Source organism: Paramacrobiotus metropolitanus, unplaced genomic scaffold (genome assembly GCF_019649055.1).
Source record: "Paramacrobiotus metropolitanus isolate TYO unplaced genomic scaffold, Prichtersi_v1.0 Parri_scaffold0000022, whole genome shotgun sequence".
Taxonomy (NCBI): domain Eukaryota; kingdom Metazoa; phylum Tardigrada; class Eutardigrada; order Parachela; family Macrobiotidae; genus Paramacrobiotus; species Paramacrobiotus metropolitanus.
In genome coordinates this window covers 1,108,997-1,246,035 of record NW_026570242.1, presented here as the reverse complement: position 1 = coordinate 1,246,035, position 137,039 = coordinate 1,108,997, and the positions used below count along the sequence as shown (strand labels likewise).

General features: G+C 44.3%; 13 protein-coding genes and 3 long non-coding RNA genes across 40 annotated transcripts; 12 read left to right on the top strand and 4 right to left on the bottom strand.

Annotated features, from left to right (window-relative positions):
• The first annotated feature begins 8,385 nt into the window (after positions 1-8,385).
• Positions 8,386-9,694, top strand: LOC129586778 (uncharacterized). The gene is made up of 5 exons (XR_008690204.1): positions 8,386-8,455; positions 8,556-8,601; positions 8,718-8,787; positions 8,859-8,965; positions 9,555-9,694. It is a non-coding gene; the product is annotated as an uncharacterized LOC129586778 (long non-coding RNA).
• A 16,043-nt stretch (positions 9,695-25,737) lies between these two features.
• Positions 25,738-27,162, top strand: LOC129586777 (uncharacterized). Its single transcript, XM_055480187.1, has 4 exons — positions 25,738-26,035; positions 26,100-26,186; positions 26,268-26,354; positions 26,456-27,162. The coding sequence occupies exons 1-4, from the start codon at positions 26,004-26,006 to the stop codon at positions 26,808-26,810; spliced, it is 561 nt and encodes a 186-aa protein (XP_055336162.1). The 5' UTR covers positions 25,738-26,003; the 3' UTR covers positions 26,811-27,162.
• Positions 27,163-31,884: 4,722 nt separating this feature from the next.
• LOC129586766 (beta-1,4-galactosyltransferase 3-like) lies at positions 31,885-37,929 on the bottom strand. The gene is made up of 4 exons (XM_055480171.1): positions 36,904-37,929; positions 35,146-35,244; positions 33,429-33,686; positions 31,885-32,442 (listed from the first exon to the last, which is right to left on the bottom strand). The coding sequence occupies exons 1-4, from the start codon at positions 37,370-37,372 to the stop codon at positions 32,177-32,179; spliced, it is 1,092 nt and encodes a 363-aa protein (XP_055336146.1). The 5' UTR covers positions 37,373-37,929; the 3' UTR covers positions 31,885-32,176.
• A 171-nt stretch (positions 37,930-38,100) lies between these two features.
• LOC129586836 (uncharacterized) lies at positions 38,101-44,864 on the top strand. Of its 7 annotated transcripts, none has more exons than XM_055480299.1 (12): positions 38,101-38,820; positions 38,908-39,216; positions 39,993-40,036; positions 40,622-40,944; positions 41,021-41,056; positions 41,341-41,703; positions 41,813-42,010; positions 42,134-42,340; positions 42,438-42,953; positions 43,018-43,293; positions 43,878-44,139; positions 44,198-44,864. In XM_055480299.1, exons 6-11 carry the CDS (start codon positions 41,350-41,352, stop codon positions 43,989-43,991), a joined length of 1,665 nt encoding a protein of 554 aa, XP_055336274.1. In that variant the 5' UTR covers positions 38,101-38,820; positions 38,908-39,216; positions 39,993-40,036; positions 40,622-40,944; positions 41,021-41,056; positions 41,341-41,349; the 3' UTR covers positions 43,992-44,139; positions 44,198-44,864. The 7 variants fall into 7 exon arrangements, with proteins under 7 accessions (XP_055336274.1, XP_055336272.1, XP_055336271.1 ...); XM_055480297.1 differs by having other exon boundaries at positions 41,021-41,153; positions 41,349-41,703; XM_055480296.1 differs by having other exon boundaries at positions 41,021-41,153.
• A 3,452-nt stretch (positions 44,865-48,316) lies between these two features.
• On the top strand, positions 48,317-54,112 carry LOC129586833 (uncharacterized). 2 transcript variants are annotated; one of them, XR_008690223.1, is made up of 4 exons: positions 48,317-48,534; positions 49,591-49,899; positions 52,987-53,268; positions 53,787-54,112. It is a non-coding gene; the product is annotated as an uncharacterized LOC129586833 (long non-coding RNA). The 2 variants fall into 2 exon arrangements; XR_008690224.1 differs by lacking the exons at positions 52,987-53,268; positions 53,787-54,112 and adding an exon at positions 51,146-51,533.
• Positions 54,113-61,201: 7,089 nt separating this feature from the next.
• Positions 61,202-66,171, bottom strand: LOC129586861 (uncharacterized). Its single transcript, XM_055480326.1, has 2 exons — positions 65,788-66,171; positions 61,202-62,848 (listed from the first exon to the last, which is right to left on the bottom strand). The coding sequence occupies exons 1-2, from the start codon at positions 66,169-66,171 to the stop codon at positions 61,202-61,204; spliced, it is 2,031 nt and encodes a 676-aa protein (XP_055336301.1).
• An 8,258-nt stretch (positions 66,172-74,429) lies between these two features.
• LOC129586953 (transient receptor potential cation channel subfamily M member 3-like) lies at positions 74,430-80,684 on the top strand. The gene is made up of 19 exons (XM_055480495.1): positions 74,430-74,664; positions 74,999-75,166; positions 75,266-75,445; positions 75,535-75,958; positions 76,105-76,327; positions 76,389-76,645; positions 76,713-76,828; positions 76,886-77,078; positions 77,142-77,290; positions 77,406-77,725; positions 77,875-78,299; positions 78,360-78,538; positions 78,601-78,725; positions 78,855-79,015; positions 79,108-79,558; positions 79,631-79,820; positions 79,889-80,022; positions 80,188-80,358; positions 80,425-80,684. Exons 2-19 carry the CDS (start codon positions 75,095-75,097, stop codon positions 80,447-80,449), a joined length of 3,795 nt encoding a protein of 1,264 aa, XP_055336470.1. The 5' UTR covers positions 74,430-74,664; positions 74,999-75,094; the 3' UTR covers positions 80,450-80,684.
• Positions 80,685-82,390: 1,706 nt separating this feature from the next.
• LOC129586958 (phosphatidylcholine:ceramide cholinephosphotransferase 2-like) lies at positions 82,391-86,138 on the top strand. 2 transcript variants are annotated; one of them, XM_055480510.1, is made up of 5 exons: positions 82,396-83,442; positions 84,529-84,646; positions 84,729-84,885; positions 85,401-85,585; positions 85,722-86,138. In XM_055480510.1, exons 1-5 carry the CDS (start codon positions 83,033-83,035, stop codon positions 85,947-85,949), a joined length of 1,098 nt encoding a protein of 365 aa, XP_055336485.1. In that variant the 5' UTR covers positions 82,396-83,032; the 3' UTR covers positions 85,950-86,138. The 2 variants fall into 2 exon arrangements, with proteins under 2 accessions (XP_055336487.1, XP_055336485.1); XM_055480512.1 differs by lacking the exon at positions 85,722-86,138 and having other exon boundaries at positions 82,391-83,442; positions 84,729-84,890; positions 85,401-85,574.
• A 120-nt stretch (positions 86,139-86,258) lies between these two features.
• LOC129586957 (trichoplein keratin filament-binding protein-like) lies at positions 86,259-90,178 on the top strand. Of its 4 annotated transcripts, none has more exons than XM_055480506.1 (11): positions 86,259-86,438; positions 86,984-87,211; positions 87,280-87,388; positions 87,546-87,650; positions 87,740-87,796; positions 87,945-88,013; positions 88,389-88,562; positions 88,729-88,841; positions 88,913-89,152; positions 89,218-89,485; positions 89,563-90,178. In XM_055480506.1, the coding sequence occupies exons 2-11, from the start codon at positions 87,018-87,020 to the stop codon at positions 89,767-89,769; spliced, it is 1,536 nt and encodes a 511-aa protein (XP_055336481.1). In that variant the 5' UTR covers positions 86,259-86,438; positions 86,984-87,017; the 3' UTR covers positions 89,770-90,178. The 4 variants fall into 4 exon arrangements, with proteins under 4 accessions (XP_055336481.1, XP_055336483.1, XP_055336482.1 ...); XM_055480508.1 differs by lacking the exon at positions 86,259-86,438 and adding an exon at positions 86,583-86,766; XM_055480507.1 differs by lacking the exon at positions 86,259-86,438 and adding an exon at positions 86,754-86,888.
• On the bottom strand, positions 90,073-91,558 carry LOC129586959 (protein rolling stone-like). Of its 2 annotated transcripts, none has more exons than XM_055480514.1 (3): positions 91,126-91,558; positions 90,745-90,888; positions 90,073-90,683 (listed from the first exon to the last, which is right to left on the bottom strand). In XM_055480514.1, the coding sequence occupies exons 1-3, from the start codon at positions 91,178-91,180 to the stop codon at positions 90,112-90,114; spliced, it is 771 nt and encodes a 256-aa protein (XP_055336489.1). In that variant the 5' UTR covers positions 91,181-91,558; the 3' UTR covers positions 90,073-90,111. The 2 variants fall into 2 exon arrangements, with proteins under 2 accessions (XP_055336489.1, XP_055336488.1); XM_055480513.1 differs by having other exon boundaries at positions 90,077-90,683; positions 90,745-90,976; positions 91,126-91,556.
• LOC129586955 (suppressor of tumorigenicity 14 protein-like) lies at positions 91,399-94,424 on the top strand. Of its 4 annotated transcripts, none has more exons than XR_008690246.1 (11): positions 91,399-92,032; positions 92,122-92,206; positions 92,279-92,349; positions 92,429-92,489; positions 92,570-92,695; positions 92,857-93,053; positions 93,119-93,171; positions 93,242-93,404; positions 93,464-93,691; positions 93,810-93,905; positions 93,971-94,112. XR_008690246.1 is itself a non-coding variant. In XM_055480500.1 (11 exons), the coding sequence occupies exons 1-11, from the start codon at positions 91,787-91,789 to the stop codon at positions 94,347-94,349; spliced, it is 1,737 nt and encodes a 578-aa protein (XP_055336475.1). In that variant the 5' UTR covers positions 91,402-91,786; the 3' UTR covers positions 94,350-94,424. The 4 variants fall into 4 exon arrangements, 3 of the variants coding, with proteins under 3 accessions (XP_055336477.1, XP_055336475.1, XP_055336476.1); XM_055480500.1 differs by having other exon boundaries at positions 91,402-92,032; positions 93,464-93,723; positions 93,971-94,424; XM_055480501.1 differs by having other exon boundaries at positions 91,883-92,012; positions 93,464-93,723; positions 93,971-94,424.
• A 12-nt stretch (positions 94,425-94,436) lies between these two features.
• LOC129586956 (suppressor of tumorigenicity 14 protein-like) lies at positions 94,437-97,316 on the top strand. 2 transcript variants are annotated; one of them, XM_055480504.1, is made up of 12 exons: positions 94,437-94,894; positions 94,988-95,072; positions 95,140-95,210; positions 95,279-95,339; positions 95,432-95,539; positions 95,612-95,721; positions 95,777-95,845; positions 95,900-95,952; positions 96,026-96,188; positions 96,248-96,504; positions 96,562-96,674; positions 96,738-96,878. In XM_055480504.1, the coding sequence occupies exons 1-11, from the start codon at positions 94,646-94,648 to the stop codon at positions 96,659-96,661; spliced, it is 1,326 nt and encodes a 441-aa protein (XP_055336479.1). In that variant the 5' UTR covers positions 94,437-94,645; the 3' UTR covers positions 96,662-96,674; positions 96,738-96,878. The 2 variants fall into 2 exon arrangements, with proteins under 2 accessions (XP_055336479.1, XP_055336478.1); XM_055480503.1 differs by having other exon boundaries at positions 94,442-94,894; positions 96,579-96,674; positions 96,738-97,316.
• Positions 97,317-99,036: 1,720 nt separating this feature from the next.
• Positions 99,037-107,587, top strand: LOC129586952 (uncharacterized). 2 transcript variants are annotated; one of them, XM_055480493.1, is made up of 16 exons: positions 99,037-99,872; positions 99,936-100,103; positions 100,166-100,207; positions 100,371-100,444; positions 100,544-100,781; positions 100,849-101,790; positions 101,936-102,369; positions 102,468-102,967; positions 103,078-103,624; positions 103,700-103,883; positions 103,964-104,548; positions 104,607-105,294; positions 105,528-105,765; positions 105,841-106,380; positions 106,450-106,540; positions 106,629-107,587. In XM_055480493.1, the coding sequence occupies exons 1-16, from the start codon at positions 99,566-99,568 to the stop codon at positions 107,375-107,377; spliced, it is 6,327 nt and encodes a 2,108-aa protein (XP_055336468.1). In that variant the 5' UTR covers positions 99,037-99,565; the 3' UTR covers positions 107,378-107,587. The 2 variants fall into 2 exon arrangements, with proteins under 2 accessions (XP_055336468.1, XP_055336469.1); XM_055480494.1 differs by lacking the exon at positions 100,166-100,207.
• Positions 107,588-107,748: 161 nt separating this feature from the next.
• LOC129586954 (uncharacterized) lies at positions 107,749-111,199 on the top strand. Of its 3 annotated transcripts, none has more exons than XM_055480498.1 (3): positions 107,749-108,853; positions 108,911-110,614; positions 110,676-111,199. In XM_055480498.1, the coding sequence occupies exons 1-3, from the start codon at positions 108,124-108,126 to the stop codon at positions 110,996-110,998; spliced, it is 2,757 nt and encodes a 918-aa protein (XP_055336473.1). In that variant the 5' UTR covers positions 107,749-108,123; the 3' UTR covers positions 110,999-111,199. The 3 variants fall into 3 exon arrangements, with proteins under 3 accessions (XP_055336473.1, XP_055336474.1, XP_055336472.1); XM_055480499.1 differs by having other exon boundaries at positions 107,749-109,154; positions 109,228-110,614; XM_055480497.1 differs by having other exon boundaries at positions 107,749-110,614.
• A 1,354-nt stretch (positions 111,200-112,553) lies between these two features.
• LOC129586960 (uncharacterized) lies at positions 112,554-116,853 on the top strand. 3 transcript variants are annotated; one of them, XM_055480515.1, is made up of 4 exons: positions 112,554-112,816; positions 112,971-113,306; positions 114,616-114,888; positions 116,407-116,853. In XM_055480515.1, the coding sequence occupies exons 1-4, from the start codon at positions 112,753-112,755 to the stop codon at positions 116,553-116,555; spliced, it is 822 nt and encodes a 273-aa protein (XP_055336490.1). In that variant the 5' UTR covers positions 112,554-112,752; the 3' UTR covers positions 116,556-116,853. The 3 variants fall into 3 exon arrangements, 2 of the variants coding, with proteins under 2 accessions (XP_055336490.1, XP_055336492.1); XM_055480517.1 differs by lacking the exon at positions 116,407-116,853 and adding an exon at positions 115,464-115,953; XR_008690247.1 differs by lacking the exon at positions 114,616-114,888 and having other exon boundaries at positions 112,559-112,816.
• A 16,548-nt stretch (positions 116,854-133,401) lies between these two features.
• On the bottom strand, positions 133,402-136,207 carry LOC129586961 (uncharacterized). Of its 4 annotated transcripts, none has more exons than XR_008690248.1 (3): positions 136,014-136,207; positions 134,379-135,937; positions 133,402-134,201 (listed from the first exon to the last, which is right to left on the bottom strand). It is a non-coding gene; the product is annotated as an uncharacterized LOC129586961 (long non-coding RNA). The 4 variants fall into 4 exon arrangements; XR_008690249.1 differs by lacking the exon at positions 136,014-136,207 and having other exon boundaries at positions 134,379-134,841; positions 134,947-136,004; XR_008690251.1 differs by lacking the exon at positions 136,014-136,207 and having other exon boundaries at positions 134,379-134,841; positions 135,093-136,004.
• Positions 136,208-137,039: the final 832 nt, after the last annotated feature.

Genomic DNA, 137,039 nt, shown 5'->3' with positions numbered 1-137,039 from the left:
CTATCTAAATTTCATGCTCCAGTATTGCATCAGGCCGGACGGCTGTCCTGACGAGAATCACCGGGACGCAAAGCGCCCCGGTCGACGGGATGACCAGGCCGAAGCCGACCGAGACCAACGATACGACCGGACTAGTACTAGGAGCCGGACAAGTACTAGGAACCGACGGCAGAACAACAGAAGGACGGTTGGCCGTTCGATGTCTGGATAGCCAAGTTTACGGCTCGATTTGCCGACCGGAAGGGCGATGTTCGTGCTGGCCTGTGCAGCAGACATAAGCTTTATCGTCCCCCGGACATGCATTTGTCGTAAACTGGACACCATTTTGCCCTGCGTCTGCAACCCCGCCACAGTACGGACAGCCCCAACCGAGCCCGCCGGGGGCAGGCAGGTATGGTAGAGGCACTGGAAGATACGGCGGGAACTACGGCGGAAGCGCGGCTACGGAGGGAATTTCAGCCTGCCGCGAGGTAGTGGCCGTGGCAGTTTTGGCGGAGGTTAGCTCGGTCAGAAATTAACCGACCTTAGGAGATGGAATGTAGCCGGCCAGAACCTTGGAAATCTAGTGGGCACGAATCGGCCTGGCCCAGTACGACGCTGGGGAACGGAGATGACGGGTGGGTACAACGAGCAGGGAACGGAACATACACCGACGGACGCAAACCTGAGCGATCACCTGCTAGTGCTGCATGCCGGGAAACTATGCGACGGCAATGTGTGGATTCGTGGCCGGCGACTGGAACCAGAACCCGTACTAACGCATGTGCCAGGATTGGCCCCGTCGCTAGAACGCTGGATTAAGCGTCAGAGCGGCAAATCCTGACCGTCCCGGCTTGGCGCTTACACCTGGAACACGGGATATCGGGTGGCCAGACAGCCGGCAACGGGGTTCTTAGTTTCCAGGGCAGCCGGAGCGAGGGCGCGCCGTGGAAGGAAGCCGCCCAGGGCGGCAACTGGAATAGCCGCGATGGTTGCTTTGGGGATCCTGGCGGAACAATCAGAAAATGCCGCCTTTGCGCTAGCTACTGCCGTCTTTGACTCAGCAGCCGCCGCCAATGGTGCAGCCTCGAGCACGGTTGCCCCTGTTTATAACAGCAACAGCAGCCGATACTGCAGCCTGGGAAATCAAGCGCTCCTGTATAGTGTATACCCGACGGTGGCGATAGCGGCGCCGGCGTTCCAGCCAGCCCAGATGGCATATCAGCAGCAGCTGGATTAATAGCAGCCGCTGATGTATCAATCCGAACCATTATGTGCAGCACGGACAGTTGAGCAGCCATATGGCGGCCGTCCAGATGCCCAGACAGACGTTCGACAGCCGGGGTATGGTCACAAAAAACTTGAACACCCAGTAAGTGCAGGTAGCTTACTCCACAGACGACCTCTACGAAACCTCCGGACATAAATGGAGCGGGATGGACAAGCATGACGCCGGGAACGGCGTTCTTATAGATTTGCCGTTCCCGGCTGTGCCGTTCCCGGCTGTGCCGTTCCCGGCTGTGCCGTTCCCGGCTGTGCCGTTCCCGGCTGTGCCGTTCCCGGCTGTGCCGTTCCCGGCTGTGCCGTTCCCGGCTGTGCCGTTCCCATGCCGTTCCGGCTGTGCCGTTCCCGGCTGTGCCGTTCCGGCTGTGCCGTTCCGGCTGTGCCGTTCCCGGCTGTGCCGTTCCCGGCTGTGCCGTTCCGGCTGTGCCGTTCCCGGCTGTGCCGTTCCCGGCTGTGCCGTTCCCGGCTGTGCCGTTCCCGGCTGTGCCGTTCCCGGCTGTGCCGTTCCCGGCTGTGCCGTTCCCGGCTGTGCCGTTCCCGGCTGTGCCGTTCCGGCTGTGCCGTTCCCGGCTGTGCCGTTCCGGCTGTGCCGTTCCCGGCTGTGCCGTTCCGGCTAATGCCGTTCCCGGCTGTGCCGTTCCCGGCTGTGCCGTTCCCGGCTGTGCCGTTCCCGGCTGTGCGTTCCCTGTGCGTTCCCGGCTGTGCCGTTCCGGCTGTGCCGTTCCGGCTGTGCCGTTCCCGGCTGTGCCGTTCCGGCTGTGCCGTTCCCGCTGTGTTGTTCCGGCTGTGCCGTTCCCGGCTGTGCCGTTCCCGGCTGTGCCGTTCCGGCTGTGCCGTTCCCGGCTGTGCCGTTCCCGGCTGTGCCGTTCCCGGCTGTGCCGTTCCCGGCTGTGCCGTTCCGGCTGTGCCGTTCCCGGCTGTGCGCCGTTCCGGTAATGCCGTTCCGGCTGTGCCGTTCCCGGCTGTGCCGTTCCCGGCTGTGCCGTTCCGGCTGTGCCGTTCCCTTCGTTCCCGGCTAATGCCGTTCCGGCTGTGCCGTTCCCGGCTGTGCCGTTCCCATGGCTGTGCCGTTCCGGCTGTTTGTTCCCGGCGTGCCGTTGTGCCGTTCCCATTGCCGTTCCCGCTGTGCCGTTCCGGCTTGCGTTCCTAATGCCGTTCCCGTTGTGCCGTTCCCGGCTGTGCCGTTCCCGGCTGTGCCGTTCCGGCTGTGCCGTTCCCGTAATGCCGTTCCCGGCTGTGCCGTTCCCGGCTGTGCCGTTCCGGCCGTTCCCGGCTGTGCCGTTCCCGGCTGTGCCGTTCCCGGCTGTGCCGTTCCCGGCTGTGCCGTTCCCGGCACAGTGCCGGGAAGATTATGTCCCGGTAAATCTATAAGAACGCCGAAATCGCAGCTCAGCGAGTAATCCCATTATGATGAACAGAAAATCAGATCATTACTCTTTCGTTTGCCCATGATCGATGGATAATTTTTTAATGTTCTTTGGCTCACTGACTGACGAAAAATTGAACTTGACTTTTTTCTCTGCCTGACGTAGCCGACTGTTGCCACTTACAACTCACTGAAAGCGGATGCTTTGTTGCAGTTTTGTTTGTTTTGGTCAAGTTGTATGTACACAGCAGGTTTTTATGAACCCGCTGGCTGCAGGAGAACCTACGGGTTTTGTTCTTATGAAACCACAAAATACATCGCCACAACCATCAGGCTCGGTGCAGATCGCTCCAATGGGCATTTTCGTGCTGCCTGTTTGCTCCAGTTTATTGATTCCTCAATAAAGCTGTTTACAATGGTTAGCGAATATGTTGTGCTGCCGTAACAGTACTGAAAACCGGACTAAAATCGTTGACGCACGGTTGCTGGAAAATAGGTTTTAATTCGACTAACGGCTAGGAAAACATAAACATAAGAAAACCTAACAATATTCCCTCGGAAACTGGAATATAACCCGAAAAACTTAAGAATTAAATAAGAAAACCAATGAAGAGTGCATCTTTTGGAAGGAGAAGGCGAATCCGCATCGCTTAAAATGCGTAGGCGGAGAAGAAAGCGGAAGGCGAAGGCCAAGCCACTCATACAAAGCCTCGATTAACAGTGGTACATTTTGAGTTGGACTGTCTCGATGCTCTGTAACGCTCTGTAAGATTCTGTTTGAAGTAAGTAACGCTGTTTTGCAAAACTTCCAGCACTTTACCGTACACAGCTCATTGAAAGTGCGCGGCGACAGGCTGCAACAATGGTGTGGCAAAATAGCCAACTGACTATTTTGCCGACCATAGTGCGGCAAAATAGCTGAGCAGCTATTTTAACGCAGTGTGCGGTAAAATAGTGATTTTTCTATAAACATTTAAATTATGAATCAGGTGGATTCCAAAATTCGAATGTAGAATGGAGCAACTTACTTTCCGTTTGCGTACGAGTATGGCTTTAATGGCGTTAACCCAGCACAGCACTAAGACGACGACGGATCACACTGCTGGCAGTTATTACTTATTAGAGGCTTTTCGCAGAAACCACCATAACCATACCTTAACCATCACTTATCGTGTAGCCAGACGACCGCAACGAAGCGGCAGTATACAGAACACCTTAAAACGTTCGCAACAGATTTCTAGTGGTCTTTGAATTTTTTGTTCCTCATGCTACGTGGTGTGGAATCCTTTGAAACATCAAGATTTAAATTCTCTGATGTTTTCTGTAATTGAAAAGTTTACCTCTAACAAAGTTAAAGTATACAGGAGTTAAGAGGAGATGTTGGAAGTCAGCTACGAGTTTGTATGGTATCCACACTTACCATACGTTCGCACTTAACCATATGCTGTGGTTAAGTGTATGGCTATGGTTAAGTGGAGCAATTGCGAAAAATTATTATTAACAAATACAAAGTACTACGGTATACATTTCTTGTAAGGTTTCGGCCCTTTTCCTTCCTTAACAGTTATCTCAAGTTCAACTCAATCGATCTGAGTCTTTCAAATTGCAACAGAATCTTCTCAGTTCGGAGAGTGCCTCCCAGTGGTCACTCAAAAGCTTGTTGCCATGGAAGTCATAGGGCTAACATGGGCTGCTCTAACATGTCTCCATGGGCCAACATGGAATTCCTCATGGCGCACCAGCACCTCCCGCTGAGGGTGATTCGGATAATAGCTTGTAGTGTAGAACTGTAGATTTTCCGACGCCTAAGAAGCAGTTCGTTACTTGAAAGATCTGAAATGCGACAAGCGGTATCGGCATCCAGAAGATCAAACGCGCGAAATCTGGACTGACTAAATTTCAGCGAGTCTTTCTCACGACGATATCGTCCAGCATGCATAGATTACTGTGCTTTGGCTTGATCGGCAGCGTCCTTCGGGAGAGCAAAGAGCTCATGAAACGGCAGCATGGAGCCTTAGGGACCATTACTGGACACCGATGACATGGAACGGGTAACACCGGAACTGTACCAACGGCTGGGTATAACCGCAGCAGTCAACTGATGGCGCCAGAAGGCAGCAGTGTGGCTGAACAAGTTCCGTAACCGGGACTGCTTTAAAGTGCCGGCCAACATGTACGAGCTGATTCCGCTCAAGGATGCCGACAAGGTTACGTCCAGTACCGGAAGAAGTAAATCGACACCACCGCCAGGGCACGAATCGGAAAGACTACCCCAGCGAAAAGGCTGAAGCTGTTTGATAAGATAGCGGGTGGTGGGAAAAGCAATTGCAGTGAATATTTTCGGTCGTGGTGCAGTCAACGAATTTATGACCTACGTACACGATAAAACGGAGTATGCATGGTTTGGCAGACCGCAGGATGAACCCAAAGAAGAACTGCGGAGGAACAGCAGAAGATTACCAGGCCGTCGGGGGCAGCGTCGCATGCCGAACTCCCACCAACCGACAACGAGCGCCTGGCGAACTTAAGATCCTGAGTCAGAGTGTTTCGCCCCCCCCCCCCAAGCGGCACTTCCACCATAAAGCGAGTGGCCCTAAACGCAGTCGGGTAAGCTCGGGGCAGGAGAAAAAAATTTGCATCAAAGGACACCCAACCTGTGCCGTCAACATCCCACCTTCCCTCACCCATGGATCTATCAATTTCCCAACCGAACAATTACAAAAGGTCAGGTGGGGCTAAAAGAAAGAAAATGTAAGCGGAGGAAAAAGATTTCGAGAAACCTTCCAAAGAAGAGAAAGAAGGGGAGGATGACGAGGACGCTGATGACGACAGCCAACAAGCGGACGGATCGCTGAAATTGGGCAGAGACGATGACGACGACCGTGAGTCGCCAGTACCAGCGGTACCCAAACATTCTGATGCTAAATAGAGGAACGAGCGGACGGTTCACCGTCAGATATAGACCAGAATCATCCACGTGGACGAAACGATGGTGGAGCGGAAGTCAGACGGCATCCGTTACTAATTTACTATTACCGATAACTACATAGATGCGGCATCGGAATCACATCCCGACCAGCTCCTCACACGGTGGAACGAAAACACGTTACAACGATTACCACGAGATACCAGGCCGATTGACGATCGTCGTTCAGGATGGATATCATCGGCCTAAGACCACCACCATGGGAAAAAAAATTAGCCAAACAAGGGACAGCGGATACCGATAACGATTTTGCCCATACATGCTGCCCTTGAAGGGCCATCCAGAGCGGACCGAAATACACAAACAGGGAAATTGGCTTCCCAACTATTTAAGCATTGGAAAGCCGATCACTAAGCGGATCAAGACGGCTGGTATGGTTCTAGCAATATTCGAGTGGAATCGTACTGCAGCTTGGCAGACAGGCAAGCTGCCATTCAACGGGTGTGTATGATAACCAGACGGATGCAACACCTGTTCCCACCGGATGCAACACCCTGCACCGATATTATCTCGGATGGCGGGATCCAATCTTCTTCTGTTTGGAAAGCAGTATCGTAAGGAAGAATTTACCCGGCGAGAGATACTCAGTTCATTCAGTCATTCATTCATGTATCAGGAGCAGACAACCCGCTTAACAGGACTTCAATGTCTGGTCGGTAAAAATGCAGCAAAAAATAGTACAAAAGCTATTATTAAGACAGAGCAACGCGTATCAGAGCGAACTTGAAAATACCAACACCGCTAACACTGAATATTTCTGAATTAACTTTTTGAATAAGCTCAAAAACGTTCTTTAATCGCATGCGAGCGTGCTTTCTCCGATTTTCTGTTTTGCTCTGGCATGGATTCGTTTCGGCTTCCGGACGGAGATTGCACTGCGATGACAGATCCTTGAAGTCGACCATTTCAACCATGTAGGGCGGAGGCTTGCACACTCCATGGTTGTAGATCTTGTACAACCTGACGGCTTCCGACTTTTTCCAACGGTAAAATAGCGTCAGGATGCGCAACTCCTGATACAGCTCGGGAGTTACCCGCTGCTTGTAATCAGTAATGGCCCGTACTGCTTTCCGTTGGGCTTTGGTCAGTTTCGTCGCGTAGAGTCGAAGATGCTGGTGACCTAACTGGGCGGTTGGAGGTCAACAGTGCAGCAAACAAACCTCAGCTGGTCGACCCAAAATACCGGCCGCATAACAAGGAAACCGAACAAAACTTACCGGGGCCGACTACGAATTTGTCCAAAAGGCAACCGTCAAGGCGATAGCTTTAGGGTTAACGGCTACCCAAAAATTGCTTTGCGATCTACAATGTGTCCGAGAACCGGGGATGCAATCTACCGAAGCGCGATCCCAAACAGGTCATCGGGCACAGTCGGAAAACCCAGCCAAAATCGTCAAAGTTACCCAAGCTCCATCGCTTAATCCAAAAGGAAAGGACTAAACGTCGAAGAATGCGCCGGAAGAGCTTGATAGCCGGCCAACTCCACAAGCACGGGATATGTCCTGAATGGGACGAGGACCGACCGTACGCGACGGTTGTAATTAAAGGGTGTATTCTTTGAGACATGGGAAACCGACCAAAACGTCCGGACGACCAAGACGTCCGGCGGACGTTTTGGTCGTTAAACCGACCAAACCGTCCGGGGGCCAACAAAACGTCCGCCGTAAACTTTGCCCACCCAAAATTTTTTGCGTCTGATTCGGAGCAGGGTAGAAACAGTGTTCCAACCAAAGTGTCCGGGCTGAAATAGTGGTCCGACCAAAGTGTCCGGGCTGAAACAGTGCTCCGACCAAAGTGTCCGAGCTGAAAAGCCTCAGGATCTTCAGGTCGCATCGAGCATCGAGAACGCAAAAAATTTTAGGTGGGAAAAATTTACGGCGGACGTTTCGTTGGCCCCCGGACGGTTTGGTCGGTTTAACGACCGAAACGTCCACCGGACGTCTTGGTCGTCCGGACGTTTTGGTCGGTTACAGACATGAAATCGTAGAAATAGTCTGAGAATCGATTACCGTAACTCCAGCCAGGTTTAAAATCTCATGATAGATGTCATCCTAGCCGGATATGGGCTACCTGCACTGACTTAAATTAAGTTTAAAAAGGAAAACCTGACAGCTAACGTTTCTGACCATAGGTCCGGACAAACACCCACGACCACGACTGCCGATATTACCGTTTAAATAATCACACACATGGTTTCCTGCGTGCCGGCGCAGAATGCGTTCTAGTAGATTCAGCAAGCAGTTTGGACCCGTTCTATTGTTCTCTACAACAATGTACCCTATAATTAAGTAATTATCTATTGTTCGCGTGCGTTCGAGCGTAACGTGCGTGCGTAAAGTAATTATCTAGTGTAGTGGCGCGTAACCGTACACTAATTACAGGTGTACACTAATTAGGGCTAATTATACCTTACGTAATACTGTACACTAATTACAGGTATACTCGAAAAACAATTACAAATTTAATTTTGTTTTTTAATTAGTTTTTTGTGTTTTTTATACGTTTTTTGTATGTGTAAAGTTGTTTTGTATGTATAAATAAAAAATTAATATATGTGCGCGTAAATGCGCGTATGTGCGAGTATGCACTATGCGCTGTGCATATGCGTGCGTACCGCAGCGCCACCACACTGAGCGTTGCGAAGAACGCTGGTAGCCATCTTGTGCGCATTCCGATACATCGTGTTGGAATTTTGAATATTTTATAAAATTTGATGAACGTCTGTCTCTCGGTTTTTTGCGGCGAAATCCCTGTCTTCTCGTTGTTTTATAAATTTTCCAGCTGAAAAGTGTCGTCGGTGTCTGATTCCGTGGAAAACTGTCTGCACTTCGTGGAATAAGGTAAGAAAAACCTGTTGCTTGCTGATATCGTAAGATTAGCATGGAGTGCCTGTTTGTTGTGTTTTTGCTGACAAAATTCAGCAGACCTGTTTTTTTTCAGGTTTCTGGCGTCGATAGCCTTCATCACTTGGCCTACCTAGAGCCCAGTAAGTTTTTTTACTGATTATTTCAGTAAATTTCTGCTGAAAAGTGCACTTTGGTACCGCGGTGTTGGTTTTTTGTTGAGCACCTGTTGCTGTACTGTGCACTGTGCTGATTGCAGGTATCTGGCCGTCGATCTTCGATTTGTGCCTGTACCACAACGAAACACTCTTCCTCTACCTCCAAAAAAGGTAGAGAAACTTATAAAATATTTTTTATTTTATAAAAACACGGGTCTGACATTGGGTTTTGCGATGCACAGGATCCGTCAACGGAGACCCTGTTACATTTCTCCCGCAAGCTCTGCAACTGATCCTTCGTGGTCCCCTGTTCTCTATCGCCTGCCAAGCTTTCTCCATCAGCAGAAACGTAAGTCTGCACTGTAAACTTAAATAAATATTAAAAAACTACGGGATTTCTTTGAATTTTTACGTATTTTCATTATTTTAAAATGCAAATACAAATAAATGCGTTCGAGTAGTATGCATGCTCTGTTAGCGCCAATACGCAACCTGCGCAATCAGTACAGTACTTTCACGTCATGCGCTCCAATTAAATTTTAAAAATGTCTTAAACTGTGCGCAAGTCGTTACTTCCCTGTAGACTTTACGTAATTTACTACAATGTACAGAAATTTTTTTAAAGTGTCAAATTTTTAAAATTTTTTCGAAATTACCGAGTAACGTAATGTTATGTAACACAAATGTACGGTAGTTTACCAAGCTTTTTCGAAATTTTCTGCTTGTGTATGGCTGTATGTGGTATTGTGGCTATATGATTTTTCCTTAATATTGATTATGTTTTTTTCTAATAATAAACTAGAGTATCGGTAGTCTAGCCCAGCTGCTACTTTGCTTCGCTTGTGTGAATGGGCCGTAATTGTATGTGCTTCGCTGCATCGCTTCGCTTCGCTTAGACAGAATTGAATAAAATTTCTGAAAAATCTAAATATCTTTAGATGTCTGGTCGAAAATCATATAAAGAATATATGAAGATGCGTATGCGGGAAAGTGATGAAGAGAAAATCAACCGGTTAAATGCGGAAGCAGCACTTTACGATCGCCATTACTTGTGCTCTTCCAAACCAAAGAAGATCGATCTGGAAACCGCTGAGGGGTTGAAGAAGCGATGCAGCGTGAGCTCGACGAGCAATTTGTAGAGCAGGGATACAGTGTTCCCAGCAATCGGGCTTTTCGTGCCAGTGGGAAGGCTGTCATGCCAGACCTGAGCGTTCCCAAGGATTACACTCAGGATATCGAGGCGGAGGTGAAAGACGCTGTCGGCAACGATGCCGACGTGCTGGCTACTTTTGCTGAGCTGGTACAGAAATCCTTGGCGCACGCGAGTGTGCGCTCCAAAGAATTTCATCAAATCCCCGAAATCGAGTCACTGATTGTGGCTGTGTATCAAGCGGGTTATGAGTTTATAGCTGCAAACGGCACTAAGAAAAACACAGACTTGTTGTTATCACTAATTTCATAGCAGACAACTGCTTCACTAAACGGGAGACTATTCAAAAGGTGTTGAAAAGAACAACTGTAAAATCTCCTTTAATTATACGCGAATGTTTGTTTTTTGTCGCGCACATGTTGTTTTTTCTTTCGCTAAGTGATCCGTTGTAGATACTGTACGAATGAATGAATCCAACGCGCGTGGCTTGGATATTATAACAACAGTATGAATAGCGTTTCAACACGCTTGGCTGCTTTGCGTCTATTTGACAGCAGTCAATGTAATTGCACTCAATTAAACTGACAGATGTATGGCATTTTATTTGTTGCGCTTCAGTTTCACCTGCATTATGCAAACATTATACAAAGGTGGGCGGCGTGTACAGCTAGCGCTGTACGAAGCGTGATACGATTATACATCGTATCTAGCCATTTGATTGGACGAATCTATTACAAACTAGGTCAGTGATGCTTTTCGTTGTCGCGAAGTCAGATATGCGGCTCATTTGATATTTGATCTCATCAGTTGACATTTTGAACTTGTGTGTCTCTCGTTCGCGTAAAATCCCGTTTCTGAAGTTCATCGCTTGTGTAGGGAATCGCCTATTGTTTTTCACAAATGTCGTCGTTTCGAAAATGTCTCGAAAGGTTAAATCCAGAGTTAAGTCTTGCAAAGAATCTCTTATCTTCCGGGCGTTGGTCAACGCTTTTGTTGCCAAAATACCTGGTACCAACGTGCGTGGACATGAGCTGCGAGATCACATGCAAGTCGTACTGGCCGCAGGAGGTGTTGCAGCCCAGCGAGTTTTGAACGAGCGCTCGCTCGTGTATCTGTTCGGCGACGCTGATCGTCCGTTGTGTTTCTCGGTCAACTTTTACACTGAATTGGGCGAGACAGTTTATCAGCTTAACTACGATCGTGTTGAGCGAGTGGCAGCGGGCGAGTTTATTGACACGGTGCCTATTCGTCCAACCAATGTTGAGTCAGTGGTGTACGCGCATTCGCTTGGTGCTGAGGAGCTTGGGTTTCTTCTCAACCATTACACTATGTTCATGGCCATTGTCTTGGCACCCGAGAACTACGACCGTCTGACGAACTGTACGTATCCTGTGCCGAAAATGCAGAAGTATCCGCCGTACGCACTTTTTTGGCAACGACGCACCAACGCTTGACGGAAAGAGCCGATTCTCAACACGAGCGCCAACATTTACGATCCGCGCCATCCTTCTATGCCGGCAATCATGCCCAACGATGACGAAATGAAGTTTTGGAAAGCCTGGGAATTGTGGATACATCGGGAACTGATAAAGAGAACGTCTACTTGCAGACCGGAAGTGCGGATGTTCCAGAAATCGAAATCATTTCCCCGCCACCATCTCCTGCGTCATCCACAAAGCGCCGTCCTATCCCGGATGCTCCAATGAAAGTTGCAAAGCGAAAACGGTTTTCTCAACCAAACCTGCACGAAGTTGTGGCCAGCTCGACTGGAAGTAAGTTATTTTTTATGATAAGAATTCTAAAAAAAACATTTTAGAAGTTAAATATCAGCAAGATAACAGATTTTCGAAATTGTTTTGTAAATCGTCTAAAGGCTTATAACCTTCTATCCCGTACCATGCTTTTTCGATAAATTTTCGTTCTTATAGTGTACCATTGTCTGCATCAGAGTTTTGCTGGTAAAGGCAAAACTATAGCAGCCGTCCCAAGTTTTCCTCCCATGGGTCAAGTTTCACCGACCTACGCTGTCCAGAACGGAACTGGGATGCTAACTCGCAACGATTTTTCTGCACCGTCAACGTCTGGGTACACGAAGCAGAACGGTTCGTACGTTCCGGGTCCGGCAATTTTCAACGCATCCAACACCAACTACATCTCAAGTGAGGAGAGCAGTTTTTTTTTTTTTTTTTTTAGTTTTAGTATATTTGTTCTATCGTAAGACCTTTCATCGTAGACTATCATCCGTCTCAACAGCAATACCAAAGTCCGAAGACGCAGCTGTTTGCGGAAGGTGGTCACGGAGCTCAAGGATACGACGTCTACATACGTGAACTGAGAGAGATGGAGGAGCGGCAGCGTCGTGAACGCTTGGATCAGGAAGAACGATTGCGAAGCGAAATGAACCGTCGGTTCTACGAAGAATTTGTATTACGACGGCAGCCAGATGTTATGACAGGAGCTGGGAAGTCGACTGCGCCATCACGAGGGATGCTCCGGCTCCGATTGCTCGTCAGAATGCCTATGGTCATCTTCTGTAAGTCGCATCTCCTTAAAGACCGGGAATTTTCTCACTACGTTTACTCTCAAGGCATTAGAATATTCTCCGCATGGCGTTCTTTTAACTTATAATGTCAATATTGATGTCAAAATATTAGTGGCTGTTTCTATCTGTTACATTTACTTTCGTTTATTAATCGATTGTAATTTTCGATTTTGCATGGTAACTGCTGTACGGAATTGTTGTGTTGTTTAGTTTACTGAATGTTTTCGAAAAATTGAGAAACGTGTGCACTTGTAGCCCGGCATACTCAATAAAGCCAGAGACTCGCCAGATAACCCCATCTGCAAGGTTTCACACGGTTGAGGACAGCTTTACCATATTTCGCCACGACCATATAGACCCGACCGACGCTGAAGGTTCGATGTATCGTCTGTACTACATGTTTGAGCACCTTTTGAACTACCTTTACAATCAACACTCCGTCGAGCCTCACGACGCCGTTCGTATAATTCTGCAACACGACTCGCTAACAAGAGGGGCTATTTCAACGGGAACCAAGACGGCCGTCGAACTCACAGCAAAGACTGTTCTTGATCTGATCGAACGTGCAAATCGAAGTGGAAATACTGAGTTCACATTTTCGGAGTCATTTCGCTGTACGTTCTTGGTCGTTCACAACCTTATTGGAGCAGGTAACCGTTCTATCAGAAAGAATCGTCTGGCTTTTAAACTCTCGGAATACCTCGAACAGCGTAAAAGTGTTGTCGTAATTCGGCCGAATAACAAATACGATCCGAATAATACGCTGTGCTGCTCTAGAGTGATTGCCGTAGTGCTTGCAAAGGTCTTGGAACTTCCTAATTACAATAAGATCCGAGATTCCAGCAAGAAATTCCAGCACGATCTTGCCCAAAGGTTACGATGGGAAGCCAAAGTTTTTCCGGAACCATGCGGGTTAATAGAACTGGATAAATTTTCTCAAGTTTTACGTGAGCGGTATGACTGCCAGTTGCGTGTGATTGACGCAGAATGCCAGTTTGCTGAAACGTACGATTCCCCGGAGTGTAAACACCTAGTGACACTAATCTACCACAACAAGCACTTTGATGCTGTGGTAAAGCCTCACGCTTTAATGGGATTCGATGGCCGTTGCGAGACATGCGGTGTGTTCTACAGGAATAAACGCCAACATAAGTGTTTTGGTTTCTGCAATCTATGCGGAGGCGTAAAATGTTACGGACGTGGTCGATACGATTGGCCTCGCGAAGACTTTCTGTGCGGAGACTGCAATCGCACGTTTTATTCAAAGAAATGTTTCGACAACCATAAGGTGAACAAAGGATACTACACAAAAGAAAAAACCATATGCGAAGTTTGGAAAAGATGTTCTGAGTGTGGTGTGTTTGTAAATCCACCTAACCGTGTCCATACCGGTCCGCATCAGTGCTACACAACTCAATGCAGAAATTGTAAAGAAATGGTGGAGCGCAGTCATTTATGCTTTATTCTATGCGGAGAAAAAGCAAAAAAGGCGGTGAAGAAAAAATCTCTTAGTTCAAAGAGCATTGGAGTTGATGATAACGTTTCCGACGATGATTGTAATGATGACGATGATGACAGCGACGGATGTATTTCAGTGATCGAGAGTACTATAGCAGAGTCAGCAAGTGAGTTTGACGAGACTGATGCACAGTCGGACTTTAATGACTCTTTTCGCAAGGAAGTCTCCAACCTGGAAAATGGACCAGCGAACAGAGTTACATCAGATGTACGGATTACGAAGTTTGTGAGCAAGAAATTTGTTTTCGATTTTGAAGCTGGTTTGGATAATTCACGCTACCATTATCCAAACATGGCGGCGCTTATGTGTTTGGACGACGATAACTTTAGCCTGACATTTCGTGGCAATTCGTGCGCTGATGATTTACTTGAATGGATCTTCAAACATACAAAGCACTGCACTTTCCTGTCACACAACGGACGACGATATGATAACTATTTTATCCTTCGAGCACTTGAAGGCCAAGGACATTATGCTCGTAAAATTCAAGATGGTGCCAGTCTTACTCTGATCACAGTACCAGGAGTGAACGCTAGATTCGTGGATACGCTTTCGTTTATGCCGAGAAGTCTGGCGGAGCTTCAAAGGATCTCGGAATAAGCCACCTGGTCCTCAAAGGATTTTCCCGTATTTATTTAATACTCCTGAAAACGAAAACTACATTGGCCCGGTGCCAGGTGAGATAAATTTTCGAAATTGCTTAGTAAACTTGCATAGGTATTTATTTCCTGTTGGACGTACCAAGACTTTTCGAAATTTCAGCTAAGGAGTTCTTCAATACTGAACGGATGTCTGCATCGAAGATAAGCGAGTTTGAGCAATGGTACACCAATGCCGTACACATCTTCGGAAATAACTACAATCTTATGGATGAGTGCGAAAAATACTGTGTCAACGACGTTCTGGTCCTACGCGAGTGTGCCAAGATTACGCGTTCATCCTTTACTAATCTCTTTCCCGGGTTGGATCCTTTCGACGAACCCACGAATCCTTCGGCCGTTATGAAAGCCTTTCAAGTGCACTACCTGCAACCTGAAACGATTGGAATACTTCCAGCGAACGGCTACGGCAGGGCGCATAATCAAAGCGATAAGGCTATTCAGTGGATGACGTGGTTCGAGAATAGAACGGGAACGGAAGTACGCCATGCGCGTAAGCTAGAGGGAATTGTATATTGGTCCATACCCGTGGACGGATTTGACGAGTTTGGCGATGTGTGGCAGTTTTATGGGTGCTTTTGGCATGGCTGTCGGAAGTGCTTCCCAATCCTCCCGTATGAACACAGTACGAATGAAGACTTTTGGCGAACTGCGGGAGGGAGACAGAAGAGTCGAGCACTACATTAGAAACGTTTATCCTAACCAAGAAAACCCTGAAGTGCGTGTGCGAGGGTTCAGAAGCATTTGGGAATGCGATTTCGACGAAAAGTTAAAAGTGGAGAGATTACAGTTGGAAATGACTTCCGGAAGCGCATGAATGTCCGTGATCATTTATTCGGGGTCGAACAGAAGTCTTTTCGATCTACAAAGACATTCCGGATGGTTGTAAAGGAAAAGCTTTGGATTTTATTTCTTTGTATCCATCGGTTATGATTTTTGGGAATATCCTGTCGGACATCCAAAAATTATTTTTCCGGATTTTCCAGCCTCCAAAAGCCGTTCAGGTTGAATGAATACTTTGGCGTCGTGTACTGTTTTGTCTGGCCGCCGTACGACTTGAAAGTCCCCACCCTTCCATGCCGATTGGTTGACGGTCGTACAGTGTATACTCTGTGCAGGACGTGTCCTCACAAGCTGTCAAAGAATGGATATGTAAGTGTCAAGTGTCGATATTTGATTCGTAAAGTGTATGAGTGCACCAATTTCCGAACCGCAGTAAATTTAACAAAGATACACGAACAGGAGGAATTTTTGCCAAGTTTTTGCTCGATCTCATTCACGCTAAAATCATCAGCAGTGGTTTTCCTTCACACATTACAACGACTAAGAGAAGATTCGCTACTGTCAGCAGTATGAGGATGAGCTTGGAATTATTTTACGCCCGAAGAAGTCAGCTACAACCCTGGCTTACGGCACTCCAGCAAGATCAGTGCCAACTGCGTTTGGGGACGGTAAGAATGTGATTCAAGAGTGTTTAATCATTTCTTGAATCATTTTCCTTAATAGGTATGTCATGAAGGAAATTTATCGGCAGAATAAATACTGCCACACATACAAAGATATGAAGGACATTGTCTTCAACAACCAGTACATAACGAACGATGTTCGCATGGTTAACGAAGGAAATTCGATTGACGTTACGTTTCAAGAAAAGCTGGATGGGTATGGAAATTTCGTTTTTGTCTTGTAGAGTGATGTTTCAGTCCTGCGGTAACTAATCTCGGCACGTTTTCGAAAATGTTTTAGGTAGCTCCAAACAAACGCACTAACCCATACATCGGTAAATTCACGACTGAGCTTGCTCAACTCGAGTTACTTAAAGCGCTCAGAGCTGTGGAAGATCGTCTGCTCTATTGCGATACTGACTCCGTTATGTTTGTGAGTGTTCCGGGAACGGATGATCCCCTGTCGGTGAGATCATTGGACAGTTATCCGACGACCTCGGCGGAAAGCATTTCGTCGAATGGGCTGCACTCGCAAAGAAAACGTATTGCCAGGTTATGAGCAATGGTGAACAGCGCATTAAGTGCAAAGGAATCCCAAAGAGTGATGGGCTTAAAGATCGCGTCAATATCAAAACATTGAAGTCGATGTTGTTCGGTGATGGTCCCACACAGATAACGGCTTGTCACGATATTACATTTAAAAAGGATACCGATAAGCTAAGCATTCAGACAGTGCCGTTGATTCGCCGCATTGGTTGTACTGTGACCAGTCGTGTTATTGGGCGTGACTTCGAAACTTTTCCACTTGGCTATCACGGTATACATTTTCCTGCAGTTGATTCTCTAGAGTTCAAAATTGTAAATCAGTTGATGGAACGCTTTAATCCTGATATGTTAACCGAGGATCTCGATAACGACGATCCAGGATATTTTATTGATTAATACTTGGTTGTTGATGTCTCTGAATCGCAATGTCTACTTTAAAGTCTGATAACGATGGTACATTAAAGCTCGAACTGATTTCTGGTCTATGCACAGACTGCGATCATCGTCTTGATTTTCATTGTTCTAAACGAACCGCTTATAAGCGATGTACAGCGGCGTTCAAGTACATTCTGGGTTGCTTACTCAATCAGCAGTTTTGAAATCGGAAAGAATGGTGTCCGTGCTTGTTACCGTATAGACCCCTTCACACTTGCATGGATCGTTCGGAAGATCGAGAGTACAAGGACAGCTTATTTTACACGTTGTTAAATTCCGTAAATAAAAAAGTTCTGCGTGTATTGTTCAGAAGTTGTTGAAGAATATACTGGCCAGAGCGTTCAAATTTGTTCATGTATTATGTTTTACAAATGTTTGACTGTTTGGCGAGGCCAGATGCGTATTCAGTTTTGAATTCCACGATTCCAAAAGGACTTGACAATCGTCTTGCTGCAATCATCCATGGAAAATTTACTGAAAAAATTTATTTTGATCCTTCGTCTCCTGGCGCGTTTGGTGGTGTCGTTCCTCTTCTACGAGAAGCGCAAAAACGTTCCAAAGACACTGTTTCACCTGAAGCCGTTAAGAATTTCTCAGCCGCCAGAAAGCGTATACGTTACATAAACCCGTGCGAAAAAATTTCAACGCTTGCATTTTGTTGTTCCCGGACCTGAAGATCAGCTGCAGGCGGACTTAATTGATTACACTGCTCTCGCTAAACAGAATGATGGGTATAATTACCTTCTTGTTGTTGAAGATTGTTTTCTCGACGTGCGTGGATTGAACCAATTAAACGTAAAAGTGCTGTGGATGTAAAGGATGCTTTTCAGTTAATTTTGAATCGTTGTGGGTTTATACCTAATAAAGTCCAAACTGATTTGGGAACGGAATTCTACAACTCGGAGTTTCAAAGTTTAATGAGTGAATACGGAATCGAACATTTTTCAACAAACAACGCTGAGATCAAAGGGTCAAGTCGAAAGTCTCAATCGCACTTTATCCACAAAGCTGTTTAGATACTTTTCGCATAACCGGACAAAGAGGTGGATTGATGTTATTCAAAAATTTATTGATGCGTATAACAACAGTCCACATAGAAGTTTGAAGTTTCATACGCCAAACGAAGTAACTAAAGATAAAACCGAGAAGTTTAAAAAATTTTGTACGGGGACAAATCAGAATATGCAGCAAAACGAGCGCTTAAAGAAACGCCACGTGTTGGTGATTTTGTTCGCCTTTCGCTAAAAGACTCATATGGAGAAAGGATATACACCAGGGTGGACAATTGAAGTATATCGAGTAAAACTTTGCAAAATACATGAAGCAATTCCTATGTATAAAGTCGAAGACTTGCTAAATGAAGAAATGGACGGTCGTTTTATATGTGGGAATTACAGAAAGTTCCTAAAGACACTCCTGAGTCTGCCGAAATCACAGTGCTCTCGAGAAAAGGCAACAAAGTTTTGATTCGTTACGTTGGGTGGCATAAAAGTTCGACAAATGGATTTCAGTTGCACAGCTTAAACGGTTGGGACTCATTCTTTTATAAAAATCTGGATTTCGAAAAAGTCGTGTAGCCGAGTCTTAATACCTCTGAGAGTAAAAGTTACAGTGTGTTTTCGAAATTTTTCAATTGTTGCTCTGGTTTGAAAAATGGAAAATTTCAATATAACAGTCACTTCTGACGCAGTGTCTGGTAACTCTCCATCTGAGTTCAGTGTATTTTTGCCTAATTATATTCAGTTATTGACTGAATTTGAAGTAGCTTTGGCTTATGTCCAGTGTCCGCCAAACTTAAGATCAAAAAATCTCGGAACGTTGTGTGTGTTAAGCGATCTAGTGCGCAGTCAGATTGTTAATAAAACACGAGTGCCCCTTCTTGCGGTTGTTCCGACCAAACAAGTTACGAGTGGAAATGCTTATGTTCCTAAACTCCAGTATATTAACGTCGAAAACAGTCAGTTTGATCGTTTACTCTTCTCGATAACTGATCTTGAAGGACGTGCAGTTGATTTTGATAAAGGAACAACGATTCTGCAATTCAATTTTCGCCGTCGATAATGGATGAAGTTAATAGTTTTTCGATTCCCGCGCAAGTTTATGTCCAACTATTATCTCCAAATTATACCTCAAATGTCGGTCATGTACAGAATGGATACGGCTCGCTGGGAAATTTTTTCGGAAGCCTTGCTCGAACAGCAAAAAATGTTATTTTTCCTAATTTGGTTCGTTTGGGTCGAAACGTTGTTAACGATGTTATGCAGAATAAGACAACCTTATTAGACTCCGCCCAGTCAAGAACGCGTGAAACTCTGGCAAGCATGGCCGCTGATTTGGAAAAAGGGGAAGGGCAAACGACGTAAGCGTCATCGCAAGACTAAAAAGACTTCGGTGAAGCCAGTAATAAAGAAAAAACGCACACGACGCACCAAATCAGTTTCAAAAAAGCCAAAAGGAAAACGTTTGCATAAAAAGCGGACTCCCAAGCACACCCATCGCACCCGTCGCCATCGTAAACGACTTCGATTGCCTTTAAACACCATTTTACACTAACTCATTTGAGAATGGCGGACGTCCATCCCCACGCGCCTCTATGCTTAAAATCTGAGCTTGATCATTTTTCCTTACCTCCAACTCAGACGGCAATCGAATCAGCAAAGTATGTTCTCTACAACCCTATCGGAAATACTTTAGATGTGGATACTATTAGCTGGGAAATTGCCGGGACGCCAGATGAAATGCTTGATTTAGCGCACAGCTCTATCCTACTTGACGTCGCTGTTTTAACATCTGCGAACGCCGCGCCGGCTGGCTATCGAATGGGGACCTGTAAATAATTTTGCGCGAAGTTTGTTCAGCGGACACGAACTTCTTTTCAACAGTGAAACGGTTTCTTCAAATCCGTCCCTTTCGCATTATTCTTCATATTTTGAAAACCTTTTAAACTACGGAATGATGGCCAAAAGCAGTTGCTGGGCTCTGGTTTCTCGCTGGATGACTCAATCTTTTTGACTCATTCAGCCTTGCCGTACCTGATCCTAATCCGAACAATATTCAGCTTAACGAGGGTTACACTGCTCGTCGAGAGCAGTTGGCAAACGGTACCATGTGGAACATGTTTATGAAGTTCCCGAGCGATCTCGCGAACCAACCACGTCTGATACCCTCGAAAATTGATATGAAACTTGTTTTATCGCGCTCAAAAGACAGGTTTGCCTTGGTATCATCTGTTGCACAACCGGACCTTATAATCGTTATAAAACGAGCGGCACTTAAATTACGAAAAATTAAGCTGGACCCGGAATTTCTTTTGGCCCACGAAATAATGATTCAAAAACGGAACGCAATGATTCCGTACGTAGAATCAAACGTTCTGGAGATGACTATCCCAAACGGGAGCAGTCATTGGTCAAGGGACGATTTGTTTCGAGGTGTGATACCAAAACAAATTTTCGTGGCCTTAGTGCATGCGGAGGCTGTTGGTGGAAACATTGCTCGAAATCCCTATCGTTTCGACAGATACGGCGTTAGCCAGATTATAACTTACATTAATTCAGAACCGTTTCCGGGTAAAGCTCTCGAAATTTCGGATACTAACTCAAGAGATGGGTATCAAAGTCTCCTCGAAACAACAGGAATGATTTACAAAAACTCCGCTTTACCATTCACGCAGTCTGATTGGCGAAACGGATTTGCTATTTATGGTTTCAATCTGGAACCGGATATTGGGGACCATTCTTGTATAAACCCAACCAAGAAAGGCATTCTTGGTCTCTCGCTAACATTTTCTACACCAACTACCAATACCTTATCTATTCTTATTTATTACAACAAAAATGCATTGGTTGAGATAGACTCGCGGAGGAATGTCTATTGTCCATACAAGCGTGCTTGAAAATGAATAATCTACAACTGCTGGATATAGTGCGGCACGACCCCTGTCTTAGAGGCATTTTTGTCGGAGTATTCGCAAGAGACGCACTTCCAAAGCTGAAAAAGATAAAATATCCTGTCGCTCTTATTGTCAACAGCGATAAGAAAGCCTTGCCAGGGCAGCACTGGCTAGCAGTTTTTGCCAAGAACCCAAAACTATCACGTTTTCGATTCCTTTGGAAAATCAGCATTGTTTTATGGAATCGAATTTGATAAATTCATTGTGGAAAATTTTCCAGACGCTCATGGTCATTACCAAGAAAACCATACTCAATTGCAGCATCCTAATTCTAGTTTGTGTGGACTGTTCTGTATTTTTTCTTGTATTATTCTTGTCGTGGGTTGAGTCTTCGTCGAATCATTGATAAACTTGAATATCATAAAACTGGAAGCGAAATGATGTTTTGTTAAAACTGTTTGCCAAAAAACATCTTCGTGTGTGCAAACGTCCTGAAGTATGTTTGAAAAATGTATCTAATAAGCAATACTCTCTCCCTATGTATAAAGTGTTGCTGCTATATTGAAATCAAAAACAAGGAACTTTCTCGCATTTTTTTATTATTTTTATGGTCAAGAAGAAAAACTGACGTGCAAACACGCAAAAGTTGTCAAGTAAAAGCACAAATAAAGAAAAAATTACAAGAAACACTGCCGTCAAACAACAACAGCACAGCATTATGATCTTAAGCTAGTACCGCACCCACGACCGTGGTCCCGAGGAGTTCCGGTGTTCGGTTTCGACTATTCGTTGGCGTATGATACTCGTCTTCATCATCATCGGATGGCTGGAAAACACGGTAAGTATTGCGCCTATTTGCGTTTGTTATCAAAGATACCGGCGCGTTGCTGTGCTTCATGGCAGAAAAGATGTCGTGCAGTCCTTCAGGGAGACTCTGTTTTGAAGTAGGGTTCGTAGGTGCCGTTATCCAGCGTAGTAAATCAACGACGTTGGTACCCTCGCGTTGAATGCCTTGCGTTATCAGCTGCAGATTCCGCCCGACCCGTATTCCACCATAAGTTAGAAGATGGTTGAGCAAACTATGTGCAGCGCTTCGTTGTTTTTCAGGCAGTAGCTCCATTACACGCAACACGTCGTCTTGGATTCCTGGAGTACCCTGGGTTGGCTTGTCAACATCGTCAGGAGGTCTTAAATGGGCTGCTGGGGCATACGCTTGTTTTAAATAATTTTCATATCGAGCCATCGCATCTTCGTGTGCATTGAGTTTTTCTCGTGTGGTCAAATTGCGGTCGTGCAAGAATGCCCCCATATCCTGATACGATCGATGTAAAGGCCGTGCAAAATAATCCATATGAGTCGCTGTTGGCGGGACATTTGCGCTTGGACTAATCGATCTACTGCGAGTTCGCAGTTGATCCTTGTTTACCAAAAACATGCGTTTTGCCATTTTACACTTTCCCAAGAATAAAACTTAAGACTGGTGGTAGAATGAGAGACAACAGCGCGTAGCCTTTAGCCAACAAAATTTCGTTTCTTACGCCGAGAAACCGATTTTTTTGATAAAAGTTTCAAATACGGCAGGACTCGCTTTACTCGCAGTGCTTTAGAAGACTCAGCGACAGGAACTGTCCTTCCACAATTTGTAGCGCACATTCAGAAATTGCGTCAATGAGAGTATCCTCTGCGTTTTTTATGATTGCTTTTGCAAGCTTTGGCCTGCTTTTTGCAATTGACGACAGTAGGTCGATGTTTGATACCGTTTTGCTACGCTCCATCATGCAGGAATAAATACTTCGGTGCAGCGGTTAGAATTCTCACCAAAAATTGCAGTCTTTAAACGAAAACGGTCGCTAGTCGTATGCTGTAGATCGATGACTATATATCCATATGGTCGTTCAAAAGCAGCATTAACTGATTCAAGAAAATAATTCAACTTATGAGGGAAAAGTTGTCGTCCGAGAATTTGTAGTTGTTGTCGGTCTTGTGGATTTTTGGAAACAGATAATTATTTTGGCGTTCAGTCTAATGTCGCGGCCGAAGCTTTGTTTAAAAAACAAGTTCTGCGTAAGATATATTACTGTGGTGTTTGAATGCCTTCCGCCGTTACAAAATAGTTGGGCCACGTGCTTGCTGGTAGAATCTTCCAAGTGCAGATCATCGATTACACACAGATTTAGGTACGATTTGTCAAAAAATTTTGGTTTTGAGATTTCGTCTGGCAGTCCCTCGATAAAAGTGACAGGAAATCCTTCTCTGATAAGCGTATCGTACAGCGGCTGGTATTGTTTGTAAAACCAAAATATTCGCTCCGGGGATTTCGAGTTTATTGTAACGTAAAATATTAGCCACAAAGGTTGTTTTACCGCAGCCAGAATTGCCACTAATAAGAATAGAAGTCGGGTGCATGAAATTGTCACTGAGTTGTACTTCCATTTCCACCAGTCAGCATACGTCGAGTTTCATTGAACATGAATGAAATTAAAGGCATAATAATATTGTGGACAGGAAATCTGTCAGTAACCTTGAGCGCAAGGACAGTAATAATTCGTATAACATGCGAAAAAATGAACGGTATTGCGTAAAATAAAGCCCAGAATAGAATCCCCTTCGAGTTCCGCTCGACGACGGGAATGGGAGGCGGTGTTTCCGGATCCATTCCAACTAAAACTTTAAAACAAACTTATTATCCAAAATGTACCGAAATTTATTGTCGACTGACTGGAAAGAAGCTGTACAATCAGGGTACCTTATTCGCAATCGCTGTCCGTGATCTTCATATCCGGTGGAATTCCACTCATTTCGTCGCCCCAGTCTGGGTTGCATGGCGGCCCGAACGCACCATCCTGAAATCCTTCGTCCTCTTCTTGTAGATCCTCCGGTTGCGTAGCTGGAGGTCCGTGTCCAGGCTTCAGCAACTTCATTTTCTCAAACTTGTCAACACGTTGATAATAGTAGTCAAATTTCGGCATTTCATTCCCTTCCTCCAATCCAACTCCCATCACGCACTCGCTCCAGACCTTCACACCAGTACTGTCAGGGCACTCCACTGTGATGACTTGTTGAATCTTGTATCCATAATTTGGGTGGTCGTTTCTCCATTTTTTCACGTAATACTTCAGATAATTGCGGAGCCTGCCATGAGCCAAATCTCGTATGACACGGCGCCATTCGTCTTCGTTTGTAATTCTGCATGACAGCTGGCCTCCGGCCTGGAGACCACCCTTTGCTGGTTCCAGCGGATACAAAGCGAACGCAACTTCGCCCATAGGGCTTTGATGGAACCAGTCATCTCTTGTAAACTGCAAACGCACTCCAATTGTAATATCCGGATACAATTTCTGCGCTGCCATAAAACGGTCTTTAAGGTGGTTGTAAACGGTCTGCAAGACGTTGAGATCTTTAGCATCTAGCTGCGGGTAGTAGACTATTCCGTTTTTCAAAGTGCGTGGACCAGGTCCAATAGGAAACAGAGCATGTGCAATCTTTTCCATGGACATGATTGCGGAAATATTGCAGTTAGACTTGAGAAATATTGCTGGAGTTAGGACACTGAAAATCTTCAAATGAGCGCTAAATAAAATTGCACTGATAGATGCTTGCAATGTTCTAGATGATGCTGATGTACTTCATCGTGGGTATGACTCTTCTGGTTGGTTGTCACGCAGGAGGCTGGATTCCCTGCTACAAACACTGCCTCTGCGACTACCAGGAAGGCGTGGTTAATTGCGCTAATCGCCGACTGACTGCCGTCCCACTACCGACTGCGCCAAAGACTTGGGTGAAACATGTACTTTTGAGCGGAAATCGGCTGTATGCAGTGCCCTACGCCGGTCTCAGGACTACCTTTCCACGATTGGTGTATCTAGACGCCCGTGACAACCCCTGGTCAACTGTACTGAACCATCCCTGTGGACTTCATCGTGCTAACTGACTGTGCTCCGCTGACCACAACTGTACCAGCGGATTCGACATCGGTTTCAGTGCTTAACTCCACGCGAACTACAGCCACTCAGACTGTTGCTTCTACCTCGACGATCGTTCCATCTGTACAGGATCCGGACTCTGATTTTACCGTCCCTAATATTATTTACTCGATCATCGGCATAACCGTTTTTTGTATTGTTGTGGCCAGTGCTGTTGTGTTTGTTAAACGCCGCTGTATCAAGCAGAGTTCTGGAGGTACAAACAACAGCTTCGAAATGTCCGTTTTAAACGAAAGTGTTGAAGATAGCCCTCGCACTGATTAGTTTGAAATATCTCCCGGTATTGCTTTTGTGATTTTAGCGTGCAATTTGAAGTTCACACTTTGTGATATGACGCACAAACTTGTTCTGTTACGCTCGTTTATGTACGTTTGCGATGGTCCTAAAAATGATCTTTGTACTTCTTCTTATTTTGTGCGGACATGACACGCTGTCTCAAAATTTGCTATTGTCCTTGTAAATAAAAAAAAGTAAGTTGCAGACTGTTTTTCGAAATTTCGTTGCAAACCTAAGTCCAGAGAAAAAATTGTATCGACTACTTAACAAAATCGAAATTTCGTACATATATTAGGTAGCATACATGCACGTGCATTTATTAATATTAAACCCTGCGTACGTTGTAGGATGTCTGTACTTGATGACGTAGTCTCGCTGATGAACAACGTCCTCAGTCGTGTGCCTCAGCTGGTATCTGAAAATGCAGCTGCGAACGGGGACGTCCCGGAGCGTAGTTCAGACGGTCCAGGCGCTGAGGACAACGGTAGCATGAATGTCCAGGAACATGTTGAGGCCGATGGAGTTGACGCTAATCCCGTCATTCCTCTGGACAGAGTCATCGGTGTCCCTGAGGCAATGCAGATGCCTCACGTATCACAGCGGTAACACAATTTCCTTTATAAAAAATACAAATTTTATTTTCGTTAACGTGTACATTTTAGGTCACTCCGCATCTCCAGAAATACCTTCTTCTGTTGGGCTGAAACGTCCGCTGAGCCCCCAGTCTGATGTCGAGGATGTCGACGGCGGAGAAGATGAGACCGACAACCGCACAGAGTACGCGCGTGATCTGGAGGAAGAAGCGCAGGACGACCCAGAGAAAGATCCTCCTTACAATACAGAGGAGGAAGATGGGGCTTCGTCTTCAGGTTGATCGGATGAAGGGGTACCGGAGCGCACTTCCAAGTCTGTTCACCGAGAGCCTGCTCCGCGAAAGACCATGGACTACACCACCTACGCTAGTTCATACGGGTACCATGGGAAAACTTTTACTGCAACTTTGATCTTCTGTTATACACATGCGTACTTTTTCTAGGGATCCTCAACCGACAACCTCCGGTCGTGGAACTGGGCGAGCCAGGAAGACGATGGACGGCACTACGTACAGCAACGGCTTGCCTAGGTGAGAATTTTCGATTTTGTCCAGTATCCTGCACTAGAATTATGAACGTTGCTCGTTTACTTATGGTTTTCGAAATTTCAGTTCCAGTCCGATTGGATCAGCCAGTCGAGAACGGGGTCTGAGTTCTGCAGCGTCCAACCGGTCTGGTTTTGCCCCTGGGTCCTCACAGTACGTAAAATATCATTATAAGCATTTTTCGAAATTGCCCGGTAAAACGTATACATGCAGCATGTGTGTCACTTACTCAACTTTTTCGAAATTTTATTCAGAGCGCCTCAGCCGGATTCCGATGAGGAAGCGGAAGGTGGATTAGCGGCTCCTAACCCCGTCAACGTGGAACGAATCCGTCAGAAGACCGCTGAGTTCCACGCTGCGCGTCTGAGCGTTGACTCCGCCCTGGACGTACTGGAGCTACCAGCTAGTGGTTCTGATGATGACGACGACCAAGGCGATGATCCGGGACACCCAGTTTTGCAGCCTCCAGAACAGCCGACCAAGCGCACGAAGAAAGGCAAAAGGCTTCGCAAGCGTGCGCGCCCCGGCGAGAAAGCCCTGCAGGACATCAAGCATTTGCAACGCACGACTACTCTGCCGAAAGCTTCCGTTTCAGCGTTTCGTGCGTGAGATCTGTGCTGGCATCAATCCTGAATTACGCTGGCAAGTCCCTGCCCTGATGGCCCTCCAGGAATCCACAGAAATGTTCTTGGTTCAGCTGTTCGAAGACTCCAACAAGGCAGCCATCCATGCCAAACGTGTCACCTTGAAGCCTGCCGATGTACAGCTTGTAAACGATCTGCAGGATTTTAAGCCACGAACCACTGGCGGTAGCATGAATTATAACGCAGCACCATTAGCGCCTGTTCCTCCGCCTGCTGCACCGTCCGTCTTGCCGCCGGCTGTCGTTTCTGGTTCCGCTCAACCGTCTGCAGCACCTGTGGAACCGAGCTCGTCTGGTTCTGTGGCCCAATCCATCTTCTTTCCTGTTGGTACCGTACCACCGTCATTGGCACCCCAGCATGTTCAAGACCTGGGCAGCTCGCGTTTGCAGCAGCGGGATACTTTGGCCAGCACTCGCGGCTCCTTCCTTGGTGCTCGACGTGGCAAGCGCGGGCAGCGTGGACGTACCGACATCAGTAGTACTGCACTGTTGATTTTGTAGCGCAGTTCTGTTTTCGTGCCTAAGTGTACGTTTGTTGTTGGTTTTTTCTTTGTGGAATAGGAATGTCTTTTTGTTGTTCTGTTTCTGGAATCGGGTAGATATTGTCACTGTGGTACTGGGTGAGTATTACGTAAACCTCTGTTATTTTGTAGTACACTGTATACTTTGTACCGTCGTTTTTACACTTTCAAACTACAAATGCGATGAGTTTAATAAAATACCATGGCATCTGCAGTTTGAAATTCTAAAGAGCGGTGCACTGTAGAACAACAAAAAACAACTTTACACATACAAAAAACGTATAAAAAACACAAAAAACTAATTAAAAAACAAAATTAAATTTGTAATTGTTTTTCGAGTATACCTGTAATTAGTGTACAGTATTACGTAAGGTATAATTAGCCCTAATTAGTGTACACCTGTAATTAGTGTACGGTTACGCGCCACTACACTAGATAATTACTTTACGCACGCACGTTACGCTCGAACGCACGCGAACAATAGATAATTACTTAATTATAGGGTACATTGTTGTAGAGAACAATAGAACGGGTCCAAACTGCTTGCTGAATCTACTGTTCTATAACGATGCAACCGGCACAGGATGGACGAGCACGACGGAGCGGCCAAGCTATAAAGACCCTGAACGTCAGAGTTACCGCTAGAACTTAAGCGCGTTCGAGCACTTGGTAAACCACCAACGATTAACTGAACAACTTACTGCGCTCGAACAGCTTTGCCAAGGGATAAGGAAGGAGAAGGACCGCTGCACCGCTATCCTTCAGAGCAGAATGAATGCGGTGCAGATCGCCCAACCACGGTTTGCTAATACCCAACCTTACCCGGAATCAACCGTATCCTGCCGCTCAAATAGATGACAGGAGACGAATCGGCGGTCTTTTACGGAGGAAAAATGCCTGCATACCGGTAATTTTCCTGATAAAACCCGCTCGGGTGATGTAACTAAAATTAAGGTTCTGACAGAGCAGCTGGATCAGCACGTTAACTTATCGTCTTCGAACTGCGTCGTGCTACATTATCCAAAGCCAGATTGGCTCTTGCGTGTTTTTGTTTGAACTGTTTCCCCTTTATTGATTCCTGAGTGAACGCAATCGTGAGCGCCTTTTCCAGTCTGCTGACAATCGACACATATCTATAAATTCCTCCTCTTACAGGAACCTAAAAACAGCAATAAGTACCGGGTGGCTGAACACAATGGCGGTCTCGGATTTTCGTTTGTTTCTTGGAGATCCGTTGTCGCACCGCAAACTGTTTAAGCTCATTTGACAGAAAATGCATTCAACTACCAAAATCAGCAAACCGTTCTTAAAAATGTTTAGTCATGCTCGTTTGCACTGGAGCCACTTGAAATCGGGTGAAAATTTTCCGTGTCCCAGGTATCAAAACCCAGAATCTCGTAGCACTGCCTTCCCGTACGTACTATTTGGAAAATCTCCAGTGTTTATCTAGAGCATGACGTCTACTTTGATTATGAAAAAAGTTGTAGACATCGTGCATTCACAGAAAGAGTTAATGCAATCAGGACAGTTTGTAACTTTCCGAAAAAATGCTGGTTTTTTAAATTAATTTTTATGAATATTTTTGATCTAATTTTTGGCCGCATTACGGACTGCACCAAAAAATGCCGGTTTTATCTTTTTAACGAAGCTTATGTATTGGACTTGCAGAGGCAGTGTTGAACCAGATAAACTTCTGAAGGGCTGGCCAGAAATTTCTATGAATATCCCTGCTTACGAATTTCATGAAAATTGTCCCGTGGGCTACCGATCACTTCGGCCGTTTTCATTTCCGCCGCGTTCATTTCGGCCAAAGTTTATCGGCCGCCACTCACTTAGGCCGCGAATCACTTCGGCCGTCATTCAGTTCGGCCGCCAATCACTTCGGCCTCAGTACATTTCGGCCGTAACTAATTTTGGATAGATTTACGGGAAAACGTTACTTTCGATATAAAATTTGTCGGAAACTTAAATCCAAAAAAAGGTTAGCAAATGACATTATGACATCGCATTAACAATTTACCATCCCATGGTGCAACTTTTAAAAATCAAACAAAATTGAGAAAACTTTATCACTAGCATTTAATACACTAACCAATATAGCAGACACAATGCGAAAACTTCTAAAAAAGCTTAAGAAGACAAATAATCCGCATCACCTTAAGAAGACTGAGAAAACATGGACGATCGCATCAAGGCAACCGTCACGAGGGCGAAGGCTAGAAAACCCAAGAAAACCCACACAAACCCGAGAAACCTTAGAAAAAATAGAAACCAACCTGCCGAACAACATCAATTTTTGATTTATAATAAGGTAATTTCAGATTTCCATTTTGAGGACATCATCAAAACCTACCAAATTTTTACAAACAATTTAAGATAAAATCAAACCTCTGCATAATGTACTCCGAGTTTAATTTTTATATGCGGTAAACATTGCTCTTTCGAACGAAATTAAGATTATGGCAATCGAACATTGGACGGATCCAGTGCGACAGTTTACATGAGAGTCATGAGACCGCCAATTTTTTCAGCTACCCGGTACTTACATTATTGGTATTGTGTTGTCGAGTTTACGGTGCGTATGTACGTGAGTCGCGTGTACCCTGTTGCATTAGCGATGACGTATTCCAACCGTGTTCTTATCGGCAGCCTCCGATCTGAAGCTGCGTTTCATCGTAGGCTAGCATCGGCGAGTTGCAGTTGTGTTCAACTTTTGCGAGAGTTACGGTGTGACTTGGTTCGAGTGAACATCCGTAAGATTAAAGTGAATCCTGTCATAAAGTCATGTTAATCCTGTTGGTGTTTATGCTGTGAGTGACCTTCGTTTAGGGAAAGCAATAGTGTTTAGTGCCACTGTGTACCTAGGCGGAAGTTACTGTGTTGGTATTTCTGTTGTGATAGTGTGTGTAGTGAAATCCTGTGTGTTTGTATACTGTTGTCTACGGAAGTATGCAACAGGGGTCAGGGCAACACAAATCTTCAGTGTTCCTTCTCTGCTGACTGCGGTCAGGTTGGTAGTGGTACGTATACGCGGTGCGAACTTATATTATGCCGGTACAAATCACCAAGTACGAACACTTTTCTGCGTATCACTGCCACTGGTACGCCTAAAAAATTTGCAGGTGAATAACATCTGGGTTAAACTGAATACAATACGTCTGACCCTGCCGTTGGTTCAGTGAAAATGACACCCTAACGGGCGGTGGCATGGATGTTTGAGTTACGTCGATGCTTAAGGGGGTCAAGATTACCTTTGCCTCCCCTTTGACTTTGCCTTTTCACTTTGCCTTTTTTAACTTTACCTTTACCTTTGCCGCCGTCAAAACCTTACCGTCTCATTTTACCTTCCCAAAAGCCGTTTTAAATAACCTTTGCCGTCGATTATCACCGTAACGTGACACATCACCGTCAAACACTTCTAAGTGATGATATACTGTACCGAATTGCGGCATTTTGGCGTAATAAGTGCCTATAGAAGATTTAGGATTTTCGGATCCTGTGCGAGAATTGACGCTCCCAGGAAGCCTCTGGAGAATCACCGCTTTCACACGGTACCAGCTATAAATGGTCTTAGCTTCTGAATTCTATGTAATATCCTGAATGTACGCTAGAGTAGCCTGTGGTCTATGATTACAGCATCTGAAGTGTTAGTAACGCTTTGGACCATTTTTACAAACACCGGCAGGGAGGGCACTATGTCCTGTTGCAGGACCATATTCAGGATGCCGACTTTTTTCATTTATACTAGCGGTGGTTGCTAACCACCACATCATTGCACAAGCGCGATCTCCAAGACCACTGGGTAATGGTATTTGATTTGTGGAATTAAAAAAGTGGACCGTGACGCTCTTCGTGGCATCAGACAAATTTATGCTCTTGACGCTCATTTATTATCGTAGCATCTCTGTGCAACGTAAACGTTTTAATGCAGGTTCAGTATTGCAGTTCCTAGTCCCTCTCTCCAACACGATGCAACCATTAAAGTGACCTGGTTCGTACGTGTCCTGATCACCACAGTTATCAAATTTAGATTAAGGGCGATGTTATCGTTTGGTGTTTGTATTAACAATTTGAGCAATAATTTCACAAAGGTGGATACGGACGATAAATTCCGAAAATAATAAAGTGTTTGACGGTGATGTGTTACGCAACGGTGATAATCGACGGCAAAGGTTATTCTTTTGGGAAGGTAAAATGAGAAGGTAAGGTATTGACGGCGGCAAAGGTAAAGGTGAAGCTGAAAAAGGCAAAGTGAGAAAGCAAAAGCAAAGGGGAGGCAAAGGTAACTTTGCCGACCCATGCTTGAAGACTGGGAAGACGTCAAGCATAGATCAACGACCACCAGTAATACCACTAAGAATAAAGAAACGTATACCCGCGTCGACCGTTTTATCTTCTGTCTGGATTCCATAATTATACTGGACGGATTTGAAGTGAACTAAGTGTTTTCTGTAGGTTGTCCTTGATTGCATTTTGCTGTGAAATACTGTTCAAATTTATATTCTGCGTTTCTAGGCCTTCCCGAAGCGAAAGCCTTTTTTTATTGTTAGTCTACATCCTACTCGTGCAAGATATACCAGATTGTCGCATACAAACAAGCAACTTCACATTCCTGGCTGCGCTAAAACTGCCTTGGGAAAATGCATCAAAACTGCCTGTGAAACAGTTTCAAGCGTACAGACACTAGCTTGATTGAAGCAGTCGGCAAGTCCATGTTGCTGATAGAAGCAGGCACAACGCTTCTATGAAAAGGGTGGTCATTCAATTCTTGCGCATGTTCCGCTTTGGCACAAAAGCTCTTCACAATAATGTTAAATGGGCTGACCAATGTCAACCAGAATCCAGGTGTACAATGGCTTCAGCTGCAACTTAATGACGGTATATGATAGACTGGACAGGCCATCCGTGGCGAAACGCTTCGCGGCGGTTCCTACCATAGTAAATCGCTGCGGATTTATCGGATTCCCGGTATCTCTTGCGTGCTTAATCATTGTGTACTGGCCGACATCCAGCGGTGCTCTTCGAAGCTTGCCGATACGCGCGCGCACCCGCTGGCTCAGATCATCATCTTCCCCACCTAAATAGCTTTCCAAATGACGCATTTAATCTGTTAATTTCTTAGCTTAATTTTTTATTTTGGTTTCATGTTCAGTTAACCAGGATTTCACACTGCGACCTGAAACCAATAATGAGACCATTTATATATGTTCTCAATCATCTCTCTTCGCAAAAGAAATTACAACACCTGCCGCTAAATTATACAGCTCGTAATATTCACACAAAATTAAAGCACAGAATAAATAATATAATACAGTCCTTTCAATAATATCATTCAAGAATAATCCTTTCTCAGACTAAATGCTCCAGTACACCGTATCAGAGAAATTTGCAGGCGGGATCGTAAGTGGTTATAAAGAAAATCGATCTACAGAGTATGTTATGATCGGCTGCCCATAACGAGCCGAAAACGGAGTGGCTAGTTTGCCGCAACTTTTGTGGCAGAACAGCCTTTTGCTATGTTGCGGCAGCATCTGCGGCCATTTACAGAGTAGCTGCCGCAGAGGCGCAGACTGTGGGTTTGTCGGCTGGTCATCCATTTTTTTTTGCCGCGGTAAGAATATGTTAGGTGAATTTCTTATGTTTCTTATTCTTAAGTTACGAGTACTGTATCCTAGGTTTTTTCCAGCTTGCTAAGGTTTCCTTAGATTCTCCTAGATTTCGTTAGGCTTCCTTAAGTTTCTGGGGTTAGTTGGGCAAGTTTAATTCCGATAGATCTACAGCCGCATTGTACGGTAGCCGAAGAAAATGCTGGCCGAAATAATAATAAAATTAATAACGTGGCCGAAACGAACGGCCGCCAAAGTGGATGCCGGCCGAAAACTTCGGGTGAAATGCAAACGGCGAAAGCAATCGGCCGCCAGCAAGAAAAAGAAGGGCAGTGTGCGGCAAATAATCAACGAGCTTATTTTGACACAAAGACTGGCAAAATAGCCACTTCGCATGATTTTACTTGTTCTCGCTAATGGTGTTTGTACTGAGAAAGCTATCATAACACAAACTTACCCCAGCCCCAGTAGAGATTAGGAAAACCATTGACTTGACGAAAATGCTGACTGCTAAAGGACACCACACCGCCTAAATGATGATCAGGCAGTGGCAGGTATTTGAATTTCTCTATAGCGCTGCAAAGCAGAGTTGGCTCTTGCGGACAGGAATAAGAGTTGCCGTCGTTCTCGGGTAAGAGGTCGACATCGTGGAAAACCAAACAAGAATACGCGAAGAATTTTTCGGCCTCGCGGAACCCCACGTTAAACAATTTACCTTCGAAAATCGAAAGACAATTTATTTACATATGAATCAGTTTTATGAATATAAATATGACAAATTTATTTACGATTTCACGATGTAGAAAATGGGTAATTTTTTACTGCCGTTATTATAACTGAGTCCATTGTAAACATAAAACTCTTTGTACTCTGTGGAATAACTATTGTACTGCACTTTTCCCCATTGAAATTTGGAGACCATGTTACTGACTAGGTAGGAATCAGCAGACTGCAATTGTGCAACTGGCAGACCGGAGCGCAGCTCTTATTTAAAGGAAGCGACTTAATATACACGGCACAAAATTAGTTGGCGTGCAGGCTCTGAAAGTCTGCTGCCGAAGCGTATCGTTTCAAGTCTTAATTTTTAATTACTGTCTGTTACTTAACGATCCCTTGTAATGATCTCTACCTGCAGTTTTTGGGATTACGACAAAGGAACGTGAAACTGGTTTATAATCTGGTCTTCAGCAAGCGGTATAAGTAGAATTACCTAAAGGTCAGATTTTTATTTCATAAACGCGTACACATTGCAGACTGAAAAGAAACAGAAAATCACAACACCAAAATTTCCAAAATTTCATTCAAAGCTGCCGGTCCATCCACTGTTCCGAGTACTGATCGGCGTTACCCCGCTGACAACCGTTGGCGGAGAAATTCATAGAAGCGTGGTTCAACCGTGTGCAGCTGAAGTCCTCTGCCGATTTCTTTCACTAAGAGTATAGCTAGCTTCCCCCGTGGGCCATGACCCAAGTGTTTCAGGAACGCTGTGGAGAGAAGTCATCTATCTTCTAAAATTAATACGAGTACAGTAATTGTACTTTTTTATCTTCTTTGTACTTGTACTTTTTTTACAAGTTGTACTTTTTCATCTTCGGCCTAAAGGTTAATCGAAGTAGTTGCAACCACCAACTAATTCTCTTTACTTATGCTTAAAAATTTCTATCACGACTCACTATTAAAACCATCGATCAATGATGCTTACTTATCATCGCTGTTTTATGGCAGTTATCCCGGTACCTCACAAGGCTCACATAAAATTCGTGTACGAGAACGCGTTTTTACACACTTTGTGACGCCCAAAACCACTTTTTTCCGTTATCTTATGACATTGTGAATTCAACTGTTTTGTTTTCATTGGCGCGAAAACCGTTTTTAGCAAAAATATGAAGATAATATGATGACAGGTCGATAATATTATGAAGATATGAAAGTCGATAATGCATGCATGCGATAATGCATGTTTGCGTCGACATGAATCGTCGTAAATACACATGCTTGCGAGTAATCCATTAAGTGATAATCATGTTATCCGCTCACTTCCGTAACAGACAGACAATTTTTGGTTTCAGATAAAAATAAATTTCGCTGCGCTCCGGGCGACTATTACACTGAATTAAAAATATGCAGATTTGTTGCTGATCAGGGTTCTCAATGAAAAAAATCGCCTATCGTACCTCTATTAAACGTTGCATTTCCAGCCTGTTCCACGACGAATATGGTATACTCTAACTGCTGACGCTGCAGGAATGGATGAAGATTGTTCAAGAGGATTTCTATAAAGATACTGCCACATCAGCACTCGACAGAAGTGCCCAACTGCCAGGGCCATAGCATAATTTTTTCTAGCGTTACATACATTCATGATAATTCGCGTATCAGGTCAATTAAGTAAGAAGAAGGCGGCCGATATCACAGGCATTTTTGAGTGAGCCATGCTGCTTGTAGATTTCGAAGTAAAATTAAGAACTGCCACGATTTGACACTCACACTGCGAGTACGTAATTTTCATGACGCGGGATGCGTAACACAAACGTTACAATCTGTGTGTTGTTGTTTCGTCCCGCTCTACAGGCTGCTTTCCCTCAGCACAAACAATACAGTACAGTAAAACTATTTATAAAACAGCTTGGCCAAATAAAATAGTAAATTATTATCAATACACAGATCATATCAATGTCGGTAAACGTGCATTATAAAAAATGTAGTTACGTACTTATGTGTTTAGAGCATTTTGAAGTTTAACCAAATTTGCCAGAATAAAAAACCTGATATCCGTTAAAACAAGCGTAGAAGGGTCTATCGAATAAAACGTTTCAGTAATTTTCTACAACTACTTTTAGGTTTTGAAGCGAATTCCTTAGTCAACATCGCGCTTCGCACGAAGTGTTATTGTTTTATGTTTGTTCAGCCGACTTAACGTATACAAGAATCAGGAATAACACCTGCATGAGGCTGTAGTCAAGCGTTCAAGGTTAGCTGTCACAAAAACTGGCAGCAACTTTTCGAGGTATCACAATCGTAAAAAGTCGTATGAAGCCTTCAAGGTAGGCTGGTAATACAGAAACAAGAAGTTTCACAGATACATGTAGATAGCAAGACAAATAGCGTCAGCATCATCCTTGAATATTCAAATTCGAGCAAACGTCACAGTACGCTCGTCTCCGAGGGGAGGGACAAACACACAAATCTCGTGTTTGCCGTGTCGTTTGATTTTGTTTCAGGCAACACACGCAGTCTTCGTCCCAGCTGGAACTTCATTGTCTCCCTCTCTACCCCATACCAACGACTGCTTATGGCGTAACCGCCACAGCTGTTCCCGGCTCATTCAGCGAAGACGTAATGTCAAGTTGTTGCACGTAATGTCAAGTTGTTCACTACTGTGACCTTTCCACATTGCCTTCCATTTTTTTAAATTTCCGTTCACTGTCCGCTGCACTTTCGCACGAAACACAATAAATTCACTATTATCATTAATGGTTTCATGTGAATGCGTTTATACGTTTTGGAATTTCGCTCACCACAACTATCGACCGGATGTTGCACTTCCAGGTAACGTAGGTCAGTAAACTGACGTGCTACCGTCGCGGTACCCGCAGACTTGATCTTGACACACGTAAATCACGTTTGAAGTGAGTGTCCAGCAATGTTTGACGCAAGTGTGTGTTGAAACCATAACTCAATGAGTGCCATTCACGTCCAAAAAAGTATGTGAGAAATCGAAAACTCTGTGACAAACATTTGTTTGTCACACAAAGATTCCGTGTTTGAGGGGGAGGGGAAATCGTTCTTCTTCAAGCATGTCTGAAGGCGTGTCACATTTCGGCATTTCACATTTTAAAATTTTTGAAGTCGCAATGCAACTAGTATTACTCATGTTGAAATAATTCAAGCGAAAATTTCTGCTACCAACACAACCACCAAACATAACTTACGCAGATGCTGCTGGCGGTCCCGAAACGCAACAATCACCGCCAAGCGAAAACTGTGCCGTGGCTCGCATCTGCTGGGCCGATACGCTCCTCCGTTCTGCACAAGAGGGTTGTCCGCTAAAATATTTTGATCTGACCGTACCACCAGCGAAATGTTGCGCCGACCAATCAGCGTGGCCGGCTGTGCACCGCACAACGGTCGCGCACTGGAGCCGTTTAGGCGTTGCTCCATATCGTAGAAGATCAGCAAACGGCGGGCGTGCTGCGTTTTGGAATCATAATACCCGCTGACACTGCACATTGGTTTGCTATAATTTGTCATAAAAATGAGCCAAGTAGGACAGCCGACCCGACCGTCGATGTTCCCAAACAAAATATAGGAGAAAGTAGTCAAGGAGAATGCAGTGACGATGGCTATGATAACGACCCGGCATAATGTGTCGCGTGGTTGCAAAGTTCGAACGGGTACCATGACCCCAGGATGCTGATTAACGTCTACTTTAGTTGCAGTTTTCCATTATTTGATCACATGCAACTGATGCAAGTGATGCTACAAGCAGTGTCCAACGGATTCCGTGCTGGTGGTCGATTCTTATATAGCGTGCAGTGTGTTACGACCAACACATGGACGCTTGGCTATAATTTAGTAGTTCAAGCGTGATAGTCGCCCAGTCGCTTTTGGAACAAAGCCCCGGCAAATGCCTTTCATTCCGGAAGCAGGAAAAAGCTTTGCCGCATTCTTCTCTACTGCTCATGTCTTCGGTAACGTTCCCAGATTAATCAAAATGTGGTAAGTATATTTTAGTCAGAACGTCCAGTAGTTTCAATAACTTGTGCGGCTGAATCATTTCTGCATTTCATAAAACTCATTTCGGGCATGGAGTTTGTATATCATGAGGTTGTTTGACATTAGACACGTATTCCACTGGTTTTTGAAAGAATAAGCTTTTAAAGGCAATCTAACTGTGGAAAATCAGTATGCTAAAATTGAATGCGGCTCACGAAATTATTTTGTCACGTAATTTTTTGTGTGCTTTACTTCGGAACCAGACGGATTTAGACAGGCATCTGTCACTGCACGACCATATTGCTAAGAAACCAATTGAAGTAATCATACCGTATCAACGCTGTATGTTTATGCAACAACAACAACAACCGTATCAACGTCGCGTACAGTAAATGTAAATAATATCCTGTGCTGAAATGTCCCTCTGCCGAAATGGTCGGACACGATTGTGCCTGCAGTGTTGTGATAGTGCTTTGCGTACGATTTCTCAGAAAATAAGTACTTCTTGCCATTTAAATCTTGTAGGTACCGAACAATATCATGATGAAAGAAAGGCTCATTTCCGCACCATAAACTGCAGTTTGTTTTTATCTTTTCCTGATATATGTCCTTCAGTATATAGAATTCAATCGTTTCCGGCTCAAGAGCGCTATGCAGCGGCATGGCACAACAACGAATGCCCTATCGAATCTGGACAGATCTTAAGTTGAACTAGAAATCGCTTGAAACATGAATTTCTAAATTTTTTTGGATAAAAGAAATACTGACTTGCCCTTAGACCTCTTGATTCCGGCCGACCAATCTTGCTCATTTCTTACTTATTACGCAACAGAGTGTCAGATCACGCTTTGATTGAAAATGTGGCTCGTACAGAAGTTTTGGACATCTGAGAATGCCCACATGTCGCAAATCTTTGTTGATTTTGCGATTTGCCACATACGGTACCATTTTAGAGCCGTTTTCGGGTTGCTTCCTGCGGATATGGCTGATTTTTCTGTTAGCAATACGAACCTTAGCAGCCAACGACCCAAGTGCATCGCGCGAGGCGGCTTTAGCCGCTGGGGTTCCATCTTATTTTCTAAGCAGCGTTTTCGATCCGAATACCATTCAGATTTTCACCGCGGGAAGGCGAGGTACACAATCATAAGTCGCTTAATGTGAAAGAAACAAAAGTGAGCTGATTAAATTTAACTATGTACATTCTTCGAAAACCATCATAGATTTCCGCCTTCGGGTAATCGGAACTCCCGGAAAGCCCAATTCAATATGCGCTGTCCATCGAGAATTCAACAACTCAGACAGCAGTTCAGCTATCGCCAATACGCTTCTATGTAAATGCTATGCCATCGAATACAACAGGGATGGACAAAGCCACAAAGGTTACTTAACTTCATCAAAAATTGGCGATGCAACAGGCGGAAAGGTTTGGCTGGACGGAACTTGGTTAGATACTACACTGGTGCTCATCGAAGCCGACGCTTGCTGGCCGAACGCTTGCTGCCTTCGCGGAGTCGACCCAGTATCAAGCTGTATGTACTAAACAAACAGTCAAATTCTGTGAGAGATAACATTATTATGTTTATCGCAGTGTAAGTTCGCCGGTACATGATGCCAGGTTCGTGCAGGGCATGGGGTTCGCGCTCTCCTAAACAGTTTCGACGAAGAGGCATTCCCTTTATCGGGCAAATTTTTATTAGGCTCATTAAAATAGACATAAAACCTGAACCAAATAAGAAACTAGGAAAGCTAACTGGAATTCTGGCAATTTTTCAATTTTAAAATAAATTCTAAAACTTTTAAAATTTACCATTTTAAAATTCGAAAAACATGATAGAAACCCGCTTTCGTGTAGAAACAATTTTCATGCTTATATGCCGTTTTGTGCAAAATTAAGATCTGTCCATAATGAGACGTTGGTACACCTAAATGCGTTTAAAGTTTTTAAAGTTTCCTCAAAGCCGTAACTCCCCAATCGTATATTGTGGTACGAACGGTTTTCGCACCAATGTATACAAATGTTTTGGCTAAGGAATGCAATAAAACTGTTACGAAAAGCGTTGGGAGTGCGCGAAAGTGAGAGTTTTGTGTATGAACACTTATTTTGTACATGTACAGTACCGTGTCACTTTCCGGCAATTAATTTATAAATCAGGGTAGAATTATCACTTAATAAGACTTAAGACCCACGTAATTTATAATTACGGTAGAATTATCACGAACATAAGGTCCGATTCGTATTTAAGGTTGACCGTACGATTATAGACAGTTTTGTAAGGACATAAAGATTTAGTACAATGTATTACAGTTTGGAGCGTTTCAAGACTTCTGGCAATATGCGCTGGCATACTGGTGAGTTTTTTTTGTTATAAGTTCTCGGATTACTACGGTTAGCTGTTCCGCTCTTTGACGTTACCCGATCCGTTTTGGTGGGTGCACTGCAATCCAGTAAAATGCCATGGCACGGCACGACTATAATGGCATGCTTCACATACATTTCGGCATAGAGACATTTCGGCAAAACGACATTTCGGCATATAGACATTTCGCCATCCAGACATTTCGGCATGCCGCAATTCTGCAAAGCATGAAATCGCCTGTGCGCGTTTTATCGCACCGTGTTTTTAAGCACTGTTCTTCTCCTCTTATGCTTCTAGATTTTGTTGAATTTCTTAAGGCGGTTCTAAGTTTTTTTGGTTTTGGATTGTTTAAATTTTGTAGATCTTGTTGGATTCTTTTAGTATCAAGAAATTATTGTATGTATGCCGCAGTGTCCGTATGCCGAAATGACTACATGCGGCTACGCCGAAATGTTTGGTCAAAGTTTCCATATGCCAAAATGACGGTACGACAACTTGGATATTTTAGGAATAAGACCGTTGATTCTTTTCAGTCGGAGTTTTAAATCCCATTTCAGAGTAGTTTTTTTTTGTTTAGGGGATATTGATTCTCTTTTGCTTGATGTGCTGCTTAAGAAAGAGGTACAAAGGGCGAAGTAGCGAAGGAAGTTTTGGCATCCCTTCGCGCCCTCATTCACCAGCTACAACCCGAACGTCTGGAACAACTGTCACAGGAACAGCAATCAGTGTAGATTCTGATGAAAAAGACAGTTTTGATGTTTGGTCAAAGAATACGGCATCAGTTCCATCCAAACGCAAAAGCCGCTATCGGGCCGGTGTTCAAGAGATCATCAATGGGTCAGGTTTCGAGCAGGTAGACGACAGATATCCCGGTGTACCAGTTTTGACCCATTACCACAGGTAGGAATACTGTCGTACCAACATCTTTGCTATTAAATTTCTGTATTCCTTATCTTTAGCAGCACGTTTTTTTCAGAAAAGAAACTGCAGTTACGAAGGCAAAACCCGGAGAGTGAGGGATGGTAACGTTGGTACAACACAGCTGCTAATAAAATTTCAACATTCGGCGCTGAAATATTTCTTCCTCAAGTCCGCCGTTGCCCAGCACAGTAATCAACATTAAGTTCGGATTGCTTAATACGTGAAAAGCAAATATTTTTCTACTTTTTTTTTAATTCAGCGGCATATTTTGCTGTTGCTAAGTGTCAATGGTCAATGGACATATTCAATAACAATGGCGATTTCACCAGTTCTGAGTTACGAACGTTCGCTGACTGTATGTATATCAATTTTTAGTGCTACAGGATGGGGAAAGGAGGCAAGGCTAAGAAGAAGGGAAAACTGCCAGTATTTCCTATTTTGCCTCCCGAGGAAATTTTGCATCCTTTCCAAAATGATATTCGACGTAGCGAGCAGGAGAAATTGGCATTGTTTAGAGCAATCGTTCAAAATCAGCCATTTGTCGGAGAACATGATGGTTTTGACGCGATCGATGACACTGCTCCAGATGTGGTGTTGGTGGAGGAATTCATTGTGGCGGCTCATGAAGAGGTTTATCATCCCGACACGAAGCTGCCCCCTCCAGGGTTAGAGTGGGAGACCAAAGGGAAAGGGAAGATTACAGATTCTGTACGGCTCAATACGCTGCCAATGACTGAGGTACAAAGTACTTATACTCGTAATTTGACTCCTATAATTTGGCTTACAAAACCTGTATTTGGCTGAAGAGACTTCAGAGCGGTAAAGCAGTGACCTGGAATTTTAGTAGCTTCAAAAGATGGCCATCCGTATCCACAAGCATAAGCAGAAGATGGCCATGGCAGCAGGAATGGCAGCACAAGAGAAACTCTTTCTTCAGGACCAGTTGAATCTTGTACAAGCCAAAGCCGAGAGAATGCAGCAGCAGTGCGAAGCGTTAATCAGCGAAACCGATGAACTGCAGTCTAAGATGCGAAATACCACAATGGTAAAGTTACAGAAGTATTCCTACTGTATATACATAGTTTCTATATTCTAGTTGCGGAGATTGTCTGACAGTCAGACTCTGACTGACTCTGCATGGCATCGGTTTTCTTTGGCCCTTAATTAGGTGTACAAACAGAAAACCAAGCACGCGGTTAGCGAGTTCCATAGTAAAGCCTTCGAAAGCCGGACAAACCACCTAGCTCGTTATCTAACCAACCAGGAGAAACTCTACCAGCAAGAAAAGAGGTACGTGGGAGTACTGAACAATCAGGAGGAAGCAACGCAGTACACCGTTCATCTGCTGCAGCGACTGGGAGAAGATGTTAAGCTTGTAGGAATATCTTAAAAAAATGCGCTGGTTCAAGCCTCTATTTCTGTTAATACTTTGTAAAAACGATACTGTACATAAGGTGTTGTACCCTTGACAGCAAGGAATGCAGAATGTTCAGTCGGCCAAAGAAGATTTCCTGAACAATTTACAAGCGCAAGCCGATGCATTCGAGAATTTCTTCACGGACACCCAGTCCGGTGCCGAAGCTGCGATCAAGCGGCATTACGACCACTCCGACCGGCAACGTCTTTCCACCTTTTCCAACATGTTGCAAAGTCAGGAACGCGCCATTAGTGAAATGAGAAAATATTTTCAAGGCGTTAACCTGGCGAATTCTGGTGTGATAATTCAGTTAAAGAACACTCTTAATAACCGCCGAGCCAAGCTGGATCAAGTGGAAAAGGATGTTTTCAAAACATTGGAAGAATACGCACGATTTGTCGCTCCAATTCAGACAAATGACGTTGAAATAAAACACTGTGAAACCGAGCTTAACGACGCCGTATCGGTCCGTACGGAGCATAAAAAGACATGGAAACATTCTAAAAATCTAGAAGAAGTTGTGCGTCGATTGCAATGGAGAAAGGAAGTGGAAATTGTTAAACTGCAGAAGGTATTTCTTTTGTTGTGACATCCAATTGTAATGGTCTATCTTCTCAGCTTCTTGCAAAATTCAGGCACAAAAACAACACGCCGAAATAGAGAAAGCGTACATCTTGACTTTAATGGAAGCATCGAGAAAAGCTGGTGTGGCATGTCTAATCCACGAACGCACCCGGAATTTACTGAACGAGGAAGCGGTAAAATATGAAATAGCAAAGCTGATCATGAACGCACAGTCTCCTTTGGATCAAGATGTTCGTAAAGCGCGCGACCAAAGGATCAGTGAAATATTTAAATACCAAACGGAAGAAATTGAACATCTTAGAAAGAGGGGCAACGATATCCAGCAGGTAAGAATAAAAGCAGACACAGGACTGTAACCTTGTGAAAGGAAATGTTATTCAGTTGAGGAACTTTAATAATGACATGTAAACTGCAATATTCTACACGACCTTTCAATAAATTAGGAAAGGTGATATATACGGCCTATTTCGTTCCATAGTTTAGAGATTTAACTTTAGCAACGGTGGAATCTTATCAAATGTAGCTTTTTTACTTCAACCTCTGATCAGTAAAATACCTTCATTGTTAGCCATTTTTCGCATTTTCTTCAAAATTTGAAATATTTTGCCGCAGGTTTGTTGTGTTTTCCACTTTCGTCGACCACTAATTTTGTTTAATAAAAACTGTATCACGTAAAAAAGTCAGCCTGCACGTTGCCCTTTGCAATTAGGTAGACAATAATACTTCAATAACTTTGGCACTTACGTGCACTGTATTACGTAATTTTTATTCTGATTCCGAAAAGTAAATCCACCATCTATATACAGCATCATAATTTTCATTCACAACCGCTTGCACATCAGCTCTACCAGCGGCTGTGCTTATATTAATATTAATCGCTGCCAGTGAATAAGTTGAACTTATGCGATAGAAATATGAGCATAATCGAGGCGCTCTGCAAGAAGCATTCCAAAAGATGATCAATAAGCCACTATCATCAACCGGTTTCCAATTTCCCAGCATGGAAAGTCATTTGGCCCAATAATCCTTACAGCTACTTGGTGGTGTTCAGCTGAATTCAACTTCCAAGTTGAGAAATTGGTCTACTTCAATGACGCAAGCTAATTCAAAACCCTTAAAATTCTCCGAAGTATCACGGCCTTTTGGATACATGGCATCATTGTGCAAACCATGTATGCAGAATGCAAATCGCATGAGTATAAGCTATTCAGTAACACTGCATGATTCTAGATCATTAAAACCAGAAAAAAAACTTCTGAAAACGATGCTGGATGTCACTTACCGGTTCAAACCCCAAATTTCGTCATTAGCAGCTTTCGGAGGTCGATGTATCTATGAAACGTACGGGGAATTGGTTCGCAGTTAGCAGCTTTGTTTCACTTTGGGTAAGGTTGTAGAATTCACGCGTTTCAGTTCTCTTTAAAACACCACTTCAGGATTCCTGAGCGTTCCTGGCGAGGTGGAGCTTGTTTTTTTCTAGCGCTGTGCTGCGTCTATTCAGCCTGATGGCTTGAATTTGATCTACATGTAGTAAGACACTTACAATGCAATTCTTACGTTGCTATTTTCTGCAGTATCAGAAAAAAATTTAGGCAGAAAATGAAAGTGCAAGTTCGGTGGTATTGACGTTCGCTGATGAGTAACCAAGATTAAATGGTGCTATGACCTTATCTACATATCAATCGGTTTTTTTATTCATTATTCACCATGCACTGCAGTTGGATCTTCCTGAAAACTGGAACTACTGGAAATCAAACATTTTGCTAATTTACGACAATTTTCAGTTTATGTTACAGTTCTGTATTTAAACTTGCATTCCGGTCAGCTCAATTACCAGTGTCACAAAAGCAACTAGAGGGTTTGCCCAAACTACGTATCTCTTATCATGGATTAGTCTGGCACAAAAATGAAACGGGTGACTGCAGCCTGGAATCCTTATTTAAAATCCGGCACTAATATCAGCGAAACTGAAGTTCGAAATGAGTACATTCAAAGTTCTCGGGTTGAACTACGTGATACGTTGCTGTCTGGTCCAAATATTCGAACAAAGTTGCTCAGCGTAAGACTGAGTATATGTAATTAATTTTGACATGATTGGATGAAATATGACATAACAATAGTCGTAATAATAATACTTAAATAGATTGTCAAATTTAATTAGCCTGGGTTAGAACTGGACTACGAATACCTGAACGGTACATCCAGTTATATACCGAAAGCTAAAAGTCACTCACTACCAGCACAATCAGCGGAAGCAAACGCAGGAAGTTATGAGGAATTTGAATTTGCGAATGGAGATGAATATGGTATGTGAGATGCAGTAATCCGTTGGGGACTTCCAGTTTTCCCTTCATACAGTTAAGGTAAACCTTGGTTTCTCCACAGCTGCCGGGTAGTCGCTTACACGAAACAGCTTAAAGTTGACACAGTTAACACCACATGCGCTGCGATAAAACGTCTGCCGAAATCTCTCCGCTCTCTCGTCCAGCTGCGCAAGCGGATATGCCGAGTTGGCCAGAATCTGGTCTTGAACTGTAGTCAACTTTAACAGTCATTAAACTGTTTCGTCTAAGCGACTCAGCGGCTGTACGGGGGGAAGCAAGGTTCCCCTTAATGTATTAAAGGAAAACCAGAGGTCCCGGCGAATTAATGCAAACGGTAGGAATATAATCATGGCGACGACTAAACGCACTTTGTAAATTATTTACTTGGCATATTTATTTGTTTACTTGACGTATACACTGCAGAAGGGCAGTTTGACGGGCAAGGCTTATTTGGTCCCGAACGAAACGGGTGGGGAAGATATACATGCAAGGATCAATCGGTTTTTGAGGGCACTTGGAACGAAGACAAATTGTCTGGGGCAGATTGTTTCATAAATTTAGTACCCGAAACTACGAAGTTCAAGGGGATAATGCGTAAAGGAAACTTTGAAGGATTCGGGATATACCGTGGTCGCAGCGGCTTATATCAAGGTGGATTCTCTGACGACAAGTGCGTGCAAAATTAATGATCTATTAAAAGAATACCAGGACAAATCCTGCAGAACATAAACTTAACAAAGACTGAATTTCAACACGAACAGCCGGCCACTCGTATTTCTTGTCTTTCTCCTCGAAATCTACGGTAATAAGTACTAATAACACGCTGACACCTACAAGCTTTAACTACATAGTTTACACTCTTTACCGTTGGAAATCAGTGTAATAATTCTTATCGAAAAGAATATGTACGTCAGTCCAGCATATACATCGTGTTTGAGTGTAAGCTTATTTCAGATTTTATGGATTTGGACGACTTGTAACTAGCGATGGTTTGACATGGACGGGGCGGTTTGAAAGGGAAGGAGCATCACATTTACAGCTTGACTTACAACTTTCTCGAGATAGCGCTGATTATTAGTAGTGCTGCACTGCATTATTATTTTAAAAAACCCATGACAGAACACATTTAAAACAAGATCTATCTTTTATGATATATGACTAAGATCCTTCTAAGGACTATGCAATACTATAATTTCTCGATATCGTGTTTGAAAACGGCAATCCCTGTACGGACTCGTGCATTTTAACACGAATGACCGCAGAATATTGGACTGTGTTAAACCGTTGTACGAAAGTATTGAAACAGTAAGAAATTTAGTAAAGCTCGAACTTTATTGTCTTTTGGAAAGAGCTGACCACTGACCAGATACCGAATCGAATCGCCCGGATTTGGCGCGACAGTGATACCTATCTTCCAGCGCGATTTTCATCGCCAATCTCAGGGTACGAGTTCAGTTTCTAAACTGCGCTATATTCGCAGTTAATGTTTGCTTAGATAGATCCCGACATTTTTTCAACAAGCTCTTTTGCTGCGGGATCGAGAAGAATTTGTGGATTTGTTCTACGAGCAGAATTTTGCAGTCGGTTCGTTCTAACTGTTACTGCCAGTCAACTGAAGCTTTTTTTACCAGAGTCGTGCTTTTTTTATTACTGTTGTTTGGGAAGGCCAAAAGGCGAAGTCCAAAGGCCTGAATGTTAGCCTTAATAAATTAAACCGTCAATGCGAAAATTGTAGTTAAACGGCAACCGTTTGAAGTGACAACATTGCGGTTATTGACTTGTACCTATGCACCCTCAATTTGTAATAGGGCTATAACCGATTGTAATTCTTGTACGGTATTTACCGATGCAGCTTTTATCACGTGTGCAAAGATATACCGATACAAAACATATCTGTTGGCCTAGTAACAATAAATAAAAGCTGCAGCTAATTGACCAATTCACATATTAAACCACGTGGTAAGCTGGTCACGTGGTTTCCGTCTCGCATTTGCAGCAGGTGTAGATCGCTGTGTAGTATGCAGTGGCAGCATTGCTTTCGACACTAACTGGCTAGCTGAAAATCGTACGATTCTGAATATTATTTCATAACAAAATAGTTTTTTTTGCGCTGTTTATTATTCTATTGCGCTGCAACTAAAAATATGAGTGGTTGAGTCCGTCAACCAGACCAGTCGCGAGACGAAGATTTAAGTCGTCTACCAACACGGATCGTGCTGATGGTGAGCACACCACCTCCCACACATCTGTCAACAAAAAAACTACGATCAGTCTTTCAAATTGCTTCAAGTTAGTTAGCTGACCGCAAATATATTTACGAATTAAAAAAACATCGTTACAATAAAACAACAGACGCAAAACTTGCTTCCATTTTTTATTTGCTCTTAGAAAAGCCGTTATGTGTATGGTTCGGTGTGCAGTGTGGCGATGTGCAAGGCCAGAGAAAAATCCACTCATTCCACTGTATGCAGGTGTTCGCTCCCTTGCTTCCCTACTGTTCATAGAAAATCGTCCACATACGCGTACATTTTTCTAGATTTATCTTGGGGCTTATATCTCAGAGATAACGATAACACAGCTAAACTGGCATCCTGCGTTTCGCAATCTGCTGCATTCAGGAAAACAAATCCACCATATGCAAGCTGCATTGCGCGACGAGACTCAGCTGTGGAAGAATCAGGCCTGCGTTTCTCTACAAACGGTCTGTATATGAGGAGGAGTGGTCCCGAGTGGAGGACGCAATTTCAAAAAAATATCCAGCTACTGTATCAGGGCCTTTAGCCAATTAAAAAATTTCACACCACTTTATAAGATCAAAAAGAAATAAGTGAAAAGCAGTGAAATACACAAGAAATGCTGCAGCAGTCTGTACAATCTACACCTGCTGGACGATATTAGGCAAACGAACCACATGACAATCGACCAATAGAATGCTAGTCCGTCCTATATGTGAATTGGTCAATTCCCTCTAGTAACAGTAAATAGACTAATAATAGTGTAGTATAAATACTGTAATATATTTGTTTTCTGACAACGCCCATGAAATATAAATAGATTTAAACACATCTTGATTTTTGAAAGTTAATGTTCTTTGTTGCACTAAATTCCTCTAACTGTCCAACAACTTAAAGTTTTGTGATATTTCAACAATCTGCGTACCACTTAACATAATTTTCGAGATGACAACCTGGATTTTAGCAATAATTGTGATTGTGTCGCTGTACTGTCATCATGCCACAATTAGTAAGTCACAAAGTACTACCACAGCCCAATAATACTACTACGTAGTAGCCGTCGTGCTCAATGAGCAGGCCGAAAATAATGGCCGGCAATCTTAATGAGTAAGCAAACAAAGTGCCCCGATTCTGCAACAGCGATTTGTGCACCTATGGACAAACAAACCACTGGCAGTGGACAAAGCCCGGCTGCGGCTGAAAGTTTTTTTTAAGCGAGCTGTGCTTTGGCGCCCGTGGGCAGCCGCTTGACGCTGCGCACAGTTTGTCCATAGGTGCACAAATCGCTGTTGCAAAATCGGGGCACTTTGTTTACTTACTCATTAAGATTGCCGGCCATCATCAAATGGAGCATGCAATGGCACATTTGGAGAGTCGGAGGGCTATTTCATTGGGCTGTGGTATAACTTAACAGTACGTAATGCCAGTCTTTAACAGAAAGAAGAATTTGTAGGATGTTGTAACTCAAAAGGGTATGTACACATTGTAACATCAACGCTGGAATCACAGAATTTTAAAGATCGTTTCGGTTACTGTACATGTAGAAAGCTAACAATTTCACAATTGGCCTTGTCCGTAATTGCATATGCTATAATAACAGTTCATCCAGCTGGGCTGCCCTGCAACTTCTCGCACCTGGTGCTTTGCAATTGCCGCTTTCCCCAACTAATTCTGTCAGCAAAATAATAAGCATCCGTAAGCATGATGTTGCCAGAACTGGAAGATTGCAACAAAATTAATACAATGACAAACAAAACAATGCAAGGGGAAATGGCGGGAGGGAGAAATTCACAGGCCTAACTGTAAAAAGGATTTCAACCAAACACCAAAATTCCCGAGCAGCGAGGAACATCTTAGAGCCTAATTCTCTCAGGAGACGAAGCAGACCAGGCAAAACAATGGATCCGTTAAACGGCCATTAATATAAATGAGATGTAAATCTAAAAAAAATAAAAGATGTATGTATATCTTATTCTTCTTCAATAATTATGATTGCGTGTGGTAATGTGGTTCTGGTTTCCTTACTTTCCTGGTATAGGACTATATGGTTTTGTGTTTTAAATAGTTTCCAGTGTCCGAGCAGCACCGAATCCGGCTTCAAATGACAATAACAACGTCCTGAAAGCACCCGAATCAGCTCGACAGCAGATTTCCAACACGTCTTCAGCCAGTGCTGGAGAAGGAAACTCATCTTCTAACCAGTCTTCGGAACTGGCGAAGGAGATCCAGTTGATGAAGAAATACATGACTGAAAACCTGACTTTGAATTTATTAAGCTTGAATTCAAGCATTCGCGAAGTGTAAACAGGACTAGACGCTGTTAAACTAAGCGTGCTGAAATGCGCCCCAAAAAGAGGCTCCTCGGAGTGGCCCGGTTAGTAAAACTTTTTATATTTATATAACAAATTATATCCTTAATAATAAAAGATTAAGAGGGGGTGTGGCCAGTGTGTTTGCGCTCCTACTACGAACGATGTACTGGGCCAATCCCTGCTCTCTATATATCGTTTAATAGCCCTTATTTGGTAGAATTGTACAATACATATGCATTTAATTTGGAAAAACAAATAAGTTTCCGAAGAAAATTTGGAAAACATTAATATGCAAAGTCTACGGAACACTGCGGCAACCAATCAGAGAAAAGAGAAATCATTTCACAACTAGCTGCGGGTTACGTAGCTGGCTCCCGAACCGGGATGCTCAATGTGAACGTAACAACCCAACCATGGGCTGGCGCAGTACGTACTGTCATGGGAATGGGAAGTCATTATTACTCTACGAAGTGTGGTGAACACAGGCAGTCAGGCACCACTTACTTTCTATTGGCAATTTTTCACACTGTTTTGCAAACCGAAAACCCTTTTTTGTTCTATGTATAATGTGCGTACTGTGCGGTTAATTCAGAGTTGCCCCATTTCCATTTTCGAATGGAGAAGGGTCCCATTTTTTCTCCTTTTCCCATTTATTTTGAATGAATGGTATGGGTGGGAATTTTTAATTTATTGATGGAAATGGATGGGAAAAATTGCAAAATGGGCAAGATAAGAAAATTTGCAAAATGGGCAAAAATAGGAAAAGGCCAAATGGGCGGAAATGGGAAGCCGTACAAATAAAATTTTCTAATTGCGGAATATTTTAATTGACGGAAACAGTCTGTCGAAAATAAAATTTAAAGGAATATTCTAATTACAATATATTTTTAATGGAATTTCTGAAGTTTGTAAGAGAAAAACATTTGTCAGCTTCGCGCTTCGCGCGAAAAATAACTACCGCAATTTCTATTTACGTTTCTGGTGTGCAGTTGCAAAAATAGTAAAACGGAAATGGGAATGGGCTTTCTGTATGTTTCAAAGCAGAAATGGTAACAGCTGATAAAAAATGGGCGAAAAATGGGCAAATGGGAGAGAAAAATTGGAAAGGGAAGTGGGGATGGGAAACTCAGAAATTGGGATATATATATATATATATATATATATATATATATATATATATATATATATATATATATATATATATATATATATATATATATATATATATATATATATATATATATATATATATATATATATATATATCTAGATATATATAGATATATATATATATAGATATATATATAGATATAGATGTGGAAGATTCCTTTGGAATCTGTTTATTATTTTGAGAATGTCAGCGGCCAACCGGCTGTCGCTGCCTACGATTGTTTCGATGCCATTCAACAACCAGGATCCACTTCTACCCGGATGCCTATATAAGCACCACCACTGCAGTCTGGCCATCATTTTACTCGCCGGAAAGTTGTTTCCTCCCACCCTCCCGTCTTCGGACCATTGTGGATGATGGATGTCTGCGTTTTTAGTCTTTTCAGAATTTTCCTTGCGCTGTTGTGCTAGCTTTATGTTTTTAGTAAAACATGCTGTTTTAGGATAAGGGAGATGACCTTTCGGCCCGTCTTATTGGGTTGCGCCGTGTTCTGTTAGCATATTGTGCTCACTTTGGTCAGAGCCTCAGCCCCACTGGTAGAAGCTTTCTGCCCATGGTTTAGCTTTATTGAATAAACCTAACCCCCCACGCATGTGTCGCATTATTATGTACTTCCCGACTGCATCGATAATAATATATATATATATATATATATATATATATATATATATATATATATATATATATATATATATATATATATATATATATATATATATATATATATATATATATATATATATATATATATATATATATATATATATATATATATATATATATATATATATATATATATATATATATATATATATATATATATATATATATATATCTGGAGATCTCTCGTGGTCCAGAACTGCATCACATGACTTTTGTTTCTGAATACGTCCGGTCAGAATCGTGCCGGCACGATGCCGCAAACGATCCAGTTCCAAACCCAGTTTCAAAAATTCAAGGTGACCCTGGAACTTGGAAAAATTTTGCCTGGATACAATATATGCAACATAAATTATTAAATATGCAAATTAAACAGAATAAATTGAACTTATTTTTGTACCACACCAACCACGAAATTAAGTAATCACAAGGTAACCTATCGATTTTCGTTATCGGCAAATTTGTAATATAATGGTAGGTCTTCACCATACGGACATCAGGCTGCTAGATTTTGGCAGGACCACCTTTCTAAACAATTGCTAAAGCAAAGGGCAGCATTTATATTAGTTTAAGGTAATTGAATTACCGAGATACCTTCATTGACCAGCGAGCACAATCGCTGATTGACTGAGTCAGTGAAGATCTAGAGCTATCACCATTGTCCAGTGAGCAAAATCAATAACTGAGTGAGTGAGTTACCAAGCTACCACTACTGTCTAGTGAGCAAAATCGCTAATTGTAATCAGGGAGTGATCAAGCTACCACCACTATCCAGAGCTCAAAACGCCACGGGAGTGAGTAACCGAGCTATTCGTTGATTCGGGTCGTGGATCACAAGAAACGCGGAGGCGAAGCCGAAGCTGTTTCTTGTGATCCACGGACCGATTCCGATAGCAACGACTGCAGCTTAAAAAGCTAAGTGAACTACCGGCTGAAAGCAACCAAAACGTTTATGGACCTCAAATATTCAGCGACGTTTTTATTAGTAAACCTATCAAATCGTCCGGGGGCAACAAAATGTTCGCCCTTACTTTTGCCCACCCAGTTTCTGTTGAATTCTCGACCCGACCTGCCGCTTTTCAGAATATTTTCAAGCCAGGCACTTTCCTCTGACCAGCGACCACGATTTACGAAATGCTGCAACACTTAGTTAAAAGTGCCCTGTCATAATCGCGCTCAGAATGTTCCTGCCTCGTACACACCATTAAAATAATAAGTCTTGGGTTTCCAAACGAAGTCGAAGTACCTTAATGTGCACATTAAAATTTCGTCTATCAAAGCACATTAGCTTGGTTAAGTATTTTTTGTTACTTTGTAGTTGGAATCATGAAGGTGGACAGCCACCTTTACTCTGACGAAAAGTTCTGTTCGGAAACCGGCAAATTTTGCTTGCATCTTCAAAACTCCGGGAACTTAGTACTTTACGACACCAAGACCTACAGGGTCATATGGAACTCAAGAATAGTTCTTGGATATTTTTGTGATTCAGATCTAACGGTGCAAGGAGATGGAGCTGTGGGTCTATACATCAGAGGTGCCTTGGTATGAGTTGGTGGTGTTGCCGGTGAAAAGCAAGGGAACACTTTTGTATCTACATCAGGTAAGTATATTTTTATCAGTCTGAGTGTGCTACCTTTTTCGAATGCCAAAATCGCTTTCGCTTAAGGCTGCTGAACGATGCACTCGCTTCTTATCAATTCAAATCTGGATAGTATTAATAATTCTGAGAAACGGAGAAAGCCATACAGCAGGGCGGAGGGACTAGTATGTCGGTGTATACGGTAGTGGTGACGCAAATGTTTTGCCACTGTCACCTAACAGTGCACACATTATTAGTCCGTGGTAACAAACCAGGCTTTAGCCAGCCCATGTTAGCCCCAGGGCGTACGTGGCAACAAGCTTTTTGATAACTGGGCTTCACAAAATTAAAGCTACAATAGGTCAGCAGTTGCTGAGCACTTCACGCACTATAAGGATTCTGCTGCGTTTTAGTTTTAGCAGCAAAGTTACGGAGTAGAACATGACATTAGACCGGTTAACGAAGATTGGCCTAGATTGGCATTTGGATTAATTTTTCCATGATCACTATTCCCAACGTTCGTTTTGAATGTTTTACAGGACGCGAGTTGTACTTCCAGCCAGATGGACACCTGTGCTTGCGGTATCCTTCCAACTCCGGCAAAACTCAAAGTTGTGCATGGTCCACTTACAAAATGGAACGCGAAATTCCTGCCATTGCCATACAAGGTTTGCGAGTTGGAAACGTTAATTCTTCCACGGGAGGCCGGCTAATTGAAAATCCCCTTTCTCTCATGTGGCTTAGCTTAATACCATGTATAACCATTCTGCATTACCATTTTGATTAGCACTGCTTTAGGCAATCTATCACATTTCTTGCCGTTCAGGTGATGAACCGAACAAACTGCGTGGTTTCTTGTAATAAATAATATTAATTCTTAATTACAGTAACTTCAAAAATTATAACAATAATGCGCGTGTAGCCGGCAGGAAGGTTGACGGGTTGTTGGTTGACGTTCAATGAAGGTCATCAACCTTTCTGCCAGGGTCATTAACCTTTCTCAAAAGGTCATCAACCTTTTTGCTGATGGTCATCAACCGTTCGACAACTGTCATCCACCGTTCCGGCAAAAGCAATCCATATTTCTGTAGTGAACACCATGCTTTTTGTCCCCCCTCTGACCTCAACCACGTTTTTGTCTGTCTCAGAATTCCTGATGACGATTAGACATACAAATAATGTCTAGGTTGTAATTTATTGTTTCATTCAGCGTGTTAGCGGTAAGAATTCGTGCACACCGTTCACCCAGATTGTTCAATATTAGTGATTAGTGTCTCAAAGTTCTTATGGAAAAAAAGTTCCGGAGCCGGTTCTGGCCCATGGCATTAGTAACAACTGGTAGAACAATCCAGTGCGCTGCTGAGCGCCAGGTAGGTGCGATTTGAAGTTGGACCAGTACATACAATTTTTAGGAACTATTTAAAGGTGGAAAAAAACACGCATGCTACAGTGAAACTCCTGTTAACATTCACCTTCCTATAACATTCACCCCTTTACTGCATGCATGAGGCTGGGAACCAAACCGTCCGGTAGACTACAACACAGGGGCAGTTCTCTGTATAACATTCACCCCTTTACAGCTATAACATTATTAACATACACCTTTTATGGAACCGGTAACGTTATTACCAGCTTATGCAACCCCTGCGTAACATACGGTTGGCTAGGATGGTGAAAAAAACCATTTCGATGTCTCTAAAACAAAGTTCCGGCTTCTGTTTTTAACCTGTTTGGTACCGGATCCTCCACTCCAAGCATACAAAAGAGCAGCGAAACCAACATTCAGACCGAATAATGTCAATACTCTGATATTTTGTTAATTTTTTGGTTAAGTAACCCCCGAGAGGGCTGTGCCCCTGAGGGCAGTGCCCCTGGGGGCAGTGCTTCTGTATAACATACACCCCTCTTTAACATTCAGAAAGCCTGGAACGGAGGGTGTATGTTGTAGAGCAGTTTCACTGTACCTCGGAATGCATGCTACCTCGCATGCATTCCGACCAATTCCGATAAGCATTACCTCGGAATGTATTTACATGTGACCGGCAAAAAGGTGTTTGGTGGATGGTGGATGCACAGAGTACAATGAAATCGCATTCTTTTTCTCGTCAAAATGCAGCAGATTGGTGGATGAGTCGCTTACCTTTCTGCCGGACTGCATCCACCTATCTGCCGCAGTGGGCAGAATGAGGGACGACTCAACCACCAATCTGCCGAGCCAAAGCCAGTAGACTAATACAAGCCAGGAAGCAGATAAGATCAGTTAAGCCTACTCCGCTGACTTAGCATACCAGTCTGCGGAGGAATGGCTGAAAAATTCGTTTGAAAATTCATAACAATTCATGTGTGGAAGATAGTCAAACGATTTCCACGGTGACCACCTAGAGCATAATGTGGTCGACTATCCGGTTCCTTGACCGACTCATAATTTTTTGCACTCAAATTTTTAAAAGAATCTGTGCCGAAATTCCATTCATTACGATCTGTACGCGCATGACCTGATTCAAAAATAAAATGACCGGAGTGAATGGAAAGAACAGAACGTTTCCCGAATCTCCTATATTCAGTTCCTTGTTCTAGAGTGATTTTTTTAAAAGGCTGCATCCGTTTTGCCACATTATTCTGTACAGCTCGTACAGCAAGCGCCTCCACCTGTCTTGCACGAGGAATGAGCCTTAACCGTGTGCACGACCACCCCACTATTTCCCTGTACAGCGCTTGCGCAGGTGAAATTTCAGAAGAGAGTTGTACATAGGCACATACAGGAGCGCACGTCTTTTACGCTTATATTACGTTTTCTTGAGCTATTTCAGCCATTAGCTGCATACCAAACTGTGGAGAATTTAATTCTCTACAATTCAATATATAACTTGTCCAGGAAAATATAAGCTGAGCAATGCAAAAAGAGTTTTACCGAAAATCTCTAAATTCCAACTGTTGAACCACATTGCAAACACCCTCGTTTGGCAGTTCAGTGCAACAATGCAGTACAAGCCTATTTCGTTTAATGCTTTCTGAAACTATTTCAGAAAGTTTTGCTTGACAGATTCTGCATCTAGATGTAGAGAAAAAAAATCTCTGTTTTATTTTGTACCTGAAAGTCCAATCTCTCCTGAAAAACTTTAAAATAAAAGAAACGCTGATTTCTCCCATAGAGCCCCATGCTTTCTCTCGTCTGAAATATTCTGTGCACAGTGCACTACAAAGCCCGCATGCACGCGGGTATTGCTCATTACTCATAGAATAAATTTCAAAAACTATCAAAGGAAGCTGGTCTTAGCTCTATTCTAATCAGCGGAGCTGGCGTGGCTTCGTGACCGCGTGATATGCCTGCTTCTTGACTTGCATTATGATTAGTCTACTGGCTTTGGCCGAGCCAACCCGTCGGTGTCGATTGATCTACTCGTAACAATGACACCATTGAGTGCATTCAGGCACAGTGTGATAGTCAATACACGCCATCAATGCTCCGACAGAAAGGTGGATGCAGTTGTCCAGATATGTTTACCACTCTGCCTGAATGCCGTCCGACGTTTTTCGTTTTCTTACTGCCACCTTATTGGCGGTCAACCATTAAGTGATAAGAGATGGTTATGACATCCTTTGCCCAAAGCCTCTAATGCAGGCGCATTGTACCGTCGAATTACAACACAAAACCAAAGATAACAGAAAAAAACACAACGGCGGAGCTGAGATGTGAGACTGGCTTGTCTCAAAAAACTCGTCAACCTTCTTTTTAATGTCATCAACCTTTCTAAAAGGTCATCAACCTTTCTGTAAAGGTCATCCACCAATCTGATGGCGACATCCATTGATGAGCATGACGCCATTGTATTCATTTTATTGTCTTATTGTGAATCTGACTGTTCTCGGCTGTCTGAATGATTTATATTTCTTAAACGTTGTTGGAGCTGTGCCTGCGCTACGCAGGAACGTGGCGGAAAGCACACACCAAAAACGAATAAAATTGGCACAATTTTAATAATAATTGCACATGACAACACAAAATCTATCGGGATGACAATCATGAGAGAAAAAAGAACAAAACAGCACGCTAACTCCCCTCTATCGATGACGAGGATTCTTCCGAGGCAAAATATGCGCACACGACAACTGCTCGACGGAGACTGGCTGTACGCCTCTGCCAAAGGCAGACACGATCGACGATTCAGCGTAAGCTGTATCCACGAAACCACACCCACATCCCTGGAGCACACGCTCGCGGCTCTAACAACGTTAACCCTACTGTCTGCTTGTTTATGTGAGTATGAAAAATGGTTTCTCGGATCCAATGACCACACTGATGATTAATTCAAGGGTGTATCAGTGAAGCAGTTTGCTTGCTTATTCAACATGTAGGCCCAGGGTTTAAGTAAACCAATATTATTTAACTTATAAATGAGCGAAAAGAAACGATAAGCTAAATGGATTACAATGAGTGCAGTGAGCCGTCTCAGTGCACTGGCGGCAATCTACTTTCCAGTAAGATGGACGACTGTATCCACCAATCTACCTAGTCAACCCGTCGGTGTCGATTGATATAACAATGAAACTGAAAGCGTGGGCCCAATGAAGGTTCACGCGCAGCACAGAATTGACGGAATTCTGTCTGCCAAACAGATCTAGCAATGCTAAATAGCGCCTACGCTATGGAAAGAGAGAAACGACGCGATTGCGAGAACTTTATAAACACAACTGAAGAATGCTACAAAATGAGCACTGGCAAGTCCCATTGACTGCCGTGCTAAAGTGCGTGCTAAAGTCACTGATTTCATTTTTCAACGTCTGTCTTTACGCCTATAATAACAAGGCTATTCAGCGCTGAGCTGAAACTTTCCGCTGCTCTTTCACGATGACCTTTGTCATCATTCTTTGACTGAACTATTTCAACTGTATTGGTGACCTTTCTCATCTTAGCCCATTCGCTAAGCGCTTTAGCCCCTTCGCTAATTCTACTCTTCTTGCAGAGTGTGGTTCGAAAGTAATCTGAGAACTACGGTCTGCTCATTTGCTTCTCCTTCTGATTGCTTTTTCTCGTGTGGTGGTCCTTCCTCCCACACTTTGCATCTTGCTGATGTATGATGACCTTTCTCTGCTTCATCAACACCACGACCTTTTAGTCCTTCGCATCTGGATGAGTGCTGACTCTTTTTCCATCACGGTCTTCCAAAATAGGCGCTTCTTCTCGCTTGGGCTCGGGTGACCTTCCCCCCGCTGCAATTTCTGGTGACCTTTAGTTGCCAGCTTTTCCGGATAAAGTCTGATGACTTTTATCTTCCAACTTTTCGGCTAAAATCGGATTCGGCTAAGTTGCACTTCGCCACTTCTTCTGAAAAGGTCAAGTTCTAGTTTCTACCCATTTGTCTGGGGCACCGTAATCGTCCGGAATGTTTGTCTTCGTCACTACGTCTTCTGGCATGGTCATCTCTCTTCCGTGAAGCATGTAGTATGCTGAGTACCCGTCGTTGCGTGTACTGCGCGGTACATCGCCGATATGACGTAAGGAAGATACTTGTTGAACTTCCTTTCATTTCCCGCTTTTAGGTATTGCGACCATCCATCGCTGAAAGTCTGCATCTGTCTTTCAACTTGTCCTTGGCCTTCAGGTTGGTACGCTGTTCCAAACGTGGTTTGATTTTAAACACGTTGGTAACCTTTTTCAAAACTTCTGCGGTGAAATGCCTTCCGCGATCCGTGTGGAGAATATGTGGCGCTCCGTGTACCAGAATTATATGCTTCACAAAGACTTTTGCGAATTCCTTTGCGGTAGCTGTTTTCATTGGCTCCGCTATGACGTACTTCGTCAGCTGGTCGATGAAGACCGCGATGTATTTATATCCTCGTTTCTTCGTTGGAAGTAATGGTCCTTTCAGGTCTGCATAGACTCTGAAGAATGGATGTCCGACTTAGATTTCTTGGATCTTTCCACGTGGACATTTTCTTGGCGTCTTTATAAACTGACATCCTCGGCATGCAAGGATGTAATTCTTGACATCCGTGCTCATACGGTCCCAGTATTATCTGAGCCGGATCGCGGTTAGCGTCTTTTCGAAGCCAAGGTGACCTGCTGCTTTTTCATTATGCGGTGCATGGATGATAGCCCTTCTCATTTGCAGCGGTACAACATATGTCCTTTCAAGTCTTCCTTTCTGGTCTTTGACGCGATACAGTATGCCATTCCATAACTGGTAATGCGTCTCAAACTTTGACCTTTTGTCTTCATCTTGCAGGTGCTCAAACTCATCGATGATCATTGCCAGGTGCGCATCTTTTAGCTGCTTGATCCGCAATTGCAAGTTCGTATCATCATCTTCTTCTTCGTCACCCTGGCGATTCACGATGCGGACTACCGCGGTGCTGAGTTCGTTCCAGTCTGTGATTACCTTGCATCTCGGGAGAGGTTTGTGACCTTTCTCAATTTTTTTTGGGAATCTCAGCAATCTCATGAGACACTCTTCCGGAATGTATTCAGAGAGGATTTCTGCTTCGCGACGGTCATTCTGGTCTACTCTTTTCTGACCATCTTTCATGACCTCTCCGTCTTTTCGTTCCGAAGCTTCTTTTCTCACTCTGTTGACCTTCATCCTGGTAGCAGAGCGGGGTTTGAAAGTAAGACGACGACTACGCTCTGCCTCGTTTATGCTCGAGCGCATGTCTCCAAATTCTTTTTCTTCCGACATAACCCTTCTCATGTCGGCTTTTAGCCCTTCTTCCCTTTCTTCGGCCAGTTGCACGAAGAGTTGCCAAACTTCAACCGGAGGTTCTTCTCTGTAAGTTCGTTCTTGTAATCTTCGAAGTCTGGGATTTCGTCATGCTGTTCTTCATTGCAAGTGGGACCTTCTATTGGCGCTCTTGAAAGGGCATCTGCGGTGTCGCAGTATTTACCCGGCTTGCATTCAATCTTGAAGCGGTGACCTTGAAGTGCCAATGCCCATCTTGTCAGTCGGGGATTCATGCATGACTTGTTTGACTCCGAACTTAGAATATTCGTCAAGGTTTTATGGTCAGTTCTCACCGTGAATTCGGAGTAGTCGATATACGACTTAAACTTTCTAACGGCGAAGACTACCGCCAAGCTTTCCCATTCCGTTACTCCGTAATTCTTTTCTCCTCCATTCAAAACGCGATTTGCTTATGCAATGGGATGTCCATCTTGGGACAAGATCGCACCTAGCCCTTCCTTCGATGCGTCGCAGTCGATCACTGTCGGCTTTGTTGGATCGAACTTCTTCAGTACTGGATCCTTACACAACGCTTTCTTAAGGTCATTGAATTCTTGATCATGGATCGCTGACCAATCTCTTTTGATGTTCTTCTCGTGTCTCAGCAATTCGTAAAGATGCGCCGTATTTTGCGCGTATCCAAAGGATGAACTTTCTGTAATAATTCGCTAATCCTAGGAATGACCTCAATTGCCGTTCAGTTGTCGGTTTCTTTTGGCCGTTTACTGCCATGAGCTTTTCGGGATCCATTCTGATACCATTCTCACTGAGGATGTGCCCCAGGAATCCCATTTCGCGCATGCCGAATTAGCATTTCGTCGGCTTAATTGTGAAGCCTGCGTCAACCAAACTTTGAAGGACGTTCCTTAAGTTCTGCATGAAGATCTCCCAGGTCTTCCCTGCAAAGATCACGTCATCATTGTAGCCGAAAACGCAACCCATTCGCTTTGCGTTCGACAAGACTTTATCCATGCAAAGTTGAAAGGTCGCAGGTCAATTACAGACTCCAAAAGGCATTCTTTTGAAACGGAACATTCCGTCCTGCCTGACGAAAGTCGTCTTGTCTTTCGAGGCTGGATCCATTGGGATCTGCCAGAAGCCACTTTGTAATTCCATCTTGCCGTAGTATTTGTTTCCCGCGCATGCGTCAAGCAGTTCATCCGGGTTCGGCAGTGGATAGATATTCTTTTTCGTCAACTTTTTCAGAAGAATGTAATGGACACAGAATCTTGTCCCTATAGTTCCGTCGCCATTTTTCTTTGCGGCCAATACGACCGGGAAACTCCATTCCGCGTCGGACGGCTCGATGACATCTTGCTGCAACATCTCTTCGATGTGCTCGTGATGAATTCACGAACTTTCCAGCTTGTTCTTGCCGGATTGCATTTAACCGGTTTTGCATCGGCTGTGTCAATAGTGTGCGTTACCCCTTTGACTTCGCCGTACGGTTTCTTTGACGTGGGGAGAACTTTCCAAAACTCCCAAAATGCATTTCGCACGTCATTCTTTTGTTCTTCAGTTAGGTCTGATTCTAACTTTAATCTTTCAATGATGTCATTCAATTCTTTTTTCGTCTTTGCATCCACTTCCGGATCTTCGAAAACGTTTCTCACAACGCCAGCCGAGTTGACCTTTACATTCTCAAGGTGTTCGTAATGTTCTACGTAACCGAGAAATTGGCCCTTCCTTACGGTCTTTCGGCTTTTGCTCCGGTTTTCTATGACGATTTCAAATCGAGTGCCGTTATGGTCCGTTACTCCCGTTCTCGGTCGGACTTCATTATCTTTCTGTGGCGTCACTGTGTACATCAGCTTCTGTGCACGCGGTACATGACCTCCCATTTTGACCTTTACGCGCGTCGCCAAGTTTGGTCTTAACTTGACTCGCTGGTCGCTGTAGACTTTGCTTGCTCGTTCTGGGATTCTTGCTCTCTGCACTTTAACACCTCGAACAATGATCTCTTTCTCTTGTTCTTCGTTCTTTTCAACGTCTTCGTCAAGGTCACGCAGATCTTCTTGATCTGAAAGGTCACTCACTCCAGAATCTTCAGAAGTGGTCGAGTTGTCGCTCTTACTCGAGAATTCCGAGTCGGATTCGCTGCTATTATTTGCTTCGAGCGCTTGACCTTTGCTCTTTTTCTCGATCGGTCGCTCATCGACGCCTTCGTCTTCAATTTCTGTTGAAACGTCATCGCCTTCGTCCTTACAAGCGCTAAGTTTTTTCGCTTTTCGTTTTTCGGGCAGAGGTTTGTTCTTTTCCTTGGACTTTCGTCCGTTTCGTGCAGCTGTCCTTGGATTTGTTCGTGTTGCGCGAATCCTTGCTCGTGACCTATCCCTTTCTTCGTCTTCCAAGCAATCATTTGCTTGAGCGGTATTCCGTGACCTTTCTGATTTTTCAACTGGCGGCCCTTCCTCACCAGTTTCGGGTGACCTTTCATCAATTTTTGGAACTGACCTTTCTGGCTCTTTTTCTTCCAGCATCGCGTTTAGTGATCTTTCGTTCTTCTCGGGTGGTGGCCCTTCCTCACCATTACCGAGTGACCTTTGCAGTGATGCTACTAACGACGCTGCTTTCTTCACTTTCGGAGACATCTGAGCCCTTTTTGCTTCTGTTACTGGGATTCCGTTTTCCTTATCCCGAATCGCCTGGTTCAGTTCCTTGATCATCTGAGCCAGCTCATACGCTGTGTGCGTAGTTTGCTCTTCTTTGGCGCCTGTGCCGTTTTCGTGAACAGCGCTTGTGCTGACTTCTAGTTCTGTTTCTTTAATTTCTTCGGCACTTGTACCGTTCTCTTTGTTTTTTTCTTTTTCAGCGCTTGTGCCGTGACCTTTAGGTCTCTTATCACTGATAAAGACGCAATTAGGCTTCAGCTCTTCTGTGATCTAGTCGTCGCTCGGTATGGTTTAGTACATGCACCAAGTATCTCCGCCTCGTCCGGGATACTCCACTCCATCTGGATCTGGTGCAAAGGTCACCTATTTCTTTCTTGGATAACCGAATAATCCAAGTTCGTGTCTTTTTCTCGTGACCTTTGGCTATGGCACATCTCCCGTGAATATCGGTACCTCTTCAAGGATTTTTCCCCATTGTCTATTCCATGGCCCTAAATTTCCTTTCTTGCGGCAGGCCTGGTAAAGGTCAAATAGCTCGTACACCGGTGTGCCCAGTCCAATTGGAAAAACGACGTTCTTCCTTCACCTTTCCATGGATAATTTACTCTGAGTTCATAGAATAAGTCGATCCTAGCTTTTTCTCATATTTCGTTCTCTTCAAATGCTCGTCGCCTTTCTCTGTCGAGCTTTGTGATCGGGTTTGTGTATAACATGGGTCGCTTTTCTCCGCCTTTTCGGGAATGAAGTTATCAGCTTCTTGCTGCCAATGGTGGAGCCACTTTTCTCTGAAGATGATGTAGTTCTTTACTACTGATAACCATTCTCGATAGCATTGCCAGAAGTGACTTGCTTTTGGCAAGTCTGGCATGGGAAGTTTTCTCATGATTGACGTGCGATTGCTTCATTGCATTTCGGCCATTCCGAAAGGTCATCTTGCGTCATTTCTTGCATGCACTTTGCACTCTTTTCTTGAGGTCTCGCTGTCGAAAGGTCATCGCTGTCGTGCCAGTCATGATGACAAGAGGTTGCTCTCTCCTCCGCCGTCCATTCTCTTGGTTTACGGCAGACGACTCGATTATCCCCTTCTGGCATCCGTTCTTTTGGTTTTGGACGGGTGATAACGCAGTTATTTTTTTTCAACTGAGTCGGTATCTGTCCATTCGTCATCCCATTCAATTTCGATTACACTATCTCCTGAAGGTACTTCGATAACTTCGATATCTTTATCTGCAGAGCGTGGTTCGGAAGTACGACGACAACTACGCTTTGCTGCATCGTTGCGCGAGCGCGTGTTTCGACCTTTCGCCCGCTCCCTTGCTTTGTTGCATGTTTCGTCAGCAGTGCGTGGTTCGAAGGTATGCTGAGAACCATGCTCTGTTTTCCTTGTGTCCAGTTGCTTTCTGGCTTGATCTCGTATTTCCGAGAATAGTGCTCTTTCGTCGCTAGTCATCAGTCCCGGCTCTTTTCTGGGCCCTACCATTCTCGTGCCCAGTGCCTCTGGTACTGGGATTAGCCTGGACCACTCCATTCCTGACACTAGCGACTGTTTCTTTGCAATCAGCGCTTCTGCTGGCATAATCCTAATTTGTTCCATCGTTGGTGACCTTTGTGTCCCTTTCGACTTCGGTGACCTTTTGCTTCTTTTAGCATTTTCTAATCCCTGTGCCTCTGATACTGGGATTAGCTCTTCACCATTCTCATTTTGCTTATAATCTTCGATCCCTGTGCCTCTGGTACTGGGATAACCGTTTGCCCCGAATCATTTCTTGGTTGAAGTTCGGTGACCTTTCCTGCATTAACTTTTGCATAGGATTTCGGCTCATCATCTTCAGCTTCGGTTTCTCTTTCTTCCTCGTCGTCCTCGTCTATCAGGACGAATTTCTTTGCAAGGGAGTCGAATCCCAGTAGGACTTGAACATCGTCTGACTCTGGTCTGACGTAGAACGAGTGCTGACTCGTTTTCTTTCTTAAGGTCACCGGTCCTACGCAGCAATGCGTGACTTGAAAGCCTGACGTTCCGCTGATACCTTTGATCATCACCGTCCTTCTCGGCGGAAGCGGTAAGATGTGAAGGCCGTTCCTTTCACAAAACTGTTGACAGATCAAAGACGTCTCTGCGCCAGTGTCAAGCATCGCCATGACATTTTATTTCCCACTTTGACTTCGTGCGTGTAAGCTTCGATCCGTTTCGTTAAATTTCCATCTTCCAGTTTCAACACTCTTATTCGGCACTTGACTGGAATCGGTGCATGGTGCTTGCTCTCTATCAGACCTTTCGAGCTCCAACGATCTATCCGTTTCGGTACGTTGGGTCGCATGTCTGAGAACTTTTCAATCCGTTTTCGGTAAGGCTTTCGTCTGCTCATTCGCAGCGATCTCGTTGCCCGTGAGCTTTGCCACTTCGCACATTTGCCCCTTCTCTTGTGCGTTCTCGTGACCTTTTATCACTTGCGCAATAACTTCATATTATGACCTTTCATTACGCACGTCTTTCGACGGCTTTTTTTCTTTCGACGGTATGCTGTCCTTGCAGCGTCAAGGTTACTTTCGTGACTTTCTTGATTTGCAGTTACTTTCTGCTGTCCCGGATGCAGAGTTGAGGCCCTTCCGTCAACCCTGTTCCCCGCAGTTACTTTCTGCGGTTACCTTTTGGTCGGCCCCGGCTGCACTTGTTGCAGCGTCAAGTTCTTTCGTGACCATTCGATGCAGTTACTTTCTGCTGATCCGGATGCAGAGTTGAGGCCCTTCCTTCAACCCTGTTTCCCGCAGTTACTTTCTGCGGTGACCTTTCGGTCATCCCCGGCTGAGTCAAGCTACTTTCTTGACTTCCCGCAGTTGCTTTCTGCGGTGACCTTTCGGTCAGATTCTTCCGTCCTTGCGGCAATCTTTTTATACCCTTTTCTTGACCTTTGCGCGCCCCTTTGCTCGATTTCGAGTTACTTTCTTGAATCCTGGGACGACCAGCAGGCTCACCGGCGCCTACTGACCTTGTACGTTTCCCTGGACCATTCCCTGAACCGGCGCTCCTCGCGCCTGACCGGCACCATTCGCTGGGGCGAAGTTAAAGCCTCCGCCTTGCTGACCGAAACCGTTCCGGTTTCCCCCGGCAAAGCCGCCTTGCTGACCGCCGAAGTCGCCCTGGCCACCTTGACCGGCGAAGTTGCCCTGGCCACCTTGACCGGCAAAATTCTGGCCACCTTGACCACCACCGTTCCATTGGCCACCTTGACCACAGTTATTCCACTGGCCTCCTTGACCACCGCCGTTGTTCCATTGGCCACCGTTGTTCCATTGGCCGCCGCCGTTATTGCCGCGGTTGCCGCCACGGCCTCTTCCTCTTCCTCGGAAGCCTCCTGTAGATGAGCCATATCCGCCGTTTCCTCCGCCTTGGCCACCTTGACCAGCAAAGTTACCTTGGCCTCCGGCGAAGTTTCCTTGGCCACCTTGACCACCGCCGAAGTTTCCTTGGCCGCCGAAATTACCCTGGCCACCTTGACCTCCGTTGTTCCACTGGCCCCCTTGACCAGCATACCGTTCGCCTTGGCGTGACTGTGGCACATATCCATTTGCCATCCCGTTGCGCCATCCACCATGATTGTTGCGCAGCATCAGCCATTCTTGGTATACAACTCGGTTAGGGTTTTGGTTCCACGGTGTTACCGCAAACGGACACGCCTGCGTGTGGTGATTGCCGTACATGCAGTTCTGGCATGTCAGCGCATATATTGACCACCCATACATCAATCATGGTGAATAGCGCTTCATTCGCGACCCATATCGTGGTCATTGATTCCCTTGTCCGCGGTTCGGCCTAAAATTTCCTTGGCCTACTCCGCCACCATTAAATCCCTGGCCAGCAAAGCCCGGATTCCCCTGAGCCATTCTCTGACCGCCAAACCCTCCATTCAGGGCATTCCCTTGGACATTCCTTTGGGAGTTCTGCGCTACCCTAGCCGCCTGTTGAGCTGTCGCTTGAAGGGCTGAGATCGCAAACTTGGTCGCTTCCTGGACCGCTGTTTGTATCGCCGCGATCGTCGCGTACGATATCTGACCTTCATTTCGCTCGTTGCCAAAGATCACCTCTTGAGTGCCTAAAGGCGGAAATTCCTAAATATTTCTTGGCATCTGTGCCGAACACGACTGGTTTTGTCGCCTATTCGCGACTTCTTCGATCTGACCGGATCGAATGATGACGCAGTCGTCTTGAGTCCGGTTGCCTCTCGTGACCTTTTACTTTTCTTCGCCAGTTGACCATGTGGGGACGAATTCTTCGATGTCCATTGGGTTATGAAATTTCAGCGCTCGAAGTGCCTTATAAAGGTCACTATCGTTCTTACATCCTTGGATTAGGAATCCGATGGCCTGCTTCTCTGTAATGATCCGCTTCGATTTGAAGCGTATGATCGCCTGATAGAATTGATCAAGCGTTTCTTTGCCGGCCTCGAACTATCTTGTCATAGCTTCCCTCAAGGCGTTGGCTCCTTCGTCGCGATCGCCAAAATGTTCTTTGAACTTCGTCATCCATTCATCGACGGTTAGTTCTTCCGCCTCTTCTTCATCGTCAATTTCTCTTTCCGCGTCAAACCACGCCTTCGCGTCACCTTTGACTGCGTTGGCGACTTTCAGCATCATTGCTGCATCCGAAAGGTCATACGTCTTTTGAGTTTTCTCGACCTGACGGATCCAACCAAGTAAAGCGTCTCGGTTGCCGTCAAAATCGGTCAGTGCAGATTTCCGAGACATTGCCCTCATGATTCCTCTGAACTTTCGTTCTTCTCGGCGTAATCGCTGTGCTTCAGCGTGATATTCAGCACCGTATTCCCTTTCTCGCCTTTCTTCTTCACGAGCTACCCTTTCCTGCTCGTTTTGGCAAACCCGTGGGTCTTCCCGATTAACTGGCTGATGGTCGGATTTATAGACAATTGTTTCACTCGGTACTGTTTCATGTGGTCGAGGGTTAATCCCGCCGATCGGTCCTGAGTGCCCCTTCGCCAACTCAGTGTCGTCGGTGATCTTTTCGGTTTTAACCTTTTCTTCATCCTGGCCGTCACTTCGGCCGGTCCCCGTCTTTAAGGGAGCTCTGAAATGAAAGCTACCTTCAGTCGAGTGGACCTCACCATATCCTAGGGGCGGAGACTCTATCCGTTTCGGCTCCTTAAGGCACTGTTCAGCTGTTTCTTCTTCTTTTGCTTTTGCTGAACTTTACTGTGCTTTGATTTCTTTTTGAAGCGTTTTGTTCAGTGATTCCATCTGTCGGTATTCTTTCATCAGATCGTTTGGGTCCTTTCTTAACTTCTCATATTGTGAATTTGCTTCGGTGACTCTTCTCATCTGGTCGATAATTGTGTTTGCCCTTTGATCTAGTGTCTTGTCGAGGTCTTTCTTTGCCTCTCTGAGGATTTCACCTTCCGTTTCCAGTCGTGTGATGCGATCTGCTCGGTGTATGATGGATCTTCCTCTCGCTTGTTATTATTCTTCGACTGTCTTCAGTTGGACTTCCAGCTCATTAATTTTATCATCCTTTTCCATCACTGAGGTGGCCATTTCCACCAGTTCATTGCTTAATTTAGCGATTTCCTCTTTTTGATTCTCAATTTTCGATTGCCCTTCTCTATTCTGAGCCTCTAGCACAGTGACCCGTTCGTCACACTCTGTTGTGCCGAGGTTGACCACTTCTTAACTTCTTTCTTTTGACTTTCGACTTCGTTATTGAGTCGTTTGATTTCAGTTTTCGTGGTTTTTGCCAGTTCCAGAAGCCTCTGTGCTGCCTGGTCTCTCTGGCTTTCCGCTTCGTTTTGCTTCTTCTTACTCTCTTGCAGTTCCGTTTGTAACGTCTTAATATTTTCCTCGCGCGACTATTTTCCTCCTTCAATTTCGACATATCCGCTTGTAGGCTGGAAACTTTCCCTGTGAATTTTGTCGCGTTCGACAAATATTCGTCATGCTTCTTTTGAGATTTTTTGACTTTTGACTGCAAGAGGTCACGCTCACTCTTCAGTTCCGCTATCTCCCGTGACCTTTCTGCTGATTCCTCAGAAAAACTGTTATTGAGGTCTTCTGCAGTCAGCATTCCTTCCATTTCTTTATCGTCGACCACTTTCTTCAACTCTTCCGCAGCTTTTCTTTGAGCTTCGAATCCGACCTTTCACTGCTGCGCTTCCTCTTTGAGGGTGACCTTTTCTTGATCTCTCACGAACAATCTAGCTTCGATTTCAATAGTTTTGTTACGTTGTTCCTGAACCAGAGCAAATGCTTGCTCTTCTTTTTCGTCGAGCATCCGTTCTAGCTCTCTGACCCGTTGCGTCACTGCATTTGATTCGGAAGTTTGGGGTGATGGTGACCTTTGGCTCCGGCCGTCAGCCCTTCCTGACGCCGTTCCTTCAATAGTCTCTTCCAGCTTATCTTTAAAGGTCATTTTGATCATTCCATCCGTCAGGTCAGCTTGTCTCATTGCGGTATGGAAAGACATTTGTACCGTCGCTTCGTCTTCATCGTCCATGTAGTACTTTTCTTCGCTTGACGCCGGGCTGGTACCATTCTCTTCCAGTTTTTCCTTAAAGGTCGTCAGTGTAGACCTTTCCTTCTTTTGACAATGCGTTCTCATCACCCCCTTCGGTGACCTTTTGACTGACTTCGTCATTTCCCTTCTCTTCCTGTTCCTCATTTTCCTCCTTGACCTTTTCGGCCGACCGTGCCATTCCTTCGGTCTTGGCCTTCGGACCATCTTCATTCTTTCCATCTGCAGCCATTCTTTCATCGGTGACCTTTGGCTGGTCTACCGTGCTGATTCCGGCATGTCGCCCGGAATCATCTTAGTTTCCGTCGCTCGAGCTCTCAATCTGGGTTTCCCTCAGAGCCGTTTGATATGTGGCGCCTGAGCCTGTGGTGTCCTTCCTCCCAAAGGCCAGTTGAGCTCGAGTTGCTCATTCATGGGTCACCGGCCGTGTGTACGGCTTCAGTTTCACTTCGTAAGGGTTTTCTAACCCCTGAGACCGTTCTCTCTGACTACCCGACGAGACCGGCTCGTTACCGTCTGTATCTTTATCCATGTCTTTTGGATTCCGTTGATGATCGGATAACTTGGACGATGCTAATAATGTTTCTGACACGTATGTTAGTTTAAGCTACGTAAGCCCGTTTACACGTAAACAGAAACAAGCGCTGTCCTAAAGGTCACCACCTCTGTATCAGCTCAACTTTGTTAAACGTCACTCTGCCTCAAAAAGATTCAAGTCTTTTCTAAAGGTCACTTTTTCCTTGAAGAAATTTGACTAAATCCCTTTTAAAGGTCACATCCTTTAACAAAACTTCGCTAATTATCCGCTGTTTCAGCTTTAAAGCTTTTTCCGACTTCGTTAGAGGTCACTTTTTTCTTCAGACTTTTATCCTGTTTAAAGGTCGCATGCAACTTTGCTCAAAAACGATAACTTCAAAAAATTTTTCGATTTTATTCATGATTTTATTAAACCGCTTAAAACGTGCTCAAATCATCAACTAGCCATCTTCGGTAAAGTTCATCATTTTTGTCGAAAATTTTTAGTAAAGGTCGAAGTCTCGTTAGTCGGTTCAGAAAATTTTCTTAGTTTTTGCCGTGCGCAAAAACTCCGCCTCCTGTCAAAATCTCAGTTTCTTATTGGCTGATTCCTTAGCTAACTTTAGCTGCGCTACTGCGCCAATCACAGTGCAGATAACCGACCAATTAGAAGAGTTGTTTTTCAAATTATAAGGCAGAGTGACGTCACGACCGAAATCGGAAATTTTTGCTAGTGGGCCGAGCGCAAAAGTACCGCCTACTTTTCTGCTCAGCTCAGAACCGACCAATGAAAAATGGGAGTTCTACCTATCTACCAATAGCAAAATTAATAACGGATTTCTGACATTTCCGATTCCAGAATCCGGATGGAGATACTCCGCGTTTTTCCGCGTCCTCCAGCGATCCTCCAGCGATTAAGCTGACTTCTCCTGGGCCAGCCGCTAAGCCCTTCTGCTTCGTATCAGCAGGACGCAACGGTGCCTCGACCAAAGAACTGGCTGGCTGCGGGTCTTCTGCCGAGCCTTGACGTTGGCAAACGGCAGGGGCGCTCGATCACCCTTTTGGGAGAGCGCGTATTGTGTGTGCGCTCTACTGCCGTAGAGTAGCACCTAAAACTCTACACCCGCAGTCCAAAAGTGGCTTGCCCACTCGTGCCCCCCATCAAGCTTCTGCCTCTTGCGGCGATCTTTTTCGGCGCTTGTGCCCCTCCAGCCAAAGCTACTGCCGTAATCCGGCCGCGTCAGAACAGATACAGTGCACTCTACTGCAGTAGAGATGCGCCGTTGTCTGATCTGCTGTCGAGATCCAAACACCCTTCGCCACTGGACCGTACGCGAGCCATTTCTCGCGGGAGACTTACTCCGCTCCTCGTCAGATGGACGGGAAAACTTCAGAGATTATCCTGGAGAAATACAGCTCCTTTCATGGTAGCAGAGCCTGCTCGGAAAGTAGCAGAACGCAATTCTCAGCATACTTTCGAACCACGCTCTGCTACCATGAAAGCGTGGACCAGTGAAGGTTCACGCGCAGCACAGAATTGACGGAATTCTGTCTGCCAAACAGATCTAGCAATGCTAAATAGCGCTACGCTATGGAAAGCGAGATACGACGCGATTGCGAGAACTTTATAAACGCAACTGAAGAATGCTAGAAAATGAGCACTGGCAAGTCCCATTGACTGCCGTGCTAAAGTGCGCGCCATGTGCGCTGCACGTACCAGAGGCGTGTTCAGTAGAGCCGCGAACAATATCGGCTATGCCGATCAGCCAATTAGAGGCGAGGTGTACGAAAGTACTGCCTGCGCTCATAAAACCATAGAATGCATTCGAGTCCATTGTGAGAGTCAGTGCATGTCGTCACTGCTCCGGCAGAAAGGTGGGTGCAGTTATGCATGCACGTACTAGTATGTATACCACTCTGCCTGCATGTTAGCCGACTTTTTTTCATTTTTTGATTAAATTTTTGATTTATAAAATTTAACTTGGAATGTAGTGTTGGACGAGGAGCGTGCCATTTATGCCAACTAGCTAGCCAGCCAACTGTCTTCACAGAATCATTTTTTCTCGTCCATATCTGGGTAAAAGCTCCAGATCAACACTTCAAAAGGCAGGTAAACATTCAGGAGAAAGGTTGATGACCTCTGGCGGAAAGGTTTAATGACCGTTAGAGAAAGGTTGATGGCCTCTGGCAGAAAGGTTGATAACCTTCATTGAGCGTCAACCATCAACTCGTCAACATTCCTGCCGGCTACATGCGCGTACTGAATGAGAAGTACTGTCATTAAAATTGTCATCATTATTTCAAGTGAGGGGAAGCCAGTTGCACTATGCACTTGTAGCGAGCACTTGAAGGCGGCCTCGCAGTTTAACTGTTTAAGTAGTAGGTTCCCCTACGAGTTGGAATCCATAGGTTTATCCAGAAACAATGGAAAGCGTCCAGACGGATTGACATTGGTGCCATTCGAGAAGGAAAACAGCTTGTATGAGACACCACCTTTGCGGACACGTTAGCACAATCGTACCTTGAACGGTCAGCAAAGGCTGCGCGCGCAGCGGCACAACAAGCAGAAAACCGGAAACGATACAATTATCGGGGTCTGGGCAAACAGTACGAGTACTGGTTTTATCCTTTTGCCGTGGAAACGCTCGGAGTGCTCGGCGAAGCAGCCAGCGAAATGGTCAGCGTTTTTGGTCGGAAAATCAAGGAGAGATCCGGAGAAGGCAGATCGGCTACCATCCATTTCGCCAATTGGACATTTCGGCAACTGGACAATTCGCTATGTAACATTTCGCATCACTTCGAATCGAAATTAAACCACGAAAAAATAAGATGATATGACCTAAGAAACATGAGAAATTAAAAAGCGCAAGAAATCTAAGAAACCTAAAAATTCAAAGAAACCTAGAGTAAGAAAAACTAAAAAGTCTAAAAAACCTAAGAAAACCTACCCGGGTAAGAAATCTAAGAACATCACAGATGCCAAAGAAAACCTAAGAAGCCTATAAGAAACATAAGGATAACTTGAAGTCTAAGGAAACCTAAAAACCTAAGAAGTCTAAGATAAATTAAGAAAATAAAAAGAACTACGGTTGGCGAAATGTTCCGTTGGCGAAATGGGAGGATACCGGCAGATCCACGGCTTTTTTAAAGCAGCAGCGGCCGGTTTCGTAGCACTTAGCCGTACGCGTGAACGCGGCGCGCTCATCCAAACAGTAGCTGCCTGCCAAGGCGGTTTGATCAGTTTTGAATTTAGTGAACCCACGGGCGGGTGTGATTGTCTTTGTTGCCGGATCCCAGAAGTGGCTCAATCTGTACCAAACTTCGCGTCTGTTGTCACTGTCTCGTTGCGGACCAAACTTCGCGACTGCTTAAAAAGAAATTGCTAAGTGGCCGCCAATAATACGATGCGAGAAAAGCGACACGGTATATTAGCGCGACAGTTCCGCTACAGCCGCGACCGTGCTAGTGCTATGCCCCAACATAGCCAGAAACACGGCGCGACGACAGCGACACTGTCGCGCTAATATACCGTGTCGCTGCCGTCGCGCCGTGTTTCGGGCCATGCCAGGGCATAGCACTAGCACGGTCGCGGCTGTAGCGACACTGTCGCGCTTAAATACCGTGTCGCTGTCGTCGCGCCGTGTTTATTGATCTGCAAGATTGCCACATACACTGTTTTCGATCTGAGGCTGACTTTAACATTGCCGTTATTGTCGCTGTATATGCGACGCGACCGCGACGAAACCCAATTTTGATACGGATTGGGCCAGTCCTACCGGATCCCATCTGAACCTTTCTGGGAGAAAATTTTTCGAAATCTTTGGCATACAACATTTTTTTAGAAAAGCATTGTACGTGACGCTTGGTTATGAAATAATTAGGTATGCACTTATGCATTATATCTACACAGTATAAAAGACAATGAGATTTCCTTAACGGTTTAATTTGGGCCTTGGATAAACTATCGCATGTCACAACAATTGCAATAAAACTTTAAAATAATTTTAATGCTGCGTATAAACTATCAAAGCAACAGCAACTACGCATTGAAAATAATTATGGTTGAAGACATTGTGATTATTAACTGGGAAGTACTGTAATCAGAAAGTGGAATCAAGGACAATAGCGGTTGCGAATCAGTTGACTGTTATTAGCGGTGAAATGAAATTTAAAATGCGCAGAATGGAACGAGCAGAAATAATTTTTGAGGATAGATCCGACCGATGTTCGATTGGTGGCTGTTCAGGTAAAAACTAAAAGAATTTCTTAGAAAACTGCTGAAAAACAAAACGTTTTCGGAGTAAAATTTCACATTTTTAAAGTCCAAGGTTCTTTTCAGTCTGTGCATCGGAAACATTTGAATGCACACACGAAAATTGTGAAATTATGGATAGCTGAGAGTAGTCAGTAATCAGTGAGCTATAAACGAAGCTCGGATTAGTTGTCCTTTTGTCATTACTGTATTTGCCGGTGAAATTGAATTACGTTACGCTTCATATTTTTGCAACAATATTAATTCTGAAGTTTTGCAGTAATGAGTTCACAGTTTTTTTAAGTATTCCACCGCTGATTTATTCCGCGCAGTTTGCGCGGGGTCTATTAGTAATGGTTACTTCTACAATAACATCGACAGACGCAAAATTTAGACGGTCCAAAATGGCCAAATATTAGAAGGTATAATCTGTGTTACAGTCCAAAACATCTGTGTTATAGTCTGCTATTACAGTCCCAAAAATTAGGAAACGAACCTTATGTATTTTCGAACGTAACGATGGTAACAAGCACATGATTGACAGCTGGTCATAGCAAGATAAAAAACAGAAGCCCAGTTGTTAAACCAGTGACAACTCTACCGGGATCCTATTGCGTTTGGAAGCCCCAAAATTGGATTAGAATAAGAGTTCACTCATGAAACTGGAGAGGCACCGCAGTCCCTGCAAGGATACGCTAATATTTTTTATCAGACATGTGTTGCTCTGGACATAAAATTTACTAGTTTTCTGTAAATTTTTACTGGTGTGTAGATCGGTTACGTGCTCATTTTTCGGAGTATGTAAGTACTTGTATCGAGTTTACTCGTGCTTGCACTTTAATACATACATGCATTTCGTACGCAGTAGCCATTGGTATTCACGGCATAGTTTCTGGGGCCCGTGCGCTGAGCACCAGAACCAATTAAGAATCCGATTAAGATCACGATCAGTTATCAAGAGTTTTACCGAGTCACCGAAAGCGACTCGACCCACAGAGCGCTATTATTGGCCCATTTTAAGCCACTTCCTAGAGAAGCTTCACAACTACCGATTACGAAATTTTCGATTTTCGAAAATCGCAAACTTTTTTAATCGGGCCCATTATCAAGTTGAGCGATTAAGAAATCTCTTCAGGGAAATGTCTTAATCGGAATTGCTCAGGATTGCTAAGCGCACTCTGGTGTCTACATTTTTTGAAAACGGACTGGGTTACCGAGCTGAGAGCATGTGATGGAATCCTTATGTGGACGCGTGCATTTCAACACAAATGACAGCAGAACGTTGGATTGTGCTATAACCGAGGTACAAAAGTATTGCAGCAGCAAATCATGTTAGTAAAATTAAAATTTTCATGCCTTGAAAAGCGTTGGCCAGATACCAAATTCTCGACTTCGTCATTAGGAACGGCGTTACATTCGCGTTAACTATGATGTATCCCTGCCAACCTTGGCTGAATTTATGACTTCCAACTGGGATTTGGGCATTCCCGATGTCATGATTACGATGATATCTGGAGTTCATCAATCAAAAGCGTGGAAGAAGCCGGAACATGGCACAAAGCTTCAAAAGGGCATCGTCAAGGTAGTGGTACAAACTAGCAAGCACAGAAGGCATTACCGTAATGTCCAGCCACTTAAGAAGACTTGGTATGTATCTGTAAATTTCGGTAGCTCACAAACACTTCTCAGACCTGGATTTTCACCCATGGACTGAATTATGGTCTAGCCAAACTGATAGGCGATGCAGTGCGCGAAGACCAAGATCGTCGTTCCGTCCGCGGCAACTGGGATCTCATGTCACTGAGTGCATTCAATCAACGCATTATCCATCCGCGTTTAATCGGTGTTGTGCCTGACGCGTTGCTTAATAATTCTGATCAATACCGACATGGACCGGGCCGGGTGGAGATACACGCCGCCGAAACCGAGCGAGCCACCACAAAATACGAAATGAATTCCAATCATAATGTCTTCGTTTTGGTAAACAACACGTCATACACCACCACGGCGGTCTTTCGTGGAGAACTGGAAAGAGCCCTACAAAAGGAAGTCAGCATGCGAAAAGATAATGCTCGAGCCGCGGCTACGCATTCAAGTACGTAAGTAGAGTTTTCGAGATTAAAGTTTAAGACCCTGTGCACGGTACACTGCGCATTTAAAATGCTACAACAAGTGTGTGCCGTCCACGGTAACCGGTATTCCGGAAAAGAACAGTTTAACTAATCAACCAAACCTTGTCAGTGAGAATGGAAGATGATGGCCAAGAGCAGTCCAGCACCGTCATGGAGTACTACGACCCTGTCACGTACAGCATTCCGCTAATCTGCATCTTAATTCAAGGCGGACCAGCCGAGATCGACCAGGTTCTTTACTACTTAAATGACAACATTCCAGTGATGGTTATCAAAGGCACCGGACTGATGGCTGACCTTTTGGCATTTGCCTATGAAGAGATCATGGAGAGGTAATTGAACCAGAGTCCAGAGACTGTCATAATTACCGTACGTCGCTTCTGATTTGTACAGAGGCGGCATCGATATTGAAATGAACCATTTGAAGCCCGAAATCGAAAATAAAATGACACGCTATTTTCCGGGATATTTTAAAGAGAACGAATCTGAAAGGAAAGCGTACATGGAGAAAATCCTCAAGTGTGTGGAAGTGTCCCACAAGTATGACCGGAAATATATCACCATATTTGACTTGGCACTGACTGATTCCGATCTTGCCGATCTCGACTGGTTCATCTTGAAAGCACTCTTTGCTTGTCAACCACAGTACGGTAAAACTAGCGTGATTATGGGCATTCTCTTAAACTTCGGTACATTTAAATCTCGTTTTCATTACAGCTATCAACCAGCGAAAAGCCATAAGGAAAAACTTATTGCTAACCGTAATGTGGAATCGCCCGGATTTAGCGCGGAGTGAGATCTTCCAGCGCGATTTTTCCATCGCCAATCTCAGGGTACGAGTTCAGTTTGTAAACTGCGCTATATGTACAGTACAGTTAATGTTTGCTTAGATAGATCCCGATATTTTTGAACAAGCTCTTTTGTTGCGGGATCGAGAAGAATTTGTGGATTTGTTCTTGGAGCAGAATTTTGCAGTCAGTTCGTTCGTTACTGCCAGTCAACTAAAGCTCTTGTTCACCAGAGCAGAAGATCGTGAATTTTTCATTACTGTTGTTTGGGAAGGTATTCTTGAAAAGAGCCCAGGTAAGGGATGTCTTTTGACTCATCTGGAGACTTTTATAGAATTATTGGTAAATCTACTGACAGCTACTCCAATGCGGGATAAATTTGTTTACATCAAAATGAATGCCATTATCGAATACTTAACCGGAATCAAGAACTTCGTTAAGGTGAACGATCTGGCTCAAGGATCACAGGGGCAGTTAATCATTGATTATCCGACTGCTGAACGACAGGTAAATGGATTTACCTAGATTCTTTGGGCGGACAAGAAAAGACTTGATTTACAGGCGGTGAATTAAATAGAAGTTGTCAGTTACTTAAAGGCAATAAGTCTGCGATCTTTTGCAGGCAATTAACGCCCTTATTGTATGGAGCGTTTTGATGAACCGGTCCGAGCTTGTTAAAGTTCTGTGGAAATTCTGCGAGCAGCCCATTCCCATGGCGCTTTTCATCAGTTCGTTGTATAGCAATCTGTCGCATTATTGTCCAACCAGTGAAATGGAGAAAAAAGCCATAGAAAACGGAAAATTGTTCGGAACCATGGCTGTGGACGTTCTACATCTTAGTTATCAAGATACCACCAATCGAGCTTTCGAGATACTAGCCGAGCCGTTTATCGATTTTGAACATATGACTCCAATGGAAATTTCTTACCGAGTGGGCAACAAGTAGGTAGGCACAATGTTTTTATCCTGGCTGCTGTTTCAGTTTTATGTGGTGCTGCAATGTCCACAGCGGTTTTTCCCTTTGAATGATATCCGTTGTATCAAATACGATCTTTAAATTTGTACTGTGTCGCTCTTCTGACTTCAAACAGGCACTTCATCGCTCATCCATGCAGCCAACGTTATTTGAACGAAGTCTTCAATGGTGGCATCCGCGTCGTCAAATCTCAGTCCGCCTTCAGTATACCCGATTTCATTAAAATCATCCTGTCTGCTTTACTGGTGTTTCCCATGTATTTATGGATCGCTTTTCCTCGTTTGGAAGCCAAAGCCAGAGATGCAAAGGAGAAACGCCGAAGACTAACAATCTTCACCCTATCTCGTCATAACCACTTAGTGTCTACCATTGCATGTCCCGTGCCGGTGCCGATGGATGAAGTGAGAGTGGGAGGAGATGTTGTGGATTTCGTAAGCAGAGCGTCCGGTTTCACGGACTACTCGCACATCAGTACCGTGCATATGCCCAGTTGGACACGGGCTATGGAAGGATCGGAAACTCCGCTACAGTACAACCCAAGTACACTTTTGAAACAACCGCCTTGGCTTCTGAGGTCATCGAATTATCCCGTATTTTTAGGAGATTCGACTCGCGAGGAGCCGGATTGGAGTGACAGCAGAGGACTGCGGTATATTTTCTGGAAATTATTCGGTAATCCCAGAAAAAGACTATCAGGAACGATAAACAGCGATGTCAGCGTTACACAAAAAATGTTCTGCATATGGAACGCTCCCGTGACAAAGTTCTGGATGTATCAGGTAGTCAAAAAGTCTTCTTTCAGATACATTTCGATAAGTGATATCCTGCTCATCTTGTTCAGGTGAATTACTGGTGTTACTTGCTTCTCTTGAGTTATGTGACCTTCATGCATGGTTGCGGGAACCAAACGCTCGATTGGACGCTGTGGATTTGGACAACAGTAAATTTACTGGAATACATGTGCCGGTACAGTCAAATCTCTAGCTACTGAGTAGTGCAAGCTCGTCAGCAGACATATTCATGTACATATTCATGTACATATTCATGTACATATTCATATGTACATATTCATGTACATATTCATGTATTTTCAAGGACTTATTTTGAGTATGCGCGCCGTCGACTGATATCGCTGAGAGTTCGATTATCCGAGATGTTTCTGATTGGAAACTTTCTTTTGTTCTTCATGTTTTCCCGCCTAGTCGATGTGGGACTGCCGATCGATCGGTATTCCACAAGGATTTTATTATGCACTGGTAAGAAAACTCAAATCATAATATTATTATTAAATGCGTGCTGTATTAAGGCTGACATGAATGGTGCTCATTGTGCATTTTTTGGAAGACAGCTCTGCTCTTCTTTTACTACCGCATGGTCTTCCTCTTTTTCCCAATCAGCCGCAAGCTGGGTCCAATGCTAGAGAAGATCAAACTGATGGTTTCTGTGGATTTCATGGTGTTTCTGAAAATGGTAATGCCGTTCATGGTGGCCAGTGCCATCGCAATGCAGGCCGCCCTCTTCCCGGATCTTCCGTTTGGATGGGACAGCTTCCGTGTCACTTTCTACCGCGCATTCTTCGCCTTATTCCTCACCCCATCTACGGATTTGCAACTGGAATCATTTGGCAAATGTGCGCATTACCGCGTAACCAATGACAGTAGCTTGCCGGATACCTGCTGGGCGGGAACGCACTCCGTGCCGGACTGCCCGGTAGTGGGTGTATCGTCGTACATGATTGTTATCCAATACGCTATCATCCTGAAAATGATCCTTGTTACACTTCTGGCTGCAATGTTTTAGTAAGTGGGGCACTGAATGTGCTTTGTTCAGTCAGTGACGCGTATATTACTGTCATTCGCTAATGGTTGCAGCAATACGTACAGCGGGGTTGACAGAGAGGCGGATTCCATTTGGAAATTTCAGCGTTATCAAATGGTCCTTGATTTCTCGACGCGCAGCGCTTGGCCGGCTCCTTTCTCGCTCTTATCGTATTTCGTGCTGCTTACCATGTTGTCTTGTGGATTTGTCAATCATACGGTGCAGCGAGCGTTGAAAAGAAAGGTAAAATTGTTGGTTGTACTATCAAGGCAACTTTATGCATTTTATCTATGGCTTTTATCGGTAATCAGACGTCGGATTTGCCTCCCATTATTGTACGCAAGGCAGATTTTTTCAAATACTGGAAGACAATGGTGAAAGAGTATTGTCGAAACGTGGACATGGAAGTCAAAGAGAAAAAAATGGCCAAAGACCATTTCAAAAAGTTAGTAGACGCAAATTGCAAACGGCATCTTGCAAAAATTGCAAAGAAGATCTATTGAAGCTGCACACTATGTGCGGTCGCTCTTTCCACGATGCAGCGATAAAATAGCAAAGATTATTTACCGAAAAAAATCGTTTAGATTCATCACTTCGCTTTTCTTTGCAGAACTCTGGGAATCGAAGAAGAGCTAAACCGGCATCGTAGTAACTGGTACCGACTGCGGGAAAGAATTATTGCCTTAGAGCAGAATGTTCAAGAAATCCGCAACATGGTATCGAAGCCCTCTGAGAATGAACCGGTGACGGCGCCACCCTCTACTATGCGCTTTAGCAGGAGGTAAAGCTACGAAGCGGTGCTTCGGTAATTGGGTCATTCTACTTACGATAGAAATTTTCATTTCAGAGATTTGTTTAGAAGACAGTTGTAACGGAAGGTACAGAATCGGTGGGAAATAAACCAAGGGGAAACCCATTACCATTTGGCTGCGTTTCATGGTTCAGCGCCTATCGGTACAATATTGTACTTTTTGTTACAGTTTACGATCATGTTTGCCATAAAGCAGAAAAAATTAATGTTTTCAGAGGTTTGTTCAACCGTTTTACAGCCCTGCCGGGCCAAGTTGGGGCAGTTGTAAAAAATAAATTATAAAATAACTGTATTCATTGTTTTGCTGTTATCTTTTAGCATAGTTAATGTAACTTTTCGTCGCAAATCTAGAACTGTTAAATTCGGTACTTATCGGTGTGCCAGTAGCGAGCCGCTCGGTGATTTAGGGGATGGGATAGTGGTCTGTTTTAGGGCGCTTATACGTGCGCTTCTGAAAATGTCACCTGCAGATATTTTTTCGTGGATGTTTTTGAAAACTATTGAGAGACCCAAAAGGTGTCTGTTACAAGTTGGGAGGAGAATCGTGCTCCACGTCTGCTTGCGGTCACGGGGGAATAAGGTGTTGTTCCCATAGACTGCTATGATATAATGAGCCTTCGAAAGAAGAGGGTTGCCTAGCGCGTCTGGTGTGCTAATCTCGAATTGATATTTTCCATTGATGACACATGGATAACATCATACGAATTTGATGTCCAGATTGGCATCTTTTGCACAGACGGGCAGAAGGCTGGGCCGTATAAGTGGAATAAAAAACCGACAAAGCGGAAGATAAAAAAAGATGTTGTCGCTGTTTGAACGCACTGGAGCGGAATACGGGTCTATTACGAGGATAGCGAGATTTAAATTGACCCTCAGAACTTCATAAACGAGATTTGTCTAAAAAGATTTCCGTAGGGCACCCTGTGCCTGTACGGCGAGCATGCAGAGGAGGTCATCCTCCAGTTCTCCGGTTCCTCCAGTCAGACTGCTAAGGTCACACAGGCATGGTTGAAAGTAGCTGGTATATTGCATAATTTGGAAGAGCACGAAAAGGGGAACAGCGTGAAGTTACTGATTTTACACTACGACACACACCCAATTTATAAACGAATTCTAAATCGGACAGTGCCTAACAAGTAGGATGGGTCGAACCAGTTTCTCCAGCTGGTCCGCTCTAATTTTTATCCCGCTGTAATTCGCAGCACGCTTTCAGCATGGAAACCTTAAGTGCAGCAGATGTTGGACACACATAGGCATCATGTAAAGATTTGGTAAGTTTTGATTTGGTGACGGATAACTCACGGAAATTTTTGAGAAAAACTGCCCCAACTTGGCCCGGCAGGGCTGTAGTTGACCGTTTTAGTTCAACCGTTTTATTGCAAAAGCGCCATATTACTATCTGATTCATAAGGAAATCGGGGATAACTAAAATACTGTAGATGCAGACGCAGGTAGCTATTTTAGTATTTGAGCAACGCAATCGCTCCACGCACCAAATCTCGATATTTGAACATACGACTAAGAAACCGATAAAAACAAAAACAAGAGTGTTACTCGCTTATGCATGTGCACACTGCATACTATTACAATACATTGTGCAATACTCGTACTGTATTACACGATATTAAGGACCGTGAATCCCCTAGGCCCCCAGCACTACTTAATTGTTGGCTCCTTTGACATCTCTTAGAACTCCGCTGCTTCAAAGTTTTATACCTGAATTTCGTTAAGCAAGAACTTTGCAAAGCGCAAGCCGCAAGGACTGTTCGGAATTCAGTTACGTACATGCGCTAGCCTGACAGTAAGCCATACCTCGGCACAAATAATTATGAAGTAATAGATAATCGAGAGATTTCGTTTCACTTATTACGTATTAAATGTATTTTTTTTTATTATTGACGAATGTGTTCAGATTTTACGATCCGGAAGGCATGACGCAATGATGCCTAGCAACAAAGGTGCATAGAATATAGGTTCTTATACCCAATAAACGCAGCGCAGTCCCCGAGCTGCCGGAGCACGTAAACGAGCGCGTTGGATGCAGGAGAGATTATCGAGTAACGGCTTAATGCGGAATGCGATCGGGCCTATGTAGCAGTGCCGCCTGGTAAATAGTGTGACTGATGAATTTAACAATGGATTGTTAGTCAGCCTGCATGGATGCGTGGACTTTCCAAGATTATTATTGATATTTTATTACCCGTACCATAACAAACAGGTTATGGAATTTGTAAGCACAACTCACGGCAAACCATATAATGTATACTTATGAGCTACAAATGATTAACAATTTTGTCATTTATTGTCGGCGTCATTTTAAATATTTTCATCTCTCCTTTATCAACATTCGATTTCCGCACAGTCTGCACTAGATTCCACTTATTAATCCCACGAGCTACACCGTACACTGCACCCCGGCAATTATTTTCCTATCAGCGCCGTTAACCGCTCTGGAAGATGTTCCATACTAGTATCTACATCACGCGTACGACAGCGGTTGACGTAGCCGGGTTGTTCCACTGTACTTATCGGCTTAAAAGCAAGAAGTATTTATTCCGCATATTTTGATCGGAACTCCTGTTCGGTTTTGCTGCCGTCTAACATGAACTGAAGTTTAGGATTCGTTTATTACTCAAAGTGGACCATGCCGCTAGAGCAACAGTCGAGGCCGGGCGAAGAAACAGTCTACTTCTTTCAACAATCACCTGCCGTTATCAAGTCGAGCAGTCTCGAGGAGCTGCTACAAAAGCCTGAAGAATGCTGCTTTATCAGTGTTGAAAACGAAGATTATGATGGATCTGCAGTCGGACTTCCCGTCACCTTTTCCGATGAAAAATGGAAGACGGTACAGGCATTTCTATTCCTATTGGCAGGGTTGTCCGTTTCAGCACTGGCATTGGCCGGCGTTCACGATAGGCAGCCAATCACGTCGCCCTTGCCGGACATTGTCTTTACGTATTTCAACCAAGTGGACAACGGACTCGAGATGTCCGAATATTTGATTTTGCTGGTTACATACTCCACTTTCACGACCATGCTGTTTCATCATCACAGGTTGGTGTTCCGAGCCTCCAAGTACAGGCTACAGATACACAATACGAGTAATGCTAGTACTTATATAGTGTAGAACTGCTTTTTAAATCTCCGCAGTATACATACGCGTAGAATCCAATACTCTATGTACAAATATTACAAAACATAACAGAACAAAACGGTGAAAACTAGCTGCTTCGTTAACTTTGTTTCACATCTGTCTATAAAATCTCAACGAGCAAAAATAACAGCTGCTATATTCGCCAGATAAAGCATTCACCAGATAAAGCATCACTTGGTCTTGTCACTTCTGCGGATCAACTTATAATTAATCAATTCTGCAGCAGTCAATCAGTTAATCAAGTCTGTGGGTTAATTTATTATTTGTAACCTTTAGAGATAACTCGCTTCACCTTGTCGATTCTGTGGCTACTATTATTATTACGTTTTTTTACAACTGTGTAGTATTCATTGACTGGCAGTCTGAAGAAGCAGTCTGTAAGACGTAGTCGCACGACAAATTCTATGTTTAACTGTCAGCAGAAAGGCTCGCACTCTTGGCAGCCGAGACAGAAACCAGTTAGCCTCGATTTCCGAGTTTTCAGTTAAAAAATGTGGACGCACTCACACGGGATTTTTAAGCACTGTGTTAACTTTTAAGTACTGTTGACTTTACGGATAGAGGGATAAAAGTAAAAATCGAGAAACTCTTTTTTAGAAAATATATGTTGCGACATCCTCTTTCGCTATAATACTCGTAATAATATTAATTTTGGCAAGCTTCCAGTTACCGTTCTTGCATATTAACGAGGCGCTAGCACAACTGTTTTGAACTTAGAACAGCGCAATCTCGACGATTGGAACGGTATCAAACTTTAATGCAATAGACCTAGCTTTTAATAGAGCCAAAAATTAAAACAATACGTTTTAAATAAAGGGAGAAAAACATCTAGCAAATTCAAGCAACGGTAGTTTGCCCACTGCATATTTATGTGTATACAGTACACTGGACGTTCTGGGCATCCGCAATTTTCATTATTAGGCAATCAATACTGCCAAGACATTTCAGTAACATGACATTGTAGTATATTAAATTTTTTTTATCAGATGGATAATTTTCCGAAGAGTATTTGTGGTCGCTGGTCTGCTTTACCTAGGCCGAGGGGTGACGATGTTCGTTACCGTATTGCCGCAAGCAAATCTCTACTATCCATGTGCTGCAAAGGTTTGTGAAGACTAACGAATTGAGTATTTGATTATCACCGTTATACAGCAATTTTAGCATGATTGCATTACATTACTTCTAGATGAATAATACCAATCCGTTGCTCATAGCTCGTCGTGCTGTATCGCTGCTGAGCGGGCTTGGATTGTCAATCAACGGAAAACTCGTTTATTGTGGGGACTTCATTTACAGCGGCCATACGTGCTCACTTGTGCTTTGTTCATTGGTGTTCGCGGAATGTAAGGTTAAGCGCCATGAAATATTTTTTAATAAAAGTACTTCTATAATATTAGCGCACACTGGTATGCTGTCAACTGTCACAATTAACACGGGGTGCAGAACATGCGACTATGTATCGTACTGTTGAGTAATACTCATGCAACAGCATCTGCAACGCATAAGCGCGAGATACCATTTGACCTGAATCGCTTTACACATGTTTGATACGGGTATGCAAAGAAAATAAAAATTTTTCAAATGCTTGAGTTGCATTTTTAATGATAAATTTATTTTGAATACATAAATAACCAAATAGTTAATTTTACCAATTTTACCAAATAGTTAATTTTTTGGATTATATCCGAGGCACACTTTGCAAGACTTATACGAGTGGATAACATTCCCCTGGTCAGGGCGGATGGCTAATAATATATTATTGTAGATACTAGAGTAGGTAATACCATTTACAACTTGTTTACTTGACATCAGTCACATCGTATCATTACAATTTTAACGCGTAACATTGATTTTTTAGATACTCCTCAGTCACACCTGTTTTGGCGCATAGCCAAATGGATCATCTACGGATTCGCCACACTGGGCATCTTCTTCGTGACAGTATCCAGAACCCACTATACTATTGATGTGTTAATTGCGTACTGCGTTACTACCGTTTTATTCCGTGTTTACCACACAATATCGTCCAATTCTCAGTTAAAGGTCAGGCATTCAAGTTTTTGCCAATACTGTTCCTATTTCCCGTTCTCTTTTCTATGAAAAGTATAAGTACGCATTAAGAATTCGCTTTGAGGCGAAACAGCAGCCAACAGGTAACCATCGACTCATTGAATTTTAGGTCGAATCGACTAACAACACTCCAAACTACCTTTCTCGATTGTGGTTTTTCGGCATAATCAGTTATTTCGAAAGGAATACACCAGATTCCAAGTTGCCAGCGCGATTTTCGTGTCCCATTAGACGACCGGCGTTGCCGCGATGCTTGTCATTTTGTCAGAATGTGCGAAGCTGGTTGGCTACTGATAAGCTTCAGTTTGAAGATCAGAAACTTTTGTCCTCTCATTGATTTATTGACCACGAAATTTTGTTTTTATTTGTCCACATTTTGCTGGCTGAGTGGCTGTGGTTGTACTACAGTCCGCAGTGTATATTATTAGTTGTGTTATGGTGGATTTTGTCTCTGGTATTGTCGTAACTGGTACGGTACAGAGCACTTTTTTGCGTGTTTCGCAATAAAAAGCTTAATCCCTTGTGATGGAATTGTGAAAGCACTTGGAAATTCTAGACTCCATGATTGTCTTTGAAATTTTATTAGGTGCCAGTGCAGCAGTAACTTTGATGTGCCGTGAGTTTATCAACTCTGTTATTAAAGTTTCTGCTCACCTAATATGAATATTTTTGTTATTAAGTTGAACTTCAAGTAATAAAAAAAACTCGCTTAAATCGTTTTTAATTCGAGAGGTCACAGCAGTTGTACTTATCTAATGCGATTGCGCTATGGAGCACCCTTAATTTCGGATTTCGGCAATCCAAGAAAAAAAGCACGAACTCCAAGGTACCATTAACTGAGTCGGTTAGAGCATCCCGCTGTACGGAGAATCATTTGTGCCGTTGTACCTTGGTATTCATAAGACTTTAGGGTTTAGAAATTGCAGTAAGAAGTAACATGTTAAAAGAGCTGACAGTACAAACCACAGCAGCAAAGAGATTAGCAATCCAATTTAGACGAGTACTTACTACTTGCGAGTACTTATGACTTATGGTTAGCTAAAGCCTAAAGGGACATATCTATGCTCTGCAATCTGCACTGCAGGAGTGCTGAGTTTCCTGTGCTGCGCAGAGTGCGTGTCAGCCGCCAGCCATCCGGAAGCAGGAATTCATGTGTGCGCTGCAACCGCACGAGTCTGCGGTGCTGTCTGCAGTTGACCTAAACGGGACTCTTGAAAGTTGAAACTATCGTGAAATTTATAAAGGAAGATACAGAGAAGAATAGAAATGCATTCACGTACTGTAATTGTTTTCACTATTGTCGCGCGCTGGATAAGATGTTCCGCTGGACGATAATTTCTCTCGGCCTCATGGGTTTGTTATTTTATCTAGAACATGATTGCGGATTTGGCTCTCGTAATTGATCATGTCAGCGAAGTCAACAACTTCACGATGGACGCCAGGGAGCCTGCGAGCGCAGCACGAGCTTATGTTGCAGCGACGCAATCTGGAGGAGCAGCGACATAATACACTGGAAAAGAATCTGCAGCATATCCAGAAGGCGGAAACGGATGCAGCCGGCTATTCTAAGCTGACATCCGATCGTACTTTCAAAGCCAGGTAGGGTGAGGCGTCTTTAGTGTTTGGAGTAATGACGTTATGGCAGGAAGCACAACGACTGTGTTCAGCGTAGACAACTTCATGCGACAGCGTATTGAACAACAGAAAGATGCTGATATGAAGATTCGACGCGCAGAATTGGCAGCGTTGCTGTACAAAGAAGAAGTGGATTATCAGGTTGGAAGGACAATTTTTTCTAAGCTTCTGTCAGAATTAAGCGCACAATGACAGCGGACTTCTAAAGGTGTACCCACAGTCGATATGTACATGTAGCGCTGTGCGCATGGATGGGCATGGTTAAACATTATTTGGAAGTCCGGTGTACTCTCTTTAGACGGAAATAATGGAACAGTTGAAGAACGCGGGTGACGATCGTGTGAGAGAGCTGAAAGAACGGGCAGAACAGCTTCGGCAGTCCCGTACGAGACAACAGGAACAGGTGTGCGAAATATGGTATTACCGTAAAAATATCTATGAATTCATGATTTAACGACAGTATCAATAAGTAACACTTTCTTTGTCATGAAGCTTGTAGCCGAAAAACTTCATGAAGCTTGGAAAAAGAACTGCCCTGAACTTCGGGAGGTAAATAATTACCTAGCCTTCTCCGAAACTTATTTTTGGCATAAATGATCTGTGTGCAAGAGATGGCAGGTGATGGTGCAAAATGTTGATTGATGACTGCGAAAATGTTGATCGATGGCCTTTAATGCGAATTTCGACTTCATTGCAGGCTGTAACCAAACAAATTGATTTGGAAACGAGTAAAGCGTGGGGTGACCAAATTGGCATCAAACAGCAGGTATTAATTTGTTAATAAGCAACTGCTAATCTGCAGGTAACGTTTGAGCTTATTGTAGGAAAATTAAGTACAATTTTTACGAATGCAGTGCGATTTTTAACAGAAGGATATCCGCAAGTTATAACCCAGGAGGATGTAAAACATTAACATTTAAAGAGTTCGGGTTTCTTGGGTATTTGTAGTCACCCTTGAAACGTTTTTCATTTTTGTGAATCGGTTAAAATCGGTTGTAATTGAATCGGTTAAAATCGTCCGTTAAAATCGGTTAAATCAGTGAATCGGTTAAAATACGGTTAATAATAGTAATTTCTATTGTGATTTGTACTTGAGAATTAGCATTGTTGTACATCGTGTCCATTATAAGCAACTTTGCAGAATGCCGAGGAGGAGAAGCGCATGGAAAGTCAGATGCTGGAGAATATGCGCCGCGAAATCCAGTTGGCTGAAGAACGAGATCAGGAGAAACGTTCGATTGAACGATCTCGTATGCATGACCTTACTGAAGTATGGCAAGAACAAGTTGACGACCTACGCACACGTGAAAGCCAGGTAAAGGCGTATTTGTTTTTGAGCATTAGATTTGGTAAGTATCAAATAGAAATTAATTTTCTGAGTTAGCCTTGTACATCGCCCCATTTCGTGATGCATTCCGAATCGTTCTGCGTTAACTTGTCAACACAGTACAGTCGTCTAATGGAATACCGTTTTTATTTAGCTGACTGCCCTTAAGCAACAGGAGCGTGAACTCCTGGCGCAGCTAGGTGAATTAGCGCGCCTGGAGGATCAGCGGAAAAAGCTGGAAGAGTCCGAGCAGAAAAAGGACTTTGGGTAAAAATAAAGTTCACAATTTTTCGTTTACTTGCACTTTTGTTTTTTCTATGCTTTCTGTGCCTGTGTAGGGCAAACCTGATGAAGCAGCATGCCGCTTTTCTTCGTCGTCGCAATCGCCAAGTCCAAGACAGTCTGAAACTTGATCGACAAATCCTGGAATCCGTACAACATATGGAGGAGGAAGCCGTTGGAAGAGACCAGTTGAAGAAAGAGCACGAGCGATCCGTCGCCGCGCAGATGAGGGAAGCTATGGAGGACAGGATCCGCAGGGAAAAGGAACGGGAAAGCGAAATTGATCGCCTGGACAGGTACGTTTATTGCTACACAATAGGCATTAGCACTGCCTAGTGTGTGATGAAATTTATTCTTTAAGGGAAGAGGCTAAGCAGTACTGGGAAAAGCGCGAAGAAGAGTGGGCTGCTGAGGAAAACGCCCGGAAGGGCCTTGTGAATGAAGTTATCGGAGATCTGAAGAGGCAGATTCGGTTCAAGATGGATGTCAATCGCCAAACTCAGTGTCAGTTGGAGAGTGAGCGAGAAGAGCTAACGTCACAGAAGAAGTTAGCGGAAATGGAACAGCAGCGTCAGCTGGATGATATGACGCGTGCTCAGTCGATCCGGCGACATGATCTTGACGCTCAAGTAAAGATCAAGTGGAGTTGTTGTGCCTGTTGTAAATAAAAAATTGTCACATAAAAAACTGCGTTTTGATATTATAGATGCGTGAGCTGGAGGAAAAGCAAGCTCGAGATCGCCAGTCTGCTACCGAAGAACAAGCAAAGAGGCAAATGGAGCAGCGCAGTTACGATGATTTCCTCTCACGGGAAACTGCAAAGATGGGAGTCGGGCCTAATAACCGGTGCCAGTCGGCTTCGTCTTACGGCAGCAGGCCTGGTAGTTTTCGATACCATGATAATTTTCGATAATTGTTCGCGGTGTTAAAAGTATGGGGTTAACTCGAATCTTCCGTATACCCTCGAGGATGTGCGTTGTGGACCAGTGGAAGGAGGATCCTTCTCGTTCATGGTTTTCGGCACCGATGCTCGTAAACGGTAAACCTCTTTTTGATAATGATAATGATTAATTTTGAAGATTATCGTGCTTTGATTTTGGTGATCTTTTAGATGATAATAATGTACTGGTTGCAGATGCATGCTTTTTGTAGGTGTTATTTGAAATGTCTCTAAGGCGTTTTAGCGAAGTCTTAAGGGTAGATCATGTTTTTCTGATCTTCTACTGTTGATTCTTTGTTTTAACCGAAATTAATATTATTTGTTATCTTCTTTATCCGCGTCGACATCTTCAACCGTAAAAACAAAGATTGGTCGCGGACCCGTCGGCGGTTTAGCCAAAGTAATGGGTGCCGGTATCCTGTAGGTCGGGTCTGGGCCATCAGGACGCGGCGTTCCGGCATTTTGAGCAATGTACAATCGTAATTTAAACAACATCCAGAAGCAGAAATGCAGCAGCGGTAACAGCACAAACACAACGGCGGCTTCCGTTCCCACAGCTAAGCCTAGATTATTTTTGAAATCAAGGAATTTGTAAATAGGTACTATTGTTCTGTCGCTAAGGAAGTAAACAGCGGTAAAGACAGAGTAGAAGACACCGTAAACCATGGATTGGTAGACGTGGAGTAAGTGCACGGGCATGGCAATGAAGCAATGGTCAATCACAATAACGATGCCGTTGAGCATGTGCTTGTGAACGCTAAAAACACTCAAGTTTTCTCCGAGCAGTGTCCAGTATAAAATCATTACACCGACAGTTGAAATAGCGCCAACATTCCACAGCATCCACTGGAGCCGCAGGGGCCATAACAGCCTGTCGGGTTTTCTAGCTAGAAACAGAACGATAATCCTAAACAAACAAAAGAGATTTTTTTAATAAAATTTTAATACCTTCAGAATGTTTTGGTTCCCTGTATGTACAACAGTTAACAGCAGCGACAATAGTATACAACGTGAAGAGCAGATAAGTCCAGTTGGTTAAATAGATGAGGTACTTCCTGTCGGGCTTGATTGTAAAGTCACGTGGAAGATAAGCTAAGTCAAGCAGAAGCCATACGGTAAAGTACACTGCTAGGAATCCTTTCCAAACTTTAAATGGGTAGGACGAATGACAGCACTTCCACTAAATATGATCACAGTTAAACTGACTTACGTAAGCAACTGCAACCAACAGCTAAGTGGTAAAACCGTAAAACCTATTCTAGCATTTCAAAAAATACAGGTTCCAAATTCACACGTTTTTGATATTTGCAAATGGTAAATATCACGCACCTGTGGGTCTAAAAATTCTCGAATAGCCGCAATGTGCAAAGAAAATTTGGACCATGAGAACTCGTCCGAGATTGCTTCGAGTGCTGATTCACACCTGGTCATGCATACGTTTACGGCAGGCTTGAGTTGGTTTCACTTTTGACATTATTATAACACTGAAAATGTTTATATTTCCCCCATGCGTTGTTATTCGAAGTTGGTAATAACACTTAAGACAATGTAGCAGACATCCAGTTATTAGAAGCGTTGAGTACCGCGATACAAAATTGCACCGGCGGAAATAAAAAACGTCCTAATAATATTATTAAGATTTATTGAATACGCAAAGGTGCATGAGTATCAAAAAACGATTTTTGAGTATCCTGTATCCGTTTGTGTTAGTTGAGGTATTTTAACAAAAGAACGTGGCCCATATATTTATTTACAATACTTTTAAACCTAAACGTTATTTGGGTTGCTAATCTACCCGGGCGCAACTCTCTTCAGCAGCCTGCTGGAATCATTGAATTATTTTAGACAAATTAAAGGCTCTCCGTTTTGATAGTAGTGTTTCAGAATGTTTCTGACTATGTGAAATTCGGTAAATCAGTTAGTCAATGCTCAATGACTTAATGGTCCTTGCATGGAGGAAATCATTCGCATGCCAATGTGGGATTAGGCAATGTTAAATGCATATCGCTGGGTTTTGCCAATTAGTATTGTGTTGCACCTAATCCAGTTGGTAACAACCCAGATTCTCCAATACTATCCAAATGTTCGCGTTCCCAGTGAAGTACTCTTTTCCAACGTGTATAAAATCAACGATGATTCCGATAGTTTTTACCTAAGGTCGCCGGGATATCCTAACAAATATCCAGACAACTCCAACATTGCTTATTGGATACAGGGTAACGGACGCCCCATCGAAGTAAGGAGCAACATATTTGTTGTGGTTTAGCACCTTTTAAATATCATAATAACATTGGCGAAAAGGTGACTAAGCTTTGAATGTTGCAGATAACAACATTGTCCATGAGTCTGCAGCAACCCGAGATGAATGGAACTTGCTTAAAGGATTACGTTGCTGTATGGGATCTAAAATGCAAGTGATAGTGTTATTAGTATAGTTACATAGTTAGCCAGTTTTCATACTTTCAATGGTGTATTTTTGAAGATGAATATTATCAATTAAAAGTAGCCTGTGGCAGAGCGGATTTGGATCTTGTGTCCTACAGCGATTCATTAGTAAGGATACTGTTGATTTTTTCACCGCAAATTTTACGTTTGTATCTTATTTTAACACCTGCGTTACTGTTCACATCAGATAATTCTTTTCGTGTCGGATGACCGCTATGCATTCAACGGTTTCATTCTGAAAATAGAGAGTAAGCCTTTTTTATCGGACCTTTCACCCTACGGTGTTGATAAATAGAGTCCATCATGACTTTTAATGTCGGCTTTCCAGGAAGCAGGCAATACTGTGGAGCAGACGAACTGCGTTGCGAGCCAAAAAGAGACGCTCAGTTGCCGAAGGGAAATTTTAAGCTAATTTACAATTACAAATGTCTCCGACCAGAACGTATTTGTGACGGTGAGCAGGACCGAATTTGCAACCTTCAATAAAATGCTTATTTCTGCATGCTGATGCTCTAACAACCAACAGTTACAACTGCGTCGGTTAGAAAATTATACAGCAACACCACACCTGTGTAAAACTCCATTTCACACCGTGATTTCGTTAATTTATTCAAGGACAGAAGGACTGCCCAAACGGCGAAGACGAGATTTGCACTACGCAGTGTGGCAAGAAGTACTCTGCACCGGATGTGCAAACACAATCGCAAACGCGTATCGTCGGGGGCATCGAAGCTTTTCCCAATGCTTGGCCGTGGCAGGTTAACATGAAAATGGAATCCGGGAAGGACATATACACCTGCGGCGGATCCGTGGTATGCAGTACGGGCTCGCGTTTATGTATATTCAGTTAATCATCTCACAGATTCTATGCGCTTAGATAGCTGCTGGATGGATTCTGACTGCCGGGCATTGCTGTCAACTGAATGGCGTGTAGGTCTGTACTTGACTTAATACAGCACCGCGGTCAGTGTGACCCAGTTTCGTAAACCAAACCTTGCAGCGATTTTGCACCCAGTCAGTTACAAATGAAAGTTGGCTTTCACCGCTGCCACGATCCGGCTGACGGATTGACGATTCATGCGGAGAGACTGTTTGTCCCCGCAGATTATAGTGCCCGCGGTTGGGGTGTCAATTACGACTTTTGCATTATTAAGTTGGTGAAAGTGAGTGGACATATAAATGCGAATTTTTATGTGTATATTAAATTCCATACGTTTTCCAGATGATTTCATTCACCAACAAAATTCAGCCTGTATGCCTGCCTCGGCCCTACTCGGGGCCGCTGAGGAACCAAAACTGCACCGCCACGGGTTGTGGCAATATGGTACAATGGAGTGGATCAGGGACTCAGCCAGCTGCTCGAGTGCCCGTCAGCCTTATGGCAGTCAACCTGGCAATAATGAACAATTCACAGTGCGCCAGATATTTCCCGAGAATTGCACCGGAAATGGTGTGTGGCGCTTCTAAATTAGCCAGGGACACGTAAGAAAACGTAAAAACCGTAAATGCGGTCAAATTTAGTTCCATAATGTCAAGTACTTAAAAAATCATCCGCTGCAAATTTACAGATGTCGTGGCGATAGCGGAGGTCCATTCTGCTGCAAAGTGCCTGATTCCGCGGATCCACCTCAATACCAGCTGTCGGGAATAACGTCCTTTGGACAGTATGTTGTTTTGAGCCGACATTTACCATTTTTGACAATACCGTTTGACTTGCGGCACTTTGTAGTGGTTGTGCATCAGGTCGACCTGGTGTCTTTTCTAATCCTGTCCGCGCGCTACCCTTTCTGATCAGAGTACTATACGAGCACAACTTTTGGGGATGGCATGCTGACACCGTTGTCCCGCTGCTCAATCATAGGCGTTATCCGCGGCCGCCGTATACACCAAAAGTTGTGGCTAATTTGTCAGAAAGGCTCCAAACCATTGACTGGCTTGTGGAAGACGGGGATGCTACATTTGACCGCAGCGGTAGTGGAAAGTTTACCACAGAGGTCAAGTTATTAAAAATGGTGTCAGCCATCTATTTTTCTCTTACCTGTTATTATTTAATTTTTCTACCACTCGTTGCTCCCTTGAACGGCGGTTACTTTACTGGCAATGTTTAAAGAGGATGTACAGCTGTTTTAAGAGGGACTGCTGTGCTTGTATCTGTGGCAACAACAGTAAACACTCACATAATATGTGTGACAGGACGCTTGATGTTGGCAGTTCACCGGAGGGTGACTGTTGCGCTTGTACAGCAACAATTTACAATGCTTAAAAAGAGCTATGAAGTGCTTGTACGTTGTGTAAATTATCTTTGCAACATTATGGGACAGTTTTAAATTTCTGATAAACTACTGAGCCTGTGTTGCAAAATGTGCTAGATTTGCCTTTACGATGTTGGAATTTCAATAATATTATGCAGTTAAGCAGTTCGCGGTCTCCGGTTTTATGCTGTTGCATTTTGTGGTTCATACCATCACTGATCAAGTCCGATCCCATCTTTCGACCAAATGTTACACTTCCACAAGAAGTGCTAACCTCAAATGTTCTTAAACTGAGAGACGATGTCGATAACCACATTATTAATTCAGCAAATTTCCCTGACAATTATCCCATAAATACCAACGTGACTTACTGGTTTCGTGGAATGGGGCGTCCACTGGAAGTACGCGCCAATAAATGATTCAAAATACCTGTTGCTTTTACGAGTGTGCTACTGCCACAATGTAGCAAATCGATTTCCTATGCTTCGTTCTAGATTATTTCAGGATCGTTTGACCTCCAACCGGCAGAGCCGAATGGAACTTGCATGAGGGATTACGTTGTATTCTGGGACTTAAAATGTATTAATTCGTCCAATGCAGTAAATCATCGAATTATCGTGCAAAACTATCACGCTTTTGCTTTCAGATCCCTATCAAATCTTGCAGATGTTTTGTGGAAGTGGAAACTTTAAGTTTAAATCGTATAGCGATTCCGTAGTAAGCTTGCGCAGTGCAACTTGTAACTGAGTGGTACTTTATAGGTGGCTCACCGCTTATTCTTGCAGTTAATGCTTTTTGTGTCGGATGGCAGTCAGACATCTAAAGGCTTCCAAATCGGTTTTCACAGTACGAATGGCACCGTACGAGAACTTTTTTACATAAAAGCTGACAAAAGCACATCTTTTTTCAAGTTAACCCAGTGTTGTTTTTTTTTCAAGAAAGTCCGAACTGTGCGGAAGACGAGCTTATTTGCCAGTCAACACCTGTTTCCTCGATCAGCGGGAGAACTTTGATAAAGTGCGTGCCAGCTGATTATATTTGTGATGGTAACAAGTCATAAAAATGGCAATGGCTCGCTAGTATTTGGCAACATCTATCGAAGCGCCGTTTATCTTCAGGAAAAGCTGACTGCGCTGCCGGTGAAGACGAGGTGTGTACTCAGACGTGCGGCATTCCAGATGATGCTTCATCGAGCGGTACCGACACGCGGATTGTGGGCGGTGTAGATGTACGTAAAAATAAGTTGCACTGAAGCGTTTGTTAATTGTGTGTGGGAATTATAGGCAGTACCATATGCCTGGCCGTGGCAAGTTTTGGTGTCAATTTCGTCGTCAATTTGTGGAGGATCTATTGTAAATTTGTGCCTTAATCTTAGTACTCGCTTGCATAATGATTTCTCGTCGCAGATTGGACCCGGGTGGGTTGCAACAGCTGGACACTGCTGTCAACAGCGTGGCGAGTAGGTTAGATTATACATTTCGATTGTTCTGAAAATGAAGCTTCGCGTTTTGTAATAACTTTATTGTTACCAGACCGGTACCCATCGAGAACTTCAAAGTGAAGGTTGGCTTCCAGAGATGCGACAGTTGGGACGACGGTACTACGCTGACTCTTGACAAGGTCGTCATACATCCAAACTACAGCGTTTCGGGTTGGGGAGCAAATTACGATTACTGCCTGCTTAAACTTTCAACGGTAACCGACGGACGACAGTTGCTGTTCTTTGTTCGTAACAGACGATTGTCTTGCTGCAGAACCTGACTTTCTCGCCGAAAATAAAGCCGATATGTCTGCCGCGACCATACTCCGGGCCGCTAAATAAGCAAACCTGTACGGCGACGGGATGTGGCAACATGGTTCAGTGGAGTGGAGAAGGCATCATGCCACCTCCAAAACTTCCCGTAAACCTCCAAGTGGTGAACTTATCAACCCTGTCTAATGCTGACTGTTCCAAGCAATTTTCCACCATCACAGCAGAGATGTTATGTGCAGCGAAACCTGACAAAGACACGTATGTATAGACAGTATAGTATACAGTATACTGATAAAACCGTCAAAAGGGTTTTAGTTTTCTTTTGACAATAGCTGTCAAGGAGATAGCGGCGGGCCATTCGTATGCAAAGGCCCCGCTCCAAATATACCGAAGCAATACCAGTTGTCTGGGATAACATCCTTTGGGCGGTAAGTGCGCTGACCGTTCTTATTTACTTGTAACATTCTACAGTAATACTGATGTATTCGTAGGGGCTGCGCGTCCGGTTTGCCGGGCGTTTTTGCTGATGGGCGCAGACTTCTTCCATTTTTGATTAACACTCTATATGCCAATGGAATGTGGGGATGGTTTGCTGATACTTCTGTTCCGCTCTTGGAACCACAAAAGCGTCCGCGATCGTTCTGGGAGCCCAGTGTAGTTGACCAGTTATCATTACGGACGGGAGGTGACCAGGGTAATGTGACCCAGAGTCACGCTTTGAGTCTCCATAAAGCATCCATTGGATTTGGCCTTTTAATACTAAAATTTTTAATCTTGATGTTTCTTAGTTTGAATTGGACAAATGTTCTCTGATTTCTGCTGTGATAACCAAATCAGAGCTGTTGCGATTGCTTTTAAAGGAAGTGTGCCCCACTTCAGTATTCTGACAGCCAATCAAGTGGTGGCGTTTCCTTTCGTATATTTGGCAGCACTGACTGATTTTTTGTTGATTATTTCTACACCAGCATAGTACGAGCAGAATGTATTAAGGTAATGTATTAAGGTAATGTATTAGCCATACTGTACTCACACTGGTACGAGATTCCGCAAATTAAACTTGGCAACAGATGCTATGCATGTAACGCGTGCACGGGTTGCTGTTTTCAGTTTTATGCACGTATTAATTTAGAATGAGACTAACGCAATAACGATAATTGTAACATCAGCAAAGGACCCTTTACTGAGGATATTGAACTTGAATTAGGCAGAATGGACACTACAGAAAGCTTCAAATCGAAAGATGTTTTGCACCCTCATTCTTTGACGGAATCCCAGAAAAAGAACGCCCTGATTAACCAAAAGTTGAAAGACTCGTATAGTAGCACGGTAAATTTTGCACCACCAGCCCAACCCAGTTTGCCAGCACGATTCAGGGATTTTACCGGGCGAATTATTTTTGATGTTCAGACTACCCTGCTTGTAGTAGCCAATCAGCTGTGGTCCACAAAGTTTCGTGACCTGTTGTTTTCACTTCTTTGGTCACTCCTTTTCACAGCAATCCTCATCAACGATTTAATCCAGTATCTGGGGACCCGAAATATTCAGAATACAACCCAGGCGATAACGGTGCCTCTTCTTTACGCCCAGACCATTTTGGTTTTCTACACTATGGGCTGTTACCATTATCGACATTTTTGTCGGTTGTACATCATACTGCCGCATGTCAAGCGATTTGCGATTGGACTGCACATTTACTCGGTACTGCTGCTTATTGCCAGAGTAACGGTGGAGATCGTGTTTCGAAACACAAGATCAGAGTTTTACCCAGCCGCAAAAAGTAACGACGTTCAACTTAACCGATACGCCGGATTGGGATAGTAACGGTTGTAAATTCATGTCGAAATCAGAATTGTGCAGCAATGTCTTTTACTGTGTAGACTTAATTCACGACGCCCACAACTTACAAACGAAAGATTTCTCCAATATTGTATTATACTTCTGCAGTCTGTTGCTTTTTATGTGATTACTGACCACTGGGCTTATATTGGCGCGAACGTTTGGTAAAGAAGATAAAGGTCACTGTTGTGTTTACGGACTGGCTTATGCCAAGCAAATCAAAATTCTACTCAGTCAGTTTTTAACCTCCATGAAACGGAGTCGTAAATACGTCGATTGAAATGAAGGCTCTTTAAAGAGGAAGCATTTTCAACTTCCGGCGCCCTGCATATATACTCGTATTACACGTAATATGTCCATAGATCCGAATTGTACAGTAGCACACGTGAATGTGTAATCGACGAAAGAAGTGTCAAATATCTAGTTGAAAAAAGTATGGCTCAAAAGTTGGTTGCACTCGTCACCGAGCAACGGATGCTGTCTTTCGTCACACAGAACTAACAATCAAGTACTGCACTTATTCAGATGCTTTATTGTTCATTCATAGTGCGCTTTCTGCAACCTACACGATCGCAGCATAAGGACTACAGGACACAATGGGCTAGTAAAGCGAACGCGCATATGGGTTACGGAGAACAGCGATATTACCACGCTTACTCACTTTATTCGAAAGACTAAGAAGGCACCGCAAATGACTAATAAAGAAAAAATGCCGCTAACGGTCAATGGTTACCACTTTGAATTCATTAATGAACTAAAAATTTTGAATCATCATTACATGCAAACCGCAGTTTGCAGCAACAAAAATTAATGATACTTCACCTTATTTCCTTACCAGTTGCCCACTCCCGCAGAAACCGCTGTCAAAGCTAATGAAAAACACAGTTTTGTCAAAATAATAATACCGAATCGGAATAATTTTTTTGTTCCTACTTTCACAGTTTGGTCCTCTTCCAATACTGAATAGCATTGCATTATATAGCGTTGCATTCCATACAGGTTACGTTGAGAAGGTGATTGTGTCGAAGGTACCGCAAGGCGTGTTAGCATTGAGCCTGCCGCGTCTTGATCTTATGCGTGTTAATAAAATTACTGTAATAAAGCACGTAAGCATGCGCCTGGAAAGTGGTTGCTTATGGTTAATGTTTGTATATTATATACCGCTACGAAGCACGGCTCTGTTATGCGCTAACTTAATACACATAAAACCGCGCTGGTTTTATCTAATGGGCTCGCTTTGGGTTATAAATAATCGGAGAATTAGTCTAATCTGATGACGCAGTCGGAAGTTTTTGACCAGTGTGGAATGCAAGTGCTTACCCCGTGCTGCCCTGCACATTACTGAGATGAGGTCCCGTTCATTTTATACCGACCGCGACAGCTAAAAACTGAAACTCTTGGAAGCTGATTGCACCGCAATGATCACCTGCAAAACCACTTTTACGAGTCATCGTTTGTGCACCATAACGCGCAACTGGGAGAAATGCTCAAATTTGACGATTTCCTTCTCTTTCCATTTTTTGTCAACATCTCTCTTCACTGCGTAAAGGATGAACCAGGATGGCGAACAAACGACAAGCTAACCCAGAATCCATTCAATCCAGTCACTGTGCCAGTTGTAGCCCGTCACGGGCAAAGCCTCATTCTTCACGATGACCTGTCTATCTGTAACAAAAAATGCAGTTTAGCAGAATGGTCTAACTTCATACACTTTGGCATGGATTCCAATGGAGAGATATGTCCAGGAGTAGATTTCTACAAGTGTGAATGTGAATCGGTGCAGTGCATAGGTGCCTAACCTTAGCCCAAAAAAGAGAAAAGATTATCGTTTAGAATGTGAGTATGTGTTTCAGGAGACACGGTAATAGTAGGAAGCAGTTCTGGGCGCTTCGGAACCCTTTGGATTCCATATAGTACACCATTCATTCCTAAAAAAGATACTCCACGAATTTTAAAAGTCAGGGAGTCCTCAGCATCGAGTGACCCGACGACAACGCCACAACCAAGTTCCACGGGACCAGGTACGAGTGAAATGCGAAAGAACGGACTCGCCTGGGTCAGAGCGTTGGGTGTAATTTTGCAGGTCTGAACAAGTGCCTTGTATCCATGCATTTAATAATCTTAAGTATGTCTGCAGCTGTCGCAAGTAGTCAAACGTGGTGTGGCAATGCTTTTATAACGTAAAAGAACTGCCAAAACATAGTAAAACTGTCGCGGCAGGTTTATGAGTTTAATCTTAATTAGCGAAGCGATGCTCGCCGATTGTTGACCACACTTTGGGATTTCAGGCAACAGTGTGACTTCCTTGACTGACGATAATGGAACCGCAGTCACATCAGACGACCCCAACAACGGTCTATCGGTATTACACTATCTACGCTCATCGTATGAGCCAACTGTTGACCAAAACGTGCACAACAAAAAAATAATTATGCTAAACAGGCATTGCACCGTCTTACAGGGAAGCACTACCGTATCTGCCAATGACACTACACTACCGGTAGCTGGTAATGGCACAACATCGGGGAACAAGACCGCTTCGCAACAGATTTCTGATCCTCGGCAAGGACATGGCAGAGCTGACCCTCATAGTTTTCACGCCCAGTGGCGATGGCTAGACTTCTGTCAAGATGATTTCTCGGAAGAGGGCGCCAGTGTTGTATGCAATCAATTGCAGTATAGCCATCATCACTATTCAAGTACGAGCTGTTGCCGCATCTGCTTGCTGTGATATCGAGCATTTTACAGCCGCACTGTTGACTTTAGGTTTTGAAATACAAAAGGCCGGCTTGCCATCAATCGACCGCGACGATGACATCACTTATCTCCCATACAAGACGATCTGCACGGGAAACGAAACAAAGCTTTCACAATGCAAGTTCAAAAAACTGAATTATCTGCAGTACAATTGCACCGCCCCGGTGACAATCTATTGTAATGACGCTACTAGTACTCGCTTCGACAACCGCAGCATTTCTGGTAGTCCAGCCATAGCCGACATCGAGCTCCTCGTATTCATGCCGCATATCGGTAAATGGTCAACAGTTTGCCGGAAGAATTGGACTCCGTTTGATAATTCACTGGCATGCGAGGGGGCTGGTAAATTAGACCCATTTGCCAATGCTCAAGCGCAGTCATGCTGGGAGCATCGATTTAACAACATCCTACACGAGCGTCCGGCCAGTAGCGGTATTTACCGTATTTACAGCACCAAATGGAAACGGATCATTCCGGTGTATTGTAGTATGTTGTACGATGGCGGCGGATGGACACGGGTTATCGCCACGCACTATTCGATCAGCGATGAAGAGTGGGACTCGGTAAACGTCTTGTCTCGCAATGCCTATCAGCCACAATTAGATTTCAATTATTCAATCCTGGAAATAGCCGATTCTTTGCAAGTGGTCGATCACAAAGCGGGCTTAGATGAAGGGAAGCCGGAATATTTAATGCACATTCACTATGTAACTGGTAGACATGACCTTTTCCAAGTCCGTTATCCTGCACTGTGCAGCCTCATTGCAGACGCTCCGTGTGTGTCTTCTAACGGAAGTGAGGAAGAGCCACAACGAGCCGAAATCATCAACAACCGTACATTTTTCATAGATTCAACTCTGAAGGATTTTATGGTTCCGTGGTTCATAATGCAGGACGGCAACGGCTTTATGTATACTCTGAGCAATCAAACAAATGGAACGAAATTGTTAGGTAAGCTTTTAATTAATTCTAAAGGTTTTAGACATAATATTGTTTTTGCCTTTTTGAAATTTTACCCTTTATAGACACAAGCGGCCAATTAAATAAATCAAAAAACAGAATTTCATGTTCAGGAAAAACTGCGATATCATTCTAGGTGTGTTGCTTGCGTCAAACAACGAAGACCGGTCACTTAATTCAAGCGACATTCCATTCCGTTTCGAATTATACGTGAGAACACGAAACTATAGAATCAAAGAGCCTCCAGAAATTGACTGCAACGGCATGGATTATCTGTTGGATGGGAATTTTCGAGTACAGAACGCCCAGTTCTCGACTTCTTCGGTTCGGGAAGAAGCAGAAGACAGTAGTCTGCATGACGGCTTCATGAGCTTTCTCTCACCTGAAACAGGAGTATCCGGTACTGAGGGTCCCCATGGATGGATATCCGATTCCGCCAGTACAGTCGAAGGCAGCTGGATCGGGATTGATTTGCTCACACCACACAAAATTGAAAAAGTGCTTGTACGAGGAGTTACTGCGCAGCCAAACTTCGAAGAGCGCTGGGTCAAGGATTTCTCATTGCAAAAGGTACTAGTACGTTTGAAATGCAAACTTCTTTAGTAATTACAAACCACCGAATACCATGTAACAAAGTGAAACTGCTTACCGCATTTTAATTCTTTTAGATTGTTTTGGGATCCGAAAGTTCAGCCAGCAAAGCGGAAGTACAGCCAATTTTCAATAGCATGGGTAAAAACTGGTTTTCTGGCAATCACGATGCTTCTAACATTACCACCAACACGCTCCGACAGGCCGTGGCGCATGATGATATCAGAATGCTGCGGCTGGTTCCATTGAACACGCAACCAGAGATCCCTCCAGTTGGCTTGCGATGGGAACTAATAGGTTGTTCACGGGTGCCCCGAAGTGAAGATGCGTTCATTCTGGAGGCAATGACCAACGAAGCCCTAGGCATGAACAGCAGCCGGCGAAACTATCGTCTAGGAGCACCAGCGAGAGATATATGGTACTCTCCAGCGTGCAGCAGTGAAAATTTTGAAATTCGATTGCCAGAAACGTATCTTATTAAAAGCATCGTTGTATCTGGACACCCTAACCGTCGAGAGGTCATTGGCAAGTTTAAGCTGCTGTTCAGTAGAACCGGATCTAGTCATCACTATAAATGGTGAGATTAGTAGACAGAATACTCAGCGGCTGTGATGAACGAATTGTTACAAACACCAAATCCAGCCAAATCGTGCAGAAAAAATTACATCAAAGGCATAATGACTGCAGGTATGGCGCAAACATGGATGAGTTAAACATACTGGAGCAAGATCAACCACGAATCTTCCTAGGTCCGCAAGATGGCTCCACGCCACTGTACATCAATTTTAAGTATCCTTGGTCTGCGCGACTTCTGCGTTTCGTTGTCCTTGAGCCACGTGGAACTCCGTGTTACGTTCGCCTGGAGCTGATTGGACGCCCCCTCACCGACACATGTACCATGCCGTTAGGTATGAACTCGGGAAACATAGCGGATTTTCAGTTAACTGCCAGTAGCCAGTATGTCGACCCTTGTTCAAGCCGCAAGACCACCTGTCGTCGGTATTCTTACGGCCCGGAGCGTGCACGCTACTCTACCGGCACCCGACGCCATGATTTGCGCGGTGCTGGAGCCTGGAGACCGGCAGTGAACGATATAGCACCCTGGATTCAAGCTGATCTGCTAGCTCAGACACAGTTGACAGCCGTCATTGTCCAGTCATCCAACTTGAGTTACATGTCTAGCTTTTCTATGCAATATTCCAACAATGGTGACACTTGGTACCGGGCAACAGAGGTAAAATTCTACCGACCGGCGAAAAGCCATTCGTGCCTGATTAAGATTATGAAAGTATTCTAACGTGTTTTGCAGTGGCAAATCGACGAAACCGATCGCCTCGGATCGTTTCGCCTGCCTTCGTTCTTGGTCTACCTGACACCACCTATTTACGCCCGGCATATTAAAATTCTTCCATTGCAATTCAACTCTTTCGGTGCGGTACCTGTGGAGAGAAACGTCAAATTTGAGCTTTTAGGATGTACGATCCCTGCTGACTGTAAGCTGTCTTCGCGACATGAATCCAACAAACTACAGTTTTGTATTACGAAGATAATTAAGGTCATGTTATGGTTTTAGATCATCCACTTAGACCGGAATTTACACGCCATTACAACACCATCTTGCATCCAGACAAGCATTTTGACTCATACTTTTATGAACTAAACGATACGGAATGCGCTGATAAGTGTTTGCAAGAGAAAGGATTTCTGTGCCAGGGATATTACATCAAAGACTCCCACACGTGCATCCTAACGGTTGCAAATCTTCGATCCTGGGATGTAAAGGGTCACAACGTCAGCATGGATGAGACGATATTCAACCAACGGGAGCCACGATGTCTCTCTAGTCTGGGACTCACCAATCCGAAAGTAATTGCTGATTCTGCGTTTACGGCTTCTTCCAACAGAAATCGCGCTTCTTCTGCTCGCCTCTCATTCCGGGCTGATGGTGTGTACGAGAAAGGGTGGGTGCCGCGGAAAACCGATTTCAATCCCTACATTCAAGTGACATTGCCGGGATTATATCTTATCACGGGGTTTCACATCAACGGTGATGGGACAGACAACTTTGTTCGAGAACTTAAAATTGAAGCATTTAACGGTACCGCGTGGGCATTTTGTAAAAACGCGACAGATTCAGCGGAGGATGGATATTTTGACGGTACGGTTTTTTCCGTGACTTGTCTTTCTTGCGGGAAACGTGAATAATTTTTGGTTAGGTAACAGCGACCCGTTTAACGTCAATACAACCTGGATACCAGCGGAATTTCAGCCACGTGCTTCCATCATTCGGCTTTATCCTGTTAGCTATGGACAAGACGGACTATCGGCATTTCAGTTTGAACTGACTGGCTGCCAACTACAGGAAACCGATCTCTCATATCCGATGGGCTTCAACGAAATCAAGTGCTCCGGCAACGAACAACGTACAGCCGATTGCCCCCACGAAATGTCCGATCCGAACGACATTCACTGCAATTTTAACACATCCGTGCGACCACAGTGCGTCACTCATTGCGGTGATCCGGGACACCGTGCCTGTGGAAAACGATCGGGAATACATTTCTTCGCCCCGCATCAGGTGACCTATGAGTGTTATGATGGGAGCAAGCAGATCATTCAGTGCAAAGACTCGGGATTTTGGACATCAGCCGGCCGCTCATGCGTGAAGAATGTTGTTGAGAATGTGGCCCTTCTAAAGTCCGCCAACCAAAGTTCGACTTCTAAAGTTCCCGGTTTTCAACATGCCGCGTACGCCGTTGACGGGGATGAGCTGCAGAACATGCGGACTTGCACGTTTACCAACGAGGAGATCAATCCGTGGTGGTATGTGGATCTGAAGCAGTTGTATGAGATACAAAGTCTCAACATTACCCTTGGGTTCACGACTTACAAGGCCGAGATCAGGTACCCATGGACTCTGATTTAAAAATATAATATCACCGTAACCATTGTTAATTGTTACATATCCGGTCACAAACACTGAATAAGGCGCTTGATTAAAAGCAGGAACTTTTCGCAGCGAAAAATTTTGTATCGAATAATACTATCTTCGTTGCCGTTATACGGAGCAAGTTATTAGCATACAAGCAGTACATGGGTTAACATTCGAACATGTTCACGATACTTGGGTTTTGTAGGATCGGCCCTCGTAACCCATGGAATGCGAAAGGTGCACTGGATTTCACCGTCAATCCGATATGTTTCAGTGCCGATTACCCGCTGCATGTAGGCAACGACACAACTAACACCGCGAGTATCGAATGCAAATCGGGCAATCCCATCAGCGATCAGGAATTTGGAAATTCTCCCGTATTTGGTCGTTTCGTGTCTATACAGGTTCTCTCGTCAATTCCAACCACACTGTCGTTATGCGAGGTGTTAAACAGCATTCCGGCTGAGTTAGTAATATACAACATCAACTTCATTTGCGACATTATCCGCTCCTCGTAGGTCAAGGTGTTGGCAAAACCGTGCCTGACAAACGACGTTCAAGATCAGGCCGAATTCGCCGCCATTTATCGCAGCGTAAGCAACATTGCCGACATGAAAAGTGTACTCACCCAAGTTGCCCAAGAACAACGACCTGAAGGTCTGCCAGATGACACAAGCTCAGTCGGTATAGATGACGACCTCGGATGCACTCATGCGCAAAGTCGCCATCAACTGGACGATCAACCGTACGTCATATACAGTCCGGGTGGTCAGGTGTACGTCACCGGTCTCACGATTGAAACCGATCGTAAGCCTTACGAGCTGCATGATTATGAAGTCAGGGTGGGAGAATATCCACGAAAGGAAGACTTTATGAAAAATGGTTTATGCCATCGAAAACGGGGATATGTGATAGCGGGACAGAAGGAGGTCATCAAATGCGAGAGGCCATTATATGGAAGTTACGTTATCATTATGGTCACTGATGTCAACAGAAGCTATTTGTCTTTGTGCAAAGTTAGCATTTGGGGGAAGCTTTGTGATGCACGATTAGATGCAGTACGTTTTCATACGCGTAGTTGTCGAATCCTGCTGACGGTGAGTTCTTATATGCCGCATTCATTACAGGTCCACATGAGACCGCTTGCGGCCAGCTCCTACGCCCCAGGAAGTGATATCTGGGTCCTAATTAACGACGATGTGGCTTGTTTTGAAACAGGTGAGGTATATCTAGTAAAATGAATAAATTTTAAGAAAGACGTGTGTACGAGTATTGTATGTTCTCGATACTTATTACTTGTTTTCAGATAGAGAAAACTCCCCATGGGTGTCTTTAGACATGGCTTTTCCCACGGAAATTACAACGGCTAACTTCACTTTATGCGATCATGTCTCATCCGGCCATCTGGAACTCAGAGTCGGCGATAACGCCGATCCAGATTTAAATCGTGTTATGGCGACTAAAGTAAAGATCACCAGCCTTCTTTCTCAGACAAACTACTCCGTCGTCACCCGCAACTGGCCACCATTAGCTGGTCGTTATCTTTCCATCCACTTGATGCCTACGGGAGGCTTACAATCCTTATGTGTCTGCAATTTAACAATTGCTCGCGACCGTTATTGCCCGACAGAACACTATCACAATGTCGCCTACGGCATTTATCCGCTAGTCAGTTCGCGGGATACAGTTCAGTATCGCCCAGAAGTGACAACCGATGGCTACCACGAGCATATGCAGCACTTGTGTTTCTCCACCAAGGTTCAGCACCGACCGTACTGGGTGATTGAACTGCCAACCGCCCGAAAGGTCTTCACAATTAGGGTAGTAGCTAAGCAGGACTCCAACAAGGAGATCCGGGTGGGCTATTCCGCGCACTGGCGAACTAATAAAAAGTGTGGTACTATTGACAATCACTCGACTGGAATCAAGGCCTTCACTATTTCCTGTGTGGATGAGAACGGAAATGCTGCCGTTGGTGATAAAATTTCGATTGAAGTGGTGGACGGGCTCGCGTCCAAGCTGACGCTATGCGAAGTGGAAGTATGGGGACACTGAGGCGCGTATTGCTTTTGCTAGCGTTTGGGCTTTTTTTAAAACACCGGTGTTTAAGAGCACTTCATCCTGTCGATGTAACGCCTGGGTGGCAATAAGGCTTGTATAAGTTAAAGCTTTGCTGTTCTGTTGGACATTTTTATTTTAATAAAATTGTGGTTTTTCGGATGTTTACCTAATTACCTTACCGGTTTTGAAAATAAAAACGATAAAGGTGGAAAACATATAATGGATACCCTAATACCAGTCTTGTTATTATGGCAGTCTCAGAACAATAAGTGCTTAGTGCTTACTTTAATAACTAACACCATAATAATGTTTTCGGGTGCAATGATCTCACATTAGACGAAAGAATTCTGCACCTTTTCAAGAAAAGAAGATAAAACATTGTTTGTACGACTATGACTCAGCAAATTCGGCATCGGGCGGTTGTATCTTTTCTGCACTAGGTGCATTACTGTTTGCTGATCGTCTAATAACACTTAAATTGTATCACACAGATTTATTTGGGGTGGAATTTTGAGTTTCAGTTTTGATGATGGCGATTTCACCGTCAATTACAGTGAGGATAAAACTTTTTTTGCCGCTACGTTATGTAGATTTTAATTCTGCTGGATGTCGGACATATAGTTAATACGGCTCATTACTTATTGCTTATCCATAAATGCATCCTCGGATCCTTTATTCTGAAGACAATAAAAAATCCCGATTAACGTTTCTGCCATGGAACTGTGGCAGGGTGATTTGCTATGAGACATACTGCTGTCTTGAGCCTCATAATCCCATTCGCAGCACTCTGTTGTTTTAATCAAGTAAGAGCACGACATTCCCGCCTTCATTTGAATATGGATCAAACGGATCTGCGGTATTATTTTAATGTCGACAATTCTAGCCAAGTCCCAGTGTACGACACGGTGATTCCAAGATACATCGAAAAGTCAGAGTATTTTCCCTATGATATCAGTCGTGCTAACTGGACCCCTCCTGCAGAAGTAGAATTTATGCTTGAGGTCATGCAAAAGCGTTACAAAATCCGTGCAATACGGAATGCTCTCCTAACGGCTCAACAATTTGACGTTATTTACTTTGGGAATTCTCGGCGCAATTTTACCAAAACATCCGTTGAAAAGTGTTTATTAAATGGACACTATCTGGGAAAGGTCGTGGACATGGATGTACCCAGTAACAACAATCTCTTAAATGGTGCGTTTTCAGTTCATTCTGATGGAGTATGGGGCTCATTTCGATTACATGGGCGATGGTTAAGAGTGAAGCCTCTTCGCAGAAAGATTCACAAACGGTCTTTAAATACAAAAGGCAAAACAGATCTCCGTCTCCACATAGTATATCAAGAAAATGACTCGCATTCAACTTTCTTGCGAAACGTCACAAGAAGGCTGCATGAATTTGATGCAAGTGGGAACAAACGACCACGTTTCACAAGACGGGCGACCAGATCCGTTGTCTCGATCTATGAAGGTAAAACAGACCATAAGCGCGCACAATCCCTACCCTCGCTTAAGCCAATTCATGCAGGAGTTCATCTGAATCCCATTCTGTTGTCGACTAAACCTGATGAAGACGCAGATACTGATTTGGGGTCAATACAAAGTTTGATACCTGGGAAATCCACTTATTACCAAACGGAGAACTCTCGCTCTCTGGACGATGCTAAAGTTCTTCCTCGGCAGCATGTTCAAAAGTTTGCTCGATTGGATGATATTTCGAGGCAGCACGTCCAAAAATTTTCTCATGCGGCAGATGATGACCCAAAGCAGCGGTATGGAAATAATTTGCAGTTACGTCCACCGAAATTCCGTTCGCATGTTCAAAAATTTCGTTCCCATGTTCAGAAATTCTCGAAACCAGAATTTCGACAAAAAGCCGGTTCACACACCTCGAACGCGATGGTGGAGCCGAAAACAAACAGCGATGCCATGCGAGCACATGTTCAGAAATTTGGACCAACATCCTTGCCTAAAAGGCTACATGTGCAGAAATTCCCGCTTCGTGTTCAGAAGGAGCGGCAGCCCACTACTGGCACCGACGAACGCGGCAGGCAGCATCTTGTAAAATTTAGACAACCATCGCCAGATCCGCACGTTAGAAGACGAAATCATGTACAAAAGTTCCCAAATCGGGAAAGATCCTTACCAAAGGATGTCCAGAACTTTCCTAACCATAGAGAAGACCGTGTTTCGACGGCTTTTCGAAGGGGTGAGGCCATCGGACGAAGGCATGTTCAGAAATTCAAAAACTTTCAAGCAACAACGCATTCCATGCAGTCTAGCGGTAAGGAATCGGATTCAAAAATATTCCCCAGTACAAAAACTGATGCATCCAGTGCTGAGCTTCTACCAGTAAAAGAAAATAACCTTCCGTTTGTGAAAACATTTCACGGATCAAAGTCGACCCCGTTGCAGGCTTCCGTTCTCCTGGGTGTTATCGTTGACTACAGCTTGTACTCTTCCATGCTGAGGTTCGGACTTGTTGAAGAAGAACAGCAGCTGTTTTATATTTTATCCCTTTACAACGAAATTCAAGTCTTTTATAAAGAACCTTCCTTAGCAGAAAAAATCAAACTCACTTTATCGTTAAAGTCGGTTGGATTTATGACGGAAGAACAGAATGATCTCGGAGCGGATCCTTATGTCCCTAAGTATTTCGAGAACCTGTGCCAAGGACCGTATAATCTCGATGAGTACGACCATTTACAGGCTCTGACCATGCTTGACCTTTTTGATGCGCCGGTAAAAACCAACCCGATCAGCAATACCAGGTCTGCTATACGGTTGGACACCAAGATACGAAAACCGCCTCGGAGGAAAAACGGTCCATTTCTGCCTAATACTTCCAAAGATGGTCAACATGCAGTAAACCAGAACGCGAGGGATTCTGTTGGCATGGCTTTGCTGGGCTCAGCATGTAATAAAGCTATGCACTGTTCCATTGTGGAGATGGCATCGTTTACGCCGAGCTTGTCAGCCGCTGATGAACTGGCACATTCCATGGGGGCTAATCATGAAGGGGCAAACGGATGTGCAGCTGCTGAGAATCCTTCTTCGTTTCTGCTATCTCCCGCCGGAAAGCAAAACGGCTGGACGCAGTTTGCACAAGTACCTATTATATCAACTTGCGCCATAAAGGAAATGGCGACCTTTCTGAAAGGAGATGGAAAATGTTTACTAAAAGACCCGTCACCGCCAGGCGAAGGTTTGGAATTCAGAAAAGCTCTCAATGGTGCGCTTAATTCAGTTGAGATTTTGTATTCTAAAAATTGTCCACATGTTTGGTATTGTAGAAATACTGCATCGACCGCTCAGTGCCGAAGAAATTTGCAAATTGCGGGGTGGACCACTATTCCTGAAAACACACAAATGGAAGCACCCAATCATTACGGTTGAAGAGGGAAATATTCCAGGCATCTGCCAGTCATTAGTGTGCAATGGACGAGATAGTTCTGCTTCTACCGATGAAGTTATCTCTTTTGTGTTTGGCCCAGCTCCAACTGGAACCGTTTGTAACCCTAACGGGCATTTGTGTTATAATTTCCAGTGTGTGGATAAAGCTTCGATACCGGCATTCTACGACGGAGAGCGCAGAACGCTGGTGAAAGTCAGTTAAATGCCTTTTCTTTTATGTTTATGGTGCTTGTTTTATTTACTGTATTTAAGCATGCTTTTGCCTCGATTTTGGCTGGTGTTGTTGTTGTTGTTGTTGCGTAAGTATACAGCGTACTCTGTAGTTCTTAGAAGGACCATTGCTCCAACAAATGTAAAGCATCAGAATCGTCATGGTAACAAAGTAAGTATATAACAGTGACAACAGGTCGATTATTCTAAATCACCGAAATCTTTTCGAAAACTCCAAAACTTTAGAAAGCAGCGGCAACAGCCACTTTCTGTTAAGGAAACTCAAATCCTTACTGCCAGCATGTTCCAGGAATTTTCGCAACACAATGAAGGATGAATGCTTATACAGGGAACAATAGTAGAAAAAATGGCTTGTTGTTTCCAGTGCATGACCACAACAACACAAGTGAATTCCCATAAATCTGAGAAAGTCGGGAGGCATTAAGCCTGGAGTGATCCATTCAAAGCTGGCTTAAAATTGCTTGTGTGTTTCGAGTGATCGGTACCGATTTTCTCCAGATCGAAAAAGACACATTTGCCATTTGGTTGGACATCCTGTAGTGCTCTTACTCTTGGTGATGCATCCCATTTTTTCTGCCACGCGGCAAAAATGGTAGTGCTCAAAAGTTGCTTGAATGACGATTTTGACATCGGCAGTTGCAAACCTTCGGTTTCCGGTAAATGGCTGGCTGAATGGCTGGTGTGGGACGGGTGCCTGCTTTTTACTTAGTAATATTAATTTGGTATTTAACTAAACCTTTTTTTTGGCAGAATCTTTGTCCTGCTTAAGATTTGTAATCAGGTGCAAGTATTTCGGGTAGGCTATCGATATGGCATCGTCGCATCGACGACCCTTGATTTATTGGTTTTATGACTTAACAAAGGAAGGCGGAGACCAAAAACAAAAATTATCTCCTCAAGGCCGGAGATAAAAACTAGCAGAATTACAACACCAGCTGTTATCAGTATAAAAACGGAATACTGAGGGTTAAGTGAGGTTTAGTAGGGAAGCAAGAAAGACTGCAAGAACTAGGCAGAAAATAAGACTTTAAGATCAACCGTCGTTGACACCGGTTTATCCAACTACACGACCTTACGAACACACATTTTGGAGCATATTCTTACCTAAGCAACACTTTCTCAACAAACACCACAATATGTTGATGTCCGTTTGCTGTTTACCCATCAAATTAACAATAATTGTTAAGAAGAAATTCCCGCGTATTATCATTTTGCAGCGCTTGACATTTAATAACGGCCCCCTGGGGCGTAATTTCGGGGGGTGGCATTATTTTTCAAACAGGGTCGGGGAGGGGGACTTATTTCAGGGGGGGGCTATTATTGCAGGGGGAGCCACAAATTCGATAATTACGGTACGTAATAGAACAATGTGCAGTTTTGAACAGTAACTGTAAATATAGAAGTACTTGTATTATTTGTATGTGCTCACAGAATAGAGAGCCATGGCACACCGTTGCTCTCAGGATTGAAAACCATGTACGTAATGTCTCTATTTCTTAATCGTCTTGCCTTGACAACAACTCTTAGATATGAAACTGGTTGGCAAGAGGGCACAGCAGTAGACTTATGTCGATGGCAGTTTTGTCTTAAGCAAATGCAAGCAAAAACGCAAATTTGTTTTTCACCACTTATCGTTCCTACACATACTACCTGAACAAAGTATCTCTGTGGTATTGACTTCTTAACAGATTTTGCGAACCAAGAACAAAGCGGTTTCTTTTGGAAATGGCAAAGTGGATATTTGCGGGCGGGATTATCGTGGCGCTGTATTGCCCCCATCGTGCAATAAGTAAGGCAAATAATTCTTGAACTAATAACACCAAACTGCTGTAATTAAATATTGTTTGTTTGTGCACGTTGAATTACAGTAACAACAGCGGAACTTCGTCCATGCAGTTGCACTGAGCCTGATTGATTAGTTATAATAAAATGTCTTTGTTTAGCTTCCAATGTACCGGGTGATGCAAACGCGCCAGTGCCGCTTCTGGCTCGGCAAAATATTTCAAATAATGTATTTCTGATACTGGGAAATGGGAGTGCTTTGTCTGACCCGCTGATAGATGTAAGAAATGACTTGCAACTTCTGCGGAGCGACATAACGAATACGCTAGCTGACCCACTGATGGATGTAAGAAAAGAACTACAATCTCTGCGGACTGACATAACCAACAAATTTGCTCATCTAAATGCGAGCATCAGAAATGTGTCTACTGGGTTGGACGCGGTCAAGGTCGATGTTCTGCTGTGTGGACCAAGACGCAGCTCATCGCTATGGCCAGGTACTGTTTTATCTATCAAAAGCGTCGCGAGAAGACAAATGTACTGACTCAGAGATATGACCTTGAACTTAGTGCAAGTTAAATTGCTATCTCTCCAAATCGTTTATTTGCACTCACCATGGACTTTTTTCCGGCTGCAAATTCAGATTTTCGGCTACAGATAATAAAAATCAAATTCAAATTGTAAAATGGTTTAATACTATCCGGTTATGTTAATAAATATTTTCATCCGCCAAAGTTTGCAAGGCGTGGCTGAACCAAAACAAATGATAACGCCGCACTGCGTACAATGCCAGAACAATACTGTGTATTATACTATACCCACTACGCGCTAACACATACTTTTTCCAAGTTTGAGTTGTAGACTTCTGCGGGAACTGGAGTAGCCGCTGGCAGTTCCACTTTGTCGAATCCCGAAGTAAGCAGCTGAAGCCTGCGTGCGGACGGTGCGGTGTCTCATGCCACCGTTACCAGTTTATAGTTATTAGTTTCAGAATCGATATTATTTTGGCAATACCGATTCTGAAAGTAACTTTCAGAATCGGTATTTGCCAATTTGTTTAAGAATTTTGTTAGGTTTTGCAATTTGTGTTTTAAATATGCCAGTAACAAATCTTCTGAAATTTGTGAGCTGCCCCAACGCACTCTTGCTTCCGGTAAGCCGGTTAACAAAAGGAATGGTCTACGGATAAATCCGCATTTCTCCCAGCGTACAAATAAAACTACGGGAAGAGCTGTTACATAGTACTGTCTTTAAGTGTTTTAGTATATAAAAATGCTGCGCAGTCATTCATTTTTTATTTACTCAAGGATAAGTAATCTGTTTACTCAGGAAAATCAGTTATCTGTATACTTTTAAGCATACTAGGATAGTTTTTAACTTTTTTAGAAATGATCAGATTTTTTTGGAATTTGGAGCCGGAAATATTGGAGCAGAAATAATGTCCTTATTGAAAGATGCTCATCGTTAGACATCGAAGTTTTTCTTGTACAAATCGTACAAATACAGATCATCTGGCTACAAAATGTTATAAGTAAAGCACAAGTGTTTCAGTGTGCGGGAAAGTGAAAGTTTTCGTGCATACCAGTATGCACGAATTTGGTGTCATGTACGGGGCCAATCCATTAGTCCAAATGTCCAATCATTTGCATTTTTACGTATCTAATTTATTTTACCATCCAGTTTAGTTCACCCTCGCTGGCTAAGTATATGTATATTAGTCCTTTTTTTCTTTATTTTCTGTTTTACCGGTTCATTTTGAGAATCCAAAGTATAATGTCGCTTGAAAAGGTTGTTTTAATTTTTTAGTGGGAATTATGCATCCAAATTGGGAATTTTTTGCAAACGAGAAATTTTGTTCTGAAGACGGAAAATTTTGCTTGTTTCTTCATGATTCCGGAAACCTAGTGTTATATGATACAATCTTGTACCGAACCTTATGGAATTCTCGAATCATTTTCGGACGCTCTTGTGAATCAAGCGTTAAAGTGGAACCGAGCGGAGAGGTGGTCCTCTACATTAGAGGCGCTCGAATTTGGTCAGCTGGTAGTGCGGACATTAAGGAGGGACGGGACGTGAGAGGTATCGCTCCTTTTCCACAGCTGCAGAATGTCTTAACGCGTGGTTCCCAGTGGTTCGATCCCTTTGCGGTTACTCATATAACACGGTCATAACACGACTTTACTTCAAAGGCACTTAACGACATATTATGATCAGGAAAATGATTATACTACCCTATAGCGTTAGCAAAAAGTTTATTTTAATCTTATTAATTAATTATGAAGTTTTAGAGTCAAAAATTTCAGGATGAAATTTATTGCGTATGCTTTAACCAAAAAAATTTCTGGAAACGCTATTCGGTGCGGAAACACAGTGCAAAAGCTTATCTCACATTGGAAATTCCAACTTCATTGCTATAAAAAATTTAAAGTGTAAAAAACCGATACAGGGGCGATGCCGCCCCCTAACAACTTCTGGTATAACTCTTAAAGTTCACGTGATATCAAAAAAAACGGTATGTGTAACAAGCTCAGCAAGTAGTATTCGATTTACTGACATATTTTGACCATTTTTAACTCGTTGATTTGTTGTGAAATCAAGTATGATTTGTCACAGAACACGTTTAAATTCTACCGTGATTTTTGCGCTATGTTCAGTACAAAAAATCTTCAGCAAGAACGACGAGTAAAGCAAGGGAAAGGATAGAAGGGCTGGAGGCGGCAGACGCACACGCCGCAACCAAAGACAATAGCCGTCGGTCAACTAAGTTATCGCACCATCCTTTCACTAATTGCTTCGGCTCAGCAGTCAGCATTTCTTTGGAACGGCTGATTAGTGATTACTTTACTTTTCTAACATCAGCTTCACATCAGAACTGAGAGAAAGAAGAACAAATACCGCACCATTTTGGACAGATCACAGATGTCTTTTTGTTCTTTGGGCATGCGAATGTTTTGGCCCATGGTGTGAAGGTGCTACTCTTGTGTTTAAAGAAATCGGGAAGAAGTTGCGAGTCGAACCGGCGAGCCTCGATAAATTTCCTTTCTGTTTCAACGTTTAAGTCTAGAGATTTGGCGTGGCAGTGCTCAAGTTGGTTTTGGCTACCATCCCCTCACATTCGAACTGGGATAACTTTTCTATTTTGATTTGTTGATATTGTTTTCGTGACGCTGTCCACTGTACTTAAGCTTAATAAATCAGAATTGTATCCATCGCTCTTGACCATGAAAGACGGTTATAACCTGGATTGTCGCAAAGCAGCGCTATTCGCTTTCTCTCTGTTGAACTGCACTTCCCCCTTCGACACTCATATCGGAAATTTGTTTCTTCAATGTAAACAACTCTTTTACATTCATAATAGCGCCATATTCTGATAGGAGAATTCATGCTTTGCAATGAGCTATAAACCCAAAATGAATAACGGCTGGGAACTTCGCGACTAGTAAGTTCGCGTTAATGACTAGTAAGTTCGTGTTGTCCTTTCTTGCGCTATCTAAAGAAATGTCCGTTAAAGCGTCCGTCGGCGATTTTGGCAATGGACAAAGAGATGAAAACGGGCTACTACATTTCAGATTTTAATTCAGCGGTTGTTTTTTGCAGGGCGCGAACTGGCGTTCCAACCTGATGGTCACTTATGCTTGAGATTCCCAGCAAATTCCGGAAAAAGTCAAAGTTGCGCTTGGTCTACTCATGACTGGCAAACCGAATATTATGCTCCAGCCATTCCGATACCCGGCACGCGAAATTAACGCGGTGCTAAAACGTTTCGTCCTTATTTTCAAGGATACCAATAAGAGAACCACCATAAAGTTACAATCAGTTATTCAGTTAATTCAGTTGAACCCCGATAGCTGTAATAATTCAGGGAAACAATTTACCGATTGGCGCCTGCTTGTTGTAATCACAAAGTGTTGGGCCAGTCGCTATGGCAGCCGATGTAAAGCGAAAATTGTGTTGTTTTCTGGAAAAGTGAACGAAGTCGAAAGTGCGTGTGTCGGTAAAAGCGTTCTGACAATAAAACTGACGGTCACATTGAATTAAAAAAAATTCTTTTTTTTGGCAAGGTATCGGTAGTCGCAGAGTATCGGTGACGGAATATAGCAGTACTGTAGCGATACGTACGTAAAGTGACGGCTTTACTCGTACTTTCTATTATTCGCTGTACCTTCTCGATCTTTCTCTTTTGTGTTCGGATTTACTTTGGGTTGTTTCTACACGGATGCGCGGTGTCTATATAAGTCCGTGAGTGGCAGTATTTTACATCATCAGTTCTCGCATTACGAGTTTGGCAGTTTCGGAGTTTCTAATAAAATTATCGTCGGAGATGCAGTTCTCGCTTCGCGTAGATTCGTAGACTTAGCTATGCCACATTGAGATATTAGCTCATACTCTGTCGTTGGGTAGGTCGGTAGGATAGATTATTACGGTAATTATTCCTATCGTACTGATCTCTCCGTCAGGTATCGGTAGTCGGTAGTCGCAGGGTATCGGTAGCCGCAGCATAGCAAGTCAGCTATCTTATGAGCGGAGCACCGAGTATAATACACTGCGGCAAAATAGTAAAGGGCTATAATGGAACGGATGCGCAAAATCGGGGCGTGCTGCCCGAGATAAGCTTTCTTGATGCTGCCGTCGAAAATTAAAAATTCATGACGTCACTGATCGACAGTGATTGGCTGACCTTTTTCGACCTGTTGGGAATTATGTCGTGCTCGGGAGCATGGCTCTGCCAGGCAGCTTGTGATGGTGCCAAAAATTTAAAATTTTGGCAACATGGTTTTGGGGTGTGGGGTGGGTATAGGGGCTGTTGCCGAATATGTCCGAAATTCGGTTACCGATCTTTTCGGCCGTTTTCATTTCGGCTACGTTCATTTCGGCCAAAAGTTTTTCGGCCGCCGTTCATTTCGGCCACAGTACATTTCGGCCGACGCTGGTTTTCGTTTGATTTCCACAAGAAAACGTTACGGCTCCGGCTCCGGTATTTATAAAAGTTTACTAGGGAAAATGCACGTTGGCGTGCATTGGCAGACCGGAGCGCAGCAGCTTTTTGCTTGTGCGAATGATTATTTTGTAACCTGCTACCAGTAGCACTCTGAATAATTAACATCAATCAATAATTTTATCTTTGCATCATAACCAGCTAGCAATATTTTCGTAATGACCTTTCCTACAACCTTTCGTAGCGGACACAGATAAATTTTTGTATTGGTGCTGAATTAAGAGGACCTTCGCTACGCTCCGGTCGATAAATTTGTCCGATATTTAAATAGAAAAAAACTTAGCAAATGACCTTGTATCAACATCCCATCGTGGAACTTCTGAAAGTTGAATAAACTGGGAAAGCTGGCTTTAGAAACACAACGCTTTATCGCAGGAAGTTCCAAACCTATAGCGTGAAAACTCTCAAAAAACACCCAAACGACAAAAATCCTTACCAATTACACCACCATAATTATAAAACAGACTAAGAAACCAAGGATAGTCGCATGAAGCCAACCGTTACGAGGACGAAGGCTAAAGCACAAAAAATCTAAGAATAACCTAAGAAACCCCAAGAAAACAAAAGAAACCTAAGGATACCTTAAAAACTTAAAAAGTGTTATAAATTTGAAAAAAATCGAAATTGGCCGAAATGCGATAATAGAAAGTAATCTAAACACTACGAATACGGAACCGAATACGAACACGGATTGAAATGGTGTTCGTAACCGCGTCCGAGATCTGACAATGCATTCGGACCGAAACAGATGTCGAAACGGTTGGTACCGATGATTTCGGCCATTTACACTTCGGTTACGCTTATTCGGCCACCACTCACATTCAACCACATTATGTATATTTAAGCAAAATTCCACCAGTGTTAATTATAATTATCAATAATTAAAAAATTTGCAAACTTGCAGTCTACAAAGAAGATTAAAAGAATGCGTCGATGCATTGTTGCCAACTTTTATCTGTTTCTATAAAATTTGATCAATACTTACTTTTATTAGGAAAGTAGGCAAGAAATAAAGCTATTATCTAATAACCTAAGCGTATATCTCATAATAATATTCAAAATCTTCAAAATTAATGTAACAGAAGAAAACCAAAACGTATGATCTAAGAAACCAAAGATACCTAAAAAAACTGAGAAAAACAAATAGTTCCTCTTTTAAAAAAACTAGAAAGTCTCAGGTCAAGCTGTGCAGGTATGGTCCGTATTGTTGTGGCGACCTCGGGGACCCGGGTTTTCTTGTAAATTGTAAGTAAGCAGCATACAATTTACAACAAACACTAAGTAACAACTTGACACAAGGAAAATCAAAGCTAAAATGTCATGTAGCCAAAATAACCGTGGCCGAAAAGAGGGCGGACCGAAGTGAGCAAGGCGAATTGTATGTTGCCGAAGTGATAACAAATGCCCGAAACGTAGCGCGGCCGAAGTGGTCAGGTTAAAACTGCTTTAGACCGGAAGCGCTCAACCGCCCAAGTCGGCGACTGCCAGCTAACTAGCTGCACTCGATCCAACTGCTTTTTGAATTTTCCTATTGGTCGGAAGAGCTCGATGCATACGCCTGTACGACTCGTACAAGCATTTTTTAACGTAATTTCAATCGCGATACCTCATGTCAATCAAAAATTTGTTTTTAAATTGTGAAAAGAGTATTCAAAAACTTTTTTAGCTCATAAAAAAGAGGAATGTTTTCTCTACTTAAAATCCAAAGCAAACGGAATTCCATCAAGACAGGCAGAATCGACAGCTATCTGGAGACAAAACGAATAGGGCTATGACGTATGCAAAAGAGGCGGGGATTCGTATTCGGAACCGCATTCGTAGTCTTCAGATCGCTTTCTAATGCCGAAATGAGCTTCGGCCGAATTGAACGTTAGCCGAAGTGATCCTCTGCGGCCGAAATGATCGGACTCGCCGAAATTCAGCTTGTTTTTGTCATTGCTCACCTACTATCGTCTTGCAATTACAAACATCGCCGTTTGGATTTACAACTTTACTGTGCGTATTCCTTTGGCTTTTCTCCTACGCACAGGGCTTTTTTTATGCAGAATTGCGACTCAATTGACTCAATTGCCTGCTTTTACAATACTGAAGCTGCTTTGGAAAAGCTGTGCGGATATTGAATTAACGGTGCAACTTGAAATTTGCCGCAAACGACAGCTTGTTTTCGCATTCCCGTCAATAACGCAGACTGCGATAAAACAGCAAAAAGCTATAGTGCCGCGCATACTGGGGCAAAGAGTACTGTAGCGCAAAAGGCTATCTTGCCCCACTATAGAACACTGGGGCAAAATAGCCTTTAAGCCAGTCTATTTTTGCACCGAGCGCGAAGCGCGAGGTGCTGCAATAAGTCTTTGTCAAGAGCAATGAAATTTTTCTGACGCCACGAAAAGATTACGTCACGCTTTTCCAATTCCACAATCCCAGTACCATTTCCCAGTGGTACGGGCGCTCGCGCTCGTGCAATAATGTGGTTCGCAACCACCGCTAGGAATAACAAACTATGTCACTATTCGTTTGCCTACATTCAGGATTACTTTATCAATGTGTAGACAATCACCGGTCAGGCCATATAATCCCATAAGATCCCATAATTAATCCCATAAAATTTATCATAATCTCGTAAGAATTCAGCATCTGCTTAGCACTAGTAAATTGCCAAACGCAGTCCACTGCACGAGCCGTGCCGGCCCGCGCTGAAGCTCGGACTTGGATTCGGAGTCGGATTACTCAAACTTGGACTTGGATTACTCAAACTTGGACTTGGATTCGGAGTCGGATTACTCAAACTTGGACTTGGATCCCTCAACTTGGATTACAAAAGTTGGATTACTTAACTTGGATTACTTAACTTGGAATACTAACCTTGGATTACTTAAATGGGATTAATTAACTGGATTACTTAACTTGGCTTTCCTAAACTGGACTAATAATTTTTTTTCTAAGGTAATTCTTAAGTTATTCTAATGTTTCTTCGGTTATTCTTAGGTTTCTTAGGTTCTTAGGTAATTTTAAGAAACATAAGAAAGATAAGAAACCTAACAAACCTAAGAAAAGCCTAAGAAACCTAAGAACAACTTCAGAAACCTAAGAATAACCTTGGAGACCTAAGAATAACCTTAAAAACCTAAGAAACCTATGGAGCCTAAGATTACCCTGAGAAAAGGAAAATACTAAGGACGAGAAAATAGGATAAGAAAACGTAATCCAAGCCCAAAAATATGTTGTCCAGTTTAGGAGGTTCAAGTTAAGTAATCCAAGTCAAATAATGCAACTTATGAAATCCAAGTTAAGGGATCCAAGTCCCAAGTTTGAGTAATCTGAATCCAAGTTTGAGTAATCCGACTCCGAATCCAAGTCCAAGTTTGAGTAATCCAAGTCCAAGTTTGAGTAATCCAAGTCCAAGTTTGAGTAATCCAAGTCCAAGTTTGAGTAATCCGACTCCGAATCCAAGTCCGAGCTTCAGCGCGGGCCAGCCGTGCCTGCCCTTCCCTACGGGAAAGCCGGGCTCGATAATCATAGCTGATTCGTGGCCTTGCAGGCTTGCATCCTTTTCTAAGCTAAACAGTAGCACTCATACACTGCATCGATTTGATAAGAAGTTATTATTTTTGCATAAGTCAAATTATAAATTTGAGTGAGCCACATAGCAGTCGTTGCAGCAGTCGGAGTAAATGCAACTGCAGGGCGCAAAAAACTGTCGTGAACGCATTGCTTGCCTGGCCTCTGTCACAGAGACCAGGCAAGCAATGCGTTCACGACATCAATGTATTCATGCCCGATTCCAGCCCCACTTCTATTGCTTGATTCGACTCAGATGCTTTTTTTTAATTTCAAAAAACAAGTCACAGACTCCGAATCAGCGTAAAATTTTACTGTGGCTTTCTGTCTGAAAGGTTTGTTGCCTTAATGGATAGTCTGTAAATCACTGTCATGCGTCTACAACTTGATGGCCATGCCGGGATATACTATATGGACAGGTGAAAGGCAGTCGCACAGTGCGTTAAAATCTGAAGAAGATTTAATAATGCAGCCGGTGTAGATCAGTGGTAAGACGGACGGCTACAGACGCAGTTGGCACGGGTTCGAGTCCCGTCATCGGCAGATTTTTATTTCTTCAGTATCTTCAGTAAATTCAGAAATTCGTATTTAAATTTCCTTTATAAAATCAGCAGTCTTTTCCTGTCGCAGGCGTCCGGCCTTCTAAGACAGGTATGAATTTGCAGAGAACCAAAATCTTCCTTTACAAACTGTTAGAGACCGCTCACTCGAGGCGGTAGACACCTCTTGTGGCTTGCTCTGTCGCCCGCACGCAAGTGGCCACGCCACTCGTGCCGCTCATATAAGCTGATTACTCAGCGTATACTTTGTCTATGTTGACCAATCAGCGCACTCGCTATGCACTCGTGGGGGTGTGGCCCAGCCTACGAGCGATTCCATGCTTTGCGGTAACAGCTGTTACGCAGCTGCAGCACGCCGCTTCATTAGGTTGATTTTCACCGAGCTCGCTGGCAGCTACATTTTTCCACAGTGATTCCGCATTGCTTTTCTGTTGGTTTTTGTGGTTGCTTTATTGATATTCAATAAAGGATTGCTCCCATTCTCTCTGCTTCTGTGGCGTTCTGACATGGTAGAAGCACCGTTCGGTTTTCTTTCTGCGAACCTCTGAACCCCCAGTGGAGGCAAATTTCGGTCGAAGGAATTCACTGAGTCCATAAGTAGACCAGAACCTGCGACCTAGAAGAGGCCGCCATTTCATCTCCTGAAACAGGTTCCACTGGGAACCTGCAGAGCGACGGATCTAATCATACGGGCATGCGCCTAAAACTAGGTGCCCCCGCGTCTTGGCTCCCTGACCCAAAAAATAAGTAGGAACGATCAAGACCCAAATAGCGCCCTATCGGGTACGCTGCGGCCCTCACGGTAGAAGAGGGTGAATTGGAGCGACGCAGCAACAGTTTGGACGAACAGATTTCCCGGTAAGACCTGCTGTGGCGTCGTAGGGTTTTTGACCATAGAATTCGGCGATTTCCCGGTAACCGTAAATTTTAAAAATTAATAACTTTTAAACCTTTCGTCCGTTTTGCATAGAAGTTTTGTTTTCGGATTCTCCTAAAAAAGTACTACTAGAATTGTGTACTTTTACTTTCTTAAAATAATTCCCTGAATTATCCTGAATTTTTTCGGCGAACAAAACTGCCATTTTGTATAGCCAGAAATTTCGCGAAAAGTCGCGTGACGTCAGAGTGGTTTACTTCCTTTAATTTTCGACCAGTCCGAACAGGTGGGAAACTTCCCCGTGTTATAAGACTCGTAGTGAGTCATATTGTTTTTGATTTTTGCTCCCGGCACGCTACTCGTGACGTAGAGCTAACTGCAAGACCATTTCGTACGTGACGTCACACTGGTCAGTAACGTAACGTAGGGCCATAGGCAGCTAACGCTATTCCTAAAGCTCCAGCGCACCTGAGCAGCACCGACCCGTGATCCAGCCAACGTTCCGGTCCAGACTCAAAGATCAAGACCAAAGAAAGTTGTAAGTCCCAGTACCATGGGCCAAACTCACAGCGCCTTGGGCCAAGGTGATGCCATACACCAGGCATGCACAACCCCAACAGAGATTGTTCAGTCCGATGGACGGGCGCCGGACCAACGACTACGCCCAACCTCTGGGCAAGAGTTACGCCACGCGCGACACAATGGGACCATACGGTCTTCGTAGCACCAGGCGCACTGACTCTGACCCGGACCAGCCAAACTCGACCGGCTTAACGAGTTCAGTCCAGGCCAAGGAAAGGCGGGACAAACAAATCCTGCCACCTGACTTGGACACAAGTGGGAAAAGCCTCGACGTCACCCGGGACAACAGATTCCTGGAGGCGCGCGAGGCATTGTCCGAGGCCAACTCGCCGAGGGACAGACCTGGCGCCGATACCTCAGCCCAGGCCAACCTTGACACCCAGGGCCCGACAGCAAGTCCGACCAACTTGGTCTGGACCGGGTCCAGCCTGAGGCACCAACGGTGACCAAAGGTGGGGGCAAGGTAAATGACCAAGGCCAACTGCGTTCAGGTCCAAAGGCCCATGACCAGGGCCAACCGCCCGTGAGTCAGTCGCCAATCATGTTCAAAGCAAATGGCTTGAACCATCCAACGCCATCTCCAACTAACGACATTACGGACGCGACTGGCCGGACTAAACCGGAACCGGACCTTCCACCATTGGACCTGGAACATTTGACCAGGACCACAATAAGGACTGACTTAAATCAGTCATCTCTAGACATGAGTCGCGCCGCATTCAGCCAAGACAAGCTGATCCAGGCAACCCCGCCCGGGGACATCGAGGAACCCGAAGTCCTCAGGACAAGAGTGCGGGATCTGACTAAGCAGTTTGTCGCCGTAAACTAAGTCGCCCTCTCAGCCGAACAGCTAATGAGACAGGAAATCGATAAGTACCGGACCCTCGCATCCAAAGCGGATGGAGAGGCCAAACATGTCTTGGCCCTACAGGCCCAGACCCAACTTGAGATGACCAAACTAAAGTTGGCCCCGTGTCTCATGTTGAGCGAGACCAGCTCAACAAGGACATTCATCGCCTAGAAGTGGCGGTGGCGGGACTCGAATTCATACTCGCCTCAACGAGGAACTAGTTGGCCCAAGCCAGGACTTACCTGACCCAAGCAAGGGCCACTATCGACGAAACCGATGTGGAGACGGATCGCCTACAAACGGAAAACGATCGCTTAAACGACGATCTCACCAACTTCCAGGACATGATCAAACGCCTCCGCAACGACTTCAAGCTGCTGCTTCAGAATTACCAGACCCTGCTACAAGCGACTCAACCAATAGGACAGTTGGACCAAACGGTTCGACATATGGAAGCGCAATTCTTGCAATTCCAGCAGCAGAATGCTGCCCTCCAGGACCAGCTCAGGACCTGGAGGGCTGGTGATCTAGGGCCAACATGACCGGATCATCAATCTGGAGGCCAATAACGCCAGTCTGGTCAAGGATTGCAACGGCCACCCAACGCATCACCGAACTCAATGAGGACCTGGAAAGGCTAAGCACCGAAAACGCCTGCTAAGACGCGGAAAAATCACATCTCGAGAACTTATATTCTGAGATGTCAGCGGAACCACCTTCTTACCAAACCTTTCCGGACTTGGATACACAACGTCGACATGCTAATGTCGGAGCCATCAACGGAACGGAGCCATCAACGGAAAAACCACATCAAGGGCCGATCATACCGGCGCCCTCGAGCCCCGTGAATCAGGGATCATCAATTGCGACACCAACCTACCGCCACAGCCGATACCGACTACTACCTCAGCCACTATGGGTCAATCGACCACAGTGACGCCCGCCACACTGACCCAACCGTCTGTGTTAAGCAGGCCATTCAACTTTGTCCCGAGCAAGCCGACGTCTCAAAATCAGACGCCGAGCCAAGGATTCTTCGGGTCAACCACATTGTATCCATCCATCTTCCGAACTTGAACTCCAACCCGATGCCCATACTTCGTCTCGGCCCAGGCTCCAATCAGTGGCGTGGATCCAAACCGGACCAATCCGCCGAGCGCAGTGTTCCAGTTCAAAACACCACATCAGAGACAGGTATAAGACTAGAGTGGCACACCAACGGTGCAAATGCCATTCATAGGCCAATTTAGCCTAACTGGTTCTCCTACCTTATCGGCAGCCCAATCGGGCCAAGCCCAACCACAACAGGAGCAAAGTGTGCCCCCGGGCCAGAACGCGCCCCCGCGCCAGCCCATGGGCCAGAACGCGCCCCACCCACCCGGCGCCAAGCCAACGGCAGCGGCACCACGCGGACCGGCTGCACAGCCAAACCCGGGCTAGAACGTGCCCGTGTTGGTCCAGCTACCTAATGGGACATATGGATGATGGTGTCCAACGGAGCCATGCAATACCCGCCTGCCCCAGCGCCACAGGTACTGCAACCACCAACACAAGTAGTGGTGTAGCAGATAACGCATGCACCGTCGCCAAGGGCCAGTCCACCTCTTAACAACTTGGAGGCCATCGACCGATACGTTAAGGCCAAAAGGCCAACGCGAAAGCTGACAATCGTACCACTCTTCCATCCTTCGACGGCGACAAAACAGAAGTCAAGGGATGGATTATCCAGATGAGAATGATCTGGCAGCAGTCATCCGACTTAGACCAGCCGGACCCGGACTTCATGGGCCGAATTTACGCGTTCTTGACCAAACCGGTAAAGGAGTGGCATACGGGCCAGTCCAACCGCGAAGATGGCGATGGTTGGACAGTCGAAGAATGGCTCCAGAAATTTAACGACCGATATGGCGACGAAAATCAACAGGCCAACGCTCTAGGTGAAATCTCGCACCGTAACTACCGTCACGGATTCGAGAGGCTTGAACAATACTACGATGCGATCCTGACTCTCCAGGCGCGCGCCAATTTGGATGACACAATGACTCTGCACTCTCTGAAAAGCAACGTGCACGAGCCTGAACTGCGTCGCGCTCCATCGGACACCACGTCCACGCCTAGACAAATCGAAGGCGATACATCAGGCGGCACTTTGATCGTCCGGCCAACGGCCAGGAAATTGACCGGAGATAAACCCAGCACAGCTAGAGCGGCCACACCAGCTACAACTAGTGGTCCCGAATCGTCCAGGTTCAGAAGGAAGAAGAGGACTCCCCCAGAACCGGAGGAGCCTCCCTCACAGTGGTCACTCCCAGCATGGAGAGGACCACCTTTGGACATGGAGCTCAATCCAACTCGCAGGCCCACACCACCAGCGTGGAGTAGCCCGCCAATGGATTTGGAAGTTCCTGGCCCTACCAGGCCCGGACCATCCATACTTAAGCCGACAGCTTTGGCTAGCCAGCCAAATTTGACGCTTCGGGGCCTACCGACCAAGAAGGAGCAGTCACCGCCGAAGAGGTTCCCTGGGAAAGGACACGTGCTCTCACCACCAGAGGAGAGACCACTCCCATCGGGACAACGAAAATTTTGCGGGACGAGCCCAACGACGCATCGTATTCGGTTGACCCAAACGAGCCCAACCAGCCAGTATCAGATGGACCCGCATAATGAAATGGTTAGCGACATCATAGAAGTTGATCTTCGCTTAAACCTAACTGAAGAGGATATGCGCCAGCGGATACGCGCTGGCGATCCAATCTTGACTGACCACGAAATTGACCGCGTCAACCGAGGCTGTCAACTGTTGGTCCAGGAACGGAATATCCTCATCAGACGACTCGTGGCTATGAGAAGTAATAGCCAGGCCCTTCACCAACGCCTACTGCCTGGCGATATCATCGAAGACGCGATCTATATACGCGGGCCACATATCAACCTAAGGGCTTGGACAGTAGAACGGCGCCCAAGCCCAAGCCCACCAGTGGGTGACCAACTCTCACCGGAGGAGGTCGAAAGTGATGAGGAAAACCCTCATCTCCCAGCGGCCTTCTATGGTGTACTGTCCAGTGAAGAGGAAGAAGATTTGGATGAAGATGTCCAAAGGGTCCTCTACGAGACTGCACGGGCCAAATCTCCTCAACCGAGGAGATCGCCCCGCCAAAGTCGGTCTCCCGAAAAACGGACTTCTCGTGGTCGCGCCACATCCACACCGGCGCGTTTGCCAAGTATGGCTACTCCAGGACCAGTGCCTGCCAGGTTCACACCGAGCCGGTCAGGCAAATCACCAACCAAAGAGAAGATGGACACTTCATCTTCTCAAGAGCCAGTCATGACCATAATGGTGGAACGGATCCCGCCACCTACGGTGGCCGCGGATTCAACACTTCAAGAAGTTCAGGTCCCCGTGACTGCACCAGCACCTTTGGTCCCGGAATCGACCAAAATAGTCAATGAACTTCTGACCGAACAGGTGGAAGCCGACGCAGCCCCTGATGCCCATGAGTACCCTGACTCCTACGGAGCAGAGACATCTTGTGGCCCATGCTGAACGTAATGCTAGACGGCAGTACCCTTACTTCCTCAGAAAGAGAAAGAGGCTAAGGATCAGAACAAACCGGAAGATTATGAAATGTTCACGGAAATGCTCCGCCAACTGGGGATCAGAATGGTGGAAGATTACTGCAACAGAAGGCGCCCCTCACTGGAGAAGGACCCAATGATGGCCGAACCGTTGTCATCATTGGCACCAACAGTGGTGCCACTAAAGACGCAACCGCCCGCAGCACCTGAACCGATGGATACATCTCAGTCAGGCCCAATTGTGGCTACGCCACAAGCAGAGCCAACACAGGCGGGACCATCGAAGGCCAACACCCTACCAAAAGTACCAGCTGGCCAGAGTCAACCAGAAACAGGTCAAACGGCCGTCGTTCCAACATTCTTGTCGACCATGCCGGCCAGGGTGGAAGATACACCCTTTGGCCAATCCGTAACTTTCCCTGTAGCAGGGACAATGGAAGACTTGGCGTTTGGCGCATCGGTGATCCACTCAGCCAACTCTCAACGAGCTAAGCAGCCAAGAAAGGGTGAAAAGCCTTAGAGGGCCAAACCGGCCTCTCGTCCAACCTCCCCTCAACCGAGCGGGAGTCAGGCGCAAACACCACGGCCCGCAACGAACCCAGAGGCTGAACGAAATCGCCAGAAGAAACAAGCGGCCAAAGGCCAGAAGAGTCGCGAGGCCAAGATCGCCCAGCTGGAGAAACGGTTGTCGGGCGACGAGGATGTCCAAGTCCTATCGGATAGTCCGGACAAACCATGGCCATCACAACCCCTGGACAATTTAGGACCATCACAACCTCTAGGGAGAGACCACGATAACCCGTTATGGCGTGATGAAGACTTTGAACCAGTTCCTGAGGGCGATCCACCCTCAGAGGAAGTCATGCTCCCATCACCTTGGGACGATGAAGCTGAACTCCCAGACCCAAGACCAGAAGCTACCCACGTCGAAATCCCAACGGGTTACGCACATCTATGGGTGGCAGCCGCAAGGATCATCAGGAGAGAGACGGGCCGAGACCTACACCAGTGTCTCGTTAGCGTCCTCCGAGCCCGCATGGCGCTCGGCGAAGAATTCAGAGGACTCCGGTTAGCGGACCGTGTACTTACGGCACCCTTCATGCGACGAGTAGTCACTCTCATCCTCAACTTGGGCCTTCTGGTCCGCACACACCGCGACTGGACAAGCATGACAGAGATCAACGTGACCCACCGGTCAGCTGGACTCTCCCGCAGCCGAGATACATCCTTCTAACAGATCTGCCTAACCATAGGGTACTTACATGACCCAAGAGGTTCTAACCTGTTGCACATCTCCAGGGCAATCGGCGCCCTTTATTGCAAAGGACAGATCGATCTCGCCCAACTAGCAAACCAACTGGGTGACGAACTGATAGCGTTGCTCAGAGAAGGAACTCTGGAAACCACCAACGCCCACTGCGCTGAAACTATACGCTTTGCTGTCCCAGAATTCATCCCGCAGAAGACCCAACGGTTTCTGTATGTGTCGCATGACATAGGCACCAAGAGGGACTCGGGCAGAAAGAAAGCGGCAGGACCAAAGGGAGACACCTTAAAAGGAAGGGCCAAAGAGGTGCACGATATGACCCAACTGGCCAAACTTCCTGGTCCGAAGAAGTTACCCCAGGAAAAACCTCCGCGACCATCAGTTACCCGCCGGAGATGGCTTTACGGAAGGAACAGGAGGCGGAAGGTATGCTTACGACCGGAACCCGGCCGTCGCCACGGGACACAGTGTCACTGCCCAGCGCAGCTGGCCGGTCCAGACAACCGTCACCATCCCCGTCAGCCACTTCCACGAAGAGCCGAAAGACCACGGCAAAGAAGGTGCACGGGAAGAAGTCGCCAAGCCCGCCACCCAGCGACTCGGACTCTGAGGACTCTAGACCTGAGAACCCAGAGTCAGAGGAAGAAAAGGAGGACCAGGAAATGGAATCCCAAAAGTCCAACTCTGGTGACTTAAACGACGATGACCAAAGCCCTGGCAAATTGACCATAAATGTCCCACAGGACCACAACACGGAAATCCCTCCAAGCGACGAAAATCAGGCACCTACCGGTGACCAGAGCATGGAGGACCAGGGCGGCGCAAAAGGTGCTCAACCCAGTGACCAGAGTGGTGCCCGACCCGACTTGGCCAATGTGAGAGATACATTTTCTTCAGAATCGGACTCGGGCGAGATACGCCACACCCTGCCAGATCCATGGCCTGAGAAGCTACGCATCGATTATGTCTCGCCACCAACACCAAAGGTGGCCAGGAAATGGCCGGGCGGAGATCCATCGAAAAAGATGAAGATTTCCAGCACGGACAAAGGATGGGCATACGCTAAGGCCGCCCTACAGGCGTTGTCCCAAACGGGCACAACTTACGCCACAGGGAACCTGGCCCACCAGCTCGTCGAAAAATGGCACGGCCCATGGTTGTCCAAATCCAAAGTGAGGCTGTACATCCAGATGGCATACAACGAGGGCGCCATCTTGCAAACTCATACGCCCAAAGCCGATGTTTTCTACACTTTCCCACCGCAAAGGCGGGAAGCAGCCGCAGGGTTATTGGGAATGGCGGAACGCTATCCTTACAGTGCTCACCACCAAACAACATCCTCTCGGCCTCACACGTGGAGAAATTGCCAACCAACTCCTGGGCCATTACCACTTGGAATATATGGCGCACCACCCACAGCTGGTCGATGGAACAGAATACGTTTCTGGTCAGGGTCGGGACATGGGCTTATTCCCCATCTTCGAGGATGTCCGATATATCGTCCAAAAGATGTAGCGAGAACGATGGCTTGAGCAAACCGGATGGCTCGAGCAAACCGTTGATGAGCCTGAGTCCAGCAGCGCTACCGCATGTTGCGCAACCCACCTGACCGTTATGGCCCTCGTCCTGCCGCCACCCCCACTTTGGCCTCCACCAAGAAGAAACAGAAGCGGAGGCTGTTCATCAATGACCAGTGGCGACGGTCGACCATGCGCAAACACCCTTGAACCCTGATGCAACCAAGATATAGCTTGGACTGACATTTCAGATGTATTTTCAGAGGCTTCGCATGTAAATTCAATTGAATTTCCAAGCCCCTGCCTCCGTACCACGGGTTCACTCCTCGGGTGTGTTGTTCGCTGTTGCGGGAATTTCAGAGTAATTTTGTCGATTATCCGGCTTTACTTTCAACCAGAAAACAAGCTGCTAATTAAAAAAAAGAGAAAGCGCATCAGGCAGCGCAGTTTTCCGAGTGAAACTGGTTAGTGGCTATCATCGACGTACCCACTAATGGGTACTCGATAACTACGAAGTGCTTTGTACGAAGTGCGAAGTACGTTACGAACCATCCTGTTTGTTTTACCCTTTGTACTACTACTGACTTTTTATAGTAGCAAGTTTCTCGGCAAGATGCTAGCCGCACTGCGTAGGTTCTGCAGTGTACAGCGTTTTCTGCCGCATTCACGTGTTTTGGCGACTGTGACTAAAGATGCAATACGAGTGGCATGAGCGAAAGCCCCACTAATTAAATTTTTTCTCTTAATTGAATTTTGTAAAACAAGCACTTTTGCAGCTATGGTGGACAAAGGGGACACTATTTCGGACCTTGTGTGACCTTCTTAAAACAATAAGGTGACCGTAAAAAAATCTGCAACATTTTTCCAAGCAAAACAAAAATAGGACAACGCGGAAAAATGTTAAAGCCCATACGCTATTCCCATATTGCTGCGAATTGTTAGATTGCGCAAATTATTGCGTTTGTAGCCCTCTAAGGCCCTCTTCGTATTCTAACTTTCTGTATGACGCTCGTTATCCCCATAACGCGGATAGAAAAATGTGAGACATGCTAATAAGTAATGACTCCAGGCTCAAGATTATTTACATTAGCATTAAGTTCTGGCTGTATGTAAGTGTCTTCCTCACTTGCAGTTGCACCATTCTACAAATCCTGTTTCATTGCACTTACATGTGACCTTAGTTCAAACGATTGTACCGCAAGCAATGTTGAAATGACACATTACAGAAAGCACAATTGCCAATACCATCAGTAATTCGGACACACTGAACATTGTAGATATGGTTAAGTTTACGGAAACTCCACGCTATACAAGCTTGTCCGGTAATTGACAACCGCACAATCAGGCGTGCCGAGGGTATACGAGGCGTAGCGTGCCTAGCCATTGTCATTTCAGATGAAACAGAATCGCGAGACATATAGGACTTTCTTAACAACCATATGCAAATCTCCATTCCGAATCCGATCTAACAAGTTGCTTTTGCGTCATCTTTCTTTTAATATCATTTATTATAACAATAGTTAATTAAATAAGGTTATACTTGACAGTTGACACTGCCTTGTGCATATCTGTTTGGGAGTTCAATTTCGAAGTTATATTACATCTGTACTCTGTAGTTGTGCGATGCTGCGCAGAATTTGAAAGTGAATATATTTTGTTTTTGAATTGTGCTAACGGTAAGCATATCCCAGTAAATGGTTTTAGATTATGGAATGATTCTGTCATCAAATGTGATTAATGGCTGAGATTATCTAAAAACGCGCGCTAAATAAAACGTTTAGTTTGGATCTCATAGGGCGGGCATGCGGTGCCTGGGATATCTTCAGGATATATATGAAACTGGTGCTAGTAGTTAGTGCTAGTTACTGCTATTTGTTATATTTTTACTATACTTTTTATAATTTAAACGAAACATCAAGCAGCAAAATCGCTGATATTACAGAGTACCTGAAGATCGCGGTTTTAACATTTCACAATATAATTATGATAAAATGAGCGGAAGTTTATGCAAAATCGACAAAGTTACTGTTTTGCGAAACTCCAACGATCCGTTTAAACTTTTCTAAATTAGTTCATTTTTGTATAAAAGTTAAAAAATGGGTACTAATAAATTGTAGAAAAGTGCTGATATGTAACACATACTCTGTAAGTCGTTGCCCTAAACTTGTCATAAATCGTTTTTCACAATCGAGTAACAATAAGTAAATGACGCTCGCACTTCACAAGTTCTGTACAAGAGTAAATCGAAAGCCATGCAAGTACAGCGAAGTCGCCGCCTTGGTTACGTGTATATGGCAAGAGCTATAACTTGGGACATTATTTACTTTTGCATAAAACCGAGTGGGACATTTTGCTGGTATGGCTAAAATTTTTAAGATTAGTTTAGTTTTGTAGTAATTCTTGTGGTGAATAACTTCTCTTTGATTGTACTTAGAAAAAACAAGTAGAGGAGTGTGTACACGTTGTAATGTAGACTGCACTGGTGTTTTTCACATAGACGCATATGCTTAACCTTGCGAAGCGTCTCATCTCAAATGACACAATAGTGCCGAAATCACACCTCATTAGCGATTGTGCCGTTGTCAATTTCTGACGAATCAATACAGCGAAACAAACTCGTACAAATTCACGTGTAACGCCAAACTTCACCCTACGGAGCGCCACGTCTAACTGCTTAAACACAATAAAGTGAGTTTGGTTGACTGGCGGCTTGCTGCACGCCAGATAATTTAACGAGAACAATAGAAGTAAGTACTAGGAAGTACGTATTCTATGGGGCGTTTTCTCCAGTTATTGATGGAACTGCTAGAGCAAAGTGCATTCCGACCCAAAATAGTCATCTTTGCTAAACTGCTTATGGAGATCTCCGTCATCAGTACAGGAATTGAGCTCTTTAGTAACTGTTCCTATAACTATGTGGCATAGTACATTTACAAGAGAGCGCCCGCACTATCAGTGTCCGCAGTCAGCAGCTGTGGAAAACCAAAAGGATGCCCGTGCACCAGCAACAACGCCTGTGTTTACCCGTGCTCGCAGCCATAATGTTTATTTAATCTTCACAAGAAATTAGAATAGAAATGCTTATTACATCCAAATTAATGATTGAAATTTTCCTCATTCTTATGCTCGATAGTATCCGCGGCTGGGTGTTTCATGTTTTCACTTATCAGTCCTCTAATCACATCCGATGCGCTGTCGGGCATCGTCAAGCCGGACGATGGCTGTCCCGAAACGTCAGTGTACTGAGATGTCATCTCGGAGTAAGTTTCTTCAACAACACATCCCGATTCATCGTGGCGGACAGTATCAAAAGTCGACGGGTGAGCTGGTAGCGATGCACCGGTCAAACGCGACGACTGCATAGTGATGCGGCTGAAGGCGTTGGGATCGCGTGCACGACGAAGCAGTTTGCGCAGCTGGGAGCGCCAACGAGAATTATTAGTAGATTCCTTTGCTGCCGATAGACAAGTAGAAAATTTTCCAAAAGATGAGGATTTTGCATGTTGGCGTTGGCGTTGTCGTTGTCAACGGGCTTCGTTAGTGTCCATTGTATACCGTGGTCATTGTGGATATCACGAAATTTGCCTTGCTCAAAGACGATCTTTTCTGTAGTACCATGACACTTAATTAATGTACGAGTACAACAGTATTCGTACGCTATTTGAAATTCCACAGTCATAACATAACGGAATTTTTTACAGAAGTGTTTTGGGTTGTAATTTTTACGATTTCTTCGTCGGTGATTAATATTGTGAAAAATCTAATGTGCAGATCTTGACTTACTGTTGCAAAATTTTCCCGTGTTTGACACCGCGGGTGGATGGTAATGTTTGTACGTCACGGACATCAGGGTCAAAATAGGAGCAAACAAACCAGCTGACCCAGGCGAACATGCAGGAAGCAGGCTACTATGGACATGATAAACGGTATTTCCAAATCGCTCGCATTATTCTCTAAGTAGGTTTTGGAACAGTTTGCCATCGTCTTACGGTAAACACAGTTGCCACCACGGAGAATATGCACGCAACAATGCACAGGCGTGCGTAGATGTTTTTCAACAAGGCTTCGGTTTCCCGCCTAAGCAAATCGCGTCCCTGATATAGAACGAGACCGATGAATCCAGTTCCGAGAACAGCGGCATTGCTCCAATACGCCGCATATGCGCCTTTATAAACAAAGTTAAGCTGGACTGGCTGATAGGGCGTTTGATCATCCCATGTCACCTCGTGAGGAGTGTGTGCATCACCTACAGTACAATTAATAATGTTTTTATGGAGCAGTCACACTGTCACAGACAGTACGTCATAAATTCATAATACGTTGTATCGAAGAAGCGATAGAGCGGCGTTACTTAAATGTCATCGTTGAGTGCTATCATGCGTGCCCTGCCATTCTGGTTAACGCCAGATTGGCAGGGACAAGTCCTGAGCGCTTTCACGGTCGGGTTCTGCTAGCATCCGCCACTGGAGGCTCTCTAGCACCCGTGTAACATCTCACTTCGCCATACTCATCTGGTGGATCTGATTCGCTTTGTTCATCCGTCTCTCATATCATGGAGTTGAATCGGTTCCTGAATTCATCCCGTGGAGAAGACTTCGTCGGCCTTGGTGGCGGGAAGCTCGGTGTTTCTGAACGTTGTGCTCGATGTGATCTGGGGCGTGTATTAACCCAAGGCGCTTCGGCGCATTTCCGCCATTCAACCAGTGACCTAGTTGGTGCAGCGTTCGGGGATTCTGCTGTTTTTGCTTTTGGGAACGGTGAGGTTGGAAACCGTGGATGTGCGCTCGGGAGCCGCGCTGACTCCGAAACCTGCCGTCGCTTGCATTCGTCATTTTCGCATTCCGAATTCATGCGGCCTGAGGGTGGGGAGCCTGGAGTTTCTGGATGTTGTGCTCGATGTGATCTGGGGCGAGTATTAACCCAAAGCGCTTCGGCACGTTTTCGCCGTTCAACCCGTGACCTAGTTGGTGCAGCGTTCGGGGGGCTCTGTGTTTTCTGTTTTCGGGGACGCATGAATGTTCATTCTGGAAGCTGTCGTTTCGCTCACATTGGACCGTGGAGTGGATCTCCCGAACCCTCTGGATGGGTGGATGGGACGTGGAGGTGTAAATTCGGAGTCTCTGTGTGTCATGCCCGATGGGATCTGGGGCGAGTATTACCCCAAAGCGCTTCGGCGCGTTTTCGCCATTCAACCAGTGGTAAAAATCCAATATAGGGACACCATCAGGATGACGTCATAATGACGTCATTTTGCACTCATTCGGCTAAGAATTTTTTTCTGAGTCGAATGAGCTGAGACCGAAAGCAAGAAACTTTCACGTGACCGAGTTCTAAATCTTTATCTAAATAAACAAGAAAATAATTTATTACTGAGAGGACGTCATAACGATTTCGTTTAACAGCTCTCCATTCTGTTACCTATTCTGGAGTCAAATAAGCAAATGAGCAACGAATAAGCCTAAGCAACTAAAAGGACATCTAGAATAACACAAGGAAACCTAAGAAACGTAAGTATAACATCAGAAACCTAGAATAACCTAAGAAACCTAAACACTAAAGAACATTTTAGTGAAAGTAAGCAAAATCGAAACCTAATCTAATAAAATTCGGGAGGAACCTAACAAAGCAAAAAAAACCTCAGCAACCTAATAACAAACTGTAAACAACCTAATGAATCTAGAAAAACCTAAAAAGATGATTAAGGAAATTATAAACGGAAGAAAAATTTGAAACATCTAACAAACCTAGAAGAGTCAATTTAGCCTATGCAACTAAAGAAAACAGGGATCTTATTAGTTCTTCAGCCTCGTTTAAAAAATGAGAAACATTACCGTGGGGTGCTACTGGTCTGTCTCGTTTAAAAGAGCTACATTACTGTGGGGTGTTACTGGTTCTGTCTCGCTTAGAGAAAGGAATAACATTGCTGTGGGATATTAATAGTTGGGTCTCGTTTAAAGAAAAGGGTAACATTGTTATGGGATAATAGTTGGGTCTCGTTTAAAGAAAGGAGTAACATTGCTGTGAGGCATTTACTAGTTCGGTCACCCCACCGGACTTCTGCCCCCCCCACCGGACCTTAGCCCCCCCCACCGGGCCCCCGGACCTTCAACAGGCAAAAAGCCTCATCGGCTTCGGACAAGTCCCCAATAGGGATAGTCTGACTTTTTGGCCGAAGGGACAACCCGGAGGCTACTTCAAGGCTCCAATAGAGCCACCACCGCAGATGTCCGGTCGAGACAACCCATACGAACGGAAGTTCGACCAAGGTTACGCCCGACGGGATAACGCAGGCGGGTATACCTTCCGTCATGCTTGCCCGGGTAACGAACCTCACTCGTCGGACTCCAACCGATCGAGTAAGTCCGGCAAATCCAACAAATCCAATCAGTCGACTAAATCGGCCAAGGAGAAGCGAGATGCGCGGATCCTGGCGAACGACTTCAC

What these genes read in the sequence shown, in the direction of transcription:
- LOC129586777 (XM_055480187.1), top strand. Translation starts at nt 26,004, where the DNA reads ATGGACTACACCACCTACGCTAGTTCATACGG. An exon ending in TACAGCAACGGCTTGCCTAG is followed by an intron (nt 26,187 to 26,267) that starts GTGAGAATTTTC and finishes TCGAAATTTCAG; the next exon opens with TTCCAGTCCGATTGGATCAG. An exon ending in TTTGCCCCTGGGTCCTCACA is followed by an intron (nt 26,355 to 26,455) that starts GTACGTAAAATA and finishes AATTTTATTCAG; the next exon opens with AGCGCCTCAGCCGGATTCCG.
- LOC129586766 (XM_055480171.1), bottom strand. Translation starts at nt 37,372, where the DNA reads ATGGTACCCGTTCGAACTTTGCAACCACGCGACACATTATGCCGGGTC. An exon ending in GGACCGCCAGCAGCATCTGC is followed by an intron (nt 35,245 to 36,903) that starts GTAAGTTATGTT and finishes GTATCTTTATAG; the next exon opens with AAATCCTCTTGAACAATCTT. An exon ending in AAATGCAACGTTTAATAGAG is followed by an intron (nt 33,687 to 35,145) that starts GTACGATAGGCG and finishes CGATTTTCGAAG; the next exon opens with GTAAATTGTTTAACGTGGGG.
- LOC129586836 (XM_055480299.1), top strand. Translation starts at nt 41,350, where the DNA reads ATGGGGAAAGGAGGCAAGGCTAAGAAGAAGGGAAAACTGCCAGTATTT. An exon ending in AGATGCGAAATACCACAATG is followed by an intron (nt 42,011 to 42,133) that starts GTAAAGTTACAG and finishes GCCCTTAATTAG; the next exon opens with GTGTACAAACAGAAAACCAA. An exon ending in GGGGCAACGATATCCAGCAG is followed by an intron (nt 43,294 to 43,877) that starts GTAAGAATAAAA and finishes CTTATGCGATAG; the next exon opens with AAATATGAGCATAATCGAGG.
- LOC129586861 (XM_055480326.1), bottom strand. Translation starts at nt 66,171, where the DNA reads ATGGTGGATGGCGCAACGGGATGGCAAATGGATATGTGCCACAGTCAC. An exon ending in TCAAGGTGGCCAATGGAACG is followed by an intron (nt 62,849 to 65,787) that starts GTGGTGGTCAAG and finishes AGCGACGACTAG; the next exon opens with ATCACAGAAGAGCTGAAGCC.
- LOC129586953 (XM_055480495.1), top strand. Translation starts at nt 75,095, where the DNA reads ATGGAATCCTTATGTGGACGCGTGCATTTCAACACAAATGACAGCAGA. An exon ending in ATCCGACTGCTGAACGACAG is followed by an intron (nt 77,291 to 77,405) that starts GTAAATGGATTT and finishes GATCTTTTGCAG; the next exon opens with GCAATTAACGCCCTTATTGT. An exon ending in AGCGAGCGTTGAAAAGAAAG is followed by an intron (nt 79,821 to 79,888) that starts GTAAAATTGTTG and finishes ATCGGTAATCAG; the next exon opens with ACGTCGGATTTGCCTCCCAT.
- LOC129586958 (XM_055480510.1), top strand. Translation starts at nt 83,033, where the DNA reads ATGCCGCTAGAGCAACAGTCGAGGCCGGGCGAAGAAACAGTCTACTTC. An exon ending in ACTATCCATGTGCTGCAAAG is followed by an intron (nt 84,647 to 84,728) that starts GTTTGTGAAGAC and finishes CATTACTTCTAG; the next exon opens with ATGAATAATACCAATCCGTT. An exon ending in TTCATTGGTGTTCGCGGAAT is followed by an intron (nt 84,886 to 85,400) that starts GTAAGGTTAAGC and finishes TTGATTTTTTAG; the next exon opens with ATACTCCTCAGTCACACCTG.
- LOC129586957 (XM_055480506.1), top strand. Translation starts at nt 87,018, where the DNA reads ATGTCAGCGAAGTCAACAACTTCACGATGGACGCCAGGGAGCCTGCGA. An exon ending in GTACGAGACAACAGGAACAG is followed by an intron (nt 87,651 to 87,739) that starts GTGTGCGAAATA and finishes TTTGTCATGAAG; the next exon opens with CTTGTAGCCGAAAAACTTCA. An exon ending in AAATTGGCATCAAACAGCAG is followed by an intron (nt 88,014 to 88,388) that starts GTATTAATTTGT and finishes GCAACTTTGCAG; the next exon opens with AATGCCGAGGAGGAGAAGCG.
- LOC129586959 (XM_055480513.1), bottom strand. Translation starts at nt 91,227, where the DNA reads ATGACCAGGTGTGAATCAGCACTCGAAGCAATCTCGGACGAGTTCTCA. An exon ending in GAGAATTTTTAGACCCACAG is followed by an intron (nt 90,977 to 91,125) that starts GTGCGTGATATT and finishes GATCATATTTAG; the next exon opens with TGGAAGTGCTGTCATTCGTC. An exon ending in GGAACCAAAACATTCTGAAG is followed by an intron (nt 90,684 to 90,744) that starts GTATTAAAATTT and finishes TTCTGTTTCTAG; the next exon opens with CTAGAAAACCCGACAGGCTG.
- LOC129586955 (XM_055480500.1), top strand. Translation starts at nt 91,787, where the DNA reads ATGTTAAATGCATATCGCTGGGTTTTGCCAATTAGTATTGTGTTGCAC. An exon ending in TGCTGTATGGGATCTAAAAT is followed by an intron (nt 92,207 to 92,278) that starts GCAAGTGATAGT and finishes GTATTTTTGAAG; the next exon opens with ATGAATATTATCAATTAAAA. An exon ending in ACACCTGCGGCGGATCCGTG is followed by an intron (nt 93,054 to 93,118) that starts GTATGCAGTACG and finishes CTATGCGCTTAG; the next exon opens with ATAGCTGCTGGATGGATTCT.
- LOC129586956 (XM_055480503.1), top strand. Translation starts at nt 94,646, where the DNA reads ATGCAGTTAAGCAGTTCGCGGTCTCCGGTTTTATGCTGTTGCATTTTG. An exon ending in TGTATTCTGGGACTTAAAAT is followed by an intron (nt 95,073 to 95,139) that starts GTATTAATTCGT and finishes TTTTGCTTTCAG; the next exon opens with ATCCCTATCAAATCTTGCAG. An exon ending in AGCTGATTATATTTGTGATG is followed by an intron (nt 95,540 to 95,611) that starts GTAACAAGTCAT and finishes GTTTATCTTCAG; the next exon opens with GAAAAGCTGACTGCGCTGCC.
- LOC129586952 (XM_055480493.1), top strand. Translation starts at nt 99,566, where the DNA reads ATGCTCAAATTTGACGATTTCCTTCTCTTTCCATTTTTTGTCAACATC. An exon ending in TGAATCGGTGCAGTGCATAG is followed by an intron (nt 99,873 to 99,935) that starts GTGCCTAACCTT and finishes TATGTGTTTCAG; the next exon opens with GAGACACGGTAATAGTAGGA. An exon ending in TCTAGTCATCACTATAAATG is followed by an intron (nt 102,968 to 103,077) that starts GTGAGATTAGTA and finishes TAATGACTGCAG; the next exon opens with GTATGGCGCAAACATGGATG.
- LOC129586954 (XM_055480497.1), top strand. Translation starts at nt 108,124, where the DNA reads ATGAGACATACTGCTGTCTTGAGCCTCATAATCCCATTCGCAGCACTC. An exon ending in ATTCAGAAAAGCTCTCAATG is followed by an intron (nt 110,615 to 110,675) that starts GTGCGCTTAATT and finishes TTGGTATTGTAG; the next exon opens with AAATACTGCATCGACCGCTC.
- LOC129586960 (XM_055480515.1), top strand. Translation starts at nt 112,753, where the DNA reads ATGGCAAAGTGGATATTTGCGGGCGGGATTATCGTGGCGCTGTATTGC. An exon ending in CAGCTCATCGCTATGGCCAG is followed by an intron (nt 113,307 to 114,615) that starts GTACTGTTTTAT and finishes TTAATTTTTTAG; the next exon opens with TGGGAATTATGCATCCAAAT. An exon ending in GGAGGGACGGGACGTGAGAG is followed by an intron (nt 114,889 to 116,406) that starts GTATCGCTCCTT and finishes TGTTTTTTGCAG; the next exon opens with GGCGCGAACTGGCGTTCCAA.